Genomic DNA, 120,452 nt, shown 5'->3' with positions numbered 1-120,452 from the left:
ACCTTCCCCTCTGACCCTTGACCCCCATGCCAAAGACCAGTTCCCCCAACACCTTCAAGAAGCGAGATCGGGCATTCCAGGGCCTCCAAGACGAGAGCCTGCCGTGGGCTACCTGTCAGAAGCCACACGCGGCTGGTGCTCAGGAGGCCGCGATCTGAGGACCACGGTTCAAAGCCAGCCCGGGCAGGAAAGTCTGTGAGACTCTGATCTCCAATGAACCACCAGAAAACCAGATGTGGAGCTGTGGCTCAAGCGGTTGAGCGCTCACCTTGAGCTGAAGAGCTGAGGGACAGCGCCCAGGCCCAGAGTTCAAGCCCCAAGATAGGGGGAAGAAAATTCTAGGAAATTCTAGGAATGTCTGGAGCCCAGACATTGAACTTGGGGCCTGGGCGCTGTCCCTGAGCAACTTTGGCTCATCAAGGCGAGCGCTCAACCGCTTGAGCCACAGCCCCACTTCCCGTTTTCTGGTGGTTCATTGGAGATCAGAGTCTCAAGGACTTTCCTGCCCAGGCTGGCTTTGAACCTCGATCCTCAGATCTCAGCGTCCTGGGTGGCTAGGCTGACAGGCATGAGCCTCAGGCATCCAGTGAACAGTTCTTTTTATTTTGGTTTTGGGGGGGGAGTCCGGTCGTGGGCCCTGAACTCTGGGCCTGGGCGCTGTCCCTCAGCTCTTCAGCTCAAGGCAAACGCTCTACCACTTGAGCCACAGCGCCACTTCCGGCTTTTTTCATTTTGCTTATGGGGTGCTGAGGAATCGAACCCAGGGCCTCATGCATGCAAGGCAAGCGCTCTACCACTGAGCCACCTTCCCAGCCCCTGAACAGTTCTTTTTAAAACTTTCAAAAATAAAAAAAAAGAACCAAGAGCCTCATTCTTTTTAAACCTTGTCAGTTTGACCAGCAAAAGTGAATCTTTTCTTCCATTTACCTTTCTTTTTCTTCTTCCCTTCCTTCCTTCTTTCCTTTCTTCCGATCCTTTTCTCTTTCTTCTTTCTTTCTCTCCTTCCAATGAGGCTCTTATTCTTCGCCCTGTTTTCGTTCTGTGGAGCCTTTTTTTGTAATGGGGTAGGGGAATTCCTTGCGTGGAGACCTTCTAGCATTTTTCTCTTGCTGTTATTCTTCTCTTTAATTCTAGTTAGGATATTTTTGCTCTGACAAAGTGGTTGTGCAACCTTGTGTGGTGTGTACACATTTGGTGATTGTCACCCTACAAAATCACGCAAGCAAACACTCCAAACAAAATTATCTAGCTCAATAAAACGATAGAAGGGGAAAAAAGTAAGCTCCCTATGGCTAGCTAAGGTAAAGTTCTCTCTCTCTCTCTGTGGAACAAGAGAGTCTTCCTTGTGGGTGAATTTATTTTCCCAAGATTCAGGGTCTCAAGTCTAAGAACCTTGGTGTGTGTGTGTGTGTGTGTGTGTGTGTGTGTGTGTGTGTGTGTGTGTCCTGGGACTTGAACTCAGGGCCTAGGCTCTGCCCCTGCACATTTTGGGCTCAAGGCTGGTGCCCTACTACTTGAGCCACAGCTCCACTTCCAGCTTCTTTTCTGAAATGTAGTGCTTCATTAGAGATGAGAGTCTCAAGACTTCCCTGCCCCTGCTGCCTTCAGACAAAGATCCTCGCAGCTCAGCCTCCTGAGTGGCTGGGATTACAGGCATGAGCTACCCGCGCCTCTTCTTTCACTGTGGAACACAGAGATGGCAGTGGAGAACGCCATCAGAACTTTGGAACTGAACTGTGTGATGGCATTCAAGGAGAGTCCAATCCAAACCCCAACTCTGGGACATCTTTGAGGGCAGAAGTCTCACTCAAGGGGGAATCAGAGGACAGATAAGTGGCCATACTCCTTGGTAGAGGTAGAACCTGGTGCAGGAGAGAGAGAATCTTAAAGTAGAACCCCAGAATGGCAATCCACAGCCCCCCCTAGCCTCCCCCAGACCTCCCCCCTCTAGCCTGAGGCCTGGTTGGGGAGGGAGAGGGAGCCGGTCCTCGGAAACTCATCCATCAGCTGGAGAAAGAGCAGAGTCGAGTTCTCGGTCCTCTGTTTGCTTTCTCGCCAATTATTGCCGGCCTCTGTGTGTTGATACAGACATTGGCCCCCAAAAGTGCTAATGTTCATTTATCAAGGGGGAACCCGCCAGCGACTCCCACAACTTGTGGTCCTTCCCCAAATATAAACAACGGAGGAGAAGAGACTTCCAGACAGAGTCCTTGTTGAAGATAAAGCCGGGGATAACGCGGCCTGACTCCGGTGGACCGGCTCTCCGGGTGCATTAATAATTCCTGCCTTTATCTTTCAATTAATCACATCTACTTTTTTCTCTTTTTTTGGTAAGGGATTCAGCCCGAGCTGGTTGCAGGAAGCCATTGCTTTTCAATTAATAATACTTTATTTGTGCACAGCGCACCCCTTCCCCAAAGTCTTAAAAGGCAAAGAAAGGGTTGCAGAGGTTTCTCTCCCTCTCCCCCCCCGTCCCTCCCCCCTTCTCCCTCCTCCCCCCCCCCCTCCAGTTTCAGTCTGTCTCCATTTGTGTCTCTCGGCCTTGCTCTGGTTGAAAGCTGTTTGTTTGTCCTGCGAGATGGGAAAATGTAAGTCGCAGAGAGATCGGGCCTGCTGTGGGAAAAATAAAGATGCCACCCCTCCAAAACAAACCAGGAAAGAGGGGGAGAAAGCCAGAGGATATGGAGTTTCGGTCTTTCTCCCTCCAGCCCACCCACCCCCAACCATGGCAAATTCTAATTTAAAAATCAAATTATACGTGTGTGTGTGTGTGTGTGTGTGTGTGTGTGTGTGTGTACACACTGCAAAATGAAGCATGAAATTGCTATTGGATAGTTTATGGTATTTTGTTGAGTATGGTTCCAACTTCTTCCTCCTCCTTTTCTTCTTCTTCTTCTTCTTCTTCTTCTTCTTCTTCTTCTTCTTCTTCTTCTTCTTCTTCTTCTTCTTCTTCTTCTTCTTCTTCTTCGTCTTCTTCTTCTTCTTCTTCTTCCTCCTCCTCCTCCTCCTCCTCCTCCTCCTCCTCCTCCTCTTCCTCCTCCTCTCCTCCTCCTCCTTTTCTTCTTCTTTTTCTTCATTATCGTTGTTATTGTTATTATTAACTATTATTATTAGGCCCCATTTCCTTTCTCTGGGAAGGCCCACGGCCTTTTCTGTAGCCTAAAGAATGAGCAGAATCATCCAGGGTGTAAAGAGGGATTTTTTTTGGGGGGGGGGGGAATACATCGAATTTTGTCTTCTTCCCCCTGCCCCATTTCCAACCTTACCCCATCCAAGAAAACAAACAAACAAACAAAAAACCCCAAAGATTTTCATCCATTTTTCCTGACACCTGACCTACGGCATTTCAGAGAGAGAGAAAAAAATAAGTGACCAATCCTCTCTTCTTTGATTTATAAAGGAAATGCTCATTGAGAGAGAAAGATGTTTCTTTTTCTTTTTCCAGAACTACGACTCCCCCCCCCCCCCCAAAAAAAAACCAAGAAACAAAAAAGGAAAAAGTCAGGCGGATTCCGGATGTCGCCTCCATGTCCCCCCCACCCCCTTTAAACGGTAATATTTCAGGCGAAGGTTCACCCTAATCTTTCAAACTGTCATCGCCAGCGGACACGGGGCGAGCGGTTCCAGGACCCCCGGCTCCTAGATCTGTCCAGAGAGACTTTTCGTTGAATCCGAGGCGGCTTTCGTTTGTCAGGTGCCACGGTGTGGACACTAAAACACCCCCCCCCCCCCAAATTAACCACCTTCACCCAGTAAAAACTCCCATCTAAAACTGGTTCCAAGCAATAAATAACCAGTGCAAAGCCTTGGTGAAGACAAAAACAACTCAACAACAACAATAAAACGAGGGATCTGGTCAGGGCTCTGTGGCTGGGGGGGTGGGTAGCCCCTTGGAGGGCAGGCGACTGGGAGTGAGGAGACGCAGCCTGGCACCGGTGCCCGGGGTCTGGGGGGAGGCGTCCGGGCGCTGTGCGGGCCCAGGCCCGGCTGGGGCGGCCCGTGCTCGGGAGACCAAGACTCGGGAGTTTGCGCACCGGGAGCTTCAGGCAGGAACGGATGCCCCGGTCGGCTTTGTCCCTGTGTTTCATGTGAGCGCTTCCTCCCGTCGCCCCGATTTGGGTGAGGATAAGTGTCATTAGCTAACACATGACGGGGTGCCATGAGCAAACCCCCCTTTTTTCTTTCTTTCTTCTTGGACCCCCAAGGAGCGAAAGCCCTCCCGGCCCCGTCCTCAGGCCGCAAGCGCAGATTGTGGGAAACCCAGGCTTTTCTTGGGCGGGCCATCCTCAGCACCCCTCAATCCTGGAGCGCCTCTGTCTGCTCTGAAATTGATCCCGGATTAGAAGTGTCCTGTCCCGCTTCCCGGCTCGTCCCGGCTCCAGAGCCGGTCCCCAGGGCGGCTCGGGGCGCGGTCTGTGCCCCGGGAGCTGTGCGTGACACGGCTCCGGAGCTCCGGGAGCCCGGGGAGCTGGGGAGCCGGCCGCGGCGGGTGGGCGGGTTAGCCTGTAGGCCTGGAGGGTGGTGAGAGAATGGGGTGACCGGACGATTGTCCCCAGGAGAAGCAGCGCGTGTCCAGGCCTCCTGGAAGACCGTTCTCCTGTCTGTGCGTGTCTGTACGTGTCTGTGTGTGTGTCCGTCGTCTGTGTGTGTCTCTGTGTGTGTGTCTGTGTCTGTACGTGTGTCTGTGCGTGTCTGTGGTCTGTGCGTGTCTGTGTGTCTCTGTGTCTGTCGTCTGTGTGTCTGTATGTGTCTGTGTGTGTCTGTCTGTACGTGTGTATGTGTCTGTGCGTGCCTGTCGTCTGTGTGTCTGTGTGTCTGTCTGTCGTCTGTGTGTCTGTGTGTGTCTCTCTGTATGTGTCTGTGTGTGTCTGTGTCTCTGTGTGTCTGTCGTCTGTGCGTGTCTGTGTGTGTTTCTGTGTGTGTGTGTCTGTGTGTGTGGGGGGATACATTTCTTTTAGAGGAGAGTCAGTCGGACAAAATTAAGAGCTGAGGGAAGGGGTGAGTGGGAACGGGGCCAGGTGACAGGGCTCAGGACCCCGCTTTGCTCGCGAACCCCGCTGCTGAGATGATAACCATATATTATATACACACATATATAAAGGGGGGTCACCCCCGCCGAGAGCGGCGCCCCCCCCCGGGGCGTCCAAGTTGTGGGTTCGACTCCCCCCCTGCCGCCTTCCATCTCAGCGTCGGAGGCCGACATCTGGGGAAGGAGCTGGACAGGGCTTGACACACTCGGACCGGGCCCCCGAACCCCCCCGAGCCCCCCGGGTCCCCGATACCCCCGGGTCCCCCTCCCCGGGCCCCCCGGGGCTCCGCAGCCGTCCGCGCGGGCCGCGGCGCCTTTAAGCCCGGGCGGGGCTCCGGTGGTTCTCCATTTCCCGGCGGGATGACTATATTAGGTGACACCCCGCGGCCCGGGCTGGGGGCCCCGCCCCGCCCCGCCCCGCCCCGCCCCGGGACCCCGCCCCCGCCGGGGCGCCGGGCCGCGCCGGGCCGCTGCCCGCGCCCGAGCCCGGGGTCGCGGGGGCGCAGGGCGCCATGCGCGGCGGAGCCGGCCCGGGGCGGCGCTGACCATGTTCCCCAGCCCCGCGCTCGCGCCCACCCCGTTCTCCGTCAAAGACATCCTGAGCCTGGAGCTCCAGCGGCAGCAGCGGCGGCAGCGGCGCAGCCCGGGCCCGCCGCCGCCCGCGCGCCCCGAGCCCGCCGCGGCCCCCGCCTGCATGCTGGCCGCCGCCGCCTTCCAGCCCGAGGCCTACGCGGGGCCCGGGGCGCCCGGCCTGGCGCACGCCGCCGCCGCGGGCCCCGCCTCGCCGCCCGCGCCCGGCGCCCCGGCCTGCCCCGACGCCCCGGCCTTCTACCCGCGCGTCTACGGAGACGCGGAGCCCGCGCGGGACCCCCGAGCCGAGAAGAAAGGTGAGGGCCCGGGGTCGGGCACCCCGAGACGATCGCCCGGGTCCCCGAGTGGGGAACGAGGATCAGGGATCGGAAACGGGGGGACCCGGGGTCTCCCGGCACGTGTCTCCACGTTTGTCGTTTACATGGGGGCCTGGGCGGCCCCCCACTTCTTGAAGCCCGGGGTGGGGGGCAGCGGACCAGGCGGCGGGGGGAGCTCTAGCTATAGAGGGTTAAAATTAAAACCCCGCGTTGAACTCAGGGGTCTTTCATTTTACATTTGTTATTGTTATTGTTGTTGTTGCTGTTAGTTATTATTGTCTCCAGTTGCACCGAGAAGCTCCCGGTGCGCAGCACGGTAGCTGAGGACAGGCGTGCGGCCCCACGGCCACCACCGCCCCTCCTCAGGGGTCTTTTTGTTTGAAGAAATAAAGTGCACAGGGGATGAGGCAGGAATCAGAGCCCGCGTGCACACACGCACGCACACCGCACACACGCACGCACATCCCCGCACACACAACTGAACGAAGGCGTCCACGATTTGTCCCTCGCTCTGGCTTCCCCGGCCCCGTCCTAGCGTGGCGCGCTGGGCCAAGTTGGGCCTTAGATTTCTCACGTGAAATGCTAAGGAACCTGATTTCCCTGGATGAGGATGAGGATGAGGATGATGGTGATGGTTTGCCAGGCACAGTTTCCAGTCGGGACCCAGGGACTCACCCATGAGACCATCCACTTCGTGTGTGCCTCATCGCTAGGCCCGCGCTTCGCCGCTGAGCTACATGCCCGCCCGTGTGTGTCCTTTGCTTGCTGTTTAAGCTGAGCAACTATGAAGTCGTGCTAAAATAATATACCCGCTAACACGCAGATGACGAACCTCATCATTCATAGCCCTGTCTGCGAGCTGCGCCAGCCAGATGGCAGAAAAACAGCTCCTTCGCCGGGTGCCCCGGGGCTCGCGCCCGGCTTCTAGCTATTCCGGAGGCTGAGATGAGGAGGATCGGGGGTTTGAAGCCAGCCAGGACGGGAGAGTCCCAGAGCTGCTTTTTAATCCTCCAATGAACCAGCAAAAGAAAAAGGGGCGGCAGCAGCAGCGGGACTGGGGCTCGAGCAAAAGCAGCTCTCGGGGAACAGAGTCCAAGCCCAGATTTCAAACCTCAGGACACACGCGCACACACACGCACACACACATTAAAAAGACGGATGATTCTAACCATCTACACAGACATCCGGGATTAAAGCAGAGAGCTGCAGGAGGCGGCCTTCTTGGGGACGGAGCGGGCTATCCAGGCTTTCCACCGCAGGGAAGGAACTTGTCCTTTTCCTAGAGAGAGAGACACAGTGGGGGAGACCCAGGCCCCCCCTGGGAATCTTCACCACCAGCCCAAGGAAGGCCAAAGGGCAAAATGGCCAGGGAGAGGTGGACAGCGAACCCCTCGATTTGCCCAGGGGCAGAAAAGGAAGGTGGTGAGGGGTGGGTATCAGCCACGCTAGTTTCTAAGATGTGAGGTGAGGTCCTACTGAGTGGGCCGCGCACCGAGTGCTTGCGAAGTCGGCCCTTCTGCAGCTCTGGGCCTTGAACTCGAGCTCGGAGCCGGTTGGTTTTTAGGTTCCTCGATTGTGGCTAATGGGAGCTCGCCCCGCCGCCCTGGGGCTCTTTAGTTTTAGGACTGGGCGCCCCTCCTCCTTCACTCAAACCCTTCAACCCCGCAGCGCTGCCTGTGCGGCCCCAGAACCCCCGGCTTTGACTGTCTGTCCTTCTGTCGGTCGTGGGGCTGGAACTCAGGGCCTGGGCGCCGTCCCTTGCCTGGTCGCTGGAGGCTGGCGCGCGCCCATCCGATCCACGGCTCCAGCTCGGCCTTTCCGCTGTGGTGGTTTTTAAGGGTGAGAAAACTCATCGGAACTGGATGGAGCGAGCAGAGCAGACACAGACAGACAGACAGACAGACAGGGGAGAGGAGGAGGAGGCCGCGCTCACGCTGTGGACACCCCCTCTTTCTTTCTTCTTCTGATTTTCCCTGGCTCAGTGGAGATCCGCCTCTGGTGCACGTGTCCACGGCCTAGGCTGGCTTTGAACCGCCATCCTCCGGATCTCAGCCAGGCGGGGACCGGGGGGGGGGGGGCTGGCGTGTTGTTCAGGGGGTGCAGGGTCCAATTTGGATGGGGTGAGTCCTCCAAGGAAGGGTAATGGGGGGACAGAACCCAGGGCGAGACACACCCGGGCCCCAGGACCTGACCTAATAACCACAACAACAACAACAACAACAACAATAATAATAATGATGATCAAGTTAACCAGGCAGCCGGGGGTGAAGGAGGAAGCCGCCGCAGGTATCCTCCCGGGGGTGGGGGGGGGTTGCCGGGCCGCGGGGGTGGGGTCCCCGCCCCCCCGCTGACGCCCCCCCCCGCCCCGCGCAGGCGCAGAGGCGGAGCGCGGGCGCGCGCGCAGGCGCCGGCGGCCCCGCGTGCTCTTCTCGCAGACGCAGGTGCTGGAGCTCGAGCGGCGCTTCAAGCAGCAGCGCTACCTGTCGGCGCCGGAGCGCGACCAGCTGGCGGGCGCGCTGCAGCTCACCTCCACGCAGGTCAAGATCTGGTTCCAGAACCGGCGCTACAAGTGCAAGCGGCAGCGCCAGGACCAGACGCTGGAGCTGGCGGGCTTCCCGCCGCCGCCGCCGCCCGCGGGGCCCGCGCGCCGCGTGGCCGTGCCCGTGCTCGTGCGCGACGGCAAGCCCTGCCTGGCCGAGCCCGCGCCCTACGCGCCCGCCTACGCCGGCCTGGGCCTGGGCGCCTACGCCTACCCCGCCTACCCCGCCTACCCCGCCTACGGCGCCGGCGCCGCCCCGGCCTGCGCGCCCGCCGCCTTCCCCGCCGCCGGCCCCGCCGCCGGCGCCCACGGCGGCTTCGGGAACTTGGGCGGCGTCGGGGACTTGAACGCGGGCGGCGGCGGCGGCGGGCCCGGCGTGGCGCAGGGCGGCCCCGGGGTGTCCACGCTGCACGGCATCCGAGCCTGGTAGGGAGGGGACCGGACGCCACCGGGGAGGGGCTCCCTCAGCCGCCCGCCCGCCTGTCCGTCCGTCCATCCATCCATCCATCCATCCACCCATCCACCCATCCACCCATCCATCCATCCATCCATCCATCACATCCACCCATCCACTCACCCATCCATCCATCCATCCATCCATCCATCCACCCATCCATCCATCCATCCATCCATCACATCCACCCATCCACTCACCCATCCATCCATCCTTCCATCCACCCATCCATCCATCCACCCATCCATCCATCACATCCACCCATCCACCCATCACATCCACCCATCCATCCACCCACCCATCCACCCTTCCATCCATCCATCCACCCACCCACCCATCCATCCATCCACCCACCCACCCATCCATCCACTCACCCATCCATCTATCCATCCATCCACAAATCCACCCACCCACCCATCCACTCCATACATCACATCCACCCATCCATTCACCCATCCATCCATCCACCCCTCTATCCATCCACCCACCCATCTACTCATCCATCCACACATCCACCCATCCATCCATCACCCATCTATCCATCCATCCTCTCATCTGTCCACCCATCCATCTATTCGTCCATCCACTCATCCGTACAAAATACATCATTCTATCCTTCCTTCTTTCCATCCATCCATCCCTTTACCCACCCATCCACCCATCCATCCACTCACTCATCCACCAGTCCATGTATCCATATATACATACATCCACCTACCCATCCATCCTCCCATCCATCATTCTATCCTTCCTTCCTCTCTTCCAGCCAAGCCGCTACCCACTCACCCATCCATCCATCTGCCTATCCATCCACCCATCCATCCATCTACCCCTCCATCCCTCCATCCACCCCCCCCCCATCCCACCGCTCCAGAACAGGCCCCGGGAGGTCTGACCCCGGAACAGTTCCCTCCTCCGTCCATCCCCACCTGCACCCCCCCCCCCACACACACACCCGAGCTTTCTGCAGCGAGCAGAGGAGCGGTCGCGGCTGGTTCCTCTCCCCTCGCCACCGGCCAGAGAACCGGGACCGGGGCGCTGGCCTGAGCTCCACCGCGTCCCAGCCCCGGGCCTCGGCGCCTGCCCCCCCCCCCCCCCGTATTTATGTGTTTACTCGTTGCTGTGCCGCCGGGCCTGCGATCCTTTGACCCCCAGCGCGTTTCCAAGGACATTTGCGCCAAGCGGGCAAAGCCAGGATGTGGTTGATAATAAAAAGTTACTCGCCCCAGGCCCTTGTCACAGCCTGTCTGGGATTATTCCCTACCAGCCAAGGGAGAGCCTAGTTTCTTTGTACTTGTAGTTGATTGTGTGTGTGTGTGTGTGTACACACGCGTGCACGTGCTCGCAGGGAATGAGACGTAAACTCTCCGCCTTGGTTTCTCCATTCCAGGATTGATTGATTTATAATGGTTTATTGGAGATCAGAGTCTCACAGACTTTCCTGCCCGGGCTGGCTTTGAACCACAATCCTCAGATCTCAGCCTCCTGAGCAGCTAGGATGACAGGCGTGAGCCACCAGTGCCTCGTGAGAAAACCTATTTGAAGGTGTATTTCTGACACCGCTGTGAGCTGTTTTCAGGCCACACTGGTCGAATGTTACTAGATTTCTCTTGCTTCAGACAAACAGAGCTGCCCAGAGCTGCCAACCCGCGACTTTGAATTCTAACATTGCCTTAGAGCTGCCGAACGGAACGGCCCATAAGCCATCTTATGCCAGCCGGGCACAGTGGCTCCCGCCTGTCATCCCAGCTACTCAGGAGGCTGAGATCTGAGGATCGCGGTTCAAAGCCAGCCTGGGCAGGAAAATCTGTGAGACTCATCTCTCCAATAAACCACCAAAAAAAAAAAAGCTGGAGGTGGAGCTGTGGCTCAAGCGGTCGAGCGCTCGCCTTGAGCAAAGAACAAGCTCAGAGACAGCATCTAGGTCTTGAGTTCAAGCCCCAGAACTGGCAATAACAACAACAACAATAATAGTAATAATATTAAACCATGCTAGCCATCGGGGTGCAAGCTATGGTGGGCTGTCTCGTTTTTGTTTGTGTGTAAAATGGAGAACAAAAAATCACCTCCTTCAGAGCCCAGAGTTTGTCCCTGGATGTGGGGTTTGCCAGCTGCACCCCAGGAGACCGGAGGGGACCCCGGCTAAGACTCCCTAGGGCAGTGAAGATACTGCTGGGTTTGCCCCGTGGGCCTGCGTGGTTTGCTTTTGATTTTTTTGTTCCCCGTGGCACTGTCTCCCTACCTTTTTCCACTCAAGGCTTGAGTGATTTATCCCAGCTGGCTTCCAACCAAACCCAGAGCCTCCTGGAGTGGCTAGGATTACAGGCGTGCGCAACTACCCCCGTCCATCTTCTCTTCTGGTGAGTGAGTGCGCCCCCAGCCCGCCTGGGCTGGTGTTTGCTGGGCTGCAGGGAGGTTAGTTAGTACCAGACTCTGGATTTTAGAGGCCCCCAAGGTGCTGGGTAAAAGATGCGCGTGGGGGTCTCCCAGCCCCAGGTCAGGGCTCAGCGGTGCAAGGTTTGCAGAGTCTGCAAAGCGGAGTTCACACCGCCTTAGAGACCCGGCCGGGTCACCGCTGGGGGGTCGTTCAACTCAGCAGGAGCTTTTCCTGTGCTAAGCTCAGCGCCCGCAGAGCCTGCAGCCGGCCTCCGACAGCACTCTCCGAGACTAAGGTAGTGCCCACCGCACCCCACCATCCCCGGGAGTGCGCCATCACCTGACCCCGGTGTGCTTCCCGTGGTTCACGTGGATCACCGCAGCTGCCCAGGAGGCTGAGGTTCTGAGGCTAGGGGTTCAAAGCCAGCCTGCGCAGAGCACTCAGAGGGATTCTTACTTCCAACGAACGAGTAAAACGCCCGGAGTGGAGGCGTGGCTCAAGAGGTAGAGCATCAGGCCTTGAGGGAAAAAGTCAAGCGAGAGAGTAGAAGGCCTGGAGTTTGAGCCCCAGTACCAGGGAGGGAGGGAAAGAAAGGAAAGGAAAGGAAGGAAGGAAAAAGGAAGAGAGAAAGAAGGAAGGAAGGAGAGAAAGGAAAAGAGGAAAGGAAGAAAAGGAAAAAAGAAATCAGTATTTTGTTCAAGACCCTCCTGCACACTTTGCCCTCCCCTCCCCTCCCCTCTTCTTCCCTTCCCTCCCTTCCTTCCTCCCCTTTCCTCTTCTTCCTTCCTTCCTTCCTTCCTTCCTTTCCTTTCCTTTTCTTTCTTGTTGCTCCTGGGGATTGAACGCAGCGCCTGCGTGCTTTCTTTTCGTTTTATTCTTTCAACAGCCATCAGTGCTCTACCATTGGAGCCACAGCTTCCCTTCCAGCTCTTGCGGGGGGACTTTTGCTGCCCAAGCTGGCTTCACCCCGGCCCCGTGTTGCTCACGCCTTCTGCGTCGCTGGGATTACAGGCATGAGCCGCCAGCGCTGCCTTTCCATTTGCCTGCAGGGACATTACAGGCAAGATCTCTGCATGTTATTTCTCCTGTGTATCTTTTTGTTTGGGTGTTCATTTGCTGTGGGGAGGTAGGTGTGTGTGTGCGTGTGCACACGCGTGTGCGTGCACCCTTGTGCCAGTCCTGGGGCTTGAAGTTAGGGCCTGGACACTGTCTCTGAGATTTTTCACTCAAGGCTGGTGCTCTACCACTTGACTTTTTCTACCACTTCTGGCTTTTCATTGGAGATAAGTGTCTCAAGGACTTTCCTGCCCAGGCTGGCTTTGAACCTTGATCCTCAGATCTCAGCCTCCTGAGTAGCTGGGATGACAGGCGTGAGCCTCCAGCACCTGGCTTTGTGTGTGTTTTGTCCTGGGGGTCAAACCCAGAGCCTGCCTTCAGCAAGCGCTGGGTCTCTGAGCTCCTTCCCCAGCTCCCGTCAGTCCTACCTTTCTGTTCCTGGTTAGTCTCTCTGTTAGTGACCCCGTGAGTCTCTTTGAGTCTTTCTCTAGACCTTCTGGAAGGGAGTGGCTGGCTGGTGTCCGCAGGGAGGTGGCTTAAAGCCCACGACCTCTGGCCAAAAGTAAAATCCCATAATCTAACAGCTCTTCACCCCCAAACTGCAAAAATACCCCCCAACCGCCGGCCCACAGTAGAGCACAAACAGGGTCCTGTTCAGCCCCTTGAGATAGACTCTCCAGTAAACCGGTAGCGTGGAGGGTGGGCAGGTACAGTAGCGCATGCCTGTAATCCCAGCTACGGGAGAGACTGCAATCTGAGGATCGCGGGAAAGCCCCCGGAGACTCTTATTTCCAACCAACCAATTAACCCGGGTTTGCAAAGCGTTAGTTTCCCCCTGATAGACTAAATGGGTCGTGGTTTTGTTTTAAATTATCTTTGTTATACAAAAGAGTGGTCATTTAACAAAGCAGTTTATGAATGCAGCGTGCCTTGAGCAAGCTCAGCCCTGCAGGTTCCCATCCATTCCCCCCTTTCTTTATTATTGTGTGTGTGTGTGTGTGTGTGATCAGTATTATAGCCTATAGCCAGGCACCGGTGGCTCGTGCCTGTCATCCTAGCTACTCAGGAGGCTGAGATCTAAGGATGGTGGTTCAAAGCCAGCCCAGGCAGGAAAGTCCCTGAGACTCTTATCTCCAATAAACCAGCAAAAAATCCAGAAGTGGCGCTGTGGCTCAAGTGGGAGAGCACCAGCCCTGAGTGAAAACGCTTAGGGACAGCACCCCGGGCCCGAGTTCAGGCCCCAGGACTGGCAGAAACAGAACAAAACGAAAAACAAAAAACTCTAGGCACACAAGCCCAATCTTCTTTGGCACAGATTTTGCTAAATCAGAACGATTCCCCTCCCCTCCCCTCCCCATCCTGGGTCTTGAACTCTGGGGCGCTGTCCCTCAGCTCAGGGCGAGCGCTCTACCCCTTGAGCCACAGCGCCACTTCTGGTTTTCTGGTGGTTCATTGGAGATCAGAGTCTCATGGACTTTTGTGCCCAGGCTGGCTTTGGACCACGATCCTCCCGATCTCAGCCTCCTGAGTAGCTAGGGTGACCGGCGTGAGCCATCAGCCCAGTCTGTACTTTTTGTCCTGGTCTCTTGGCGCGTGGCAAGCAGTGGAGAATCCTGACAGGCCTGTCGCCCAGGGCCATGCTGGCCCATCCCCCGCCCTGCCCCAGCGCACAGCTGCCCAGACAGCTGTGCGAGTTTACCTCATCCCCCCCCCCCACCCCAACCCGCCCCGGCCCAGAGCTAATGGCTGACCCTTCAAAGCCCCTGTTTGTCAAGGAAGAAACTGTCAGGTCCCATTCAAACCAGGTGCTGTGGCTCACGCCTGTCACGCTAGCTACTCAGGAGGCTGAGATCTGGAGGATCATGGTTCAAAGCCAGCCCGGGCAGGGAAGTCCAGGAGACTCATCTCCAAGAAACGACTCAGAAAAAGCCCGAGGTGGAGCTGTGGCTCAAGTGGTTAGAGCGCTAGCCTTGAAAAACACAAAAACAAAAACTCAGGGACAGCGCCCAGGCCCTCTGAGTTCAAACCCTAGGACTGGTTAAAAAAAAAAACAACAACAACCATAAACTAAAGCAAAACTAAAAGTAAATAAATATTAAGGATGGGGGCTGGGAAAGTGGCTTAGCCTAGCATGTATCAGACCCTGGGTTCGATTCCTCAGCCCTTTTGTTTGTTTGCTTTTATGCCAGTTCTGGCGCTTGAACTCAGGGCCTGGACCCTGCCCTTTAGCTTTCTTTGCTCAAGGTGGGTGCTCTACTACTTGAGCCACAGCGCTACTTCCAACTTTGTTGGTTTACCGGAGAGAAGAAGTCCTATACACTTTCCTGCCTGGGCTGGCCTCGAACCGTGGTCCTCAGATCTCAGCCTCCGGAGTAGCTAGGATGATGGGAGCGAGCCCCCCCCAACCTGGCTCTGTCGGCGGGCCCTGTTGTGGTATTCCTGACTCATTGGCCACGTGTCACCCTGAATTCACAAAGGAAATGAGACCCTCGGGGGTCCCCCATCAGACGAGCAATGACATCCACCTCGTTCTCGGCCTGCGGGACACAGGGAGGTTGTGGGGTTTGGCACAGATGATGACCCATGACCTGTGACCTCCCTCATCGGAGCCCCTGGGGTGGACTCTCTGTTTCCTGAACTAATAAAAACCTTCTGTGTTGACAAGCGCTCGGGCTTCGGGGCTTTTGTTACCGTCGTGGGAAATGGGCTAAGTGGGAGGAGGAATGGAGCAGCCACAGGGAGTCTAGAAAGAGAGAAAAATGAAAAATAAACCCAAAGACCCCCCCCCAACATCAAAATATTTGGGGGTCCCAACCGCCCACGTCTGTTTCCCATGCTGCCCTGCGGTTGCAGGAGTTTGATCTTCTGGCCTCGGTGATGTGGACACAGACACCTGGAGGCGGGCGGTGGCTCTTAAACCTGGCTTTTGTTTCTGTCTCTTTTCCTCCTCTCCTCCTGGAGGGAATAAATGCGTCGGTCCTACAGGAATCCGCGTAGCTGATTGAGTCCCCGACCAGCTCCTGGGGTCTGCGGCTCAGTCAAGTGCAGGGGGACCCTCAGGCTGCTGCAAGTGGGGGGGTGGAGGGGGGTGGGGATGGGGGGTGCACGCAGGCACACGCTGGCCATGGGACTTGCACTCAGCCTGAGCGCTGATCCTGAGTTCTTCACTCAAGGCTGGTGCTCTACCACTTGAGCCACGGCTCCACTTCTGGCTTTTTGCCGAGTCCTTGGGAGATCAGAGTCTCGTGGACTTTTCCTGTCTAGTCTCACTTGGAACCGGGATCCTTCTAGCTCAGACTTCAGAGGAGTAGCGCGGATTACAAGTGTGAAGCCACCAGCATCTGGCCCCCCCCTCCCTAACCCCCCCCCCCGGCCCCCAATACACACTTTAAAAAAATCAGGAACACTGTTGAGATGGTTTTGAGCTGTGTTAGCTGGAAGCTCTGGCCTGGCAGAGGACAGAGGCAGCAGCTTCTCTTAGAGAATGATCTAGAAACACTACTAAGCTACTCGAGAAAATGACCTGATTAACAGGGCAGGCACACAGCACAGAAAGCGCATAGGACAATAAAAGAAGAAATCAATGTGCTTCATCAGAATTTAGAACCTGGGACTGGGAAGGTGGCTCAGTGGTAGAGCGCTCGCCTAGCGTGCATGAAGCCCTGGGTTCGATTCCTCAGCACCACATACCCAGAAAAAGCTGGAAGTGGTGCTGTGGCTCAAGTGGTAGAGCGCTAGCCTTGAGCTGAAAAGCTGAGGGACAGCGCCCAGGCCCTGAGTTCAAACCCCAGGACTGGCAAAAATAAAATTAAAAAAAAAAAAAAAACTTAGCCAGGTGCTTGTGGCTCATACTTGTCAGCTACTCAAGAGGCTGAGATCTGAGATCTGAGAATCATGGTGGTTCAAACCCAGCCTGGACAGAAAAGTTCCCGTGAGACTCTTATCTCCAACCAACCACCAGAAAACCAGATGTGGAGCTGTGGCTCAAGTGGTAGAGCACCAGTCTTGAGCAAAAGAAGCTCAAAAGAAGCAGGCCCTGAGTTCAAGCTCCAGGACCAAAACCAAGGGGAAACACACACACACACACACACACACACAAACTTGAACAACAATCCAGGTGCTGGTGGCTCCCACGCGTCATCCTAGCTGCTCACAAGGCTGAGATCTGAGAATGATGGTGGAAAGTCCACTGGACTGTTATCTTCAATGAACCACCCAAAAGCCAGAAGTGGAACTGTGGCTCAAGTGGTAGAGCACCCAGCTTTGAGTGAAAAAACTAAGGGCAATCACACAGGCCCTGAGTCCAAGCCCCAGTATGGACAGACAGACAGACACACACACACACAATTAGGTGTGTTTCTTGCCAGCCTCTAGCCTGTGAGATGATCTTGTCAGAGTCCCCGCTCTGTCCCCTCCCCTGGGCACCTGGGCCCCTTTGGAGCAGCAGAAGGGGAAGGTGGAATGTCCCGATATTCCAGGGGTGGGGGGGCCTGGCCTGTCACCCCAGCCGTCGCCTGCGGTTCTATATTTACCCCGCTGGCCCAGCGCCGGCCCGGCCACACAGCCAGCCCAGCCCAGCCCGCCTTATCTCCCAGCCCCGCAGCTCAGACCTCCACAAAGGACATGCGGATGCTGGCGACGTGCATGTGCATGCCCCCTCCCGCCAGCTGGGGGGGGGGGTGGTCCTGCTGCTCCTCCACAGGGCTCCAAGAAACTTCCAGAAAACATTTTCCCCTCCTGGAAATCAGCATTCAATGATCCCATCTGGATCTCTTGAGACCTCCTGGATCTAGGAAGATCCCTCTGCCCCTCCCCCCCTGCGTCCCCCCTCCCCCGTCCCTCCCTCCCCCCCAGCACAACTTGATTCTGCTTTCCAGTTACTTATTTTGGATTTTTCTTCTTTGGGGCTTCCTGATCCTGAACTTCCTGGGGCTTGAACTCTGGGCCTGGGCGCTGTCCCTCAGCTCTTCAGCTCCAGGCGAGCGCTCTACCACTCGAGCCACAGCGCCACTTCCAGCTTTTTCTGGATGATTTATTGGAGATCAGAGTCTCAATGGACTTTCCTGCCCGGGCTGGCTTTGAACCGTGATCCTCAGATCTCAGCCTCCTGAGTAGCTGGGATGACAGGCGGGAGCCACCGGCGCCCAGCTCTGTTTTTAAACTTGTTCTCCTAAAGGAGCTGTACAGAGGGGTTAAAGTCAGGTAACTATTGCTATTTTTTTCAGTCGTGGGGCTTGAACTCAGGGCCTGGGCACTGAGCTCTTTACTCAAGGCTAGCACTCTACCATTTAAGCCACAGCGCCACTTTGGGCTTTTTACTGTGTCTGTGGTGCTGAGGAATCGAACCCAGGGCTTCATGCATGCTAGGCCAGCACTCTACCACTAAGCCACATGCCCCGCCTCGCTTATGCATTTGGCTGATGAAGCATCGCATCACGTGACTCAAAGCACTTGCTTAGCAAACAAAACCAGGGGGAAAAAGATCCGGAGGTTTCCACCATGTGCCGCGCTTAGTCCTCACGGGCAGCTGCTGTGTGCAGAGGCCGTGGCCGGGCTTCGCGGGCTCCAGGCCCCTTCCCAGTCCCCCCCCCCCCACAAGGCTCAGCATGCTGCTGTGCGCCAGGCTGTCCCCAGAACGCGGCCTGCATCGTCACCCGGGCTGCTTGGTGTCATTTCAGGGCACACAGGGCTTCCCCCAGAGACATCAGGTTGGGTGACCATTTGCACAGTGCAGTGGGTTTGTCCCAGGGCCCCCCAAATCCCCCCCAAATCAGCCCTCCATGCTGCATACCTTCCCTGCGCAAGCCGCCCTGGTGGGGATCTCAGGGCAGGGTCTCAAGGTCAGGGGTCCTAAGGTCAAGGTGTCTAAGGTCAGCGCCTCAAGGTCAGGGGGTCTAAGGTCAGAGTGTCTAAGGTCAAGGTGTTGAAGGTCAGGATCTCAAGGTCAGAGTGTCAAGGTCAAGGTGTGTAAGGTCAGGGCACTCAGGTCAGGGCCTCTAAGGTCACCGAGTGCAGGCTCAGCATCTCTAAGGCCTGTCCCTAAGGTCACAGCCTTGAAGGTCAGATCTCTAAGCCCAAGGTCATTCCGATCAGAAACTGGAGGTCAGAGTTCCTAGGTCAGCTGTGGAAGGTCAGGGTCTCTAGGTCAAGTCTCAAGGTCAGAGTGTCTAAGGTCCCTTTTGCCCAGGTGGGGGGGGTCTCCGGTCGGCATCTGGGGGTTGGGGTGCCCGCCCCAGGTTCCCTATGACATCAGCAGCTGCAGGCCACGGCTCCCTCTGCTCGGCCCTCCGCAGCCTCCGCGGAGGAGCTGGGACTCCCTGGTCCCATCCTCGCCGAGGCTGGTGACTTCGCTTGCACAGGTAATGTTTGTTCGTTTGTTTGAATTTCCCATCAGGGCCTGGGCGCTGTCCCTGACCTTTTGTGTTCAAGGCCAGCAGCGCTCTACCATGTGAGCCACAGCGCCACTTTGGGTTTTCTGGTGGTTCCTTGGAGATCAGAGTCTCATGGAGTTTCCTGCCCGGGCTGGCTTTGAACTGCGATCCTCAGATCTCAGCCTCCTGAGTAGCTAGGATGACCCACCAGAGCCTGGCTAGGGGCAGTAATTGTTAAAAAGTTGACAAGTGGAGGCTGGGAAGGTGGCTCCGGGGTAGAGCGCTGGCCTAGCATGCATGAAGCCCTGGGTTCGATTCCTTAGTACCACAGACACAGAAAAAGCCAGAAGTGGCGCTGTGGCTCAAGGGGTAGAGTGCTAGTCTTGGAGCCAAAGTGAAGCTCAGGGACAGTGCCCAGGCCCTGAGTTCAAGTCCCAGGACTGGCAAAAAAAAAAAAAATATATATATATATATATATATACCAACTGGGCTAGGGACATCTCTGTTTAGGTCAGAAAGAGCTGGAGGTACTTTTGGGGTGTCACTGGTAGCTCCTAGAGAATCTTTGGGCTGGCCTTTTGCAGGGATTCTGGCTGGGAAAGCAGTTAATGACGGTTTTGCTCCCTGCACTGTGTGTGTGTGTGTGTGTGTGTGTGTGTGTGTGTCTGTCTGTCTGTCTGTCTGTCTGTCTGTCCCCGGGGTCACGTGACCGCCACGGCTTCTGATGGCGTCCAGAGGCGCTGTCTGCAGACAGCCGTCGCTTCCCTTCCTGCCACAAATGTTTGAAGTCGGCGACGCTGAGTAACCAGAGCGCGACACTGAAAGACGGGTGGAAATATTACCTTGCTGTGGAAATCGCTTTGCCCGGGCACACACCCTGCATGGGCTTCTCCGCTGTGCTGTGTCTTGGGGGAATGTCACTGCTCCGCGTTGGGGGGGGGAGGGGAGAAATGGAGCATGTGATGGAGTGTTTCGCTCCCTGGAGAATGCCAACCCCCCCCCAGGTTCCCCCTAACTTCCTTAAAATGGCTTCCCAAACTTCAACCTGCTCTTTTGCATCTCATCACCTTGTTGGACAGAGCAAAACTTGGGAAGTCAAGAATCTGCCATTCAGAAAAGCTTCTAAGGGCTGGGAAGGTGGGCCAGTGGGAGAGGGCTGGCCCAGCATGCATGAAGTCCCTGGGTTCGATTCCTTAGCACCACATACACAGAAAAGGCTGGAAGTGGCGCTGCGGCTCAAGGGGTAGAGTGCTAGCCTTGAGCAAGAGAAGCTCAGAGACAGCGCCCAGGCCCTGAGTTCAAAGCCCAGGACTGGCAAAAACAACAGCAACAACCCAGAAAAGCTTCTAAGCGCTGCAGGCTTTGTTTAATGAGCACCTACTAGGTGCCAGTGCTTCTCACTGGAGAGTGGACTTTCCTGTCTTTTTTCATTGTTTTGGCCTGTAGAATACTTCAGCATTAAAATAAGAGCGTATCATTCTTTTATCGTCAGAAACAAAACAAAACAAAAACACATGCCTTTCCACAAAAACACAATCAGAGCTGGGCGCCAGTGGCTCACGCCTGTTACCCTAGCTACTCAGGAGGCTGAGATCTGAGGATCATAGTTCAAAGCCAGCCCAGGCAGACACATTGAGGAGACCCTTAGCTTCAGTGAACCAGCCAAAACCAAAAACAAGAAACCCCCCTGGAAAGTGGGGGTGTGGCTTCAGTGCTAGAGCACCAGCCTTGAGTGAAAAAAGCAAAAAGACAGTGGCCAGGTCCTGAGTTCAAATCCCAGTATGCACGCGCACATACACACACACAGTTGAAGCAAGGTGACCCATAGCAAGGCCCTGGGTTTCTGGTGTGTGGCCTGAGCTTGCTGTTGGGGGTCTGCGGGACATTGGGGGGGTGATATCACACCCCTCCTCTGAGACCCCGGCTGTAACCCTTTGCTCCTGACAGCACTGCTGAGCGCCTCCACTCCTCTATCTCTTAGATTAGTCCCTGCTATTTTTATTCTGCTCTGGCCTAGGAAAATAGCACAGCCTAGGCGAACCCTCCTCCCCCCCCCCCCCCCCCCAGCCAGGGCAGGGGTCCATGGAAACCCAGGATTCATTCTGGAAGAAAAAAGCAACTTGTTTTAGTGTCTTAAAAACCAACAAACCAAGACTTAAACTAAAATTATTTTTTTTTTTTATTTTTTTATTGTAAAGCTACTATACAGAGGGTTACAGTTACATGAGTGAGGTTATGAGTACACTTCCTCTTGAACATTGTTACCCCCTCCATTGTTTTCCCCCTACCATCCCCTCCCTCCCTCCCTTCCCCGAGGTTCTTTTTTTTTTTTTTTTGATTGTGATTAAATGATTACATAATTTCAAAGTCACAAGTTCATTCTAACTTCCCTGGAGCAAATTGTCTACCACAGTCTGTAATATATAACAGTGTTCACATGTTATATACCATATTTGTGATCAGCAGCATGAGGATATTTAGTAGTGGTTCAACCAGATGAGCGGGAGTTCTTTGTTTCTTAAGTCCTGTTAGTTTTGTCGTATCACTAACCTTTTGGATTTAGCATCCACTTATGAGGGAGACCATGTACCGTTTGTCTCTTCGTTCTTGGCTTACCTCGCTCAACATGATTCCTTCTAGCTCCATCCATTTCCCTGCAAATGCCATTATTTTGTCATTTCTAATGGCTGCATAATATTCCATTGTGTATAGATACCACAATTTTTGGATCCATTCATCTGTGGTGGGGCACCTAGGTTGTTTCCATATCCTAGCTATTGCGAACAGTGCTGCAATAAACATGGAGGTGCACGTGTCCTTGTATATTGGTTCCTGTTGTTCAGGGTAGATGCCTAGAAGTGGTATGACTGGGTCGTAAGGGAGGTCAATCTTTAGCTTTCTAAGGACCCTCCAGACTGCTTTCCAAAGTGGTTGTATAAGTGTACATTCCCACCAGCAGTGTAATAGGGTTCCTCTTTCTCCACATCCCCTCCAGCATTTGTCGTTGGCTGATTTGTGGATGTGGGACATTCTGAACTAAAATTATTTTATCCCCCCCCCCTTTTTTTTTCCTTCTTGGAAGCATCTAGAAGGCTCCCCCAAAAGTCATCTCCATAAGTCATTTCTAGCACCTTCTTGCCTAGCAGCATGGGTGCCAAAAAGAGAATTCTCCTCTGGGTTCAGGTGGGCGGGGGAGGGGCGGCAGGACTTTGGGAGCTGAGCCGGGAGAAATGGAGGAAAATATGGCTTTCGCTGGTGGCTCGCGTCTGGAGGCTGAGATCGGAGGCCAGCCCGGACAGGACAGTCCGTGAGACTCTCTCCCATGAACCACCCAAAGGCCAGGAGCGGCGGTGTAACTCAGGAGGTAGAGCGCCAACCTTGAGCGACTAAAGCGAAGGGGCAGTAATCGGCCCCGAGCTTGAGCCCCAGTACTGGTGCACACGCACACGCACACCCCCAAACCAAGGGGAGGTGAGTAGAGGAATAGGGAAATGGGGGGGAATGCAGTCATATCAAATGCACATCCTATGCAACTGGGAAAACGGAGGGGAAGGGTGGGGACAAAGATAAAAGGGGTGTGCTGTACTCACCAACTGCATGGTACAATCACTTAAGGAATATCTGTGTGTGTGTGTGTGCGCGCCAGTGCTGGGGCCTGGACTCGGGGCCTGGACGCTGTCTCTGGGCTGCTGTGGCTTATCTGTGTGTGTGTGTGTGTGTGTGTGTGTGCGCGCCAGTGCTGGGGCCTGGACTCAGGGCCTGGACGCTGTCTCTGGGCTGCTGTGGCTTATCTGTGTGTGTGTGTGTGTGTGTGTGTGTGCGCCAGTGCTGGGGCCTGGACTCAGGGCCTGGACGCTGTCTCTGGGCTGCTGTGGCTTATCTGTGTGTGTGTGTGTGTGTGTGTGTGTGCGCGCCAGTGCTGGGGCCTGGACTCAGGGCCTGGACGCTGTCTCTGGGCTGCTGTGGCTCAGGGCGAGCGCTCTACCCCTTGAGCCACAGCGCCGCTTCCAGCTTTTTCTGCTTGAGTGCTAACTGAGGACTCGAACCCAGGGCTTCGTGCATGCGAGGCCAGCACTCGACCACCCAGCCCCTAAAAATATAATTAAAAACAAAACAAGCGCGCACACGCACACACACGCGCACACACACACGCGCGCGCACACCACACACACACGCACGCACACACACACACACGCACGCACACGCACGCACGCGCACACACACGCGCACACACACACGCACGCGCACACACACGCACACACACGCACGCACACACACACACACGCACGCACACGCACGCACGCGCACACACACGCACGCACACACACACGCGCGCGCACACCACACTCACGCGCGCGCGCGCGCACACACACACACACACACGCACACGCACGCACACACACACACGCACGCACGCCACACACCACGCCAGCACGCCACACACACTCCACGCACACACGCACGCACACACAGCACGCACAGCACACCCACACGCACGCACGCCACCACGCACGCACGCGCCCGCGCCACACAGCACGCACGCGCATACACGCGCGCACCACACTCGCACGACACGCACGCACCACAACGCACGCGCACACACACACGCACGCGCACTGACACGCGCGCACCACACACACGCCACGCGCATACACGCACGCACACACACACCGCACGCGCACACACACACACGCACGCGCGCGCCACACACACATGCACACACACCACACACTCGCACACACACGCACGCGCGCACACACACACGCACGCACACACACACACACGCGCGCCACACACACATACGCACGCGCCGCGCACACCACACACACGCACGCTGCGCGCACCACACACACACACGCACCGCGCACGCGCACACACACACACGCACGCGCACACACACACACGCGCACGCGCGCGCACCACACACACACACACGCCACGCGCGCGCACACGTGTCCAGAGCAGAGCGTGTGGATACTGCCCCCTGATGGCCTGACTGCGGATGGCGGCCAGCCTGGGGGGGAGTGGGGGAGGAGATTGCTCAGGACATTTTAAACCTGGGCCAAGAAAAAGGGGCGCCACGCCGCGCGCGGGGCAGGGGGCAGGGGGGGCGGGGGGCAGGGGAGCAGGGGGGGCGGGGGGGGCAGGGGGCAGGGGGGCGGGGGGCAGGGGGGGCAGGGGGGGCAGGGGGGCAGGGGGCAGGGGGGGCAGGGGGCAGGGGGGCGGGGGGGGGCAGGGGGGCGGGGGGGGGCGGGGGGCGGAGGGGGCAGGGGCGGTAGGCGGGGCAGGGGGCAGGGGGGCGGGGGGGGCGGGGGGGGGCGGAGGGGGCAGGGGGGCAGGGGGCAGGGGGGCGGGGGGCCGGGGGGTCAGGGGGGGCAGGCGGGGCAGGGGGCAGGGGGGGCAGGCGGGCCGGGGGGGCGGGGGGGCAGGCGGGGCAGGGGGCAGGGGGGCAGGCGGGCCGGGGGGCCGGGGGGGCGGGGGGTCTGGCGGGGCAGGGGGCGGGGGGGCAGGGGGCAGGGGAGCAGGGGGGGCAGGCGGGGCAGGGGGCAGGGGAGCAGGGGGGGCAGGCGGGGCAGGGGGCAGGGGGCAGGCGGGGACAGGGGGGCAGGGGGGGCAGGGGGTCCCCCCCGTGCTGCGGGAGGGAGCGCAGGCCGCGCCTCCGGACGGCGCCGACGTTGACAATGAGCGGGACGCAGTGGAGAGCAACGTTAAGACAGGAAAAGGCGACTTGAGGAGGGCCAGCTGCCGGACCGGCTGCAGCTGGGTCGGGAGCGGCGCGTCCCAGCTGGACGCCGGCTGTGAATAAAGGCCCCGCGCCGCTGGGATCGGGATCGGGATCGCGCGCCTGCGTCCCCGGCCCCGCGATCGTTGGGATCGGGATCGGGATCGCGCGCCTGCGTCCCCGGCCCCCGGCCCCGCGATCGTTGGGATCGGGATCGGGATCGCGCGCCTGCGTCCCCGGCCCCCGGCCCCGCGATCGTTGGGATCGGGATCGGGATCGCGCGCCTGCGTCCCCGGCCCCCGGCCCCGCGATCGTTGGGATCGGGATCGGGATCGCGCGCCTGCGTCCCCGGCCCCGCGATCGTTGGGATCGCGATCGGGATCGCGCGCCTGCGTCCCCGGCCCCGCGCCCCGGGCGGGGGAAGGCTGGCTGGGTGACACAGTCAGCCCGGCGCGCCGGGGGCTCGCGCCCGACATCCTAGCCACTCAGGGGCCTTGCCGATCGCGGAGGACTGTGGTTCGAAGCCAGCCCGGGCAGGGAAGGCTGGGAGACCCTTCTCTCCCATTAACCACAGAAGAAAAAAAAAAAAGAAGAGCTGGAAGCGGCCGTGGCTCACGGGGCGGAGCTAGGCATGCGCAGAAGCCGCTCAGGGACGGCGCCCGGGCCCTGAGTTCAAGGCCCAGGACTGACCAAAAAGATCCCTGTGTGTGTGTGATCATTCACACGTTTGTAAGCCTTCCCCTTCGTCTGTGGCTTTTAGTTATTAATGTGTGGTCGGTCGTGGGTTTGAGCTCGGGGCCGGGCGCCGTCCCTCCGCTCCTCGGCTCAAGGCCAGCGCTCTATCCACCCCTTGAGCCACGGCGCCACTTCCTGTGTGCTGGTGGTTCACTGGAGTCCCCCGGACTTTCCTGCCCGGGCTGGCTTCGAACCTCCATCCTCGACCTCGGCCTGCTGAGTAGCCGCCGGCATCCAGCCAGGGGCCCCGCACTCTTGCTTAGCCTTTCGCTCGGGGCTGGTGCTCTGCCACGTGGGCCACACCTCCACTTCCTCTTCGCGCTGGTGAACTGGAGACGAGTCTCGGGGACTTGTCCGGCCGGCCTCGAGCTGCCACCCTCAGATCTCAGCCTACAGACTGGACTCCGCAACTGCCTCCACTTGGGCTCTTCTCCATTTTACAGACGGGGAAACCGAGGCCTGGGACGTGGCCTGGACTGGGCCGGCAGAACTCAGGCCGGGGGGGCGGGGCCGGGCGGGGCCAGGCCGGGGAGGGCGGGGCCGGGGGGAGGGAGGGCGGGGCCAGGCCGGGCCCGCCACGCATGCGCAGTGCCCAGGACATGCGAAGTGCGGCGGCTGCGCCAGGCTTCCGTGCGGCATGACGTCACAGCACGCTGGAGGCATGTGTGGGCTGGGCGGGAAAAGTTCCTGAGACTAAGGCATGAAGCGGGGGAGGCGTGGCTCACGGGGCAGAGCGCCGGCCTTGAGTGCGGGAGCTGAGCCCCTGGCTGGCCCGCGCGTGCGCACTCGCGTTGGGGGGGGGGGGACTGGCTTCCTAAAGCAGCCGCGTCACGCCGTGAGACACAAGCGAGTTTATTCTGGGATCAGCACGAGTCCCATCACCCTTCCTCACCTCTTCCCCCCCCATCAGGTCTGTCGTGGCCTGCCGTCCCGGGGCTTGAACTCGGGGCCCGGGCGCCGTCCCGGGGCTTGAACTCGGGGCCCGGGCGCCGTCCCGGGGCTTGAACTCGGGGCCCGGGCGCCGTCCCGGGGCTTGAGCTCGGCCCGGGCGCCGTCCCGAGCTTCTTTTGCTCAAGGCCGGCGCTCCACCCCCCAGCCACAGCGCCGCTCCCGGCCTTCTCTGTGTCTGTGGCGCTGCGGACCCGAACCCAGGGCCCCCTGCACGCGAGGCCAGCGCTCTGCCACCGAGCCGCCTTCCCGGCCCCAGATCTGGCTTGGTTCAGACTCAGGAGGGACGTGGGGCGCGGGCGTCCAACGCGGCTGGGCCAGGCCCGGTCCCGGTCCCGGGGCAGCCCGGCCCGGGGCTCTCAGGCAGGGCAGGGCCCGGCGGGGCCGATCCCGGGGCTCTCAGGCAGGGCCCGGCGGGGCGATCCCGGGGCAGCCCGGGGCTCTCAGGCAGGGCCCGGCGGGGCGATCCCGGGGCTGCCCGGGGCTCTCAGGCAGGGCAGGGCCCGGCGGGGCGATCCCGGGGCTGCCCGGGGCTCTCAGGCAGGGCAGGGCCCGGCGGGGCGATCCCGGGGCAGCCCGGCGGGGCTCTCAGGCAGGGCCCGGCGGGGCGATCCCGGGGCTGCCCGGCCCGGGGCTCTCAGGCGGGGCGATCCCGGGGCTGCCCGGGCGGGGCTCTCAGGCAGGGCCCGGCGGGGCGATCCCGGGGCTGCCCGGCCCGGGGCTCTCAGGCAGGGCAGGGCCCGGCGGGGCGATCCCGGGGCTGCCCGGCCCGGGGCTCTCAGGCAGGGCCCGGCGGGCCGGGGCTCACAGGAAGGGGAAGAGGCGCTTCTTGACGATGTAGAGCACCGTGGCGAGGAAGAGGGCCAGCGCCAGGAAGATGAGGAGCTTGTCGGTCAGCTCGCGGCGGTTGTACTTGGTGATGAGCTTGCGGCCCAGCTGGATGGTCCCCGACATGGACTTGAACTCTTCATTGGCGTCCAGGATGGTTCGGGAAGAGTTGGCTGGAGCGGGAGCGGGAGCGACCCGGATTCCGCCTCAGAGGGGCTGGCGGCCACCCTGGCCCCGCCCCAAAGGGGTGGTCCTTCCACAGGCCCCGCCCACGCGGCGGCCCTCCCGAGGCCCCGCCCACGCGGCACGGGCTGCTCATGGGTCACCCAGCAGAAGACCCGGCAGGAAGAGCGAACCCAGCAAATGCACCCCCACGAGCTCTTCTTGTAGTTTACGTTTTTCACTTTCCTTAAATTCATCCTCTCCCCCCCCCCCTTTTTTGTTTTTGCCAGTCCTGGGGCTTGAACTCGGGGCCTGGGCGCTGTCCCTGCGCTTTTGTGCTCAAGGCCAACAGAGTCTAACAGGTGAGCCACGGCTCCACGCCTAGCTTTTTGGGGTGGTTAACTGGAGATGAGCCTCCAGGCGCCGGCTGGCTTTGAACTGTGCTCCTCAGATCTTAGCCTCCAGAGTTGCTGGCATGCACCAGCAAGGCCCAGCTTCTTTTATTTATTTTTGCTAGTTCTGGGGCTTGAACTCAAGGCCTGGGTGCCGTCCCTGAGCTTTTGTGCTCAAGGCTAGCGCTCTACCACTTTGAGCCACAGCTCCATTTCCAGTGTTCTGGTAGTTAATCAGATACAGGAGTCTCACGGACTTTCCTGCCTGGTCCGGCTTTGAACTTCAATCCTCACATCTCAGCCTCCTGAGTAGCTAGGATGTCAGGTGTGGGCCATAGGCTTATTTTTATATTTTGTGCTGGTCCTTGGGCTTGAACTCAGGGCCTGAGTGCTATCCCTTACTTAGTTTTTTTTTTTTTTTTTTGCTCAAGACTGGTGCTTTACTACTTGAGCCACAGCTCCACTTCCAGCTTTCTGGCTGCTCATTGCAGTTAAGAGTCTCCCAGACTTTCCTGCCTGGGCTGGCTTCAAACAGTGATACTCAGATCTCAGCCTCCTGAGTGGCTAAGATTACAGGTGTGCGTCACCAGTGCCGGCTGGCTTTTAAACTGAGATCCAAGCAGTCTTCCTGACAGCCATGGTTCTCAAACTTGCCAGGCCACACGGGACCTAGAGGGTCTGCCCAGTGCTGACTCCCTCAGGGGAGGGTGAGAGGTAGGGTGTGCGTGGGGAGGTCTACCCGCGTCTCACGGGACCCCCTACGGGGTGACTTCTACTGGGGAACCCGGGTGGAGTATAAGGTTAGCACAGCTCCAATAACCAAAAGCAGACATCCGAGCAGCACGTCGCACCCAGGGCAGAGCCCAGCCCTGACGTCATCCCACCCACGATGACGTCAGACTGGGGGGGGCAGCAGAGGTGTGGAAGCGCTGGGCCACAGCCACTCGGGCGACTCTGGGAGACGCTTCCTGCTCCAGGCTTGGCCTTACCTAGCGTGTGCACGGCCTCCTTGCTCTGCTGGACCTGCTGTGACATCATCCTGCTGATCCCCATGAGGCTCTCGGTGATGGCGCTGGAGGTCTGGGCCAGGCTCTCTTTGGTGGTTTTCCTGGAGATCCAGAGGAGAGAGAAGCCACGTCAACAACGGATAGACTTGGATCCGATCGCGCTCAGTGGGGCCGGCCAAGCTCAGAGGGACCAACGGCGTATGCGTTCTGTCACCGGCAGAAGCTGGATCGCAGAGCTCTGCGGGGCTCTAGGCAAAGGCACACAGATTCCAAGGGGGCCCAGGGGGAGGAAGCTGACTCCTCCCAACATCTCAGGTACCAGGCATCCAAACGAACTCCAGGAAATGGAAACACGCTTTTACTGTTTTGCTCATGTTGGTGGTAGTGGTGTTTTGTTATCTTTTGTTTTGCTGCTTTTGAATTTTTTGTTTTTGTCTTGGGGGGGCAAAGGAGAGTACAGACATGAACGAAGGGGGCCTGGGAAGGTGGCTCTGTGGTAGAGTGCTTGCCTAGCATGCATGAAGCTCTGGGTTCGATTCCTCAGCACCACAGACACAGAAAAAGCGGGAAGTGGTGCTGTGGCTCCAGGGGTAGAGTGCTAGCCTTGAGCACAGAGAGGCTCAGGGACAGCGCCCAGGCCCTGAGTTCAAGCCCCAGGAATAACCAAAAAAAAAAAAAAATTCCAAAACAATGTACTCATTACTTATGAAATGTTGACCCTTCTATGCATCACCTTAGTAACAATAAAATTATATATGTACGTATATATATATATATAAAATCAATATTAAGAACTAAAACAATTCCCTTTATAAAGCTCACCACTCAATGGCACCTCATGTTTTCACCTACCTACCTCCTATCACCTAGTGGTAGTTTCTCAGTTTCTCTGCTCTTATTTTTTGAGATTTTTTTTTTTTTTTTTTTTTTTTTTTGCTGGTCCTGGGTTTGAGCCAATCTGCTCGAGGCTAGCATTCTACCACTTGAGCCACAGCGCTACTTCCGGCTTTTTGGTGATTAACTGGAGGAGATAAGAGTCTCACGGGCTTTCCTACCCAGGCTGACTTCAAACCGTGATCCTCAGCTCTCAGCCTCCTGAGTAGCTAGGATGACAGGCGTGAACCACAGGCTCCTGGCTGAGATTTTCTTGATATACATATCCGCTAAAGCTGGCCTGGAATTTCCCATGTAGCCCAGCTGGCCTCAAACACACAATCTCCCTGCATCTGCCTCCCAAGTGCTGGGATTACAGGTGAGCACCACCATACTCGGCTATTTTTAAATGATCTGCTCTGGCTTTTGTGGACTGCAAAGATGGAACAGAAACTGGGGCTTCTGTCTGGAAAGCAAGTCATAGAGAGTCTTAAAAATGTTCATAATCTGGGCTGGGAAGGTGGCTCAGTGGTAGCTTGCCTTGCACACATGAGGCCCTGGGTTCGATTCCTCAGCACCACACTAGTGGAAAAAACAAAAAGCCGGAACTGGTGCTGTGGCTCAAGTGGTAGATCGCTAGCCTTGAGTTGAAGAGCTGAGGGACAGCGCCCAGGCCCAGAGTTCAGGCCCATGACTGGGCCCCCCCCCCCAAAAAAAAAGTTCATAATCTCAGCCGGGCGCTGGTGGGTCACACCTGAAATCATAGCTACTCAGGAGGTTGAGATCTGAGGATCACGGTTCAAAGCCAGCCCGGGAAGGAAAGTCTGTGAGACTCTTATCTCCACTGAACCACTAGAAAACTGGAAGTGGTGCCAAGGCTCAAGTGGTAAAGCACTCGCCTTGAGCTGAAGAGCACAGGGACAGCTCAGGCCCAGAGTTCAAGTCCCACACCGCCCCCCAAAAAAAACCAAAGTTCAAAATCTCAGAAAATAATAAGCCAATAATCTTAGGGAGCATCCCTCAAAAGAACTCCCCCAAATATGGGTGCAGCCTCATGTGCTAAGACCTGCTACTGTGCATAACACGGCTGGCTAATACAATGGAACAGCACACACACTGAACTCAGGGTTAAGAGTGTTAAAACAAGTGGGGGCTGTTGTAATAATACTACAAGAACAAAAGGACAATGAAGTCTACATATCGTGTGGCTTTCGCTCTAAACAATATGGAAGGAAAATAATAGGGGAGATGGTGTGGCAAAAATGAGCAATAAGATTAGACACAGAGTTTTCTCATTTTGGAATTCAGGTTTTGATTTTACCCGTTTGTTTTAAATAAGCCACAGATTTCTTTCAGACTTCAAAATCTACTACGGCCAGGTGCCAGTGGCTCACGCCTGTCATCCTAGCTACTCAGGAGGCTGAGATCTGAGGATCACAGTTCAAAGCCAGCCTGGACAGGAAAGTCCATGAGACTCTGATCTCCAATGAACCACCAGAAAACCGGAAGTGGCGCTGTGGCTCAAGTGGTAGAGCGCCAGCCTTGAGTGAAAGAGCTCAGGAACAGCGCCTAGGCCCTGAGTTCAAGCCCCAGGACTACTACACAAAAAAATAAATAAAAGCTGCTATGCATTCAATGGTATTAAGACGTCAGGCTCAAAGGCAGAGATGCTCTGTGCAGGGGCGCAGGGTTCTGGGGTTCCGAGGCAGGAACCCAGGCGGGGCTACCTTTGCCTCAGGGGACCTCCTCCTTGAAGAAGCTCCGCTTTCTCTAGGTTGTCAATCGCCATTTTGCAGGTGAGATTGGCTTTCCTCCATGAGGTCTGATTGCTGGAAGACAAAAAGAAAAGGGTCACGTGAGCACACGACACTGCGGCAGTACTGCAGAGATGGCGTGTGGCCTAACTTGTGAAGTTTCCACGAGATGAACTACCGGAGAGCAAACACAATCCCCACACAGGGAATCACCCGCGACCCAAGTACTAGCACCCTGCTGGCCAATCACCGGCGTCCTAGCCCTCTCTGATCCCTCCTATACCTGGGCCGGAGACATCAGAGCTTGCATTCGCTGGGGGCGGTGGCCCCAAGGGCTCAAAGCAGAGCTACACACACGTGCGGAGCCGGAGGAGAGAACGTTTGGACTTGGCAGTGATGAAGAAGTTGAGGAAGGCGGGCGCCAGTATCTCCCGCCTGTCATCCTAGCTACTGAGGAGGCTGAGATCTGAGGATCACAGTTCAAGGCCAAGCCAGGCAGGAAAGTCTGGGAGACTCCAATGAACCACCAGAAAGCCAGAAGTGGCGCTGTGGCTCAAGTGGTAGAGTGCTCGCCTTGAGCTGAAGAGCTGAGGGACAGCGCCCAGGCCCAATATATGGAATATTAAGTATATTTTTGTGAACTGCCCACGAGTTGCCTCTCCTTCCCCTCTTCCTCCAACAGAGACCATCCAGCCTAGGTGTAAATGGCACAATCGCATTCCTGAGCCCGGCCTACCTGAGCATCTGCTTTTTGTGGTTCTCTACTTCCTGCAGCAGGATCTGCTTCTCTGATTCCTTGTCCTGCTCCTTAGCAGACTGCTCCAGCTCCTGGAGAGGCGGGAGGGGTAGGGAGCAAGAAGAGCTGGTTGTTACAAGGCCTTTTATTTTTACTTTGTTTTTGGCCAGTCTTGGGGCTTGAACTCAGGGTTTGAGCGCTGTCCCTGAGCTCTTCTTACTCAAGGCTAGCACTCTACCACTTGAGCCACAGCGCCACTTCTGACCTTTTCTGTGTATGTTGTACTGAGGAATCGAACCCAGAGCTTCAAGCATGCTAGACTAGGACTCTATCACTAAGCCACATTCCCAGCCCGAGTTACACGGATTTGAAAAGGCAATATGATCTGGGAACTGGTGGTGGTTCATGACTGTAATCCGAGCCACTCAGAAGACTGAGACTTGAGAATTGTGGTTTGAAACCAGCCTAGGCAGAAAAGTGAGACTTTTTTCCTGCCAGTCCTGAGACTTGCACTCAGGGGTCTGGGTGCTGTCCCTGAACTCCTCTTCCTCAAGGCTGGCACTCTACGACTTAAGCCACAATGCCACTTCTGGCTTTTTCAGTGATTTAATTGGAGATAAGAGGCTCACACTTTCCTTCCCTGGGCTGGCTTCAAAATGTGATCCTCAGATCTCAGCCTCCTGGGTAGCTAGGATGACAGGTGTGAGCCACAGGCACACGGCCACTTCCATCTTTTTGATTTTTCTGGAGATAATGTCTCTTGAGCGGGACACTAGCTACTCAGGAGGCTGAGATCTGAGGATCGTGGTTCAAAGCCAGCCTGGGCAGGAAAGTCTGTGAGATTCTTTTTTTTTTTTTTTTTTGGGTCTGGTCCTGGGGCCTGAACTCTGGGCCTGGGCGCTGTCCCTCAGCTCTTCAGCTCAAGGCTAGCGCTCTACCACTTGAGCCACAGCACCACTTCTGGCTTTTTTCTTTTTGCTTATGTGGTGCTGAGGAATCGAACCCAGGGCCTCATGCATGCAAGGCAAGCGCTTTACCACTGAGCTACCTTCCCAGCTCCAAGTCTGTGAGATTCTTATCTCCAATGAACCATCAGAAAACTGGAAGTGGCACTGTGGCTCAAGTGGTAGAGCGCTCACCTTGAGCAAAAGAAGCTCAGGGACAGCGCCCAGGTCCTGAGTTCAAGCCCCAGGACTGGGCAAACGCAAAACAAAATGAAAAAACCCCAAACACCCAAAAGATCAGCTGGGGTGCAGTGACAGAGGTAGAATGTGAAGCCTGGAGCCGAAGTTGGTTATTTTCAAAATTGCTCTCTAAAAATATCCCAGGTGACATACAAGACAAGGGCACTATTGTTGCCTGGCACAACTGGCTAGCTTTTCTACCAACTTTGGGACAGACTGTCTGTACTTCTAAGCAACAACAAAGTAACTGCTTCTGGGGTGATGTCACTGGAAGAGAACACAGCTCTGACCCATGCAGTGAGCCTGGGGGACCCCACCCACCCAGAAGACACTCACTGGGACCCACGCACCCTGTGAGGGTGCAGCATGCAAACACCACCACTGCATTTTCAGATGGCACCAACGTCCTAGCTGAAGTCAGATGCGAAACAGAAAGGAGGAGTCTGGACAAAGAGCGTGCAAAGCTTTACCTAGGAGAAAGCTGGTGCTAGAGCCGGGCACTGGTGGCTCACACCTGTCATCCTAGCTACTCAGGAGGCTGAGATCTGAGGATCACGGTTCAAACCCAGGCTGGGCAGGAAATTCCGTGAGACTCTTGTCTCCAATAAACCACCAGAAAACCGGAAGTGGTGCTGTGGCTCAAGTGGTAGAGTGCTGGCCTTGAGCTGATGAGCTGAGGGACAGCGCCCAGGCCCTGAGTTCAAGACCCAGGACCCCCCCCCAAAAAAAAAAAAAAAAAAAAAAAAAAAGCTGGTGCTGGCCTGAAGCAGGGAATGAGGGCCTGGGTTGGAAAGGGACAGAGAAAACTGTTGAAATGACCTGTTTTATTTTTTTATTATTTTTTTTTTTTTTATTTTTTATTTTTTTTATTTTTGCTTATGTGGTGCTGAGGAATCGAACCCAGGGCCTCTGACACGCAAGGCAAGCGCTCTACCACTGAGCCAACTTCCCAGCCCCTGAAATGACCTGTTTTAAAGCTATACAAATTCCAACTGAAGCTGGGCACCATGGTTCATGTCTGTCATCATAACTACTCAGAAAGCTGAGATCTGAGGATCGTGGTTCAAAGCCAGCCTGAGCAGGAAAGTCCATTAAGACTCTCATCTCCTAGGGCTGGGAAGGTGGCTTGCCTTGCATGCCTGAGGCCCTGGGTTCAATTCCTCAGCACCACATAAGCAGAAAAAAAAAAGCTGGAAGTGGTGCTGTGGCTCAAGTGGTAGAGCGCTAGTCTTGAGCTGAAGAGCTGAGGGACAGCGCCCAGGCCCAGAGTTCAGGCCCCATGACCAGAACAAAAAAAAAAAAAAAAAAAAAAAAAAAAAAAAAAAAAAAAAGACTCTTATCTCCAATGAATCACAGAAAATTCCAGAAGTGGCACTGTGGCTCAAGTGATAAGAGTGCTAGTCTTGAGCAAAAAGAGCTCAGAGTGTCTAGACCAAGAGTTTAAGCCCCAGGATTGGGGGGAAAAAAAAAAATTCCAATCTGAGCTGGTGATCTAACCAGTGCCTGTAGTTAACACTTGTAATACTACTCAGGAGGCTGAAATCTGAGAATCAGGTCTGAAGGCAGCCCATGCAGGAAAATCCATGAAATTATTATTAGCATTTTTGTTGTCGGTCACTGGGGCTTGAACTCAGGACCTGGGCGCTGTCCCTGAGCTCTTTTGCTCAAGGCTAGTGCTCTACCACTTGGACCCACAGATCCACTACCAGTTTTTGAGTGGTTAACTGGAGATGAGAGGCTCATGGGGACTTTTCTGTGGAGGCTGGCTTCAAACCGTGATCCTCAGATCTCAGCCTCCGCTAGGATTGCCTGGCTGAATGTCTTATTTCTAATGAACCACCAAAAAGCTAAAAATGGAGGTATGGCTAAAGTGGTAAAACACCAGCCTTGAGCACAAAAGCTCAGGGATAGTGCCCAGCCCTGAGTTCAAGCATACGAGCACACACACAAATCCAATCTGCACCTAAAGGCCTGAGTAATTAGTACCTGGAGAGCAGGCTGGAACAGGCTCCTTTACCGTCTAAATGTTTTCCACTGCGTCCGGCTGGCATCCGAAGCCCTATTTGGGAAGATACCCAGGAGCCCTTCACTGTTACTCGTCCTTGGCATTGGAGACCCGCAGCCACACTTACCTGTATTCTGTGCCGTAACTGCTGGAACTTCTCTTTGACTTTTGTGTTCAGCTCAGTAAGTGCACTTAAGGGTCCCGAACAATCGCGAATATCCTGGAAGAAATGGGATGAGAGAAGCGTCATCCCCACTTGACATAAAAGGACTTAAAATGGACTTGACATAAAATGGACTTAAGCTGGGTGTGGTGGCTCATGCCTGTAATCCCAGCTACTCAGGAGGCTGAGATGGGAGGATCTTGGTTCACCTGGCACTGTCCCTTAGCCCTTTTTTTTTTTTTTTTTTCAAGACTAGAGCTCTGGCAAGTGAACCACAGCTCCACTTCTGGCTTTTTGGTGGTTTATTGGAGATAAGAGGCTCACAGACATTTCTGCCTGGGATGGCTTTGAACCCCGATCCTTGTATCCCTTTCATCCTTCCTACCCCCTCTGTTTGTGGGGCTTGAACTCGGGGCCTGGATGCTGTCTCTGAGCTACTTTTTTGTTCAAGGCAAGCACTCTACCACTTTAGCTACAGCTCCACTTCCGGTTTTTCAGTGATTCATTGGAGAGAGAGTCTCATGAGGACTTTCTACCTGGGCTGGCTTTGAACAGCGATCCTCAGATCTCAGCCTCCTGAGGAGCTAGGATGACAGGCGTGAGCCACCAGTGAATCCATAACGTTTTCATCTTCCTTTAATGTGAGCAAACAGAGCATCGTTGTTAGGTGGCTCAGTAGTAGAGTGCTTGTCTGGTGTGTAAAACACCTTGAGCTTGACTGCCAGCAGCATAACAATTTAGTATGCATGTGTATACACGTGTGTGCACACAGACACACGATGTCTGCCTTGACCTATTTTAATTATCAGTGCCTCACGTTTATCAATATGCTATCCAGGCAGCACTTACACATCCAGCAAGGATCGATATCCAAACTGCAAAGCTATAACCTAGATCCTTCCGACTTGAAAACCGAGATGCTAAAGCTGCTGGCAATCTAAGACAGATTCACTTTGTTTGCCTTTGACAAACCATCTGTTATGAGTCACAATGTTTATAGACATGCCAGGGGCAGAATAAAAATGCATGTCTGGAGAGCAATTCAGAATTACTAGGGCCAAGTGTTAGACCTTGGCTTATGAATTCAAATCCTGGCGGGAGCCAATCAGAGCTGTGCACCCTTGAGAAAGTTGCTTAAGTTCTCTGTGCCTCAGTTTTCTCACACGACCTAGGTCAAGATCATATGTCTGTGTAAGGCACTTAGCAGAGAAGCTGTAGCACTGTAAGAGTACAATAACCTGGTTTCGACACCCTTTTCCAGTAAAGGCAAGAGGATACAGAAGGCCGCCTGGGCAACTCAGATAAGTAATGCAAAAAGGTGAGCTTGGCCGAGAAGGTGGCTCAGTGGTAGGGCGCTGGCCTAGCATGCATGAAGCCCTGGGTTCGATTCCTCAGTACCACAGACACAGAGAAAGCTGGAAGTGATGCTGTGGCTCAAGTGGTAGAGCGCTAGCCTTGAGCACAGAGAGGCTCAGGGACAGCGCCCCAGAACCAGCAAAAAAAAAGAGGCAACCTTCTTGTTGTTGTTTTTAATCATTCGTTAACTGATGCCAGTCATGGGGCTTGAACTCAGGGCCCAGGCGCTGTCCCTGAGCTTTTTTGCTTAAGGCTAGCACTCTACCCCTTGAGCCACAGCCCCACTTCCAGCTTGTTGCTGGTTCACTGGGGATAAGTTATGCACTTTCCTGCCTGGGCTGGCTTTGAACAGCGATCCTCTGATCTCAGCCTCCTGAGTAGCTGGGACGACAGGCGTGGATCACCCCTACCTGACAAAACGCTTCATTGTTATTTCTTATCTCAAGCTAGGCTTTTTGCTATGTAGCCCGGTTGGCCTTGAACTCATGACCCTCCTGTCTCAGCCTCTGGAGCGCCAGGATTACAGGCTTGTGCCACCATGCCCTGCCCGGCCATTTCCTTTGCCTTATCTTTCCCTTCTCCTCCCCGCCCCCTTTCTCCTTCTCCCCCCTTCCTTTCCTCTCTCCTGCTCCTTCCTTCCCTCCCTCTCTTTGCTCCTGCGTGTGCATGTGTTGAGGATTGAACCCAGGGCCTTTGCACCTGCTAACCGGGCACGCCACCACTGAGCCCAGGGCCTTTGCACCTGCTAACCGGGCACGCCAGCCCCTCCTGTAACTGTACTCGTATGTGAAAGTCACGGCTCCGGGGCGGTGGGCTGGCCTCGCCCGCGGGCGGGGCGGGTCGCAGGGTGTCTCCCCTCCGGTCCGCGGCGGGAGGCCGGGGGGGGGGGGGGGCAGCGGACGCGGACGCAGGCTGCGAGCCCGGGCCGAGCGCGGAGGAGGCCCGCAGGCCGCGGTCCCGCAGGGGGTCCCCGGGGTGCCTACCTGGATCAGCGCTTTCACCTCCAGGTCGAACCTGACGATCTCCTGGTTGCAGATGCGGACGTGGACGTCCAGGGGGACCGCCATGTTCGGGCCGCCGGCTACGGGTCGCGGCGGCGCCCAGATTCAGACGCGCTTCCGCCCCGCCCCTCCGGGCAGCCCGGCTGCCACGCCCACCGCCACGCCCACCGCCGCCCAGATTCAGACGCGCTTCCGCCCCGCCCCTCCGGGCCGCCCGGCTGCCACGCCCACCGCCACGCCCACCGCCGCCCAGATTCAGACGCGCTTCCGCCCCGCCCCTCCCGGCCGCCCGGCTGCCACGCCCACCGCCACGCCCACCGCTGCCCAGATTCAGACGCGCTTCCGCCCCGCCCCTCCGGGCCGCCCGGCTGCCACGCCCACCGCCACGCCCACCGCTGCCCAGATTCAGACGCGCTTCCGCCCCGCCCCTCCGGGCCGCCCGGCTGCCACGCCCACCGCCACGCCCACCGCCACGCCCACCGCCACACCCACCGCCACGCCCACTGCTGCCCAGATTCAGACGCGCTTCCGCCCCGCCCCTCCGGGCCGCCACGCCCACAGGCCAAGGCAGGGGCGGGACCAGGGCAGGGGCGGGACCAATTATATATATATATAAAGTATGTAATATATATTACATACTTATATTTAATATATGTATTCGTATACTGTTTACAGTATATAACATACATATTGTGTATATGTATATATAAATATATTTGTATCTGACATATAATATATAAAAATGAGATATAAATTATATCTGAATATATTATAAATGTATTACATGTAATATATAAAATATATGTAACATAATATATTAATATATTTACATATACAACATTCATATACAACCTACATAACTACATATTCTATATAATTATATACAGGTTTAATTATATATAATGTATTATATGTAATATGTAGTAGACATACTATCATATAGCATATATGTTCATATAGATACATATCTATATGTATATGATGTAATATGTATATTGATTTATATATACATATATACTTCTATATAATGCATGTATGTCATACATATACATACATACATATAATTTTTAGTGGTGGTACTGGGATTTGAACTCAGGGCCTTGTAGTTATTAGGAAGGCACTCTACCACATGAGCTATTACGCCAGTCTCCAGTCTTTATTTTCTTTTAAACTTTGAAATTGCAGTGTTGTCTACAATGACTATGAATTACAGAGTGAAAGAGAAAATGAACTTGTGTGTGTCAGCCCGTACTAAGGCTTGAACTCAGGGTCTGGGTGCTGTCCCTGAGCTGATGTTCTACCACTTGGTCCACAGCTCCAGTTCTGGCTTTTTTTTTTTTTTTTTAGGTAGTTAACTGGAGAAAAGAGTATCACAGCACTGGCTTAGAACTGTGATCTTCAGATGTCAGCCTCCTGAGCAGCTGGGATTATGGGAATGAATCATCAACTCCTGGCTTGAACATTTTTTTTTTGGTCGGGTGTGGGGCTTGAACTCTGGGCCTGAGTGCTGTTCCTGAGCTCTTCAGCTCAAGGCCAAGGCTCTACCAGTTGAGCCACAGTGCACTTCCAGTTTTCTGAGGGGTTTATTGGAGATAGGGTCTCATGGACTTTCCTGCCTGGGCTGGCTTTGAACTGTGATCCTCAGATCTCAGCCTCCTGAGTAGCTAGGATTATAGGTGTGAGCCACCGGCACCCGGCTACTTGAACTTTTTTCAATGTATGAAATTCAAAGCAGTTCATCTGAGTACTGGCTCTCAGTCCAACAATGTGGATTATGGGATCTTTCTAAAACACACACGTAGGCTGGGAAGGTGGCTCAGTGGTAGAGTGCTTGCCTAGCATGCATGAAGCCCTGGGTTCGATTCCTCAATACCACAGACACAGAAAAAGCTGGAAATGGTAGAGTGCTAGCCTTGAGCAAAAGCAGTTCAGGAACAGTGCCCAGGCCCCAGGATTAACAAAATAAAAAAAAACCCCGCAGATGCTAAGGTACTTCAAGGATTATATCACTTCTATGTCTCCTGGTGGTTTCTTTCTGCGTGTAATTGGTGTGGTTTTGACACTTTATTTTTGGTGCCAGTACTTGAACTCAGTGCCTCTTGGTGGTTCTGCTATGCGAGCTGTACCTCCAGTTCCTTATCTAGTTTTATTATTTTATTTTTTGCCGGTAGTGGGTCTTGAACTCTGGACCAGGGCGCTGTCCCTTAGCTCTTTCAGCTCAAGGCTAGTGCTCTACCACTTGAGCCACAGCGCCACTTCCGGCTTTTTGCTTTTTGCTTATGTGGTGCTGAGGAATCGAACCCAGGGCCTCATGCATGCAAGGCAAGCGCTCTACCACTGAGCCACCTTCCCAGGTGCGCCCCCCCCCTCCTTTTTTAAAATGCTGGTACTAGGGCTTAAACTCAGGGCCTGTGTATTTGTCCCTTAGCTTTTTTGCTTAAGGCTGGCACTCTACCACTCAAGCCACAGCCAATTTCCAGCTGTTTGGTGGTTCACTGGATGTAAGAGTCTCACGGATTTTCCTTCCTGGGCTGGTTTTGAAGAGTGATCCACAGATCCTGAGAAGTTAGGATGACAGGTGTGAGCCACCAGTCCCTGGCTCATTTTCACAGAAACAGAGCATATCTTCAACATATGTCAGCATATGTCAGAGCATATCTTCAACAAATGGTGGTCCTTTTCATTTCGTGATTCAACACAATAATAGTGCAGATTTCATGTGTGTGTGTGTGTGTGTGTGTGTGAGAGAGAGAGATGGGGCTTGAATTCAGGGCCTGGGCACTGTCCCTGTGGGACAGTTTTGCTCAGAGCTAAACACTACCACTTGAGCCACAGCTCTACTTCTGGCTTTTTGATCATTCACTGGAGATGAGACCCATGGACTTTTCTGCCTGGGCTGGCTTTGAACAGTGATCTTCAGATGTCAGGCTCCTGAGTAGCTGGGATCACAGGTATGAGCTGCTTGGCTTCCAGTGTCTCCCTGGCTCTTGTTGCCGTATTTCTCATACTAAATTGTCATATACAAGTCTAGTTCCAGACTTGCCACTGTTTTACTGGTCTGTCCTCTATCCATACACAAAATGACACTAATTGTATATGAGTTTTGATATCCACTACTAAACTCAATTTATCCCCTCCTCTACCTCCCAGCTATAATTTTTCCTCACCAAAATAACACGTGTGAAGTCTGAAATCCCATATTATTAGGCTGCCATCCTATTTGTATGTAGCTTAGTACTGACAACTGTTATCAGTTCCTGTTTGAGAACTTGCTATACCTTCCCATGTGTCCAAAGGCCTTTGTTTTTGCATTCTTCAGGTTTCTTTATCTAGACTTTAATATAGGTCCTGTCACTACTGGCAATATATTTTTATTATTATTATAAGGGTGATGTACAGAGGGATTTAGAGACAATTATTTTAAGAGTATGGAAAATTTTTTTTTTTAAACAAACAGGTTGACATTCAACTCAGTCCTATGTTTTGGACCCTTGAATAGAAAGCTATTTAAAATAGTAGAGCAAACACAAAGCCAGCTCAGGGCAGATCTGTTCAATGCACCCTGGGGGGTGGTGTGTCTTTCTCCCATGATGCTCCTTGTTGAAGGAATCCCTAGACCACCATGTCTCCAATTATAGGAGGTTGGCCTTATAGATTTTTTTTTTGTTTTTGTTTTCTGATTCTAAGTTTATTTGGACTTATTTCCAAATACTGCCTGTGACGTGGCCAAGAAGAAAATGGATCGTTCCTATGGAGCTGAAATTGTAACCTGGGTCTGGGGCTGGTTCCTCTCTCTGGTCCGAGTCTCATCAGACTCTTCTGTACCATGCACTTGACCATGAGCCTCAGTACTGGGCCCTAGAGGAAGCAGCTGAGTTCCCTAACTGGAAAGTGTTGAGCAGAGACTAAAGGAATGCTGTACCCTACTCCTGAGGACATTTAATACCTTCTATTCTGAATCTTCTAAGCTGGGATAGGACAGTATTTCTCTCAACTGTTCTGCCTTGAATCTTTCAAATTCTTCATTACAGTGTAGCTAGAGGGCTCAATGAGGAGGAGGAGGAGGGAGAGGAGGAAGGGGAGGTGGAATGGAATGGCTTTTCTAATTGCTTCTACCCACATAAGGACATTGTTTCCTGTGCCGGTCCTGAGGCTTGAACTCAGGGCCTGCGCACTGTTCCTGAACTTTTTTTGCTCACTGCTAATGCTCTACTACTTAAGCCACAACTCCTCTTCCGGCTTTTTTTTTTTTTTTTTCCTCAGTGGTTCATTAGAGCTGGGAGTCTTACAGATTTTCCTGGTCAGGCTGACTTCAAACCACGATTCCCAGGATCTCAGCCTCCTGAGGAGCTAGGATGACAGGCATGAGCCTGTGATCCCAGGCTAAGACTTCATTTTTTTGCTTGTCATGGGGTTTGAACTCTGTCCCTGAGCTCTTTGTGCTCAAAGCTAGTGCTCCATCAAGTAAGCCACAGCACCATTTCCAGTTTTCTGGTGGCTCACTAGAGGTAAGAGACTCACAGACTTTCCTGCCTGGGCTGGCTTTGAACCACAATCCTCCACATGTCAGCCTCCTGAGTAGCTAGGATGACAGGTGTAAGCTCTTACAATGGCTTTTGCTCCAGGGCCCTGTGTTCGCACTTTCCTTAGGCCTGGATATATTATTCATTAGAATGATGAAAACACACAGACACGTACTATTATTTCAAATCAGGAGAAACCTCAAATGTTTTATTTTTTTTTCTCCGAGATATCATGTGCCCAAAGATTCAAAGAGGACAAAGTAGAAGCTGTTCTCTTATGAAGAATACAAATGCTTTATATCCATTCGAGAAGTCTATATTGTAGCTAAATGTCATTGAAATATTGAAAAGTTAGTCTGAAGTGTCAAGAAAAGACCAACAGGGGGCGCAGTGGGCGGCTGGCTGCTGTGTGGGGTTGAGGGGCTCCTTTGGGATCCGTTGTCTTCAGAAGTGGATGGCTGTGGGGTGGGGGGTGGGGGGTGGGGGGAACATAGGCGAGGGGAGACGTAGGAGAGAAGAGAAAGGAAGAGGGAAAATACAAGGCAAACCATTTCAAACCTTTTCATCTTCTTTTTTATTTTAAATTACAAAGGATGTTGCATACACTGTGAAATCTGCATCTGACTAGAAATGCTTCCGGGTTGCAGAGGACAGAGACCCAAGGCAACTTTGTGCATTGAATTGCCTTTTCTTCTGAAAAATGAAAAAAAAACAAAAAAACAACCAAAACCAAACATACATATAAACAAACAACAACAACAAGAACCCGGCACAACTATGAACCAACATTTGAGTCATTTTTTTTTTGTTTTTTAAAACAGCTCATGCGCCAACGAGAGAAAATTCTTTCTAGACAAGAGACAAAACTGAATCTCATAAAAAAAGGGGCATAACTCCAGTTGGGAAGGGAAGGGGAAAGCAATTAACCGCAACTACAGAATGTCGATGATAGCATTACAAATAGGACCCTAAGCAACTATGCAAAGATGGCCACGTTGTCGGAACAAATGCTTTCAATTCTTGCCCTTCTAAACTCTTCTCTTGCGGCTTCTGTCCTGTCGCTATGCACACAGAGGCTAGGCTACAGGACAGATCCTGGGGAGAGAAGGTTAAAATAATAATAACAACAATAATAAAAGCCAGCAGTGTAATACAATGTCATAAAAACACGTGGTGGGAAGGCAGTTACAGTACACAATACATTATTTCTGTTATTTGGTTCTGCAAAAAGAAAGAAAGGGTGAAAAGGCAAGCCACAGTATTCCTGGGCACCCAGAATGGACTCGACTACACCACTGTGTGTGAACGAAAGAGGCAAAGCGAAGTTCACCCAAACTTGGCACATGGAAATACCCACAATGCTCTCGGCTCAGCCACCATGTCTTCGGGTCCAAACACCCATTTGGAAATGCTTAACAAGCTTTGAACCGCTCAGCCCACCTCTGTACTTTCTTGTTTCTCAACAGTAACAAAAAAAGAGAGAACCGTTTGGCATAGTTTGGTTTCTAGGTGTCGTTGCTACCATTTCAGTCTGTCTGTTAAGCAGGAGGACTATGCTTCAACACATAATCCTGCTTGTCAGGGGTAAGCGTGGAAATTCTCAGTAGTACATTTCGCCATCTTTCTCCAACCAGGGGCTAAATTATTTGTTTCACACTATGAAACCACCATTCCTACCAGTGGACATACGGATGCATCCAGATGCATTTGAAATATTAAAACAACAACAACAACACGAAGTCATCTTCTCATAATGCCCTGCAGAAGATTACGAAGGTTACAAAAGAATCCACAAGTGGTACGGCACTGGAGGAGACGTGTCAGTCACGATTTAAGGGAAGAATTAAGTGTGCGGTTCTGTGCAAAGTAGCAGAAGCGGCTTCCGTTTCACCACAGACTTCAGGAGAACGAATCACACTGAAAGCATTCATTCAATGTGTTCTCGAAATTCAAGTTTCAAGACTTGGAGAGATGCTAACGTTGGTAGGTACTTAACTAGAAAACACTTGAGACAAGAGTTTTTAGGAAGACTCTAGAAAGGAAAGGAACACAAGTTTTGCTTTTTGTTAAATTTCTGCTGAAGGCAACTTGAATCCGTTTCTGAGGAACTAAATCTTAGCAGCTAAAAAAAAAAAAAAAAAAAAAAAAAAGTATGCTTTTTTTTTTTTTTTTAAACGTATGGAAGTAAAGAAAAGCACATCCATGCTGGACATATTGGTGAATAAACTAACAGCTTTATTAATGAAGGCAAACATCAGATAATCGTCTGAATATTATATATATATATATATAAAAGAAATTCATACTAACAGCATTGTATTTCAAAAGTACTATACTTCTTTTTCTTTGAAAGAGACTTGTCATCTGTTGTATAAAACCAACAAAAAAAAATGGGCACTCTTCTCCTAAAAAGTTATGGAAAAGGAAAGTAGTCGATTTCAAGCAGATGAATTGAACACACCTTTCTTTAACTTGTAGACTATTGCTAAGAAGCAAATCAAGTCAAGCCGTCGGAAAGATGTAGAACAAATTCATGAAAGGCAGAAGAGAAGGGATGTAGTGAAATGACTGTGAATCTTTCCCCCACTTCAGATCAAAGACCATTCAAAAAAAAAAAAAAACCTGGCCTTTCATACAAGTATAAAAGAACTACAAAGAGAGGGAATGTGAAACCTCACTGTGGGAAAACCCTTCGTGAAGCATTTGTGGTAGCTCAGATTCTCTCACCAAAAGGGACATGGAAGGGAATGACTATGTTTAGTTTCAAATGTACAAGTAAGGCACAATATCAAGCCAGGTCGTCATCAGTCGTGAAGGTCGCAGGAAGGGACAGAGATCATACATGGTACAGTAGGACAAGCATTCATGTCGGACTGAGCACGTGTGGCGCCCGATTGGTAACCAGACAAGATCTGGACAAGACTGAGCAACTGGACAGCATGCTTTCATAGGGAGACAAACTCTACAAAAAAAAATCCAGTGTATCTGAAACTAGGAAGAAAAGTTTTCTGTTGCTTTTTTTTTTTCTCTTCAATCATAGTAGTAGTAGTACTAGAGTCGAAAGTGTATCATCGCCTTTTGGAACAATGGGTTTGTTTGAGGTGAATTTCACAAGGTTCTGGACTTCACTATGAGCAATCCTGGATACCATGTATGAACACAAGACACCCTTTAGAGAGTTCTTCTCTACTGATCATCACCCAAAAATACATGCTACGGTTTTCAAAAAAACAGAACATGTACAACTGTTGGGGTTTTTACATTACCGTACAAGATGTGTGTGTGTGTGTGTGTGTGTGTGTGTGTGTGAAATACACGAAACATACATATCTTAATGACAATAGAGGAAGCAAGATTATTACTGGCATTAAAATACAACCATTTCTAGACGGTTTTAAATGCCACAGAGTCCCCTGGTTAAAATGTAAAGCTGCACAGCTTGCTTGGGTCATCTTGAAGATAAAGTTAAGATCACAAGAGCATTCACCTTCCACTCTACATTTTACTGCCAGGTTTTTATTTAGATCAAGTATCAGTGTAGCATTCTGACCAGCCCAGAGTTAGCAGCAAATGGCAGGAATCATATAAAATGCAAATTTTTTTAAACAAAGTGCTTTTCTAAGATATACATACATATATAAATAGGTACAAAATAAAGTGTCAACATTAAAAAGCTCAACTATTTAAAAGCTTTGAACTATTTAACTTAAGTCATACATATAAAAACACTGAAATGCAAGGATAGGGAATCTACTAAACAGATTCAAAGTCTTTTTTTTTGTTTTCTTTTGTTTTTTGTTTTTGAAATGCAAGACCAAAAAATCAAATTCTGGTTTGCAGACAAGAAAAAAGTATCAAAAAACCAGAATTTCTAACAGAGCAGCTAGAAAGGGGGCAATTTTATAAACCTCGTCAGCTGAATGTCTATCACGCAGTGATTTTCACCTGACTGCTTTGGAACACTTTTCCATTTCCCAGATACACACGCTGTGGAAACCTCACAAGCTTTTCCTGTACTTTTTCCTTTTCGCATCTAGAAAGGAAACAGTGAGCTGATGAACTTGAACGCGTCAGCCACTGAGATTTGCCCTTCTCATCCGTTCAATGTGAATGCACGAGCGGGCACATTTCCACTAAACATGGAGGACAATCTTGAGGGTTATATAGTTCAGCTATTATGTCAAGCCAATCCTCCTCAGTTTTTATCTCCAGATGTCAAAGAAGCTAGAGGGCCTGTTGGGTTGTTATTGTGTGTTCTAGAAGTGAACCTTCATGTGCTATGTAACTTCATGTGCTGTCACTTACAAATGGAGAGAAAGAAGGGAGCGGGAGGAGGAAGAAAGGAACCACGCTGTACAGATTAGAATGAAGACAGTAAATTCTACCATCAGGTAATGGAGAGATAGGTGTTTTCCCAGTGGTTAGGTCTGAAATTTTTGGTTTTCTTGCTGTTTCTGTGTGTGTGTGTGTGTCATACTTTTTCCCCCTTTTTAAGTACAGTTTGGAAACCACTAGGTTTCGGAGCAAACGAAAAGATTTGAGAGTAAACTGAAGGAACAGATGGAAAGATCTGTGGGGTAGGTTTATAATGCTGCCTGGACAGAAGGAATTCTCATCAAGAGGTAAAGCTCGAACATGGCTACATGGACTACAGAAGCTGTTCGATGTGAGCCAAAAAAGAGCACCTAAAAACTAAAAATGTGTCAACGTCTCCCAGTTCTAGAAACTATAGAAGAATAAGTCACATGTAAGTTTGAAGAAGCTAGTTTGAAAATACCTGTACAAAAATATAAAAATCTATAAAGTTTTCTGTTTCTGTTGTAAGCTTGTGTTGATCTTTGAAAATATTACATGCACAGTAATACATCGATTGGAAAAGTGGCAACTAAAGAATTAGATAGTTTTAGCTTTTTTTTTCTCTCTTTACAGATATATATATATACACACAATACAATAAAAATAATCTGTATTTTGGTTGTTTGGTGGAAGTATACTACAATAAGCTAAATAAACTTTTGTCATCTTCAAAGTCAAAAACTTTATCAATAGCTTAATAAAATGAAATATATTAAAATTTCCTACAGTTAAGTGCAGAAATAAAAAGACTTACAGACACCTAAATGGCTACCAACTTACCTATTATGGAAGCAACTAGAGGAACAGCAAAATAATATATCTGTATGTACGGATGCTCCTTCTATAGATAATTGGACCCAAACAGAAATAAGATTCACAGTTCAGTAAGATCCCAACCCTGACCTTTTAGGTTTTGCTCCTTTTTTCATACATTCATACAGTATCATGTAAGCTGTGCAAAACTTTACTTAGACTGGCAGTTTGCCATATCAGTTGCATTTGTCTTTGGTACAAAAAAATAAAACAATCGCAATAATGTGCAAGTATTTGTCTTCTTCCGGTCAAGTACCGAAATAGGAGTTTTCTAGAGCCATCTTTTTTTTTTTGTTGTTGGTTTTTTTTTTTTATATACAATACAAAGACTCTGTGGCATATATCTACATTTCAACATAGTCCTATATACATTCAAAAAATTTGAAAAAGTTTGGAACAAAAAAAAACAGTTAAACCCCGTAAGTTTTCCATCTATATATCTTAATTTTTTCCTCGTTAAGGGTTTTCATCATACAAAATATTACCAGTTTTAGAGTTTCCCAAAATACAAGGCACAAAGAATATGCTTTTTTCTTACTTGCACAGACATCTGTATATATTTATAGATATATATTTATATATGATATTGAGCTCTGGAGTTGAACGTCTACCATGGCACTCAAACATGAGTGCCGGGTGAGCCATGTACAAGTGAGATTAATGGCTGTGGAAAATTAGGACAGAAAGCAATAATTCTAAAAACAATCTAAATGGACTGTTTAAAAAAAATGCTTCCTTAATATTTTTGAGTGATTCAGAGCATAAACCTGCCATCATGCTTGGCATTATACTGAGCTATGCACCCTCCCAAAATGTTTTCCCTTCAATGCGTATGTGCAACTTACACCTTGATGTTTACTTAGCATGTGAGCTCCACTGCTAATGCCAGTAGCAGGTGTAATGGAGGTTTATGTTCTGAAATGCGATAATCAAGTATTTTGGATCATGCTTCACTTATGCTACAAGTTCTTAAAACAATGTAACCTAATCATAAATGTTTACATAATGCTAACTGACATGCAGAACAGAATGAAAATATACAATGGATAACGTGAGAAAAACAAATAGACAGACACTTCTGACCAGTGGTCCAGTAGGGCTGGCTACACTTTTGATGCTGGTATTCGCAGTCCCACCAGGCCACCGGTAGGGTTGCCTTCTGCCGTCTTCTCTAACACTTGGTTAACAAATTCTGAGGTTTGCCCAGCAACTGGGAGGCCTGTGGAGAATAAAATGCACACCTGAACACACAATGAAGAAGGCATACCGAAAAGGGAAGGAATAGCTAACACTTGAGGGCCAGGTGGACCTCAGCTCGATGATACTGGCCCCAAAACAGTGCTCTGCTACTTGTAACCACAGCCCAGAACATCCTTTGACCCATCACACTTGACTGCGCCATGGTTAAGAACAGAAAAGTGACACCAAGAATAACCACGAAGAATATGCTGGGCATGGTCATGCACCCCTGTAATCCCATCACTTGTGGGAGGCGGCGATCAGTCTTTGCAGACAGACTTTGTCTTAAAAAAGAAAAAGTAGATAAAGCCGGGCACCGGTGGCTCACACCTGTCACCCTAGCTACTCAGGAGGCTGAGAGCTGAGGATCATGGTTTAACACCAGCCCGGGCAGGAAAGTCCGAGCCTCTTATCTCCAATAAAGTACCAGAAAACTGGAGGTGGCGCTGTGGCTCAAGTGGTAGAGCGTTTGCCTTGAGCTGACGAGCTCGGGGACAGTGCCCAGGCCCAGAATTCAAGCCCCACAATTGACAAAAAAAAAAAAAAAAAAAAGTAGAATGACCACTGGAGAATAGCTAATCACAGTTTAAAGTTGGGGAGACGGTAAGTAGAAGAGTCTAGACCCAAAGCCCGAGCCTGCCACAAGGTGCTGCTTTCCCATTTCTAGGAGCCAGGCCCTGCCCCTCGCCTTAATGTCATGTGATTCCTAGGCTGGATTCAACCTGCAACTGAAACTAGATCTGAAGGCTCTGGTTAGTCATTAAAAAAAAATTACTGCATACAATTTATGTTCCTTAGAAATGAGAATGACTAAGAAAATGAAAGATGTACAGTAAGGCCAAGAATACTTGGAATCAATAAACGCTTACTATCAATAAATTAAAATCCTTACAACCAATAAATCAAACTCTTGAGGAAAAGAAAGCCAGGTGTGGTGGCACCAGTACCAGAAAACCACGTTCTCCAGTGTGTTGATGAGGCCAGCCTGGAATATAACCCAGAAAGACTCTGTCCTCCCTGACCCCCACTACAAAGACAACCAAGCAAACACAAAACTGGCTTGGGAATGGACATATATTCATTTATGGACATACATTCACTTAGCTCTACAAAGAAGAATTGCTATACAAATATTGACTTTGCTGGGCACAGGAAGCACAAGCCTGTCATCCTACCTACTCAGGAGGCTGAGCACCCAGGATTGTGCTTGGAAGCCAGCTCACACAGGAAAGTCTTTGAGTCTCTGATCTCCAATTAAAGACCCGAAAAGCCAGAGTGGAACTGTGGCTCCCGAAAAGCCAGAGTGGAACTGTGGCTCAAGTGATGGCCTGCTAGCCTTGAGCACTGAGTTCAAGCTCCAGGGCAGGCACGTACACAGAAAAATGACTGATTTCCCCATAACCATTTCACCATAACCATCACTGACAAATGACAAGATGGTGAGTGCTGGAAATAAAATGACAAGTGATGAATTCTTGCCAAAAAAACCCAAACAAACTCAACTGTATCTTGTCATGAGGGAACCTTAAATCCAAACACTGGCACAATTTAGGAAATCAAAACCTGGATTTGGGGGGCTGGGAAGATGGCTCAGTGGTAAAGCGCTTGCCTTCCATGCATGAGGCCCTGGGTTCGATTCCCCAGCACCACATAAGAAAAAAAAGCCAGAAGTGGCGCTATAGCTCAAGTGGTAGAGCGCTAGCCTTGAGCTGAAGAGCTGAGGGACAGCACCCAGGCCCAGAGTTCAGGTCCCACGACCAGACCCAAAAAACAAAAACAAAAACAACACCTGGATTTGTCATTGAAAAAAGACCAACAACTCTGAGGGAGCTTATTGTTGGATTAGTGTATTACCGTATGTATTCAAGGAGACAAAAGAGATGTAAGTAGATGCAATGAGCAATTGCAAATACATCAGAGACAAGGGCATACAATACATGACTACTGGAGCAATATTAAAACAGACTCCACATGAAATATTAGGTCGATACTCAAGTACATGGATATAATAGTGGTATCACAGCTGAGCTTGAGAATGTCTTTGTTTTCTAGATACATGTCAAAATAGGAATACAGAATCACGATGTTTATAAGTTACCCGAATATACACCATCTGCCCGATATACACATGGGCAGGAGCAGAAGTAAAACAAATGTTAAAAAGTATTAGCAGCTTGTGGGGGGGGGGGGGTTGGGAGAGGGAGAAAGAGAGAGGAGAGGGATGGAGGGGGAAGAGGGGAGGGAGGGAGGAAAGACTGATATACTAACAGCATCTGATTGTTTCCTTTCTCTGTGTGTGTGTGTGGGGGGGGGGGGTAAGGGTACTGAGACTTGAACTCTCGGCCTTGAACTCTCACTGACTTTTTTGCTCATGCCTGGTGCTCTACCATTTCTAGTTCTGGCTTTTTTGCTGGTTAACTGGTTATGATAAAGCTCGTGGATTTCGCTGCTTGGAATTGACTTCGAGATCCTTGGACCTGAGTCTCCTAACTGGAGGAGATGACAGGTGAGAGCCACTGGCTCCTAACTAAAAACAACTCGTTGTTGTTGGTTGTGGGGCTTAAACTCAGGGCCTGGATGCTCTCCCTGAGCTCTTTTGGTTCACTGGAGTAAGAGTCTCACAGACTTTCCTGCCTGGGCTAGCACTGAACTGTAATCCTCAGATCTCAGCCTCCTTGAGTAGCTAGAATAACAGATGTGAGTCACCAACGCCTGGCTTACAAGAATTTCTAATATCCCTTGAAATCATACATCTCATACTACACTAAGTTCCTAAGTGTTAGGTTGTAGATCTATCTTGTATTCTTACCAAGAGTATCTTTAATGAGAATTTCAAGCTTTTGCCCCATGTTGGGTCCTCTCTCCTCTCTTGGATTCTGTACCCGGTTTACAATCTCTTGCTTGATGGAGTTGATTACAAACAATAAATTATCTGCAAGACAGAATAAAAACGCTTGGAACATGTCCTTTAACACAGAAGCATTTGTTTAATAACCTCAGATATTCAATTAAAAACAGGAGGGCAACTGGGGGTTGAGCATGAGGATGAGACCCCCCCAAGATCAAACCCCAGTACGGACACAATAGCAAAACAAAACAGAACAAAACTAGAAGGGCTTGTAGCACAGCTCAGTCATGGAGCACTTTTCTGATATGCATAGGTCCTGGACTGGATCTCCAGCTCTGGTTTAAAGAAGTAAAAATAAAAGGAAAAACAAGGACTGGGAATGTGGCTCAGTGGTAGAGTGCTTGTCTAGCAGGCATGAAGCCCTGGGTTTGATTCTTCAGTACCACATACACAGAAAAGCTGGAACTGGTGCTGTGGCTCAAGTGGTAGAGTGCTAGCCTTGAGCAAAAGAAGCTCAGGGACAGTGCCCAGGCCCTGAGTTCAAGCCTCAGGACAGGCAAAAATAAATAAATAAATAAAAGGAAAAAAATAAAAGCAACTAAACAAAAATCAGGGTATTATTCTATTCCAAAGTAGGGGACCTAGAAAGAGACTTAAGAAGTCTGGGTTTTAACACATACAAAAGCATTAAAAAAAAAAAAAGCATTCCAATGAGCAATCCAATTTCAAAGCACACATCTACACTATTCTTATAAAGCTTAAAATACGATCCAAGGAACTAAAATTTTAAGGTGTTTCTATGGGAAATATGAAACCAGTCAATCAACTGGCTGATATAGCATACAATCAGGAAGGGGAAGAAAGGCCCAGGGTCTCCAGTTGGCTGTATTGAGATCTCTACTGTGGAGGTCAACTTCCAACACTCATGCCAGGAGACAAGGATTCATGAACATGGGCACATGGAGTGGGGTACTGGGAGGGTGAACCCCAATAAGGCTGGGCCAGAATGAAAAGGAACAAAGCCAAACAAAAAGCGCAGGAACAGTGGAAATAGGAAGTTAAAGACACTCTTCAATGTTTAGAGGTTTACCATATTCAGTGTTGAGGCCCCATAATTTCACTTTATTAGCTTCATACTGGGCTTTTTTCTTTAACCGACAAGCTCTGTGAAAGGAAGGAACTATTAGTTCACTGTTCTGGTAAGAGAGCATTCAAAATAGACTCCTTTGCTATAAGACATTTTCTTTTCCTTTCTCCTTTTGGGCTAGTCCTGGGGTTTGAACTCAGGGTCTAGGTGCTATCCCTGAGCTTTTGTACTCAAGATTAGAACTTTACCACTTGAACCAGAGTTCCACTTCTGGATTTTTGGTGGTTGGTTGGAGATAAAGAATCTCATGGACTTTCCTGCCCAGGCTAGCTTTGAACCACAATCCTCAGATCTGAACCTCCTGAGTAGCTAGGATTACAGGCGTGAGTCACCAGAGCCTGGGCTTGCTTTCATAATTTTTAAGGTAATGAAAAAATGCTCAATGATTATGTTGGTAAGTTATATGAGGGACTATTTGTCACAATGATGTAACAGTGTACATTAAAAGGGGTGAATTAATTTTTTTATTATCTTTAAGTAGTTATACAAAGAAGTTCCCATTCTACAAAACAGTACATGAATACAAAGTGTCTGACAACATTGTCACCCATCGCTCCTCACCCAGCCCTTCTCTCACTTTTCTTTTCTTTTCTTTTTTTTTTTTTGAGATTATAAAAATTTCACAGTATTGTGGAATAGTGATACTTAGTTAAAGTCACAAACACATTTTAGCCTTCACAAGGCAAATTGTCATTATCATGGTCTATAAAGTTTGTGAATTCTATGAGCTTTGACAATATAATTATTTCTTCCACATCAGGTGATATTTACGTCTTTTTTCCTTTTGCTTAGTATAAGCTGTTCCCTCTTTCCCTCTCATTCCTCCCTTCCCATCTCTGTCTTTGGGTTGCTTAATTTTCATCTATGTTAAAAGGGGTGAATTTTAAGCTAGGAAAATTTAAGCTAGAAAAGTTGGTGGGTGAGTAATACCAGTAACCCTAGCTACTCAGGAGACTAAGATCTGGGGATTATGGTTCAAAGCCAGGAAAGTCTGTGGGACCAATGAATCAGCAAAAAGCCTAAGTGGAGTTGTGACTCAAGTGACAGAGCACTAGCCTTGAGCAAAAAAGCAGAGACACGGACAATGCCCAGGCCCTAAGTTCAAGCTCCAAGATCCCCTCCCCCCGAAGAGTTAATTTCATCCTAAGTAACCTGTACCTCAAAACACTTGACTAAGAAAGCAGATAAAACAGAAGCTGTAAAAATTTCCTTTTCTATCATAATAGAACACATTTAAGTACCTGAACCTTTCTCCTTTTAAAACTTTTTCCAGGCAGGGCATGGTGGCACACACTTGTAATTCCGGAGCTCAGAAGCAGGAGAATTCAAGAGATTTTGAATCCTAGACTATACACAGTGAAACCTTGCCTAAAATGAAACCAACTGAATTTTTTTTTTTTAAAGAAAGCAGAAATGCTGTCTTTTACTTTCAAAGGAAAAGAATCTCACAGTAGGATTTAAGAAAGAAAAAAGTTACTTCTCAGTTCATGGCTGAAGGTGACCTCTTCTATAAAAACTCAAAAGAGTTGAACTTCACATCGCAGACGTTTTTTCCACATGAGTGAACATGATTAGCATTTACCTGGAAGCCAGCTTATTTTTCTCCTTCCTTGACCTTGGCCGGGCTGTTAGGGGAAGTTCACTGACAGGAGTCAGGTCGCTAATCACCTTGTTCAGCTTCCGTAATTCATTGCCAATCTGGAGCAGTTTTTTAGGATTTGGAGTTAGGTCTTCCACGTCAGTCCTCCGTGACTTCTTTACTGCATATTTTCCTACAAAGAGTTGAAAAGCTGCAGTCATCTTAGTGATCAAGAGATACATTTTCAGGCTGGGAATGTGGCTGAGTGGTAGAGTGCGTGCCTACCGTGCCATGAAGCCCTGGGTTCGATTCCTCAGCACCACATACACAGAAAAAACCAAAAAGGGTTCTGTGGTTCTGTGGCTCAAGTGGTAGAGCACTAGCCTTGAGCAAAAGATGCTCAGGGACAGTGCCCAGGAACTCAGAGTTCAAGCCCCAGGACTAATATACACACAAAAAAGAATAGTCATGGTAATACAGTTCTACATTTCCCTTTTTCAGTTGTATCCAAGAACACTGAGTAAGCATTAGAATTCAGTATCTCAGCCGGGCACCGGTGACTCAGGCCTGTAATCCCAGCTACTCAGGAGGCTAAGATCTGAGGATCATGGTTCGAAGCCAGCCTGGGCAGAAAAGCCTGTAAGACTCTTATTTCTAATTAATCACAGTAAAAGCCAGAAGTGGTACTGTGGCTCAAAGTGGTAAAGTGCTAGCCTTGAGCAAAAGGAGCTCAGGGACAGTGCCCAGGCCCAGAGTTCAAGACCCAGGATTGGCAAAAACAAAAACAAAAAACCTCAATATCTCTATTTAAAGGGACACTAGCCCTGGGGTGGTGACATGTGGCTGAAATCCCAGTGCTCTCCAAGATGGAATCAGGAAGTGTGCCAATATCAGGCCAGCCTAGACTATCTAGAAAGCTCAAGGCTAGCCTGAGCAACCAGTAAGACTCTGTCTAAAACAAAACAAATCCCCCCCTCCCCCAATGAAATGATTAAGTATTTGACTCCCATCCCCCGCTTACCATGATGTGAGCCGTTTTTCTGATACATATTGCTTGGCAGTGTATCTCGGTTCCACTCCGAGGGTCTCAGAATCCTCTCTTGCTGGGACGGCGTAAGCTGTTCACTATATTCCCAGAAGTATCTTCTTTTCCCTCTCTTCCGGGAGGAGGTGGAAGTCATCTCCTTCAGGTCTTCTACTGAGTCATTTTCGTAGCCTTTAAAAAAAAAAAAAAGGCACCCCAGTTTGGTAAAGCTCCAGAAATTTCAATAGGGCAATCAGGACAAACCAAAAGTTCCTTCTATTTGTAGCTTGAGACATTTTCCTTTCACCACTGGCATGTCAAAGAGAAATAAATGAGGAGGTGTACAGGTAACAACATGGAAATCTCCCATTCATAAAATATTCAGATTAATAAACACATATAACTATAGTGTTAATCTCACTTTGAGGAGTCCCTTTTGTTTTTAGAAGTTAGAAGGTAATGTTGTTTCCTTCTTTGTATCTTCACATGGGATAGAAAGAACTACTCACTATAAGTTATAGGGACATCAAAAACACCTTTAGATACTGGTACTTAAACATGACTTTCTGTTTCTTTTTTGTTGGTCATGGGGCTTGAACTCGAGCCTGGGCACTGTCCCTCAGCTCTTCAGCTCAAGGCAAGTGCTCTACCACTTGAGCCACAGTGCCACTTCCGGTTTTCTAGTGGTTCATTGGAGATAAGAGTCTCATGGAGTTTCCTGTCCTGGCTTTGAATTGCGATTCTCAGATCTCAGCTAGGATTACAGTTGTGAGCCACCGGCATATGGCTAAACATGACTTTTAAAATTTTATTGTTTTCTTTTTTTGCCTGTCTTGGAGCTTGAAGGCCTAGGACTTTCAGCAATGTACAGAAAGCCAGTAAGGAAATAACAATATTAAAGACAAAATGGACCTAACAGACATCTACAGAGCATTCCATCCTAGTAGAATTCCCATTATGTTCAAACATAAACAGAATACTCTCCAAGATAGACCGCGAGGTAGGCTATAATACTAACAAATTTAAGAAGACTGTAATACCAACTTTTTGTGTGTGTGTGCTGTTCACAGAGGCTTGAATTAAGGTCCTGGGTGCTGAGCTTGTTGGCTCAAGGCTACTACTCTACCACTTGAGCCACAACTCCACTTACGGCTTTTTGGTAGTTAACTGGAGAGAAGAGTGGTTTGGACTTTCCTGCTTGGGCTGGTTTTCAATCGATATCCTCAGATCTCAGCCTACTGAGTAGCTAAGGTTACAGGCATGAGCTACTGGCACCTAAGTCATTCCAAATATTTTCAACATTTTTGGCTTCATATATCACTCACAAGAAACAAATTGGAAATACTAGTAAGTATGTAGAAAATTAACCTCATGAACCAATGAGTCAAAGAAGAAAAATAAAAAGGAACAATATGCCAGGCACTGGTGGTTTATGCCTGTCATCCTAGCTACTCAGGAGGCTGAGATCTGAGGATTGTGGTTTGAAGCCAGCCCAGGAAGAAAAGTTGGTGAGACACTTATTTCCAATTAACTACCAGGAAACTGGAAGCAGAATTGGACCTTAAGTGATAAAGTGCTAGCCTTGAGCAAAAGAGCTCAGGGACAACACCCAGGCCTTGAGTTCAAGCCCCACAACCAGCAACAACAACAACAAAATCTTAAGACATGAAAATGGAAATGCAACATTAAAACTTAAGATACTGCAAAAGCAGTTTCAGTAAGAATTTTCTAGTGAAAAATGCCTACATTAAGAAAAAACGTTTTGGGCTGGGAAGGTGGCTCAGTGGTAGAGCGCTTGCCTGGCATGCATGAGGCCCTGGGTTCGAGTCCTCAGCACCACAGCCAGACCAGACAGCAAAGTCCGGAAGACTCGTCTCCCAATTAACCACCAGAAAACTGGAAGTGGTGCTGTGGCTCAAGCGGTAGAACACTTGCCTTGAGCTGAAGAGCTCAGGGACAGCACCCAGGACCAGAGTTCAAGCCCCACGACCAACCCAAAAAACCCCCAAACCAAAAAACAAAATTCTAGTGACACTTTTTCATAGAAACAGGAAAAAAAAAAATCCAAACATTCATATGGACTCAAAAGATCACCAACAGCCAAAGCTATCTTGAATAAGAAAAATAAAAAAAGCTGAAACCAGCTAGGTGCCAGTGGCTCATTCCTATAATCCTTGTTACTTGAGAATGTAGAGATCTGAGGATCCTGGTTCAAAGCCAGCCCAGACAAGAAAGTCTATGAGACTCATACCCAATTAGTCACCCAAAAAACCCCAGCTGGAGTTGTGGTTCAAGTGGTAGAGTGCCAGCCTTGAGTGAAAAAGGTATGAGGAGTTCTATGCCCAGAGTTCTAGTCTCACTACTGGCGCGTGCGTGTGCGCGCGCGTGCGCACACACACACACACACACACACACACACACACAAGTTGTAAACATCATAGTGCATGATTTCAAAATACTACACAGCTCTACCCACAAAATATTGGCATAAAACACAGACTGGCATAAAAACACACATACAAACAGAACAGAATACAACCTAGACTTAACACATACATTTATATTCCACTGATCTTCCACAAAGGTGTCAGAAAGGCAGTTTGTCCAATAAATGGTGATGGGAAAAAAATTGAATGTCCTTACGCAGAAGAACAAAAGTAGATTCTTATCCAATACTGTATAAAAAAAATACAGTCAAAATAGATTAAAACCTACCACAGTAACACATGGGCAAAGAAACATACGGGAAAGCCTTCTTGACATTGGTCAGGGCAGTGAGTTTCTAGATGACTATAGAAGCACAGGACACAAAAGGACAAACAGATATGGGATTACATGAAATTAAAAAGCTTCCCGAATTGGGGCTGGAGGAGTAGCTCTTTTGGGAGCTCACCATCTAGTAAGGAAAAGCATCAGGTCCTGAGGTCTAGTCCTGGACCCCCCCAAAAAACTTCCACATGACAAAGAACAAAAAGCAGAATCAAGAGAATGAAGAGACAGATGATAAAATTAAAGAAAATGTATGCAAATAATGTAAGGAGCAGGGGAATCTGGTCCAAGTTCATTATATACATGCACAGAAATACTACATCGCTGTAATCTTACACTCTAAGATTAACGTACTCTAATAATACATTTTTTTAATTACTGTAGTGTGTCTCAAGTAGTTCAGTGTTTGCCTAGTAAACATGAGGTCCTGAGTTCAAAGTACAGCCAAAAAAACCAAAAACCAGGAGAAATAAATTTAAAAAAAACGAAAAAATAGTAAAGCAAAACCTTAATAGATATCTGTCACAAGCCATACAGTGTCCAACAACTATATTGAAATATTCTCAACACCACTAATCCACAAGGATATACAAACACAATCCACAATGAAAAAACACCTTTACACCTGTTGGAATGGCTATTACGCGCCAGAACAAAGGTCACGGATGGGGAGACAAGGAACTCCTGTACACTGCGCGGCACGACTGTGAATTGTTACAACCACTATGGAAAGCAGTATGGAAGTAACTCAAGAATTTAAAAAGCAAGCTAGGCATAGGAGGGCACATCTGAAATCCAAGCCATGGGTAGACGAGAGACAGGAGGATTTGATTCAGGGCCAGCCAGGGATGAGACTAGTTCAAAGTCAGTCTGAGGTACATACTGGTTTAAAACCAAGGATGGAGTGAGGAAGAATATAGCTCAGTAGCAGAGGGCTTGACTAGCCATGTCTAAGGCTGTAGGCTCAATACCCAGCACCACACACCCACACCCACCCACACCCACCAATTAAAAACAGAGTTCCATCTGATCCAGCAGTCCTGCTTCTGGGAATATAGATATAGACCGGGAAATGAAGTCTACCTCTTGAATTTGTCTGAGCACTCATGTTCACCACGATACTCTTTCCAACATCCAACATCCAGAGTATACAAATGACTTCATTGGCCATTAGGGGCTGTACAGATGAAGGTAATTCAAAGGTACACACAGGAATTATTATCAGCCTTTAAAAAGGTGAACGTTTTGGATTCCAGGAAATGGAAACAAGAGGTTTTTTTTCTTTGGTTGCTGATTTTATTTTCTTTCTGTCTTGTTTGTTCATTTATCTGTCTTTGGGAGAGTAGAGGGAGCCCAGAAATAGGGACACATGCAGCTGCGGCCCTCACTAAGCACTATGTGGAAAATGATGTATACAACTTGTGTGTGAGGACGGGAGGAAAACACTGGGGAAGAGCCAGGGAAGGGGTGACACTGTCAGAAAAGGAATGTACTCATGATCTGACTTTTGTAACTGCAACCCCTCTGTGTCATCAACCTTATAATAATTAAAATAAAACACTCAAACGTTACCTATACAAAAAAGAAAAAAGAAAACAAGAGTTAACATCTGCAAGAACATGATGACCCTGTAGGTGACTCGAAGTGAAATGTGGCAGGCAAAGAGAGGAAAGTACTGCCAAATCTCACTTACATGTGGAATCTAAGGACTTCAAACTCGCAGGAGCAAAATGGTAGGTGCCAGGGACTGGGAAATGGGGAAATGCTGATCAGAGCAGTTTCAGTTTTGTAGAAGAAATTCTGGATATCTAATGAGAGCATGGTTACCACGGCTAATAATAGTGTAATATGTAAGAGAATAGATCTTAAGTATTCGTCCTGACCAAAAAGAAAAACAAGGGCTTGGCGTTTGGTGGCTCACACCTGTAATCCTAGCTACTCTGGAGGCTGAGACCTGAGGATCACAGCTCAAACCCAGCCTGGCAAGAAAGCCTGTGGAGACTCTTATCTCCAATTGACTACAAACAAACAAGTAGAATTCAAATGGAAGAGCTCCAGGCTTGAGCACAAAAGCTCAGGGACAGAGCCCAGGCCCTGAGTTCAAGGGCCAGGATCAGCACCAAAGGAAAAAAAAAAAAGGGTGTGTGGGGGGGAAGGGAAAGAGGGAGGGAAAAGTAAGAGAATAAAAGGGTGAATCTGATCAAAGTAAACTATATATATATATATATATATGTATATATATATATATACACATACACAAATATATATATGGAAATACCATAAAAAGAGAAAAAGTGATGTGTTAACTCCCTTGACTATGATAACCATGGGCTGGGAAGGTGGCTCAGTGGTAGAGTGCTTGCCTTGCATGCATGAGGCCCTGGGTTCGATTCCTCAGCACCACATAAGCAAAAAGAAAAAAAAAGCCTGAAGTGGCGCTGTGGCTCAAGTGGTAGAGTGCTGGCCTTGAGCTGAGGGACAGCGCCCAGGCCCAGAGGTCAGGCCCCACGTCCAGACCCCCCCCCCCCCCAAAAAAAAAAGACTATGATAACCATAATGCATGCAAATAGCAAAGTATCATGTTTATGTTAAACATACACATTTTTTATTTGCCCACTATAATTCAATAAAGTTGGGAGCAGAAAGCCAAAGAGAAGCCAAACTATAGCCAGTGCAAAGGTAAAACTTGTCTGTCGTGTCCCAGACACGTTGGCCTCCTGACTCTCATGCCTATATTGCCCATTTCCTTAGTCATTACCAAGCACTGTGTTTATTCATCCATATCCTCCTACCTCAATCCTCAATAGGCAACTAATGCTACTCGTCTGAACATAGATCTAGGCTTTGTGGACAGCATCACAATTCTCCCATGGAAGACACTGGTCCTTCAAACATGTAATGAAGATTTTTATTAATATGGCCTAAGAAAAACACTCTCCTGGTAAGTAGAAAATACAATTATTTTACCTAGTGGACAGAGCGCTCCAATGTAAACCAAAGAAAAAGGAGAATTCTTTTCCTTCACATTCAGTTTAAAGTACCTTTTACTTACTTAAAACTATCCCAACCAACTTGTTCGTGTTACATATATGAGAGTCTAAGTATCCGTGACAAAAATTCAACCAAAAGGAATAATAGTGCTTCATTGGCTGAAAGGTAGTTGCTGTGCTTTAAGAATTAAACTAACAAGAAATTAAATATCTATGTTTATATGTTTATACTGCCTAGAATTCCAGCAAGCATCATTATAACAAAAGGGCTTTCTGGTAATTTTATTTTTTAGTAGTTTAAGCTTTATGCAGAATTACTATTACTACCTTTGAAGCAAGGGCCTTTTGTTAGTATGTGAAAATCTTGTGTGTGTGTGTGTTTTACCAGTTCTGGAGCTTGAACTCAGGGTCTGGGCATAGCCACTGAACTTCTGTGCTCAAGCTTAGAGCTCTACTATTTGAGCCACAACTTCACTTCTGGCTTTTTGGTGGCTAAATGGAGATTAGAGTCTCACAGAACTTCCTGCCTGGGCTGGCTTTGAACCAAGATCCTCAGATCTCAGCCTCCTGAGTAGCTAAGTTTACAGGTATGAGCTCCTGGCCCCCAGCTTCTTTGTGTGGTTTGGAAACACTATTTTCATTTTTAAAAAGTCGCATAAGCCAACATGAACAACAGACCAAGAATGTCAATGCTAAGACAAGCAGTTCCTCGCAGCCTTTCCTTCTCCCTTTTCTACAGTCCCTCATACTCAGACTTGAATTCAGTCATGTGCTTGGCAGGCACTTTACCATGTTAGTCATACCCCTATCACTTTTTGCTCTATTTATCTTTTAAACAGAGTCTCATATAGATGCCTAAGAGGACCTGGACTGCGATCCTCCTATCTCTGACTTTTTTTTTGGTGGGTTCTGGGGCTTGAACTCAAAGCCAGACACTGTCTCCAAGGCTTTGTGCTCAAAGTTTGTGCTCTAAACACTTGAGCCACAGCTCCACTTCTGGCTTTTTAGTGATTAACTGGAAATAAAGAGTCTCAGGGTCTTTCCTGCCTGGGCTGGCTTTGAACCTTGATCCTCAGATCTCAGCTTCCTGAGTAGCTAGGATTACAGGAGTGAGCCACCGGCGCCCAGCTACCTAAGCTCTTGAATAGCTAGGATGATAAGAATGGCTATAACATGTGTTTTCTAAATTGAGAAAATAACTGTGGAAGTGAAGATACAGCAGACACAAAGAAAAAGGCTTGCCTTTGTATCATTAAGTTGGCTTTGTTGGATATGGGCATGAGTAAAATAAACCATCATCATCTGGTCTACCTTTCTAGGTATCCCTAACCATCCCAATTATAATAGAAATGGCAGAAATATCTATTTAGATATATGGTTTTTTGTTTGTTTGTTTTTGGTTGGTTGTGGGGCTTAAGCTCAGGGCCTATGCACTGTTCCTGAACTTTAGTGCTCAAGGCTAGTGCTCTTCCACTTTGAACCACAGGGCCACTTTTGGTTTTCTGGCGGTTCACTGGAGATGAGTCTTACAGACTTTCCAACCTGGGCTGGCTTCGAACCATGATTCTCAAATCTGAGCCTTCTAAGTATAGCAAGGATTACAGGTGTGTGCCACCGGCACCAGGCAGGAATGTATTTTAAACCCATAGACTCTTGGTATCTTTGTATAACTACTAAGAGGCTGACCAATGAAGGGCACTTAATAGAAGATAAATAGGAACATGCCCTCAAAGAATCTGTGTGTGCACTACTCTGTGAGCACAAGTGATCACTGCTACAAAGCCCAGTGAAGATACCAAGTCACCAACTGAAAGAAAACCAACCTAACACGAAACCACCATCCACACAAAACTTCCCCTTTCAAAAACCAGTGAAAGGGCCAGCTTGGTAAACCTCGCCGAGCTCCAATACCTGGTTCGGAGAATGTGTCGCTAATATCATCATCTTTGTCATCTTCGTAGTCCTCCTCCTCCTCCTCCTCCTCTTCATTTTCAGACAGTTCGTGCTCGCTTCCGAAGCCTTCATCGTGGTCCTCGTCATCAACATCGTCGTCGTCATCGTCGTCGTCTTCGGGACTGCATTTGGCTGGCTGGTCCCCCAAGTTGTCAGAGACGAACAGTGAGTAGTTGTGCTCTTCTTTCTTCTGGGATGAATCGGAAACCAAAGTGCTGGCAGAAAGGCTGCTACCCTCTCCTGTGGCAGCAGCCCCAGGCCCTTCTTGGGGTAAGGGACTGAGTAATAGTTCCTGGGTTTCTTTGAAAGGCAGAGTGGGCGTGGCGTGGCCCTGGAGAGGCTCCACCCCTTTCTTCTCTGGTCTCCTGGCCACTACCCCACAGTAGCAGGTGCTCTCCTTGGCCGCGTCTGGGGGGGTATGGCTCAGCACGGGCCGGCTGTGCTGTACGGCGTGGATTTTGACTTTTGCCTTTTTTACATAGTCTTTACATTCAACGTGAAAGTTCACCTTTTCATGGTGATAGAGGTGAGTCTTCACCATGATTTGTGTGCTGGAAGTAGGCTTGCTTGCTTTTTGGACACAGTCTGACAGAGGGGCCTCGGTCTGGAGAGTCTTTGAGGAACACACAGGGGCTGCGGCTCTGCTGCTCATCTTTTTGCCGGGGAAAGAAGAGGGCAGGGGGTTTTGTTTGACACTGAAGAGCGAATCAGGATAATAAAGGGAATCGGAGACGGACTGCGAGTCCTCGCTGTTCAGCTGGGCCAAGGTTGGAGTTTTACTGATGACCTCTTCATCTTGGTAAGGGCTGGAAAAGTCATCGAGACCCAAATAATCGACTTCTTTTGTCCCCCAGATGTCACAGCTGGTGAGCTTGGTGTATTTTGTCAAGTCCTCACAGTACGTATCCCATTGCTCCCAATTGGAAGTTAAAGTCCCCTCATTTTCCAGGACATCGGTGAAAGACTCCAGATTCTCAATGTCTTTGCAGTCCTCTAGAGAAAGGAAGTTGTCTCGAGGATTCTGTTGGTAGTTCATTTCTCTGTCCTAGGGTTGGTTAAAAAAGAAAGAAAGAAAGAAAGAAAGAAAGAAAGAAAGAAAGAAAGAAAATCATACACCATGTTTTAGGAAGAAGAAAAATTCTCACCCCACCGTGCTCAAGGGCGAAGATTAAGTTGATACACATCAGTACTCTACGTTTCTCTGCTCTGCTTTAAGATAAGGGTACACTGACTGACAAGACACGTTCCCCATTCTATCTATGTCAACATTTTGTTGGCAAAGAAAAAGAAGAACTGGGGGCTGGGAATGTGGCTTACTGTAAGAGCGTGTGCCTAGTATGCATGAAGCCTTGGGTTCAATTCCTCATTACCATATACACAGAAAAATCCAGAAATAATGCTGTGGGGCTCAAGAGGTACAGTGCTAACCTTGAGCAAAAAGAAGCTTAGGGACAGTGTCCAGGCCTTGAGTTCAAGCCCTAGGACTGACAGGAAAAAAAAAAAAAAAAGAAGAAGAAAAAGAAAAAGAAGAACTGTATTTCTCAAGAGGCTTTGAAATGTTATAAGCCCGTCTCTGGAGCCTTACCATGAACACACTAACTGAAATGAATTTACTTCTCCTGGTCTATCTGAGGAAGATTTAAGGACTTCTTCAGAAATAAGCTTCAATTAAGAAGCAAATAGTGAAGACCTTACCTTCACTTCTTAAATAGGAAGTTAAAGAGGCAAAGAGAAAGCCGGAATTCAGCCACAGCATGATAAAAATCTTTATGGTAGATTTAAAACAATTCTTGGGCATGGGAAGTATGAACTGCAGAGATGAGATCTTAAAATGTCAGCAACATTGTGGCCACAGTAAAAAATAACGCTTAGCCTCAATAAGCCGACATGAAAGACCATCTACCATCTATTTCATAGAAGACTGTATAAATATATCATCCCATTTAAAAGCATATTGAACTAGGCTCCAGTGGCTCTTGCCTGTAATTCTAGTCAGTCAAGAGATCTGAGGATCACAGTTCAAAGTCAGCCTGAGCAGAAAAGTCCATGAGACTCTTATTTCCCATTAATTACCAAAAAGCCAGAAGTAGGGTGGTGGCTCAGTTGGTAGATTGTTATCCTGGATCAAAAAAGCTCAGGGACAGAGCCCAGATGCAGAGTTCAAGCCTCAGAACTGACCAAAAACAAAAATCATTTCATAGTCTTCTCATAAAAAAGTGGACTAGAGCTGGGTGCTGGTGGCTCATGCTCATAATCCTTGCTACTCAGGAGGCTGAGATTTGAAGATTGTAGTTCTAAGCCAGCTCAGGCAGAAAAGTCCGTGAGATTCTTTTATCTAATTAACAACCAGAAGTAGAGCTCTGGCTCAAAGTGGTAGAGCACTAACCTTGAGCAAAAGAAGCACAGGGACATCATCCAGGCCCTCAGTTCAAGCCCCATGACTGACAAAAAAAATACATAAATAACATAAAAACTGGACTTGAAGATACTAAAGGAGCCTTTCCATATACTTTTCAGTGGGTTCATATATCTTTCTACCTGCCAAAAGACTCAAACCCAGCCCCAATCACATCCTTTTTTTGCAGACATTTTACAGATTAAACTAAACCCCATTTTACAGATTAAACTAAACCCTCAGTTAAGGCTGAAATGAAAAAAATATTGCTTACCAGTTCATACATGAAATCTGGATCGGAACTATTTGCCAAGAGATCTGTGCTCATCAGAGTCTGCTCCGAAAAGGTGTGGCTTCGAAAGGCATCCCCGAAAGGCGGATCCATTCCGCTTACACTAGGCTACAACAGTGATAGTCACTTTACAAAGTCAAAGAGTACTTCAAAACCTACATATTACATATGAGCCCTAACCTTTCTTGTTCATTAGTAATGACTCAGTAGTAAATTGCTCATTTATTTCCAGAAAATAATTATTTCTCTGCTTTGTAGTACATTTAAGAGCTCCAACTAGCAGTTAACATAGCAGTATAGGATGTTTTTAAAACAAGGAAAGAGGCAGGTGCTGCTGGCTCACATTTATAATCCCAGCTACTCAGAAGGTAGAAATTTGGAGATTGAAGTTCAATGCCAGACTGAGCAGATAAATCTGAGAGACTCTTCTTCAGTTGACCTGTGAAAAGCCAAAACTCTAGTGTTAAGTGTGGCAGCTGAAAGCTAAGAAGCCTTCAGCCCTGAGTTCACACCCCTAATACTGGCACAAAATGTAAGAGGAGCAACTGTTTGTCTGTCTCTGGTTTTTGTCTAATGTGGGGCTTGAACTCTGGGCCTGGGCGCTGTCCCTGAGCTCTTCAGCTCAAGGTGAGCGCTCTACCACTTGAACCACAGTGCCACTTTGAGTTTTCTGGTGGTTTAGTAGAGATAAAAGTCTCATGGCCTTTCCTTGACTGGGCTGGCTTTGAACCATGATCCTTAAATCTCCTGAGTACCTAGGATTACAGGTGTGAGCCACTCACTGGTACCTGGCTAAGAGTAGCAACAGTTACTAACTTAAATTTAAAGTTTATTTAGCCACTTACAGGCAATGTATACCATCTAAAGAGTACTTGAAATCCTTTCTTTTTTGTGCCAGTCTGGAGGCTTGAACTCAGGACATGGGCACTCCCCCTGAGCAATTTTGTTCAAACCTAGCACTCTACCACTTGAGCCCTGGCGCCATTTCTGGTTTTCTTTTTTTTTTTTTTGGGGGTCCGGTCGTGGGGCCTGAACTGTGGGCCTGGGTGCTGTCCCTCAGCTCTTCAGCTCAAGGCGAGCGCTCTACCACTTGAGCCACAGCGCCACTTCTGGCTTTTTTCTTTTTGCTGATGTGCTGAGGAATCGAACCCAGGGCCTTGAGCATGCAAGGCAAGCGCTCTACCACTAAGCCACCTTCCCAGCCCCTCATTTCTGGTTTTCTGGTGGTTTACTGGTTGTAAGAGACTCACAAACTTTCCTGCTTGAACTGGCTCTGAACCGTGATCCTCAGATCTCAGTCTCCTGAGGAGGAGGATTATTGTTGTGAGGCACTGGCGCCTGACCTCCTCGATTCTTTAATAAATGGTCTCTGTTCTAATCGCCACTTAATGTAGAGACTGCTCTGCTATTATTCCTGTGGTGTGTAGAGGTAGCGAGGTGAGTCTCACTCTGTAATCCCCAAGTAGTCCAATGTCTTCTTTCCCAGAACCAAAGACAATGTAGACATCTTTTAGTCTAAATAACAGGATCAACAAAAGAGCCTCCAAAATCTACACATGACTAGAAATGTGGTATGACTTGTGACCTCCGTCCTGCTCTTTGAAAGAGTACAGTCCATTCTGTGACAAGGCAGCGGAGACGAATGCACCCCCCCCCCATCCCTTTCTCTTGCTTTCCCTCGGTCCCCTTGGTACATTTCACCATCTGTCCAAACCACTTCAGAGACAGGGTTCAGACCTCTGAAGTGGCTCGAATAACACAAAGGCCTTCACTCTGAACGCTCTGATGAGAAGAGCAAATGAAACATGTTCTTTGCTTTTATGTTCTTCTTTTGTAAGCTGCTGCAGAAAAGCGGGAAAGGCTGTCAGCTTCTCTGTTTATCCTTGGTGCAGATGTGCCTCTATCTACCACGCACACACTTCCCATACCCTCTTTCATCATGCATGCCCCAGATGTTTCTTTTCTCTCTTTTATTTTCCTCAGACCCACAGAACCTTTTTTCCCTAGAAAAGTGCAGCTTGAGAAGGTAAGTTTGAGAGCCCCCAATTTAAATATTCAATAAACGGCAAATGCAATGTTCTTTGGGCTAGATCTGTAAAAGGGGCTAGGGCAGTCCATTTGGCACAGAGACCGGAGTGGAAGTAGCTTCTGGTCTTTTTAGGATTGGCTAAGCCCACTTCTTTCCCTCTGCCTTTTTCCTCCCTGACTCACAGGAGACAGTCTCAGTGAGCTCACAGTATTTCTGTATGGCCCACATAAAGCTGCCTACGAGTCCCTGCTTGCTCCAACACTGAAACAAATGCTAAGCATAGAGGAGGGAGGGAGGGACACTGGACAGGAGAATGGGAACCAACAAGGCTTCATTGATTGGGTGGACAACTGCCTGGAAGCAACATGGACCTGTTCAAAGCAGTTGCTGTAAGAATCATTCTTCTAGAACTGTCGGAAATGGAAGCAGGATGTCACAGAGGATGGAAGGGAACTCTGGTGGCAGATCCATTTTCAGAGTTGTCAGATGAGATCCTGTAAAGCTAGCAAATCTCTCAACCTCCTCACCTACTTATCCACCCGGTTCCCTGGGTCAACCTCACTGAAAATGCTTCAAACCTGTAGCAAAGGAGGAAAGAGAGGGCAGTGGAAGATAGGATATGTACTCCAAACTAGGCGAGATCAGAAGTAAGTTGACTTTAAACAGTAGTATGTCAGCTGAGTGCCTGTAATTCTAGCTACTCAGGAGGCTGAGATCTGAAGATCATGGTTCGATGCCAGCCCAGGCAGGAAAGTCCATAAGACTATTTATTTTGCCAGTCCTGGGGCTTAAACTCGGGGCCTGGGCACTGTCCCTGGGCTTCTTTTGCTCTAGGCTAGCATTCTACTACTCAAGTCACAGCACTACTTCCGACTTTTTCTGTGTATGTTGTACTGAGGAATGAAACCCAGGGCTTTATGCATGCTAGGCAAGCACTCTACCACTAAGCTACATTCCCAGCCCTCCATAAGACTCTTATCTCCATTAACCACCAAAAGACAGAATGGAGACTTATGGCTCAAGTGGCAGAGTGCTAGCCTTGAGCAAAAAAAAAAAAAAAAGGCTCAGGGACAGTGCTCAGGCCTAAGTTCAAGTCCTAGGACTGGTACACACACACACACACACCCACACACCCACACCCACACACACAGTAGCATGTCCAATCACAGACACACACACACACACACACACACACACAGAGGTTGCGTGTCCAATTTGTTAAGATTCAGAAAACATACAAAGCCAACAGCATTTGTTTTCCCAAGGGGAAACAGAAATCGCTGTCCAACTCCTCGTATTTATTTACCTGAGGCATTTCCAAGCCCAGATCCTTTGAGTCCAACTCCAAACGTCTTCTTTTTCTTGTCTGAAAATCCTTTTCCAGCTTTACCTTTAATCCCAAGATCAAAGGTGATTTTTACAATCTTGAGTGCTGTCAACTGCTTGAATCACTGCTTTCTTAGAAAATACTTCTGTGACTCTGTCAAACACAAAATAACTTCACTGAGTGCTGCTGAAAATAAGCGGAGCTTTCAAAAACATTAGCAAAGGAAACTGTACAATTGAAAGGAGTAAGGCTTATGGTTACATTTTTGTTGTTGTTGTTGATGGTCCTGAGGCTTAAACTCTGGGCCTGGGCACTGTCCCTGAGCTCTGCAGCTCAAGGTGAGCACTCCACCACTTGAGCCACAGCACCACTTCCTGTCTTCTGGTGGTTCCTTGGAGATCAGAGTCTCATGGACATTCCTGCCTGGGCTGGCTTTGAACTGTGATTCTCAGATCTCAGCCTCTTGAGTAGCTAGGATGACAGGATGAGCCACCAGTACCCAGCTCTATGGTTACGTTTTCAAGAATTTAGTTATGCCTTAGCAGCTACTATTCTAAAGTTCACCATTTTATTCTCTCGGTTTGTTTCTAAAATAGGATCAATTTCACAAATAATCAGTTTACAGTAGGGAGGACATTTAGTTCAGAGTGCTGGCACCTTCCAGTACTCTGGAGGCTTAGACAGGGGGACTGAGATTTGAGACCAACCTGAGCATAAGTTCCAGATCAGCCTAGATATATTGATTAAAAACAAGCTAACAAATAAACAACCAATGATAACATTTACAAAAATAAGTCACTTGGAAGCTGGGTGTAGTGACACACACCTGTGGGTCCCATCACTTATGAGATGGAGGTAGGACTGGGTAAGGCTCATCTAGGAAAAAAAGAAAGACTTTATCTCTGAAAACAAAAACTGCTGGGTGCCAGTGGCTCACATGTGTAATCCTAGCTACTCAGGAGGCTGAGATCTGAAGATCACAGTTCAAAGTGAGCCCAGGCAGGAAAGTCCATGAGACTCCATGAGACTCCAATAAACTACTCAGAAAAATCCAGAAGTAGAGCTATGGCTCAAGTGGTAGAGTGCTATTCCTTGAGCAAAAGAAGCTCAGGGACAGTGGCCAAGTCCTGAGTTCAAATAAAAAAAAAGAAACCTAGGGGGGGAAAAAATCAACATACCCTTGATCTTTTCTGTGATCTGAAAGATATATTAATCTGAAAGTAAAATTCTCATTCACTTTATGCTCTTAATGAGGAAAAGTATCTCAACACTTTATTGTATAATTACTATGAAATTAATAAATTTTTTGCAGTGCTGAGGATTGAACCCAAAGCACTCTGCACAAACTAGACCAGTGCTTTACTACTAAGCTACGTCTACAGGCTTATTCTACATTGTATGTGTGTGTATATGTGTGTGTGTGTCTGTATGTATATGCATGCACACACATGCATGCCGGTCTTGAGCCTTGAACTCAGGGCCTGGGTGCTGTCTCTGAGCTTTTGTGCTCAAAGCTAGTGCTCTACCACATAGCCACAGCTCCACGTCTGACTTTTTGGTAGTTTATTAGAGGTAAGAGTCTGCAGCCCAGGATGGCTTTGAATCATGATCCTCAGATCTAAGCCTTCTAAGAAGGTAGGATGACAGATGTAAGCCACTGGCGCCTAGCCCTAATCTGCATTCTGTATCTCCCCAACTCTAGCAGGACAGTAATGAATACTTAATAGCTGGCGATGGAATTTAACATGTCCACTACAGTAAGTACAATCACACTTGAAGTAGTATATATCAACATTATTCTTTGACTTACAAGCCAAGAATCGGTACTCAAGAAAGAACTATTTCAGCAGTTTTGTTTTTTTTTTTAAATCAGGCTGTTGTTCAGGGGGGCATATGAAGAAGATACTGCGGCACAGTAGCTTTAAGAGCAGAGCGAAACGAATGACTGCAAATCCTCAGGCTCTGATGAAAATTTAAATGGCAACTTTTCTTTTTCCTGTTTAACTAGGAAGAACTAAACAGTTATACTCACTTCCTCCTCCTCTCCTCAGTTGTGATTCTCAAAATGTGATCTCAGGACCATCAATAACAAAATTGAAATATGGGGCTTGAACTCAGGGCCTGGGCTCAGTCCTTGAGCTTTTGTGCTCAAGGTTAACTCTCTACTACTTTGAGCCACAGCTCCACTTCTGGTTTTCCTAGTGGTTAACTGGAGTCTCACGGACTTTCCTGCCTGGACTGGCTGTGAACTGCGATCCGATCTCAGCCTCCTGAGTAAGATTATAGGCGTGAACTACTGGCACCCATCCCTGAAGAACCAATCTGTATTTCTCAGATCTTTGCCGGACTCCCCTCTTTGGCAGACTATCAGTTCCACACATTCTAGGCCAGATTAGGGAACACTGTAAAGTACCCAGCACGGTCCTAAGACAGAGTTAACTATGATTTTCCATTTAGTCAATCTATGTGGACTAAACCCTACTTGTGTCACGGGGAAGTTCATGTGCAGGTTGACCTCATGCTCTGGTCCAATTTGTGGTATGCACACAGTCCGAAATACTTTCACTGGGTCAGTCATCTTTTCCAGACTTAGTACTTAGTCCCGATCCCAGGCACACACACAAGAAAATGCACGAGTATAGCCCGGGTCGGTCTGTAATCTGGATGTGGAAGCAAAGTCTGGTGTCTTCTGAAACCTGAAGTTTTATCCTTACTGACAACAGAGTTGGAAACACGGGAAGAGATGGAGTCCTATTCAATGTACATTTCCTGGTATCTACTTAAGACGCTGTGGACAGTCTGGTTTAGAAGGGTTAACCTAAAAAGAGTTAATGTCACTCACAACTCTCATACTTTACACAACACTGGGTCAGAATCTTTCTAAGCCTCGTTTTTCTTTCATCTCTGGGAGGAGGTGACACACTGTTAGCTGGTTGTGCTGGCACATGCCTGTGATCCCAGCTGCCCAGGTAGGAGGCTGAGGAAGGAAGATCAAGAATTCGAGGCCAGTTTGGAAAACAAAGCAAGAACTTGTCTCAAAAAAAAAAAAGAAAAAAGACACTGGTAGATCACAGCTATAATCCTAGCTTCTCAGGAGTAAGATCATAGTTCAGATACAGCCTAAGCAGACAAGTCTAACAGAGTCATCTCCAATTAACCACCAAAAAGCCAGAACTGGAGGCATGGATCAAGTGGTGGGTGGCAGCTATAAACAAGAGCTAAGCAAAGCCGGGTGCTGGTGGCTCACGTCTGTAATCCTAGCTACTCAGGAGGCTGAGATCTGAGGATCGAGGTTCAAAGCCAGCCCAGGCAGGAAAGACCGTGAGACTCCTATCTCCAATAAACCACTAGAAAACCTGAAGTGGCGCTGTAGTTCAAGCGGTAGAGCGCTCACCTTGAGCTGAAGGACAGGGTCCAGGCCCAGAGTTCAAGCCCCACAACCGACCAAAAAAAAAAAAAAAGAAGAACTAAGCAAGAGCCAGGTGCCTGTGGCTCAAACCTGTAATCCTAGCTACTCAGGAGGAGGCTGAGATGTGAGGACTGCAGTTCAAAGCCAGCCTGGGCAGGAAAGTCTATGAAACTCTTATCACCAATAAACCACCAGAAAACCGGAAGTGGCGCTGTAGCTCAAGTGGTAGAGCGCTAGCCTTGAGCTAAAGAGCTGAGGGACAGCACTCAGACCCAGAGTTCAAACCCCACGACCGCCCCCCCCAAAAAAAAAGAGCCAAGCAAGAGACAGAGGTCCTAAATTCAAGCCCTAGCATGGGCATCCCATACAAAACTCACATAGAGAGGAAGGACGGGAGGATGCAGTTATAGTATTCAGAGTATATATATGAAAATAAAACTAGGAAAACTGAGGGGATGGCTAAGGTTAGGAAGAGAGAGGGGAATTGTGAAAGAGATGACATCCATCAAGATACATTGCTATTATAAACTGACATGCTGAATTCTAACTCCTTTGTGGAACCACTTAAGATAATAAAATTCAAATTAAAAATAACCATAAATTAAAAAAAATCTTATTTCTTTTAGGGCTGGAGATGTGGCTCATGTGGTAGAGTGCTTATCTAGAAAGTGTGGGGCCCTGAGTTCAAACACCACAACTGCTAAAAACAAAGACCCCCGCCCCCCCAAAAGGTATTACCTATCTGGCTACTAGATTTTCAAATACAATGTCCATACAAATGCAAGTACTGAAATTTTTACTTTAAAACATCAAAACTTTTTTGGAGTTTGCAAAAGGGCATGTTTTTAGAAGATAGGAGATCTGGTTTTAATTTTTTCCACCTGATGCTGGGGTTTGAACTCAGGGCCTCATGCTTGGTTGGCTTACTTGCTTGACTGACATCACTTGAGCCATACTTCCAGCCAGGAGTCTTGTCCATTACTTTGGACACACAGACTCACTGATTTTTCTGCCTGGGCTAGCTCTGAATCCTGTTCCTCCCGATCTCAGCTTCCTGAGTTAAGATTACAAGTGTGGCCTGGTGCTGGTGGTGCACACCTGTAATTCTACCTACTCAGTGGCTGAGATCTGAGGATCTTGGTTCGAGGCCAGCATAGGCAGGAAAGTTTGTGAGACTCTCATCTCCAATGAGCCACCAGAAAACTGGAAGTGGATGCCATGGCCAAGGTGGTAGAGTGCTCACCTCAAGCAAAGGAGCTCAGACCCCATGAGAGGACCTCCCCCGCCCAATCAAAATGTGTGTGTGCGTGTGCGTGTGTCCCATTGCTTTGCCCTAGTTTCAATTTTGACCCTATAACTGAAACCACACAACTATATGAATTAAAGCAGATTACTTAGTAAATTTATTCCTTCTCCCTTAAATATGTAACTGGGATAGTATCAGAATAAGATCATTTTATTAGGAGATAGTAATACATGTGTAAAAGTGATTATTATTAATTGGTCTATTTTGCTGATGCTTTCTTCAGCCAAGAGTCAAGCTCTGAAATGCAAAATCTAGGCCAGGTGCTGGTGGTTCACACTTGTAATTCTAGTTACTCAGGAGGCTGAGATCTGAGGATCACGGTACAAAACCAGCGTGGGCAGGAAACTCTGTGCGACTCTTATCTCCAATTAACCACCAGAAAACAGGAAATAGCACTGTGCCTCAGGAGTAGAGTCCTAGCCTTGAGTGAAAAAGCTCAGGGACAGCATGCCCAGGCCCTGAGTTCAAACCCCATGACTAATTACTGCCCCCCCCATAAAAAGAAATGTAAAATCTGTGACAGCTACTGGCAGTAAAACTGAATGTTATAAAGACATCAGTTCCCAAGGAAAGGGTTAACTTGTCCCCTCCTCAGTGTGGAAAGATGAATACTTGCTTCTTCTAGTCTTCTGTCAAGTAATCCATTTCAGTAATCAACTAGAAAAGTAGTGAGCCAGTGCAAGGCTGGAGGCATGGCTCAGGTAGTAGAGCACCAGCCTACCAAGCAAACTGCGTGTGAGTTCAAACCCTTGGTACCACTAAGAAAAGTAAGTGTTGTTTTGGACCCAATGCCCAGAAATGCTTAGCACTTTTCCAAATCATTTTTGGGAAACAACCACGAAGAACAAAAATGAATAAAGAAGAAATGAATAAAAGCTTGCTTCCACAGCAAGTCCACTTGATCACACACTGCTCCCAAACTGCATTCTCCACCAGGGCACCATCTACAAGGAGGAATCAATGCGTACAAAACAGAGTCACACAGGGAGGGAGGGAGGAGAGAAGGGAAGGGAAGGAAAGAGAAAGAAAAAGAGAAAGAAAAGGAAAGGAGAGAGAGAAAAGGGGGCAAGCTATGATAACTATCAAATTACCAACCTTTTTTGTTTTTTGGTTTTTTTTGGTCCATGGCCTCAAAATATTCAACAACATCTCCTAGGTACAGGAAAATAATTTTCTAGCAGAGAACTAGCTATCTGAAGCAATTGGGAGGGAAATGATTAATTTTGAGCATCAGTGGTACAGAGGGGTACCACAATTCTGGCTCCAATTTTTTTTACAGCTCTTACTACCAGGCTTTACTCTGCTTTTTCTGGTTCTCTGAGGTTTGCTATGTATATTATGCAAGGTGACAGGGAAAGTAATAGGTACAGTCAAAGGACTTCCTGTAATAGTTTGTCCTAGGATTGCTGTAGCCATTAACCGTAATTTTCTTCTTTCTTTTTCTTTTTTGGCAGTCTCGGGGTTTTAACTCAAGGCCTCATATTTGCTTGGCCTACTTTGTTCTCCTGGCACCTTACCATTTGAGCCACGTGCCCAGCCTTATTTTGTTTTTGTTTGAACGCAGGGCCTGAATGCTTTCTGCCTCAGCACCAGTGCTCTACCTCATGAGGCACAGTTCTACCTCCAGCTTTTTGGTGGTTAATTAGAGATAAGATTCCTACTGACTTTCCTGCCCAGGCGGACGTTGAACCTCAATCCTCAGGTCTCAGCCTCCTGAGTAGCGAGGATGACAAGCATAGGCCACTGGCACTTGGCTTTTGCTAGTAGTTTTGGAGATTGAGTCTCACAGTCTTTTCTGCCCGGGCTGGTTTCAAACTGTATCTTCTGAATCTCAGCCTCTTGTGTAGCTAGCATCACAGCGCCACTGATGCCTGGCCATTAAGTATAACTTTGAAAGCTAAATAAATTCAAATTGACTGGTGTGCTCCAAGCAATGTACCTGTGTTCCAGAGCTCCTGACCCATGCCCCTTCTGCTGACCTGAGTGCCCATACTTTAAAAAAGGTCACATCAAGAAACATGTAAGAGCTGGGCGCCAGTGGCTCACACCTGTCATCCTAGCTATTCAGGAGGCTGAGACAAGGATCGTGGTTCAAAGCCAGCCCAGGCAGGAAAATCTGTGAGGCTCTTATCTCCAATAAACCACCAGAAAACTGTAAGTGGCGCTGTGGCTCAAGTGGTAGAGCGCTCGCCTTGAGCTGAGGGAGGGACAGCATTCAGGCCCAGAGTTCAAGCCCCACAAAAGACAAAAAGAAAAAAGAAAAAGAAACATACAAGAAGCTGGGCACTTGTCATCCTAGCTACTCAGGAGAATGAGATCTAAGGATCATGGTTACAGCCAGCCTGGGCAGGAAACTCTTATGACTCTTATCTTCAATGAACCACACATACACAAAAGGCAGAAATGGAACTGTGGCACAAGTAATAAAGTGCTAACCTTGAGCACAAAAGTCAGGGACAGTGCCTACGCCCTGAGTTCAAGCCCCAGGACTACTATACACACAAAAAAGAATAGTCATGGTACTACAGTTGTATCCAAAAACATGGAGTAAACATTAGAATTCAGTATCTCAGCCGGGCACTGGTGACTCACGCCATTCATCCTAGCTACTCAGGAAGCTGAGATCTGAGGATCATGGTTTGAAGCCAGCCTGGGCAGGAAAGTCTGTGAGCCTCTTATCTCCAATGAACCATCAAAATGCTGGAAGTAGAGCTCAAGTGGTAGAATGTCAGCCTTGAGCAAAGACACTCTGGGACAGTGCCCAGCCCCTGAGTTCAAGCTCCAGGACTGGCACCAAAAAAAAAGAAAAGAGTAAGAAACATGTGAGATACTGCTAGGATCCTCAAATAGGAGAATGGCTTCTTTTCTGGCATCTCCCAATGCTCAGGACAGGTGCTCATTTACTTAGCCAGGGGAAGCAGACCCTGGATAGAGATGGTAAACTGCCGAGGTCTTAAGCATGGCATGGTGGATGGAAAGCAACCACCACATTTACTCTGTGAATGAGAAGAATCTGGTGACACAAAAGTGATAAGATTCGGGGAAAGGAAAGAGTGGAAGAACAAGGAGTTGAGGAGACCCCTAAAGTTGACAGAAAAGCAGACTTGGCACAGAGAAAAAAAAATGAGCAGAGTCTTGGGCTAGCACCCAGCTCTCCTCGCTGGGGAGGAGAGTCCAAAAACTGCAATACTAGGTACAGACTGTCCCCACGCAATACGTTCTTCTCACCAGCCCCCGGAACTTCCAACAAAACATCGTATCCTAGGAGAGACTGCAAAGCCATGCAAATAAAAGAACTTGAGGGAACTCCTTATAGTTTGTCTGACCATATGGAATTAAACTATATTCAAATGCACTGAGCCAGAACAAGGCACTGTTCCTTGTCATGTGGATCGTGGAAGAAATCAAGGGAACAAGCAAAAAAAAAATCTTGGAAACAAATGAAAATGAAACCACATTCTACCAGAACCTCAGATACAGCAAAGGCAGTGTGGAGAGGACAATTTATAGCCATGAGTGCTTAAAGGAAATACAATATATATGTATTTTTAAGTAATCACTGCTGGGGCGCCAGTGGCTCACGCCCGTAATCCTAGCTACTCAGGAAGCTGAGATCTGAGGATGGCAGTTCAAAGCCAGCCCGGGCAGGAAAGTCCATGAGCCTGTTATCTCCAGAAAACCAGAAGTGGCGCTGTGGCTCAAAAGTGGTAGAGCGCTAGCCTTGAGTGAAAAAGCTCAAGGACAAAACCCAGGCCCTAAGTTCAACAACTGACCCTCCCCCCAAAAATCAAGTTTTAGGTTTGGTTCTTATTTTCTAGAAGTTTGAGTTGCATCATAAGGCTATTTAAGTGCTTGGAGTTTTGGGGGGGATTTTTGTTGTTGTTGTTGTTGGTCATGGGACTTGAACTCTGGGCTTGGGCGCTGTCCCTCAGCTGAACAGTGGTGTGAGCCACTGGGATCAGACTAAACCGAAAAACTTTACATACAGAGGCAGGGAGTAAAGTTAGGGAAGAAATTAGTAAGTTGGAGACAAAAAATTATACAATGAATCAATGAAACAAAAAGTTGGTTCTTTGAAAAAGTAAGATCAATAAGCCCCTAGCTAGTTTGTCCAAAAGAAGGAAAAAGGAGACTCAATAAAGTTAGAGATGAAGGGGCTGGGAAGGTGGCTCAGTGGTAGAGTTGCCTTGCATGCATGAGGCCCTGGTTCCATTCCTCAGCACCACATAAGCAGAAAAAGCCGGAAGTGGTGCTGTGGCTCAAGTGGTAGAGTGCTAACCTTGAGCTGAAGAGCTGAGGGGCAGCGCCCAGGCCCAGAGTTTAAGCCCCATGCCTGACCAAAAAAAGAAAAAAAAGAAAAGAGATACATTTTTAAATACAGTTAAACACTGAACCAGAAGGATATAAACTACTTAAAAAGCCTTCTATAGCTGGGTGCTGGTGGCTCATACCTGTAATCCTAGCTACTCAGGAGGCTAAGGTCACAGTTCACAGCCCGTCTATGAAGAAAAGTCCCTGTGAGACTCTTATCTCTAATGAACCACTCATAAGCTAGAAGCGGAGCTGTGGTTCAAAGTGGTAGAATGCTAGCCTTGAACAAAAGAGGTTAGGAACAGGTTCCAGGGCCTGAGTTCAAGCCCAATGACTGAAAAAAAAAAAGTGTTTTAACAAGTAATGAAACTGAAACAGTAATAATCTCCCAACAAAGAAAAATCTGGGGCCAGATATATTTGCTGCCAACTTCTACCAAGGCTTCAAGAAAGAACTCATATCAATACTCTTCAAACACTTCCATGAAATAGAAAAGAATACTTCTCAATTCGTTCTATGAAGCACTCATTCTAAAACCAGAGATGCAACAAAAAAGAGAATTCTAGACCAATTCTATTGATAAACATTGATCAAGATGGGTTCAGCTCAGGGTTCAACATATGAATATCATGTGAAACATCGCATACCCAGGACCGACAACAAAAAAAATCACAGGATCATCTGAATCAAAGCAGAAAAGGCCGCCGCAAAATTCAACATCCTTTTATGATAAAAGCTCTGACAAGGCTAGGAATAGAAGAGTCATAGCTGAACATCACAATGTATCATTAAATGAGCTCCAGGAAATGGAAGTGAGGCTTTTGTTCCTTTATTTATGTTTTTGTTTTAGTTTTTTTGGTCTTGTTTGTTCGTTTATCTGTCTTTGGGAGCTTAAGGGAGGGGCACGGAAATGGAGGGACAGAGGGTGAACAAATACAGCAGTGACAATCACTAGGTACTATGTTGAAAATGAACTATACAACTTGTAGGTGGGGACAGGAGGGGAAAAACTGGGAAAGCATGCAAGAGGGAAGGGGGGACATTGTCCAAAAGAAATCCGTACTTTACCTAACTTATGTAACTAATACTCCTTTGTAATCACCTTTATAATGACAATAAAATTAAAGAAATATATTGTAAAGCTGTAGCTAATATTACATAAATGGGAAAAAGCTGAAAGCATTTCTCCAAATATCAGGAACAAGATGTCCACTCGCTATTCAATATGGTATTAAAGTTCCTAGCTGGAAGAGTATAGGAGAAAGAAAGAAACAAGATTCAAATCGGGAAAGAAATCAAATTATCTGATATAAATCAAATTATGTTAATAGGATCCTATACTTAATAACCCTACGGACTTCACCAAAAAACTGATAAATAATAACTGATAAATACCTTTGGAAAAGTAGCAGGATACAAGTTAAACACTCAATAATAAGTAGCTTTTCTTTCTATATACCAACAATAAATAGACTGAGAAAGAAATCAGGAAAATAATTTCACTCATAATACCCACCTCTAAACAATAGTATACCGAGGTTTTAACTTAACCAAGGAAGTGAAAGACCTCTGTAATGAAACTATAAAACTCTGAAGAAAGAAAATGAAGAAGACATCAGAAAATACAAAGATCTCCAGCAGGGGCTGGGAAGATAGCTCAGTGGTAGAGTGCTTGCCTACCATCCACGAAGCTCCTGGTTTGATTCCTCAGTACCACATACACAGAAAAAAAAAGTTGGAAGTGGCGCTGTGGTTCAAGTGGTGAAATGCTGGCCTTGAGCAAAAGAAGCTCTGGAACAGTGCCCAGGCCTTGAATTCAAGACCCAGGCCTGGCTAAATCAATCAATCAATCAATCACAACTCCAACTGGATCAAAAAGCACAAATGGAAACTTTAAACCTCTAACAGGAAAAACTCTGGAAGATACAGGCGCTGGCAATTCCGCGCCCGGGCAATTTTTTTTTTCCTGAATAGATCTCCAGATGTCTCGAGTATAGGAGCAAGAATTGAGAAACGAGACACCACAGTAAAGTGTTTCTGTACCGAAAAAAACAGTCACCAGAACTAAGAGACAACCCACAGAATGGGAGAAAATCTTTAACTATTGAAGGATTAGTATCCAGAATATACAAAGAACTCAAAAAGATTAGAAATGTTAGGAAACGATCCTATTAATAAAGGGGCACGTGAACTGAACAGACAGTTCTCAGAAGAAAACACAAATGGTTGATACATGAAGAAATGTTCAGCATCCTTAGCCATAAAGGAAATGCAAATCAAAACCACAAAAAGATCCCATTTCACCTCAGTAGAGTGAAAACAAACAGCAACAAATGCTGGTGAGAATGAGAGGAAGGAGGGAGGAGCCCTCATACACTGCTGGTGGGAATGTAAAGTAGTCCAACCACTATGGAAATTAGTATGGAGGTTCCTCAAAAGACTCAAAATAGACCTTTCTTCATGACTGCAACAATTGTTATATATCTCTTTGTTTATATCTGCAGTAGAGTTAGTATATTAGAAAGACACATAACTATGTTTATTGCTGCACTGTTCACAACAGCAAAACAATGAAAGTGTTTTGAATAAAGAAAATGTTATATATATATAGTATATATATATACACACATACACACACATATATACACTATAGAATGCTAAACAGCCATAAAGAAAAATCATGTTGGGCTGAGAAGGTGGCTCAGTGGTAGAGCGCTTGCCTTGCATGCATGAGGCCCTGGGTTCGATTCCTCAACACCACATAAGCAAAAAGAAAAAAGCCAGAAGTGGAGCTGTGGCTCAAGTGGTAGAGCACTAGCCTTGAGCTGAAGAGTTGAGGGACAGCGCCCAGGCCCAGAGTTCAGGCCCCACGACCCAAAAAAAGAAAAATCATGTCATTTGCAGGAAAGTAGATGTGGATGGAGGACATCATACGGAGCCAAGCCCACAGATCATAGTATTGTGTTTTATCCGAGTATCCTATGTTTTTCACTCATATATGGAAGCTAAACCTAAAAGATAAACATATTCATAAATATACACGTATACACCAATGTCCATTTACATAACTATATGTAGATAAACAGAACATGAATCTAAGTAAGAGGCTACTTAGGAGGAGATGGTGAAGGGGGAAGAGGAAACAGAAGAATTTTTGGAATATATATTTTTTTTTTTTGTCGGTCGTGGGGTTTGAACTCTGGGCCTGGGCGCTGTCCCTCAGCTCTTCAGCTCAAGGCTAGCGCTCTACCACTTGAGCTACAGCGCCACTTCCGGTTTTCTGGTGGTTTATTGGAGATAGGAGTCTCACGGTCTCTCCTTCCCGGGCTGGCTTTGAACTGCGATCCTCAGATCTCAGCCTCCTGAGTAGCTAGGATTACAGGCGTGAGCCACCAGCGCCCGGCTTGGAATATATTTTGAAAGGATGACAATAGTCAAAATAGACCATTTGCAACTATAGAAGTGGGAGAAGGGAATCCTTTTTTTTGTCAGTCGTGGGACTTGAATTCTGGGCCTGGGTACTGTCCCTCAAGTCTTCAGCTTAAGGCTAGCACTCTACCACTTGAGCCACTTGAGCCACCGCACCACTTCCGGTTTTCTAGTGGTTTATAGGAGGTAAGAATCTCATGGACTTTCCTGTCTGGGCTGGCTTTGAACCATGATCCTCAGATCTCAGCCTTCTGAGTAGCTAGGATGACAGGTGTGAGCCACCAGAGCCTGGCAGGAATCCTTTTGAAATTGTTTTGGGAGGGGGGAAGGAGGGAATGGGTAAGGGGTGAGATTGACTGAAACAAGTTGTAAAAATGTGTGGAATTGTAGCTATGAAATCTCTCCCTGTGAACCTAACGGAAGCTAACACACTAACACACACACACACACACACACACACACACACACACACACACCCTTTTAGAATAAAAAAATGAATAAACAGATAATGTATGGAACAACTAGAACCTTGTTTCTCCCCCCACCCTTTTTTTTTTAACCAGTCCTGGGCTTGAACTCAGGGCCTGGGCACTGTCCCCGAGCTTCTTTTGTTCGAGGCTAGCACTCCTACCATTTGATCCACAGCGCCACTTCCAGCTTTTTCTGTGTATGTGGTACTGAGGAATCGAACCCAGGGCTTCATGCGTGCTGGGCAAGCACTCCACCACTGAGCCACCTTCCCAGCCCCTGTTCCTTGCCTTTTACGTGGCTCTAGCTTAGCTCAGGCCTTTCAGTACCTTAAAGGAAATGGCTCCTCACAATGCTAGGTTGCCCCCAAGTCACACCCAACATTCACCAGAGTAAATATTCAATTCTGTGACACACCCATCAGGATGGCTATTACCCAAGGAATGGAAAATAACAAATGTTACAGAGGACAGAGATAAATGAGAACTCTGGTAGGAATAAAACACTGTACAGCTAGCATAGGAAATAATAAGTCTGGCAATTCCTCAGCAAGCTAACCATAGAATGATATATAATTCAACTGCATTCCTGAGTATATACACCTACAAGAATTCTATGTAAGCACTCAGATGTGTGTCCCTGACCTGAGCTCTTTTGCTCAAGGCTAGTGTTCTACCACTTTAACCACAGCTCCGCTTCTAGCTTCTTTGAGTGGTAATTGTAAGGAAACAAGAGTCTCCTGGACTTTCCTGCTAGGGCTGGCTTCGGAATGTGATCCTCAGATTTCAGCCTCCTCCTGATGGCTAGATTATAGGCAGGAGCCACTGGAGCCTAGTTGGGGCTGAAATTAGTAAATGGATATAAAGTTTCTCTTTGAGATGGTGAAAACATATAGTGGTACGGTTTCCTAGTGTCATCAATGTTCTTTGTTTGGGGCCATTATAGAGCTTGAACTCAGGGCCTGGGCCCTGTCTCTGAGCCTAGCTCTCTACCACAGTGCCATTTCCAGTTTTTAAGTGGTTAATTGGAGATAAAGAGTCTTACAGGAACTTTTCTGCCTGGGCTGGCTTTGAACCCAGATCTTTAAATCTCAGTCTCCTGATTACAGCCATGAGCCATCGGTGTCATCAGTGTTTTCAGTGTGTTTTTTTTTTTCGTGGGGCTTGAACTCTGGGCCTGGACACTGTCCCTCAGCTCTTCAGCTCAAGGATAGGGCTCTACCACTTGAGCCACTGTGCTCAAGAGAGTTTTATTGGAGAGGTTTATTGGAGATAAGAGTCTTGCCGATTTTCCTGCCCTTTCCTGCCCAGGCTGGTTTTGAACCTGAATCCTTAGATCTCAGCCTCCTGAGTAGCTAGGATTATAGGCATGAGCCACCAGCACTTGGCGCATCAGTGTTCTTAATGCCACTTAATTGTACAATTAAAATAGTAAAATGACAAGTTGTGTGTGTAAAATCATGATCAAATTTTAGTACGTTTTTCTAGGCAAGGAACACCAGTGCATTTATACTGATATGATTCATATGCCATGTTTTGTCTTGATCTTTCCTAATTTTTGCTAGCTCAATATTCCCCCCCCCCCATATAGTTAGAGGTCTCACTCCTTTCTCTATACTCAATCTACAATTCTAAGAAGTGGGGAAAATCTTTTTTTTTTGGGGGGGGGCGGTGCTGGTTCTAAGGGCTAGAACTCAGGGCCTTCTGTTCCTGAACTCTTTAGCTCAAGGCCAGTGCTCTGCCACTCAAGACAGGGCTCTGCTTCCAGCTTTTTGATGATTGATTAGAGATAAAGCGTCTCATAGACTTTCCTACTAATCTCAATCTTTAAATAAATGGAAGGAAGGGAATGAAGGAGGGAAGAGAGAAGAGGGCGGGAAGGTAGGTAGGAAGGTAATGGCTGAAACACTGACTTGGTCATGTAAAAGGTTATACAAATGTGCACGTTTCGTGGGTCTAGGTTGCTTGGGAAAGACATTTTATCAGATTTTTTTTGGCAAACTAGGGAATCTGCTGTGCATCCCAGCCGTCCTAAATACTTTATATGTTCCCTACTCAACAATTATTTTCCACCTGAAAAGCACTCCACCAAACTAGTTCTCCAAGCCACTGGGGGAAAATGTGATCCATGTCTATGACATGTATGTGTATAAATATCACAATGAACTCTTCTGTGCAATTAACTTATGCTAATATTTTAATCAAGCCACTATTCATTTCGGGGTACAGCAGGAATCAGAGATGCCCAAATTACCAAGGAGAGGAAGCCAAGGCAGTGTAAATAAGGGAAGCATCTGGGGAAGGAGGTAGGGTCAGGAGCGGCTAACACAACCACAAGCAAATCCCGGCACTTTACTATGTGACACCAAAGACTGCAAAACTTAGAAACTGGAAAGGCCATTGCAAAAGATTTTCACTGTTTAGTTCTGCTGCTGTTAGGAAGGAAGAGGAAAAAATCATTTGCCTAGCCAAAGCAGCATTTAACATTGTGCTCATTCTGTCACAGCACCACGCGGATCCCTTTATTTAGTCAAACAAAGGCTCCTATTAGCCTCAAACTCAGACTTGCAAAAAATACGAGGGTTAAATTTGCCACAAAAATTTTTTTTAAAGGGCTTGGAGGCGTGGCTCAGGTGGTAGAGCACCAGCCAATGAGTGAAAGCATCATATACAAAAAGAAAAAAGAAAAATTAAGTGAAGTAAATAGAGCCACATTTCATTGAGATCCTTTAGGAACGTCAAAAATATACTAGATAGCTGGGTGCTAGTGGCTGATACCTGTCATCCTAGCTACTCAGGAGGCTGAGATTTGAGGATCGCGGTTCAAAACCAGCCTAAGCAGGAAAATCTGCAAGACTTTTATCTCCAAATAATCACCAGAAAACTGGAAGTAGTGCTGTGGCTCAAGTGATAGAGCACTAGTCTTGAGCAAAAAAGCTCAGGGACAGCACCTAGGCCCCAAGTTTAAGCCCCACAATTGATCAAAAAGAAAAAAAAATAGATTAAAAAATGATTTTCCTTGGAATGAGGTCTTGGAGGAGGACACAAACGCCTCAGAATTCTGTTCCTTTCCAAAGGCTTCTGCCCAACTTTAATCCTTGGAGAGAGCATGGGAGGGCAAAGGTCCTTTGGAACCAATACAAAAAGACCAGTGAAGCAGCTCTAACTTGAATTACAAGGGAAAGGCTAGTTTTTACTTCTAAAAACAGTCAAGTCAAAGACACTAGAGGGCTGGGGTTGTGGCTTAGTTGTAGAGTACTTGCCTAGCATGCATGAAGCCCTGGGTTCGATTCCTCAGTACCACATACACAGAAAAAGCCAGAAGTGGCTTTATGGCTCAAGTGGTAGAGCGCTAAGCTTGAACAAAAAAAGCTCAGGGACAGCATCCAGGCTCAGGACTAGAAAAAAAAAAGACAATAGAGCCTTACAGCCTAGATCTCTGACAAACTGTCCAAAGTTAAAAACAGAAGCAAACAATGCATTCTTCTCTTTTTGTGTATCAGTCCTGGAACTTGAACTCAAGAGTCTGAGCACTGTCCCTGTGCTTTTACCCTCAAAGTCAATGCTCTACCACTTGAGCCACAACTCTACTCTGGCTTTTTTAGTAGTTACCTGGAGATGAGTCTTACAGACTTTCTTCCCTGGGCTGGCTTCAAACCATGATCTTTAGATCTCAGCCGGCTGAGTAGCTAGGATTATAGGTGTGAGCTACCAGCAACTGGCCATTCTTATTCTTCCTTCCTTCCTTCCCTCCCTCTCCCCTCCCTCCCTCCTTCTTCCCTCCCTCCCTCCCTCCCTCCCTTCCTTCCTTCCTTACTTCCTTCCTTCCTTCCTTCCTTCCGTCTTTTTTTTGGTGGTACTGAGGACTGAAGTCAAGATTTTATTGTGCTAGGCAGGCATTCTACCACCCAAGCCATGCCCCCCAAACAGTCTGCATTTATGCCTTTTTCGTAAGACTTTTTGGTGGATCCTCCAATATGTATTTCCTATATCGCTGGAAGGATGGGTGTGCACCATGGCACCCCACATTTCATTGTGGAGATGAGATCTTGGGAACTAGGATTACAGGTCTAAGCCACTGTAACCAGCCAGAGAATGCACTTCTGACCCCGGCCACCCCACAGAGGACAAAATTAGTCAGATTTCACAAAGCACACTGATGGAATATGGTGGTGTAGCAAAGGCCCTTATTTTGATTTAAAAAAAAAATCTCAGTGAAATAATCAGGCTAAATATTAGGATTACTCCTATATACACTATGCTCTTCTACCTGGCTCTTTTTGCACTGATACAAAGGATATGACAATTGTCTAAGGTCACTCAGAAAATGAATACCTTTGAGCAAAGCTTTGATCATCTATTCTTGGTTCCTCCATAACGATGTCAGCGATGCTAAAAGAATTCTCATCTGGGGCTGGGAAGGTGGCTCAGTGGTAGAGCGCTTGCCTTGCATGCATGAGGCCCTGGGTTTGATTCCTCAGCACCACATAAGCAGAAAAAGCTGGAAGTGGCGCTGTGGCTCAAATGGTAGAGTGCTAGCCTTGAGCTGAAGAGCTGAGGGACAGCGCCCAGGCTCAGAGTTCAGGCCCCATGTCCAGAAAAAAAAAAGAATTCTCATCTGATCCTGGTATCTCTTCGTTCATGTCCCATCCCTCCTCATGTACACGATGCCATCACTCACCAAAGGACCGATGTTCTGCTAATGGTGCCAACACTCCCTGTGACCTTCACAGAGGGCTCCGCATCTCCTTCCCTGGGCCGATGTATTCAATCACGCCGATTCTTTTCAACAAAGCCATTTTGGCCACTAGACTTGGGACTCTTTACACTTCCAGAACCTTTATTTGGTTCTTCATCATCCTACATTTCCTAACAATCTCATCTGTCTTGAGATATTCCCTCTCTCCAGTTCTCAGGACTCACATTTCTTTCTTGTTTGTTTTTTTGGTCAGTTGTGGGGCTTGAACTCTGGGCTTGGGCGCTATCCCTGAGCTCTTCAGCTCAAGGTGAGCGCTCTACCACTTGAGCCACGGCACCCCTTCCGGTTTTCTGAGTGGTTTATTAGAGATAAGAGTCTCACAGACTTTTCCTGCCTGGGCTGGCTTTGAACCACGATCTTCAGATCTCAGCCTCCTGAGTAGCTAGGATGACAGGCGTGAGCCACCCACTGGCGCTTGGCTATGACTCACATTTCTTTGTTCTACTTTCTCCCCCACTTTCCTTCCTTTCTTTTATCATTTCCTTTATGCCTAGTTTATCGAGTGGGTTTCATTACGTAACCAACTGACTTCTAATACCCTTGCCTCTGTACTTCTAGTGCTGGGACCACAGCCATGGCTGGCTTGAGGCTCACATAAAAATTATTCACCCTGCCCGGTGCTGGTGGCTCACACCTGTAATTCCAGCCACACAGGAGGCTGAGATCTGAGGATCGTGATTTGATGCCACCCGGGGCAGGGAAGTCCATGAGACTCTTTATCTCCAATGAACCACCAGAAAACCAGAAGTGGAGTTTGTGGCTCCAAGTGGTAGAGCACTAGACTTGAGCAAAAAAGCCCAGGGACAGCTCCCAGGCCCTGAGTTCAAGCCCCCACAACTGACCCCCCCCCAAAAAAAATCCTCTAACCTACCCCATCATATTTGCACTGTGCTCCCAAATCTTCAGCAGTGATTCCTTGCATCACTGTGATTAAATAAATCAATGATTTATTAAATTATTACTCACCTCTGATAATGCCCCCAACACTCACATACAAAAAGAGGCCAGCTTTCCAGTCCTTTCCTCACCCACTCTTCTACAAATGAAGACTAGTATTAGACCTTACTTCATTCTCCTCAATCCTTGACTGTGCTGACAATCCTCCCGCACTGGCCTGCCATGTCCAGCAGTGGGAGTTTGGTTCTCCTATCATCGTTCACATTTTTCCTTGCCTTCTTTGCCAACCTCTCCCGCTCCACTACCAGACTGTAAATCTTTGAGATTGCCCATATCACTTTTCTATTTCACTGCCAGTGCCAACAGCCATGCTTTTCCCAGGACAGCAATCAGACAACTTGGCTGATAATGAATGGAAAATTCCCCAAGGCCACAGGTCCTTCTGCATAATGTGTCAGCGGTACAGTACTCTTTATACATGAAGAGGATATCACAAAGCACAAAGAAGCCAGTCATCCAATACATATTTACCGATCTTTTATGTGTTCCAAAATATCTTGAAGTAGCTTCTTGTGTGTGTGTGTGCCAGTCCAGGGGCTTGAACTCAGGGCCTGGGTGCTTTGGTGCCCAAAGCTAGCTAGTACTCTACCACCTGAGCCACAGCTCCACTTTTAACCTTTTCTTTTATTGCCAGTCGTGGGGCTTGAACTCAGCCTGGGTGCTGTCCCTGAGCTCTTTTGCTCAAGGCTAGCATTCTACCACTTTGAGCCACAGCTCTACTTCTGATTTTCTGCTGGGTGGTTAAATTGGAGATAAGAGTCTCATGGCCTTCCCTGCCTGGGCTGGCTTTGAACTATGATCCTCAGATCTCAGCCTCCTGAGTAGCTAGGATGACAGGTGTGAATCACCAGTAACTGGCTTGTCTGTTTTGATAGTTAATTGAAGATGAGAGTCTCATCAGCTTTCCTGCCCGGTCTGGCTCCAAACTGTGATCCTCAGATCTCAGCCTCCTTCCTGAGTAGCTAGGATTACAGGCATGAGCCACCAGTGCTCAGCTTAAAGTAGCCTCTTAATTTGAATCTTGAGCCACAGTGGTATCAGACAATAAAAATAATAAAACCTAGTTGGGTGCCAGTGGCTCAGGACTGTAATCCTAGCTACTCAGGAGGCTGAGATCTGAGGATCATGGTTTGGGCAGGAAAGTCCATGAGACTCTTATCTCCAAAGCCAGAAGTGGAAATGTGGTTCAAATACTAGAATGCTAGCCTTGAGTGAAAAAGCTCAGGGACACAGCCCAGGCCCCCGAGTTCAAGCCCTAGGACCAGCACAAAAATAAATGTGTCCACACATACAAACACACTTGAACTCTAATCCCTCACCCCTGCTACATACAAGGGATCAAACCTGGGACTTCCAATATTTGGCAAACACTACTATTAATTCCCTGGAAGAATTCTATTTGCAGCGGATGCAGTTTTTAAAACCTGAAGATGGGTAAGATTGGGAGAAAGGAGGGAGAAAGATTAAAGGTGTTCACATTGATCAAGATGCATTGTACTGAGCTGGGCACTGGCGGTTCACACCTGGAATCCTTGCTACTTAAGTCACACCTGGAATCCTAGCTACTTAAAGAGGTTGAAATCAGAGGATCGCAGTTCAAAGCCAGCCCAGGTACAGAAGTCTAGGAAACTCTTATCTACAATTAACCACAGAAAGCTGGAAATGGAGCTGTGGCTCAAGTAGTAGAAGCTGGTCTTGAGGAAAAAAAAATGCTCAGGAACAATGACCTGGCCCTGAGTTCAAGCTCCAGGAGTGCCACAGATCTTAAGGAATCATTGGTTTTTCTGAGTTCTGTAGATATTTATAAAAATGCAAATAGCAGAAAGGTCAAGACTGTCTTGGACACTCACAGACTAAAAGCCATATCCAGGGACGCCACACCGCCATTCCCCCCCCCCCCCCCCGTGCCCCTTTCCCCCATACCCCCCCCCCCCCGTGCTCTTGCCCTTGGGGAGGGGGTGGTTCAGGCCTTTTTCAAGGTGTACTATTTCTACCCTCAGTTTTAAGTCTTGACGCTGTTTCAGGAGTGGTGCATTAGAGACTATTTTCGGCCAGGCACCAGTGGCTCACGCCTTTCATCCTAGCTACTCAGAAGGCTGAGATCTGAGGATTCAGGATCAAAGCCAGCCTGGACAGGAAAGTCCCTGTGAGACTCTAATTTCCAATAAAACCACCAGAAAACCGGAAGTGACGCTGTGGCTCAAGTGGTAGAGTGCTTGCTTTGAAGAACTGAGGGACAGTGCCCAGGCCCAGAGTTCAAGCTCCACGACCACTACCACCACCATCACCACCACCAACAAAACATTGAAAATGAGGAAACACTAGGTACTAAGGTTCTACTTAATCTGGGCTCATGGTGGTGCAGGTCTATGTAGGTCAGGCAGGAGAATGGCTGCAAAGTCATTGTCCTATGGCAGCCTCCTCAGTCCCAGGATGCCAGACCTCTACCACCATGCAGGGGGTTCTGCTTTGCAGGGGAAAATGGGGAACGTCATTCCAAAAGTCTCCCTGCCTTCTTGTAAGGTGTAAAAGCAAGAACAGTCATGTACTTTGCAGGGATATGAACTCAGGCAAATAGCTTCAGGACAAAACAATAAATGGTAGCTATTTTTATTCTTAGATTCCTTCTTTGGCATGCAATGAAGTTCCTGAGATACTTCATAGCAGAAGCAATAAACCCAAACTCAAAATCTGGTTGCCTAATTAAAAGTCCCCACACATCCCAAACACTTAGCTGACTAGATTTGAGGTGCAGAGGGGATACTCAGGAAACTTCTGTCATTTGACACTCTTGTACACAGCTGTAGGACGGTGATGGTCAATTATGCTGATTTTATCAGCAAAGTAACCTTGGAATTCACAAAATCAATCTGTAAACCTACAAACTAGTAAAGAATAAGCAGAGAATTACAAGGGGTAAGACAGATCTTTGCTTTTATTGCTCAAATATATATATATATATATGTATATATATATATAGATAGATAGATAGATCACTTTTTTTAATACTTACAGTTGTTTCAGCATAAGATTCTATGCAACTTGAGGTTAAACACAGCACTGCATAGAACCAGCAGCTATCTGGGAAGAAGCAGGAAGAGTAGCGAAATCTGGTTCTATTACTCTAACAGGCACCCCGTGTTCTTAGCCCTACACCAGAGAGTCAAATTCACTTAGAGTTAATTTGTTAGTTTTTAACTTGGGAATCTGGAAAGCCAGAAAACTTCCACGCACAAAAGTAATAAGGACCTCACAAATGTACTCTACTGGGAATATAGATATTTAAAAATGGAAGACAAAGCTAAATGACGATTTAAAGCGGAGTTCTCCAGATAGACTACAGGCAAAAATCAACATTCAGAGACCAGTCTTTTTTAGGTCTCATGCAGGGTTTCTAATATCTTAATTTGCGGGGGAGGTACTGAGATTTTTTTTTTTAATTCAAGGCTTGCATTTGCTATGCAGACACTCTCCCATTGGAGACAGTCCACTAGTTGCTTTTTTTTTTTTTTTTTGCCTTGTTTATTTTTCAAGATAGAGTCTTGTTTTATACCTGGGCCAGCCTGGACTATGATCCTCCTGTTTGGGCTGCCTTTTGCTGCTGGGATGACAGGCATACCTCACCATACCCAATCCCTGATTAAGATGGTGTCTCGGGCAGGACTTGAACCGTTATCCTATCCATGATCACTGCCTCCCAAGTAGGATTAACTTATTTAACACCTTAAATTTTAACTGCCACCAGTCTACTTGAAAATTCTGAGTAACTAGTTTTTTTTTTTCCTTGAAATTTTTCTTGAACTCAGGGCCTGTGCGCTGTCCCTAAGCTCCTTTTGCTCAAGGCTAGCACTCTACCACTTGAGCTACAGCACCACCTCTGGCCTTTTCTGTGATTAACTGGAGATAAGACTTCCCTGCTTGGAATGGCTTTGAACTGTGATCCTCAGATCTCAGCCTCTTGAGCAGCTAGGATGACAGGCATGAGGCACCAAGACCTGCCATGAGTAACTGATTCTTGACATCATGAATTTCCTTATTCTCATGAGGGGAAAAAAATGAGATCTAACAGCACTGGGCACATATTTCTTGAAAGATGATGGCTCAAAGTGGAGTTAGCTCCTTGTAAATGACCCTATTCTCTCTAGCTTGTTCCAATCCCTCCATTGAGACCCATTCACAGATGTGGAAGCTATACTAAGACATAGCTTTTTCACTTGTAACTTTTTATTTTGGTGCTCATCCTAGGGCTTGAACTCAGGTCCTGGGCACTGTCCCAGAGCTTTTTCCACTCGAGGCTAGTGTTCTACCACTAGAGCCACAGCCCCACTTGGTGTTAGTTGGCGATAAGACTCTTAGGACTTTTCTGTCTGAGCTGGCTCAGAACTGTGAGTCTCAGACCTTGGCCTTCTGAGTAGCCAGGATTATAGCTGTGAGCTACCAGCTTGACTTTTAACTTTCCATAGTTCTGCAACTGACCTCCAAATAAAAGATAACCTTAGAAGTATTTTAAATGTATGTTTACAGCAGCTTTATTCACAATAGCCTAAAATCTAGAAGCAACCCAATGTCTGGTCATCTGGTTCAAGGCAATTATTGTGCTGCATCTGTGGAATAACAAAGACTCAACTGATACATAAAACAAGACTATCTCGAAAGTTCTGTTAAGGGAAGAAAGTGAGACATAAAGACAATGCATCCTATAATTGCATTAGTAAGAAGTTCTGGAGGAGACAAAACTTCAGTGGTACAAAGTAAATCTGAGATTGGGGCAGGGCAAGGGAGGAAAGCTGAGCACCAAAGAGGCATGCTGATTGGCTGGGAATGTGGCTTAGTGGTAGAGTGTCTGCGTAGCATGAATGAAGCCCTGGGTTCGATTCCTAAGCACCACATAAACAGAGATGATGGCCGTGGCTCAAGTGGTAGAGTGCTAACTTTGAGCAAAAGCAGCTCAGGGACAGTGCCCAGGCCCTGAGTTCAAGTCTCAAGATTGGCAAAAAAAAAAAAAGGCATGGTGGAATTTTGTGCAGTGACAAGAATATTCCAGATGACAGCATATAACTGTAAAAACTCCAAAGTGGGAGAACTTTTTGCTTTCACCTTCCCTTCCTCCCACCCCCTCTCTCCTTGTTTTCCTTCCCCTACCTTTTCACTCAAGGCTAGCACTCTAACCACTTTGAGCCACAGCACCACTTCCGGTTGTCTGGTGGTTAATTGGAGATAAGAGTCTCACAGAAACTTTTCTGCCGGGGCTGGCTTCAAACCACGATCCTCAGCTCTCAGCCTCCTGAGTAGCTAGGATTAACAGGCATGAGGCACCAGTGCTAGTTCCAAATCTATTTTAGATGGGAAAGATGAGCTTTGAGTTGAATCTCACAGAGGAACTAATATCAAGTGCACAGTAAGCAGAAAGCCCGGCAAATTAGTAACTAAGTTTGTACTTTAGCCTATGAAAAGGAGCATCTTCCAGACCCAGAGTTCAAGCCCCAGGACTGACCAAAAAAAAAAAAAAAAAGAAAAAAAGAAAAGGAGCATCTTTCAATACCAAGGAAAATAGGAACTGGTGGCTTATGCCTATAATCTTAGCTACTCAGGAGTCTGAGGCCTGAAGATAGAGGTTCGAATCAAGCCTGGATAGGAAAATCTATGACTTATTACCAATTAAATACCAAAAGCCAGAAGTAGAGCTGTGGCTCAAGTGATAGAATGCTATTCTTGTGCAAAAAGGCTTAGGGAGGGCTGGGAAGGTGGCTCAGTGGTAGAGCGCTTCGCCTTGCATGAATGAGGCCCTGGGTTCGATTCCTCAGCACCACATAAGCAACAAGAAAAAAGCCGGAAGTGGTGCTGTGGCTCAAGTGGTAGAGTGCTAGCCTTGAGCTGAAGAGCTGAGGGACAGCGCCCAGGCCCAGAGTTCAGGCCCCACGACCGGACCCCCCCAAAAAAATGCTTAGGGATAGCATCTAGCCCTGAGTTCAAGACCCAGGACCAGCACCAAATTTATCTATCTATCTATCTATCTATCTATCTATCTATCTATCTATCTATCTATCTGTGTATGTACATAGACACATATACATATGCAAAATAGCAGAGTGTGTAATGAAAATGAAGGGTCAGCTACTCAGGAGGAAGAGCCTGGAAGGATTGTGGATCAAGGCCAGTATCAGTACTCCCAGCCTGTGGGAGGCCTAAATAGGAGACCTTATTTAAAAAAGTAATGATCCCCCACGGTATAACCCCTGCTTTCACTGTATTTGATGTTGGTATAATTTGTGGAGGGGAAGGGCAAAAACAAATAGTTTAACTAGGGATACAGGTGGACCCACTGCAACAATGAGATGTACAAGTCCGTATGTCAAAAAACGAACTTTACAACTTTGGGGGGGGAGAGGAGTGGGTGGGGGGAAGTGGGGAGGAGTATGGGAAGGGATGGGAAGGGGAAACAAAGAGGAGGCAACAATGCTTGATAAGAAATGCACTCCTTATCTTGCCCATGTAATTGTAACTCCTCTGTACGGTATTCTCACAATAAAAAAAAATAATAATGGAAAAAAAAAGTAATGAATGTGTTTGTGTTTGGGACTTTAGCTAAGTAGCACTATCCTACAATTACGTGAAATTTATGTAATCACTTAATCTCGATATAGATTTTTTTAAAAAAAGTAATGAATGAAAAAGGGCCAGAAGCATAAATCTCAATACTTCTAAAACAAAACAAAACAAAAAAGAATGAAGTAGTTAAAAGTAAAATCCTAAGAGAATAAAGGGAATGAAGCAAGAAGATAAAATAACAGCAAATCACAGAGAGTAAAAAAAAAAAACAAAAAAACAAAGGTGGGCTAGGAAGGTGGCTCAGTGGTAGAATGCTTGCCTTGCATGCATGAGGTCCTGGGTTCAATTCCTCAGCACCACTAAAGCAGAAAAAGGCCGGAAACAGTGCTGTGGCTCAAGTGGTAAAGTGCTAGCCTTGAGCTGAAGAGCTGAGAGACAGCGCCTAGGTCCAGAGTTCAGGCCCACGATCCGGCTCATGCCTGTCAACCCTAGCTAGTCAGAAGGCTGAAATCTGAAGTTTGATGCCTGCCCAGGCATGTGCGCATGTACGCACAAAGACAGACAGACAGACAGACACACACACACACACACACACACACACACACACACACACAACTGAATGAATGAATGGTCCTTTGGTTCACAGATTAGGAGAAAGAGGAGGTGGTTTAGATCTTGATAAAAGATTAAAAGTAATTCTAAAGATGAGAGGAAGAGTCCAACCAACTGAACAACCAAAGTTAAAACTACAGGGGGAAAAAGCTCAGATATCTGACAGCGTAGAACAGGCTCAAGACAGAGGACAAGGTGAAAGCACATGTTACAAATGCATTTATTCATTTAGTCCTCTTCCGGCCACTCTCAACTCCCCCCGACACACCTCACCCATCTCCTCAACTGGATAAGAAATCTCTTCTCTCTTTCCTAAAACTCGGCTTCTTCAACACTCTTTATTACATACTTCCAGAACATTTTGTCATAACACTGGCCTACAATGGCTGTCTTCCCTCCTAGTCTGCAACCAACTGCAAGAAAGGGTTCAACAGTCAGGATGAAAAATCTTACTAAAAAGAGGTTGGGAAACAAACAAACAAACCTGTTAGTCTGGGTACGATGCTTCATGCTTGTAGTATTTGCTACTTGGGAGGTAAAGATTGGGGGGGACCTTGGTTCAAGGCCAGCCTGTGAAAAAATATGAGAGCCTCTTGCAAATCACTAAGTTGGGTATGGTAGCAGGAACCTGTCATCCCAACTACAGAGGAGGAGAACGGTGAATCAGGCCTTCATAAAAGATGAAGCTCTGTTTGAAAAATTAAAGCAAACAAGTAGTAGCCCCACCTTCAGTCCTGAAGAGTAGAGTTGTTTTGTTCCAAAAATGTGTGGTGTTTGTTTTGTGGCGGGAGTGGTTGAGCACCTTTCTAGCAATTACCAGGCTCAACACACACACACACACACACACACACACACACACACACACACACACACACACACACACACACACACACACACACACACACACACACACACACACACACACACACACACTCCATGTCTTGTCTCGCTAATTCCTCCCCATCTACTCTTATTTTTTTGGTACTAGTTCTGGAGCTTGAACTCAGGGCCTGAGCTTTTTTGCTCAAGGCTGGCACTTTGCCACTTGAGCCACAGCTCCACTTCTGGTGTTTTGGTGGTTAACTGGAGATAAAGAGTCTCATGGACTTCCCTGCTTGGGCTGGCTTTAACCTTCAGATCTCAGCCTCCTGAGTAGCTAGGACTGCAGGCGAGAGCCACCTGCACTTGGCTGTTTGTATTTTAAATTTCTTGGTGAATCTGTAAGAGAGAAGATGGTAATTCCATCAAGAATGGGGTGTAGCAGCCTAAGAGGAAACTCCTACAAAATCAGAGGAACGCTTTAAATCCTGGAAGACAAAACATTATACTGAAGAAGATGTACAACCAGATTTGGAAGAATGGGGGAAAGGGGCTCAGGAGAAAAAAAAGTGGGAGAAAATGAGGGAAGAGGTAACACTGTTCAAAAAGAAATGTACTCATTACCTGATTTATGTAACTGTAACCCCTCTGCGTATCACCTTTACAATCAAAAATTTAAAAGATCTGAAGCTGAAAGACAAGAAGTCAGCAAGCTCATGCATTTTCGTAGGAAACTGTCAGCCATAACACCTGAAGATATTTAAATCAAACTATGATTTTGTAACGGAGGGATGGAAGAATGTTTATGGTATTGAAAGGCCAGAAGGATTAGAGCTAGAATTGGCTGATGAGCCGTAGTGTAGAAAGTTGTTTAGGGAAAGCTCTCTAGTACATATTTTGGAAGGAAGGTCATAATTTGGTGAGATGCATACAAGGGGTGGCTGGTGACAGAACACAAAACACAGTCATCACAAAGTAAATGGCAGCACCCCTCCCCCCCCCCCATAGTCTTCCCTGAGTGTCCCACAGGTGTAACTCAGAACATGATGCTCCTCTTCTAAAAGGGGACTCTGTTATAGATAGAATAACTATCACAGACCTATAAGAAAAAGAGGTTAGCTAGGCACCGGGGTCTCATGCTTGTAATCCTAGCTACTGAAGAGGCTGAGATCTGAGGATCAGGATTTGAAGCCAGCCCCGGTAGAAAAGTCTCTTGAGATTCATCTCTCCAATTACCTACTCAAAATGGGAAGTGGAGCTAGCCTTCAGCACAAAAAGGCTCAGGGACAGTGTGCCCAGCCCTGAGTTCAAGCCCCACAACTGACAATCAATCAATAAACCAATAAATGGTTAGCTGAGCATTGGGGACCCACACTTCTCATCCTACCTAGCTACCCAGGAGGCTGAGATCTGAGGATCACGGTTCAAAGCCAGCCAATGCAGGAAAGTCCATGCGACTCTTACCTCCAATGAACCACCAGAAAACCAGAAGTGGCGTGGTGGCTCAAAGTGGTAGAGCACCAGCCTTGAGCAATAAAGGTAAAGGACAGTATCCAGGCCCTGAGTTCAAGCCCCACAGACTACAAAAAAAGAAATACAAGGCTCCATTGGCATTTGTCAAACATCCAGAGATTAAGGGTGCCAAGAGTTAATACCAAATCCAAAGAAGCACATTTATTTATTTTTGGTACCTGCGAGGCAGGCATGTTTAACAAGTTTGGAGTTTATCTGAAAACAAATGAAAACCAAGGCATCTTTTCTACACATCATCAAAAAAGGCTCTCCTGATTTAAGGATCGATTTGAGAATAAAGCCTTTTGTTTGTTTGTTTGAACAAACGATGATTAATTCTTCCCTTGTAACGAAGGAAAGCCCAACATGTCTGCTAGCACACTTTCATTACCTTTCTGTTCCGCACTTCTTAGCCACAGTCTCATTTACTTAAACAAGCCTGAGAGCACTGAGGGGTGAGACGCAGTGGGATGGCAGGCTCAGGGAATGCAGAGGCCGCTTCCGACCACGGCAAAGTGCAGGGTCATCAGGAGACATACTCGGCTAATAAGTGCTAAGAAAGAGAACCAGAGGAGCAAGGACACCAAGACAGAAGTCCCATCCAGATGTGAGAGGCAGCTTCAAATAGCCTGACATACTAGTAATATTCAAAGGACTAGAGCTTGAGAACACAGCAAACTCAACGTTTTTCTAATGTCGCAGTGCTATGGAAAATAATCGCTGCTTCCATTCCAAGTGGGATATTAACAGCTAGCCAGGCTAGCCAGACTTTCCCAGTTCTTAGCCAGGTGCTGGCGGCTCACATCTGTCAGCCTAGCTACTCAGGAGGCTGAGATCTGAGGATCGTGGTTCAAAGCCAGCCCAGGCAGAAAGTGCCCTTGAGACTCTTATCCCCAAGAAACTACTCAAAAAGCTGGAAAGTGGCACTGTGGCTCAAGTGGCAGAGTGCTAGCCTTGAGCACAAAGAGGCTCAGGAGCCGGGCGCTGGTGGCTCACACCTGTAATCCCACTAAACAGGAGGCTGAGATCTGAGGATCAAGGTTCAAAGTCAGCCCAGGCAGAAAAGTCCATGAGACTCTTACCTCCAATAAACTACTAGAAAACTGGAAGTGGCGCTGTGGCTCAAGTGGTAGAGCGCTCGCCTTGAGCTGAAGAGCGCAGGGACAGCACCCAGGCCCAGAGTTCAAGCCCCATGACCAACCAAAAAAAAAAAAAAAAAGAGGCTCAGGGACAGCACCCCAAGGCTAAGTTTAAGCCCCAGAACCAGCAAAAAAAAAAAAAAAGTTTTGCTTTCTAAACTTTTGTGCTTTCACTTGAAACCTAGCTTAAGTCAACAAATACGAAAAAATATTAAATAGGAACAAAAAAAGCTATAGACGAAAGCTTAAGTATCTGCCTATGTTAATATTTTTAGACTATAGCATCTCTGCTTCACTAGGCATTAGGACCTGACAGTTTCTAAAGAGAAAAGGTGCATTATGTGCCTTTAAAGGGTGTTTAAAAATATAGTTCAGGGCTGGGAAGGTGGCTCAGTGGTAGAGCACTTGCCTTGCATGCCTGAAGCCCTGAGTTCGATTCCTCAGCACCACATAAGCAAAAAGAAAAAAGCCAGAAGTGGCGCTGTGGCTCAAGTGGTAGAGTGCTAGCCTTGAGCTGAAGAGCTGAGGGACAGTGCCCAGGCCCAGAGTTCAGGCCCTATGACCAGACCCCCAAAAAACAAAACAAAACAAAAACCTGCCTGGGCAGGAAAGCCTATGACATGCTTATATCCAATTAACTACTAAAAAGCTGGAAACAGAGCTGTGGATCAAGTGATAGAGGCTAGCCTTGAGCATAAAAGCTCAGGGACAGGACCCAGGCCCTGAGTTCAAGGCCCCAGGACTGGAAAACGAGCCAACAACAATGAAGCAATTCACATTCTTTAGCAGATATAGTGATGCATGTCTATATTCCTAGAATTATTGAATTTAAGGCCAGCCTGGGGCTACATAAATTGAGATGCTATATTGAGGGAGGGCAGGGAGAGAGAGACAAAAGAAAAAGAGAGAAAAAATAGTGAATAAAATACTGATATTAAAAAAAGAAAACAGCCATACAAAATATATTTGCAAGCCAGACGCTATGACCAAGTCCAGTAATCCCAGCTATTAGGAAGCTAGAGGGAGGAGGATCCTGGTTTGAGATCTATCAAAATCAAAATACAAACAAAAAGGATGAAGGGCGGATAGTGTTAAGTGATAGAGTGCTTGCCCTTGGCCCTGGGTTCAATCTCTGTATCTAAGAGTCACACACACACATACACACACATACACACATGTACAAATGTACATACACACAAACACACGTTTGAGCTCTATGCTAATAAAACTTTATTTGCAAGAACAGGCTATATTTCACTTGGCCCAACTTTACTGTCAAACCAGAGATATTTAGTCAGTCATGGGGCTTGAACTCAGGGCCTGGGCACTGTTTCTGAGCTCTTTTGGCTCAAAGTCAGCACTATACCACTAAGCCACATTCCCAGCCCAGACTGCAGCTGTTTTCTTATCAGTTAACAAGCAACAAGTCAGAGATGACAAGAGATGATGTGTCCTACAAAGCATTTCTCTCTTTACTTCCTTCTTTTCCTCTCTCTCCTCTCCCTCTCCCCTTCTCTCTCTCCTTTTTCTCTTTCTCTTCTCTTTCCTTTTTTCCTTTCTTGTGTCAGACTCAGGGCCTCATGCTCTTGCTCGGCTTTTCACTCATGGCTGCGGCTAGCTTCAAAGAGCAGCTGGACACTGTGGTATACTCCTGTAATTCCGGTCACTGAGGAGGTCAAGGAAAGAGAACCACTGAGCTCAGAGAGCTAGGTCAGGCTATATACGGAGACCCAGTCTCAAGGACAAATGAGAGAAAGATGGGTGTGTGTGTGTGGGGGGGGGGGGGGAATAAACTAATGGTCTGACAAATATACTGGTCTACCAGTTTACCCTGGAATTGAATACTGAACATGACCAAAGACTCAATGAATAATTTTCCAAAACAAGTACAAACCCAAATGGAAATAAGCCTCTGTAAACTCATTTCCAAATCACACAACTGCCAACCTTGATTAAAAAATCAGCTTCAGAAGCCAATTGTAGGGGCTGGGAAGTTGGCGCAGTGGTAGAGTATTTGCCTTGCATGCATGAAGCCCTGGGTTCGATTCCTCAGCACCACATAAGCAGAAAAAACTGCAAGTGGCGCTGTGGCTCAAGTGGTAGAGCGCTTGCCTTGAGCTGAAGAGCTGAGGGACAGTGCCCAGACTTAAGAGTTCAGACCCCATGACCAGCCAAAAAAAAAGCAAATTGTAGCTGAGTGCCGGTGGCTCATCACTGTAATCCTAGCTACTCAGGAAGCTGAGATCTGAGGATCGTGGTTCAAAGCCAGCATGGGCAGGAAAGTCTATGATACTCTTATCTCCAATGAATTACCAGAAAACCAGAAGTGGTGCTGTGGCTCAAGTGGTAGAGTGCTAGCCTTGAGCAAAAAGAAGCTCAAAGACAGTGCCCAGGCTCTGAGTTCAAGCCCTAGGACTGGCAAAAGAAAAAGAAAAAAACTCAGGGAGCAATGGCACTCACTGGACACTGTGTTGAAAATGAACTATCCAACGTGTGGGTGGGGACAGGAGGGAAAACTGAGAGTGAGGAAGAGTGATATTGTCCAAAAGAAATGAACTCTTGGGCTAGGAAGTTGGCTCAGTGGTAGAGCGCTTGCCTTGCATGCCTGAGGCCCTGGGTTCGATTCCTCAGCACCACATAAGCAAAAAGAAAAAAGCCGGAAGTGGCGCTGTGGCTCAAGTGGTAGAGCGCTAGCCTTGAGATGAAGAGTTGAGGGACAGCGCCCAGGCCCAGAGTTCAGGCTCCACGACTGGACCAAAAAAAAAAAAATAAAGAAAATAAAAATAAAAATCCAAGAGTTTACGCCTGTAATTCTAGCTACTCAGGAAGCTGAGATCTGAGAATCACAGTTCAAAGCCAGCCAGGACAGGAAAGTCCATGAGACTCTTTTCTCCAATGAGCCACCTGAAAACTGGAAGTGGTGCTGTGGCTCAAGTGGTAGAGCACTTGCCTTGAGCTGAAGAGCTCTGGGACAGCGCCCAGGCCCAGAGTTCAAGCCCCATGACCGACAAAAAAATTAAAAAAAATAAAAACCCAAGAACTTTGTATCAGTTGCATAGAAGAGTTAGACCCAAACAAGTACTTCCGGATATAGGTGCCATTTTTAAAATGAGTACTAGGTAGATGTGGTGGCTCAGGTCTGTAATCTCAGCTCTCAGTAGGTTGAGATCCTGAGGATTAGGGCTCTAAACTAACCCAAGCAGAAATGTTTGAGACTCTCATTTCCACAGAAGACACTAAAAAGCAAGGCTGGAGGCATACCTCAAGTGGCAACATACCATATAGGAAAACCAGACAGTAAGCAATGAGGTTCAATCAGTTCAAACACAGGTACACCAAATGAATAAATAAAAATGTTATGGATCAAAAATAAAAATATAGACACAATACTTACTAACTTTTCCTACCAAGGTAACAATGAAAACTACCTTTAATAACTATTCTACCTATCGAGAAATAGTTTTGTTTTGTGTGTGAGTTGAATTCAGGGCCTCAAAATCATGAGTTTCACAACTTGAGCCAACCCCAGCCCTTTTTCTGTCATTTTAGTTTAGCTATACTCTTTCATAACTAATCATGTCATTGTAAAGGGGTAGGGCTTAGAAAGCAGAATACTGGTAACACACTGAAAGGTATGCTTGAGCCAGGAGCTGGTAGCTCACACCTGTAATCTTGGCTACTCAGGAGGCTGAGTCTGAGGATAGTGGTTTCAAAATCAGCCTGGGCAGAAAAGTCCATGAGACTCTTATCTCCAATTAAGTACAGAAAATCCAGAAGTGGCACTGTAGCTCAAAGTGGTAGAGTGCTAGCCTTGAGCAGAAAAGCTCAGGGATCATGCCCAGGGCTCTGAGTTCATGACTCACAACAACAACAACAACAACAAAAGTTATACTTGCTGGGTTCTAGTCAGGTTCTGATGGCTCACACATACAATCCTAGCTACTCAAGTGGCTGAGATCTAAGGATCATGGTTCTAAACTAGCCCAGGCAAGAAAGCTCCTGAGACTCTTTATCTCCAATTAGCTACTAGAAAAGCCAGAGTGAAGGTGTGGCTCAAATGGTAGAGTGCTAGCTTTGAACACAAAAGCTTAATACAGTGCCAGGCCCTGAGTTCAAGCCCCAGGACCAACACACACACAAAAATTATCCTTAAGAACTAAAGCTGAAGCTGGGCACCAGTGGCTCACGCCTGTCATCCTAGCTACTCAGGAGGCTGAGATCTGAGGATCACCGTTCAAAGCCAGCCCAGGCAGGAAAGTCAGTGAGACTCATCTCTAATAAACCACTAGAAAACTGGAAGTGGTGCTGTGGCTCAAGTAGTAGAGCACTCGCCTTGGGCTGAAGAGCTAAGAGACAGTGCCCAGGCCCAGAGTTCATCCCAAGACTGACAAAATAAATAAATAAAAAGAACTAAATCTGATGGCTGGAGGGGACATGTTTAGAAAGTGTGAGGCACTACTGAGTTCAAATCCCACTGCCCCCCCCCCCCCCCCCAAAATAATCCTAAAGCTGAACTAGCATGGTGGCTCAGGTTTATAATTCTAGCTGCTCAAGAAGCTGACACATGACAGTCTGACTTCCTGGCCATCCCATGTCAACAAATCTGTGAGACTCTTATCTTGAATAAGCCAACAAAAAGCCAGAAGGAGTGTTTGGTTCAAGTGGTACAGAGATAGAAATAAATAGACCAAAAAAAAAAAAAAAAAAAAAAAAAGCACAAGGTCCCAAGTTCAAGGCCTAGTACTGGCAAAAAAAAAAAAAAAAAAACAACTAAAGGTGAGACAGGATCCCCCCCTCCCCCCAAAAAAAGGAAAAAAAGAAAAGAAAAAGAAAAATCTAAAATTTTTTAGATTATCCACATGCCTCTACTTCCTAAGTATGGGGATTATGCATACCATTCTTAACAGAATTGTGAGTCAAGGGCTGGGAAGGTGGCTCAGTGGTAGAGCACTTGCCTTGCATGTATGAGGCCCTGGGTTCGATTCCTCAGCACCACATAAGCAAAAAGAAAAAAGCCGGAAGTGGCACTGTGGCTCAAGTGGTAGAGCGCTAGCCTTGAACTGAAGAACTGAGGGACAGTGCCCAGGCCCAGAGTTCAGGCCCCACAACCGGACCCCCCCCCCAAAAAAAAGAATTGTGAGTCAAACAAATCATAAAATTGTTATCAATTATTTTTCTCCAGTTGGCAAAATCATATAAAGTTTTGTTGTTGCTGGTTGTGGGACTTGAACTCAGGGCCTGGGCCTGTCCATGAGCTCTTTGGCTTAAGGCTAGTGCTCTACCACTTTTAGCCACAGCGCCACTTCCAGTTTTTCAGTGGTTACTTTGAGACAAGTCTCACTCTTACGTCTTTCCTGCCAGTGGCTGGCTTTGAACCACAATACTCGGATCTCAGCTTCTCAAGTAGCTAGGATTACAGGCAAGAACCACAACTGCAGAGTTTCATTTCTTAAAAACCCTCAACTCTTGAAAAGCCCTTGCATGACATACGGGAGGCATGCATGATTTTTTCCAAAATGCTCAAGAAAGATGGATGAATCCATAGGCTGGTACTCAACAATACCAATGAAGTTGCAAGTTGTAAGTTCGTGTTAAGTTTCAACGAAGCATTAAACAGGGCCAACAACATGTCAAAATAATCACAATACAATTAAAAGACTTCCCAATTACACCATTTTCCTCTTTGCTAGATCTCTTAGCTAATTAATATCAAAGAAAACTGTACAACCAAGTGCCAACTTGTTTACCACAGACAAGAGTTAAATGTCTTTCTTTTTTTAAAGACAGAATGAAGCCAGACCTCGATCCTCTTTCTCACCTGTAGCTAGCGCACATGCCAAAGTTCTAAGGATGATTCAAACCCTCAGTACTTAATGTTTTTATCATGAAGTTGATTTATATGAGCTACCAATTTATGTGTTTAAAAGTGAGGAGGCGAGCTGATGGCTCCCACCAGTAATAGCAGCTACTCAGGAGGCTGAGATCTGAGGATCACGGTTCGAAGTCAGCCTGGGACAAAGTCCATGAGATCTTATTTCCAGTTAACCAGCAAAAGAAAAAAAAAAAAAAAAGCCGAATGTGGAGCTGTGATGGTAAGTGGTTGAGCCCCAGCCTTGAATGAAAACGCTGAGGGACAGCGTGCAGGCCCCAGTGCCGGCACAGAAAGAAAGGAGAGATTGAGAGAAAGTGGCGAATTACTATACTACCAAGACCTGGCTACCACGGGACTTGATCATTAGAAGGCATCCTGATTTAAAATTAAAAAAAAAAAGGAAACCGCACCCAGCCCCAGTCCCGAACTTTCAGTTTTCTCTCGGCAAAACCCAGAAAAGCAGAACTTCCCCCTGGGTGCCGGCCTCCGATCCGAGGCCTGCTGCAAACCATCCAAGTACCTCCTGAGGGGAGTCACCAACAGCGGAGCGGGTGGCTCGGTGGGGTTAAAGGAGGAGGGCGATGACAGGGTTGGGCGGCCCATCAAAAGGGAGACTCCCGGAGGCTGAGCCCCAGCGAGCCCCAGGAACCACCCCCGGGGAGGCTGGTCCACCCTGGCACTCCGGTACTTCCCTGCCTCCTCGGCCCGTGGGAGGAGAGCGGCACGTCGGGATCCGCTCCCCTGGAGCCACAGCCAGGTCCGGCCGGACTCGCCCGCAGACACCGGGAACGCCCCGGTCCGGCGCCCGCGCCCTTTGCCCTCTCCCCCGCCCCCCCCCCCGCCCCATCACCGGTCCCCTCCCATCTAACATGGCTGCCCCCCCCCCCCGGCCCACCGCCCCCCCCCGGCACAGCCTAACCTCCGCGGCACCGCCTCCCCGGTGCCCATTGGTGAGGCGGCCTCCGTCTCCCTCTCCTATTGGGCGAGAGCCGCTGCCACTCCACGGCCAGGGCCCCGCCCCCGGACCGCTTCAAGCTGCCTTGAGCGGACATATAAACAAATCCCGGGAGAGGGAGGCCCCCGGCTCTCCGGTCGCTTTCTGGGGCGGGGACGGAAGGGGGAGCGGCCCAGCCTTCTCCCCCCCCTCCACCACACCCCGGCCTGCACGACACCCCAGCCGGGGTCCCCCTCCGTCCTGCGCCCCCCGCCCCCACGGCCCGCCGCCGGACTCCCACCTCCGCGGCCCGGCCTCACACGCCCCCCTCTCCCGCCCGCTCTCGCCTCCCCCGCTGGCCCGGCCGCCCCTCCCGCCGGCCCCTCCCACCCGCGCGCCGCTCTGACAGGCCGGCAGCGGGCGGCCGCGGCCGGGGGGCTCCGGAGGCCCGGACGCGCCGGGCGCCGGGCGCTGCCCACCCCGGGCCTAGACGGCCGCCGCCCCCGGGGCCCCTCGCCCGCCGCCCCGCGCTTTTATGTAACCGTCCCGGGCCGGGGGTGGGGGAGGGGACGGGGCTCCCGTGACCGGCCGGCGGCGGCGCGGCCCCGCGCTCCGCGCGCCCCGGCCCCACAGCCCCGGCGCTCCTTCCCTCCTAGGCCGGCGGCCGTCCCCCCCCCCGCTCCGGTCCCCAGCCCGGAGAGCAGCGTCCTCCCCACCGGCCCCGCGCCTCTACCGAGTCCCGGCGGCGGGCCGCGCAGCTTACCTGCGGGACCGGGTCCGGGAGCAGCTCAGGGGTCGGGCCCGGCTCCGCTGCAGGGGCCGCGGCTCCTCTCCATGCTGCCTCGGGTTTGTTTTGTTTATGTCCTTCCTGACGGGTTCCCGGAAATCGCGTGACTCGCCCCCCTCACGTGGGCCGCGGCGAGGAGGAGGAGGGAGGCGGGGGCCCGCCGGCCGCTGGGCCAATCGCGCGGCGGCCTGCGGCTCGGCCAATCGGAGGCGCGGCTCGGCAGGGCGCCCCTGTCACGTGACGCCGGAGGGGCGGGTTGCCGGGGAAAACCAGGAAGAGAGGGCGGGGCGGGGGCTGGCGGTCGCCGCCGCGTGGGCGCGGGCGGGGCCTGGGCGGGGCGGGGCCTGGGCGGGGCGGGGCCTGGGCGGGGCGGGGCCTGGGCGGGGCGGGGCGGGGCCGGGCGGCCGCTCGCGGGTCTGCAGGAGATGCCGGTCCTTTTTTTTTCCACGAGCGTTGACTCTGATCGTGGAGCTGCGTGACGGGGCCTGACGCGTCCTTAGGCCCAGTTGGAGCTTCAGTTCTCGGCTAAGGCAATGGCAGCTCGCGGGGCCGGGTTGGGGGGGGGGGGTACCCACCTTCTCTTCGCCTCGGTGCTGTGCCCCCATCCACTGACCGTGCCTCCGGGGGCTGTGTGCATCCATCGTGCCATGTCCCAGACACGGATTCTAATTCCAGTGTGCTTTTTTCCCCTAGGGGTGTGTGTGTGTGTGTGTGTGTTTGGGGCAGGGGGGAGTCTGGTACCTCAGGACTTCAGACTTCCTTCCTTGCTCAGGGCTGGCGCTCTACCACCTGAGCCAGGCCTGCAGCACCCGATTCCCGGGAGAAGACCTGAACTCTGCTGCCCAAACAATGCCTCTAAAAAAAACCAAAAAACAAAAAGCATCCAGCAGAGAAGCCTTCACAGGACGCCATCCTAAGGCTTTTCTGGCGTTTCCTAAGTCGGGTTGGTGGGAGCCTCGTGGGTCAGATGGTTCCCCTGTATGCACATGGAGAGAGTCATGCCCATTTTTCAGACAAAGGAAGGTTGGCTCGGAGGAGTCACCTGCCCAAGGATCAACAGATAGTAGATGACCTAGTTAGGACTGAAACTCTGGACTCTTTCCTCACAGCCTGTGCTTCCAGAATGTTCTTGATACTTCTTAAGGGTGCCCCATTTGTCAAGTTCACAACAGATACTTTAGTGAACGCGGGAAAGGGAGATTGGAGGACCAATTTGGCCAGATTCTTTCAGAAAAATGCCCGTTTTCTCTTAGGAGAAATTACCCTTGAAAACCTGATTCCTTTTTGCCTAGACCAGAGAAGTATCAACTGCTAAATCAAAGCCCCCCTCCCCCACCATAGATCATTCTCAAGAGGACTCAATGAAACTCGCAAAATTGTTTATAGTCTACATGCCATTCATGCCTGATACATTCAGGAATAACAATTTGGATTTCAGTCTTTTATGATGTGAGAACCGGCACACATGATTTAACCTTTTTTTTTTTTTTTTTTGGTGCAGTCATGGGGCTTGAACTCAGGGCCTGGGCGCTGTTCCTCAGCTTTTGTGCTCAAGGCTAGTGCTCTACCACTTGAGCCACAGCTCTACTTCTGACCTTTTTGGTGGTTAACTGGAGATAAAGAGTCTGGGCTGGCTTTGAACCATGATTCTTAGATCTCAGCTTCCTGAGTAGCTAGGATGACAGGTGGGAGCCACCAGAACCCAGAGCATTCACTTCTTCTAAGGGGCTTATATATAAATATGAGGTTGATGTACGAATTGAGTAATAATTTATGCAAGCCACTTAGCATTATATGCCAGACATATAATTAACATATAATGAAACGTATTGTTTCAAGGAATCATTTGGAAGATCTATCGGGATTTACCAGTTTAACAGCCACTAAAATATTTTGTACACAAAAGTATATATCTAAGAGGAAAGCAAATCTGTCTTTTATATCCCTCACAATACCAAGCACTGTAGGCTTGCATATCCAAGAAGCAACAAGTGTTTACTACACAGGAAGTGTAAGGATTAGAATTCTTTTTTTTCCTCAGGTCTAACACATACCACATTTTAATTTCCCACATCAACTGGGCCTTAAGAATGAAATCCATAGAGAAACTGAGAAGTTTTGAGTTTCCCTGGGCCCATGAGATTCATACTTTGTCTGTGTTCAAGACTGCTCATTGGGTATACTGGCTCAGCTATTGCACTGGACTCTTGCCTTTGTATTATCGGTTATCCTAGAAGGGACAGAGTTTTGGCCAGTGAAGAGCTTTTCAAGGTCTGCTAATGACTGAATGAAATCGCTGGCTCCTAATTGATTTATTTCTCTGGGGTTTCAACCAGCCAGATTCTGCCACGGGAGTTGGCAGGAAGTTGGCACGCTGGAATAGTATTGGCTTGAGATTCAGAGGCTTTTCTTATGAAAGCCTCGAGGTAAAAAGCATCTGGCAACACCACTTGCAAAGTGTGTGACATGGCTTCTATGGAAGAATTTACACAGTGGGATGGGCAAGAGTCAGGAAAACAAAGTTTTTGTACGACTATGAGAGAAACGAGGGCAAGAAAACAATATACTTCGGACACCACTGAATTCTTCAACGGAAATTATTTATTTTTTAATAGGTATACAAACATCCATTCATGGTACAAAGTTGAAAAGGTACAAAAAAAGTAAAGGCCAGGTGTGGTGACCCTGTATTAAGGAGGATGAGACAGGAGGATTACAAGTTGGAGGCCAGCTACAACTACCTAATAGGTCTCAAAGTCACAAAAATGTACTTGGTCAATACTTTTTTTTTTTTTGGTGCCAGTCCTGGGGCTTGAACTCAGGGCTTGGGCCTTGTCCTTGAGCTTTGTTCTTCAGGATTAGTGCTCTACAACTTGAGCCACAGCTCCACTTTCAGCTTTTTGGTGAATTTCACGAACTTTCGAACTACGATCCTCAGATCTCAGTTTCTTGAGTAGCTAAGATTACAAATGTGAGCCGCCAGTGCTCGGCTGTCCCTCAGCTCTTCAGCTCAAGGCTAGCGCTCTACCACTTGAGCCACAGCACTACTTCTGGCTTTTTCTGCTTATGTGGTGCTGAGGATCGAACCTAGGGCCTCATGCATGCAAGGCAAGCACTCTACCACTGAGCCACCTTCCCAGCCCCAATGAATGCATTCTTTACTCCTGGCTCCTGGCCATTTTTCTCTCAATCACGGTCACACTCCATGAATCCTGCCTGGCAGAGACAGTCTCTAGAAAGGCATGTATTTCACCCACTTTAAATCTAGATGTTCAGGAGGCTGGAGGAGGAAGATCTACAGACTCCAGGGGTTCAAGACTAGCCTGGCTAACATAGCACCACCTGTTCCCCCAAAACAAACGTAGCTGGGCACCGGTGGCTCATGCCTATAATCCTAGCTTCTCAGGAGGCTGAGATCTGAGGATGGTGGTTTGAAGCCAGCCCAGGCAGGAAAGCTGGTGAGACTCTTATCTCCAATAAACCACAAAGTGGAAGTGGAGCTGTGGCTCAAGTAGTAAGAATACTCTAGCCTTGACCACAAAAGCTCAGATACAGTGCTTGGGCCCAGATTTAAGTCCCAAGACTGACAAAAATAGAAATAATGAAAATAACCTTCAATGTGTTTGAGTCACAGTTTGTAGAGTCAAGAGCCAACTTTGAGCCCTGCCAGCAATTGTGCGATTTTGGATGACCAGAGTCCCAGGTTCACCACTCTGAGGAATCTGGACAAAATGTTCTCCACAACCCTTGGAGTATTAACAGGGAGCTAATATCCCCAAAGTACTAGTTAAAACAGCAGCTAGATGCTGGGTAACAATGGCTCACACCTTGCCATCCTAGCTACTAAAGAGGCTGAGATCAGAGGATGGCGATCTGAAACCAGCCTGGGCAGAAAAGTCCCTGGGACTCCTTATCTCCAATTAACCAGCAAGAAGACAAGTAGAGCTGTGGCTCAAGTGGTAGAGCACCAGCCTTGAGCACAAAAGCTAAGGGACAGCAGCCAGGCCCTGAGTTCAAGTCTCAGTGGTTGGGTATGGAGAACAATACTAGAGGCTATGAACAGGACAAGCCATTAGGAGAAACTGAAAACTCAAGTATCATAAAACAAACAAAATCAACAAGAAATTTTTATTCTGTCTTTTTTGGCCACTCCTGGGGCATGAACTCAGGATCTGGACATTGTCTCTGAGCTTCTTTGTGTTCAAGGCTAGCACTCTACCACTTGAGTCACAGCACCATTTCCGGCTTTTTTCTGACAAGTTCGTCGGAGGTAAGAGTCTAGTGGACTTTCCTGCCTGGGCTGGCTTTGAACCATGATCCTCAGATTACAGCCTCTTGAGTAGCTACGAAGACAAGCATGAGCCACCAGAGCCCAACAGAAATGTGTACTTCTGTGTGTGTGTGTGTGTGTGTGTGTATACGTACTAGGGTTTGAACTGAGAACCTTGCAATTACTAGGCAAGTTAGTTGAGCCACACACGCAAGCTCCCAAACTAAGACATGTTTATAAACAGTTGTCAGAAGACCTGCATTTCCTATGACCTGAGTTTGCACAGTGTATAAATCCTCATTAGAGCAGGCTAAGCCCTGCTTCGCATCTTCTAAGCGAGTATCATTTTTGTGTTTTCATTCCTGACCCCTTGGGACCCGTGGGATATATTCAGATTTCACAGCTTCAGAAGTGTGATTAATTAACTCAAAGCTGGAAGATCTCCAGGAAAAATTGTGTTCCTCTGACACAAAACACTGCTTTAAAAAAAAAAAAAACCCAAAAACTCTTTTTCCCTTTTTTTGAGAAGACTATATATAGTATAGGCTGGGTAACAAAAAGATTGCCAGGTGCTGGTGGCTCATACTTGTAATGCTAGCTACTCCGTAGGCTGAGATCGGAAGATCACAGTTTGAAGCCAGTACAGGGAACTACATCTGAGAGACTCAAATTTCCAACTAACAAGCAAAAAAACAAAACACCACAAAGAACAAAATAACCAGGCACTGGCAGCTCATACCTGTAATCTTAGCTACTTAGGAGGCTGAGATCGGAGGATCTTGGTTCTAAGCCAGCCCAGGCAGGAAAGTCCCTCAGACTCTTACCTCCAATAAACCACTTAAAAACTGGAAGTGGAACTGTGGCTCGAAGTGGGAGAGTGCTAACCTTGAGCAAAAGACTTCAGGGACAGTGCCCAGGCCTGGAGTTCAAACCCCATGACCACCAACACTACCATCACCACCCAAAAACCAAAAATCAGAAATAGAGGTGTGGCTCAGGTGGTAGAGCACCAGCTGTGAGTGAAAAAAGCCTAGGAGTGTGAGGTCCTGAGTTCAACCCCAGGAGCAGCACGATAAATTAATAAACCCTCATTCATGTTGCCAGTGGGTCTCTATGCCAATTGAGGGGAAGAAGAAAAATCAGTTTTCCCACTCTTTGATTTCCCCAGGGGATCAGCTTTCTTTGTGTGCCTTCTGAGTCCCTGTACCTTAACTCTTTCCAGAAGCACCCAATTTGGTTCTAATACTCTTTTTTTGCTACGTTCATTTCTTTAACCTGATTCTTGGCCTACCCCATACCACGTACCAGGCCTGGTATAGGATAGGAGTGAGTTCGTGCTCAGAATGAGATTAAAATCTAAACCCTATATATCTGTTCTGGCTCACAACTTGCTGTTTTCAGAGTTTGTTTCCCTCTGGTCTTGTCTCTGTGCTCATTCAGCCTTACCACATATCTGAGCACTTAGTGTACTGACTGCTTTGAACTGTGTCATGTACCTCAATGTTATGTCATCAACAAAACTGACTGGGCAAAAAGGCCAATTTATCCTTGAGGTACAGAGAACCAAGCACTTCATTAGACCACATACTCAAGCCTATTTGTGTCTGTGTGTTGGTACTGGGGCTTGAACTCAGGACCCGGTCGCTGTTCCTTAGCATTTTCCTTCAGGGCTGGTGCTCTACCATTTGAGCCACATCTCCACTTCCAGTTTTTGGCTGGTTCATCAGATTTTTTTTCCTGCTTGGGCTGGCTTTGAACTGGGATCATCAAATTTCAGCCTCCTGGGTGGACAGGATTACAGGCGTGAGCCAATGGTACTGAACCAAGCCTATCTTCATTATTATCTGAGGGGAGGATTTAAAGAAAGCGAGACATAGATGGCCAATGTACACACTGGAGGTGGTCTTGCCCTGAGTTCAAGCTCTAGGACAGGCACCAAAAAAAAAAAAAGTAAAGAGAAAGATCAGACAGAGAAAGCAAAGTCGCCACACCGGGGAGGCAACTGGGCAGCTCAGATTGTTCCGTTCATTTGCAACAAAGCATTCTTATCAAAGTTATATGTCTCTCACCGATTAAAAACCTCTAGGACAAGGAATCCTCTCTGTGGTTTGGGTTTTTCACATTTTTTTCCCTCCCTAGTATCCAACTGAACTTACACTGTTAGTATCACAAGTTATAACTGATAGCAAACCAGGAAGCCGGAGGGAGAATAATCCAGCATTTGTTGTAGGAAAGATTCCCCAAAGCCAGGTACAATAAGACGTTCTGTGAGTGAGGCCAGGAGGAGGAGGCAGAGCGAGATAAGAAGCAGGAACCAAGATTGATGGTCATGTGAACACGCTGCGTTATAAATGGTGGTGTGTTACAGAAAGATCCAATCTTGTATAACTCTGAAACTTATTCCCAAGGCAGGAAATAAAACAGGATTCTAAAGGAAAGCATTAATAAATTCAAGCCAGACTCTGACCCATCATCCCAGCTACTCAGGAGGCTGCGATCTAAGGATCGAGGTTTGAAAGCCAGCCCCTCAGCCGGGCACTGGTGGCTTATGCCTGTAATCCTAGCTACTCAGGAGGCTGAGATCTGAGGATCTCAGTTCAAAGCCAAACTGGGCAGGAAAGTCCGTGAGACTCTTATGTCCAATGAACCACCAGAAAACCTGAAGTGGAGCTGTGGCTCAAGTGGTAGAGCACTTGCCTTGAGCTGAAGAGCTCAGGGACAGTGCCCAGGCCCAGAGTTCAAGCCCCATGACCGACAAAAAGAAAAAAAGAAAAAGAAAGCCAGACCTTTATCTTCAATGAACCACCGAAAGCCTGAAGTGGGACTGTGGCTTAGTGGTAGAATGCCAGCCTTAAGTGAAAAGGTTAAGGGACAGCACCCAAGCCTTGAGTTCAAGTCCCAGTACTAGCAACCAATAAACAGAGGAAGGAAGGAAGGAAGGAAGGAAGGAAGGAAGGAAGGAAGGAAGGAAGGAAGGAAGGAAGGAAGGAAGGAAGGAAGGACGAAGGGAGGAGGGGAGGGAGGAAGGGAGGGAGGGGATGTACAATATTGTTCTTTGCCCTGTCCCAAACAATCAAACGCCAGAAAACCAGAGTGCCCATGCAATAAGCACTAGGTAAAGATGGGTGATTAACAACCACAATTCTGAACTTTTGTGATAGTCTAAAGAAAGCCACAGACTTTTCTCCCAACACACACCACACACACACACACACACACACACACACACACACACACACACACACACACGTACCTTTTAGGTGCTTTTAAGGAGTTTTGTAGGTATTTGTAGGTCCCCGTGAAGGCTCATGAGGACAAAGCAGCACACTAGTTTGTGCAACCAGCTGGATAATCTACAGGGCCAAATGCAAAATAAGACTGCAAGGGACCTCTGTTCAAAAGTTACTAAGAGATGTTGTGGCTGAGTGTGAGGTACACACCTGTAGTCCCAGCCCTGGCGAGGTTATATAATGACACCTTATCACAAAAAAAAAAAAAAAAAAAAGAGAAAAGATTGAAGGTATAATTCAGTGATAGAAGCATGCATGAAGGATCTGGGTTGGAGCCTCAGAACCAAAAGAAAAGAGAAGAAGAGGAAATGATGATAAATCTCAACACGAGAGCAAAGGCGTGAAACACACCTCGCATCTCTATGTCCACCACTTATGCCTTTAAAGATTTTCACTATCCAGACAAGAATTTCCTGAATTTGAAAGCTGATCTCTCATAGGAGTCTTTTTTCACCAAGCCAATCATCAATAGATGAACCTTCCCTGTGCAACTGCAGAGATCAAACACTTGAACCAACCGCAGGGATTCACCTGTGACGTCAGAGATAAGCCGTGGTTGCCATGAGAATAGGAGGGTCCTCCGCACCTCCCAGCCAGCCCCTGGTACATCTGCCGGGCTGCGGGCTGCGAGGTGGAGGCGTTCTGGCAGCGGGAAGAGGTGTAACACTTGCTCAGAAGCCTGGGCTTCTTGTACACACGTGGTGTGATCTGGGGATCACTATCCCCACCCACCTTTTTAGAAATGTGTGTATGCAGACAGACTGAGCTTCCCCCTGCCCGGGGACACACAGGTGCCCCCGCATGGGGGTTGGGGGTTGCTGTGCCAGATCCTATACCAACTAAGGAAAATCAGGTCAGGCCCCATTTACTTGCCTGCGGGCAGCCACTGGGCCCTAAAACAGCCCCTGAACTCAGATGGAATATTTGGAATTTCAGATTGGGCCTACAAACAGACTGGGGTGGGGAGGGGAGAAGTTGGGATTCCCCAGATCGACAAAAATTCATTCTGAAGTCAGCCAGAAAAATAAAACAAAACAAACAAACAAACAAAAAACTCTTGCCCATGACTACCCTCCACGTGCTCTTCAAATGGCTTCTAGCATCATTTTCTAGATTTTTCTCTGGTGATGGGGATGGAATCCTGGGCCTCATGAATGCCAGACAAGCAATCTACCATACCAACACCTGCTTCCAGCCCTATTAGCTTTTTTTTTTTTTTTTTTGGTGCTGGTCCTGGGGCTTGAGCTTGGGGTCTGGGTGCTTGTTGCTAAGCTGTTTTGTCAAGGTGAGTGAGTACTCTACCACTTGAGCCACAACTTCACTTCCAGCATTTTTTTTTTTTTGGGTAGTTTTTCAGAGATCAGAGAGTCTCAGGGACTTTCCAGCACATCCTAGCTTTGAACTGTGATCCTCAGATCTCAGCCTCCTGAGCAGCTAGGATGCCAGGCGTGAGCCACCAGCGCCCGGCTAGATTGTGTCCTTTAAAAAAATATGCATTATTTTCAATCAGCCCGAGGGCTTGAACTCAGGGTGCTGGCCCTTTGCTTTATCACTTAAGGCTGTCTGGTGGTAAATGGAGATTAGAGTCTCATGGCCTTTTGAACCATCCCAGCCTCCTGAGTGGCTAAGATTACAGGTGTGAGCCACTGGCGCTTGGCTTGGACATGTATGTATGAGAAGCAATGCATGTTTTTCTGATTTGTCCAGGGGAGTGGGCAATCAAGTACTGCCCCCTTGAGGTACACCCCACCCCTATAAGTAACCCTTTGTCATCATCGTGCTTTTCCTGCCCCACGGGGGCAGAGCTGAACCTCTTTTGCCTGCCTTGGTTTCAGGCAGGTCACCTCCTCACTGAAGCCGTGCCTCCCTCTTGAAAGCATTTGAGAAGCTTCTCTTAGCTTAAGCCACGCTTCCTCAAATGCTGACTGACTTGGACAAAACATCTGTGCTGCCTGTTGCATTTGGAGGTGGAAACCCACGGTTAGTAGCGGCATACTTTTTGGATAGCGTGAGGGAAACTTTGGAAAGGCAGAGGTGGTAGCACATGCCTGTAATCCCAGCACTTGGGAGACAGAGGTCTGGAATTAGCCTGGGCCACCAATGAGACCGTGTCACAGAAGCGGTGGAGGGGGAGGAACTTTGGGAAGGATGCCAACATTCTGACAGGGATCTAAACAGGATCGCGTCTGGACTTGCCCTGGGGTCCCACTGCAGCCCAAATAAAGAGCCTGCTTTTGGAGAAGCTGGCAGTGAGAAATAGTGGCTTTGGGGCTGGGAAGGTGGCTCAAGGGTAGAGTGCTCGCCCATCATGCACGAGGCCCTGGGTTCGATTCCTCAGTACCACAGACACAGAGAAAGCTGGAAGTGGTGCTGTGGCTTAAGTGGTAGAGTGCTAAGCCTTGAGCAAAAGCAGCTCAGGGACAGTGCCATGTCCTGAGTTCAAACCCCAGGTATGTCACACAAAACACAAGTAACTTTGTCAATTATTATCTATATTAATTGGAGAATGTTTCAGAAAGGACAAAGAAAATTAAAGTCACTAATAAAATTATTTATTTTTGTGCCAATCCTTGAAATCAGGGAGCTTTTCTGCTCAAGGCTGGCACTATACCACTTGAACCACAGCTCCACTTCCAGTTTTTTGGTGGTTAGGTGGAGATAAGAGTCTCACAGACTTTCTTACCCAGGCTGGCAGCATCTAAAGTAGCTACGATCACAAGCATATGCCATCATTGCCTGGCTTAGTCATTTCTAATTACTAGAAGGAGGGAATGTTACATTTATATTTTCAATTTCTTTTCTAGGGATATATTTTCAAAACAAGTATTTCTTCACTTGAGGACAGCATTGTGACTGATAAGCACTTTTTAAATTTGTTCTTGGAGGAATCACCAGCACATCTAAGCAACAATTCAAAATACTTGCTCATTTCTAATTCTAACAATTCTGAATTATTCTGATAATTCAGGGACAGTGCTCAAGCCCAGAGTTCAAGCCCCAGGACTAGCCAAAAAATAAAAAGCCTCTGATTTTGTTTCCTCTGCCCCCTGCCCTGAATTATTTTAGAAGAAAAACAGACAAGTTATTATATAATGTGTGAGGGAAGAACCAACATAGTACATTCAAACTAGGAAAAAGAAAAAAGAAAAACCGTAACAACTGGATAGAAGAGCCAGGTATTGCTAGCTAACACCTGTCTTCCTAGCTACTCAGGAGGCTGAGATCTGAGGATCACGGTTCAAAGCCAGCCCATGCAGGCAAGTCCAGGAGACTCTTATCTGCAATCTACTAAGAAACAAAGACAGCACACAGGCTTCAGGCTCCAAGTGACATGGCCAAGAAGTAAAAGCACACTGTGACTTCCTGAAAAGGCTTTGGGCATTTTTGGCAACTCTTTATCTTTATCTTTGGCAAGCAACAGAACAAGAGCTTTAAAGAACAAACTTCTTAACATCTTCTATCTCAGACTCTATATGGAGCCAGATCATGTTGTAACACAATTGTTCCATTATTAAGAATGAACAGAGGCTGGATGGAGTGGCACATGCCTGTAATCCAAGCCACCCAGAAGGTCCCGGCAGGAGGATGGCGTGTTCAAGATGACCAAAGAACTGGGAACAGGTAGCTCACAGCTGTAATATTAGCTCTCAGAAGGCTGAGGTCTGAGGATCATGGTTCAAAGCCAGCCCGGGCAGCCAAATCTGTCAAACTCTCATCTCCGATTAGCTAGCAAAACGCTAGACGTGAAAGGCAGGCCCCTAGTGGCTCATGCCTGTCATCCCAGCTACTCAGAAGGCTGAGATCTGAGGATCATGGTTCAAAGCCAGCCTGAGCAGGAAAGTCTGTGAGACTCTTATGTCCAATGAACCACCAAAAAGCCCGAAGTGGAGCTATGACTCCAGTGGTAGAGCACTAGACTTGAACAAGAGCTCAGGGACAGTAGCAAGGTCCTGAGTTCAAGTTCAGCACCTAAATAAATAAACAGAAGTGAAGCTAGCTCAAGTGGTAGAGCACCAAGCTCGAGCAGAAAAAAGCCAAGTGAGAGTATGAGGCTCAAAGTTCAAGACCAAGCAAGTACTAGCACAATACAACACAATGCAACACAACAAATTGTTGGGGGAGGGGCAAAAGAATGGAGGAAGGAAGGATGGGCAAAAACAATCTTTATATTCGTACATTACATAAAAGTTGATCTATGTAACCTTCACATACAGGAAGGGTTGGGAAAGATGGGGGAGAATGGTGGAAGGGCTCACCTTGAACAAGATGAGCTGGACTCATCATCTGACTTGTTGAATCGAAAACTTCTTGGCACAGCCGGGTGCTGGTGGCTCACGCCTGTAATCCTAGCTACTCAGGAGGCTGAGATCTGAGGATCGCAGTTCAAAGCCAGCCCGGGCAGGAGAGACTGTGAGACTCCTATCTCCAATAAACCACCAGAAAACCGGAAGTGGCGCTGTGGCTCAAGTGGTAGAGCGCTCGCCTTGAGCTGAAGAGCTGAGGGACAGCGCCCAGGCCCAGAGTTCAAGCCCCACGACCGACCAAAAAAAAAAAAAAAAAAAGAAAACTTCTTGGCACAATGACTTAATACATAAGCACAGTACTCAGAATCTGACTGCTGAACTGACAGCTCTTTGTACAACTACTTAAAATCAAGCAAGATCCTATCACAAAAAGAGGAGGAGGAGGAGGAGGAGGAGAAGGGGGCGGAAGGGGAAAGGAGGAGGAGGAGGAAAAGGAGAAGAGGAGGAGGAGGGGAAGAGGAGGAAGAGGAGGAAGAGGAGGAGGAGGAAGAGGGGAAGGAGAAGGGGAAAGGAAAACAAGAAGAGGAGGAGGAGAGGAAAAGAAAGAGGAAGAAGAAAAAATGAAGAGGAGGAGGGAAGGGGAAGGACAAGAAGAACAAGAGAAGAAAAGAAAAAAGGAGGAAAAGGAGATGAAGGAAGGAGAAGAAGTAGTAGTAGTAGTGGAGGAAGAGGAGGAGGAGGAAGAAGAAAAGAAAAAGGAGGAGGAGGAGGAGGAATGGAGGAGGAAAAGAGGAGGGGAAGGAGAAAGGAGGAGAAGGAAGAGGAGTGGAGGAGGAAGAGGAGGAGGGGAAGGGGAAGGGGAAAGATGGAGAAGAGGAAGAGAAGAGGAAAAGGAAGAGGAAGAAGAAAAAAGAAGAGGGGGAAGGAGAAGGAGGAGGAAGAGAAGGAGATGAAGAAGACGAGGAGGAGGAGAACAAGAGGAGGAAGAAAAGGAGGAAGAAAAAGAAGAGGAGGAGGAAGAGAAGAATTGGAAGGAGAAGATTGACCATTTATAAACCAGAGGCTCAAGGGCAAACCAAGGGCAAGGTGACTGTGTTCTCCTTGAAGCCTGAGTTGGTGTGCCCACTCCCTCACCGGGGCGGTCGTTCTGAGGGTTCACTGAACCCCAGCCCAGCTCTCTGTGCGCAGTGCTGCCTCGCTCTCGCTGCTGAGGCGCAGCAGGGCCTGGGCGGCCGCCTTGCGGGCAAGTTTCACGGAACACCACGTTCTCTACGCAGACCCATGGAGATCTGGCTGAGAGCTGGGTGCTGGGGTGGGGGGGTGGGGGGGGTCCCTAGCTGCCCAGGAGGCTGAGATCGGAGGATCATGATTCAAAGCCAGCCAAGGCAAGGAAGCCCCGAAGACACTTAACTCCAAGTAAACACCAAAAAGCCAGAAGTGGAGGCGTAGCTCAAGTGGTAGAGCACCAGCTCCAAGCAAAACAACAACAAAAGCTAAGGCATAGGATCCAAGGCTCTAGGTTCAAGCCCCCAGTACTGCCACAAAAACAAATACACAAAACAACCCTTCCACACTCCCCACGTCTTGTTCCTCCTACCGGAACTAGGCCGTCAACATTCTTGTCTTCTTATTGGACACTGCCCAACGCAGCCCCACCCAATGGAAAGCGAGCCAAGGATAAACTGATAAATGAGTGGAGTCCAATTTACTCTCTATGTCTGAGTCACTCGGTGCCAAGGGGAAAAAAAATCCCAAAGCGAGAGGGAGCTGGGATTTTACAGCCGTGCCTTCAATGTACCACCACTGAATGGCCAAAGGAAAATGAAGGGACGGACCCCCCCACAGCCCCACTTGGCTGGGGCTACAAGGAAGGCCCAATAGCACTGAACCTTGACAGGTGTCTCCGATCAGGAACGACACCTAATGAACTCACGACAGCAAGCACCACACTCAGGGAAGTGTAGCTGCAACTAGATCCGCACAGTCCTTCCAGGCACTAGCAAGCCAAGCACAGTAGCATACCCCTATAGTCCCAGTAACGCAGGATGCAGAGGCTAGAGGATGGTTTGAGTCCAGTAGTTCGAGGCCTAGCCTGGGCAATGTAGGGTGACCCTGTCTCTTCAAATCAAACAAGCAGCCAGGCACTGGTAGCTCGTGCCTGTAATCCTAGATACTCAGGAGACTGAGATCTGAGGAGAGAGGTTCCAAGCCCGCCTAGGTAGGAAAAGTCGGTGAGGCTCATCCCCAGTTACCAGCAAAAAAAAGCCAAAAGTGGAGCTGAGGCTCAAAGGGTAGAGTGCCAACCTTGAGTCAGAAGTCTAAGGGACAACACCCCCCAAGAAAAACAATCAAGTAAACACTAGCTGAAACCAGTCTGCAGAAAACCCAATCTGCGGGGTTAGCTGGGTGGGTTTCCCCTGGGCATCCCCTAGGGACCTCCACCACCTCATCCCTCCACATGCAGCGACTGCGTCCTCATGCATGCCATGGTGCCAGCTACACAGGCCCTTTGTGCGGAAACGCGAGGTGGAGAGCTTGCCAGGCTCAGCCCAACTTGCAGGAAAAAAAAAATTTCAGGTCAAAATGAAAGGCAAGAGTTCAAGGCAAGAAATGAAAGCAGGAGAGACACTTCAACTTCAAACTCCTTTTGGGTCTTAAGAATAGCAACACAGCCAGGCGAGGTGACTCACACCTATAATCCCAGCTACTCAGGAAGCTGAGAGGTGAGGATGGAAGTCTGAAGCCAGCTTGGGCAGGAAAGTCTGTGAGACTTGTATCTCCAACGAACCACCAAGAAGCCAGAAGTGGAGTTGTGGTTCAAGTGGTAGAACACTAGCCTTGAGTAAAAAAACTAAGGGATAGCACCCTGGCCTGGGCGTGTGCATACATGCATGCACACACA

General features: G+C 48.3%; 3 protein-coding genes across 3 annotated transcripts; 1 reads left to right on the top strand and 2 right to left on the bottom strand.

The window, feature by feature from the left end:
• The first annotated feature begins 5,576 nt into the window (after positions 1 to 5,576).
• Positions 5,577 to 8,906, top strand: Nkx2-5 (NK2 homeobox 5). Its single transcript, XM_042670073.1, has 2 exons — positions 5,577 to 5,916; positions 8,311 to 8,906. Exons 1-2 carry the CDS (start codon positions 5,577 to 5,579, stop codon positions 8,904 to 8,906), a joined length of 936 nt encoding a protein of 311 aa, XP_042526007.1.
• A 17,992-nt stretch (positions 8,907 to 26,898) lies between these two features.
• On the bottom strand, positions 26,899 to 37,723 carry Bnip1 (BCL2 interacting protein 1). Its single transcript, XM_042670077.1, has 6 exons — positions 37,583 to 37,723; positions 35,208 to 35,300; positions 31,892 to 31,983; positions 31,129 to 31,230; positions 28,511 to 28,629; positions 26,899 to 27,140 (listed from the first exon to the last, which is right to left on the bottom strand). Exons 1-6 carry the CDS (start codon positions 37,664 to 37,666, stop codon positions 26,944 to 26,946), a joined length of 687 nt encoding a protein of 228 aa, XP_042526011.1. The 5' UTR covers positions 37,667 to 37,723; the 3' UTR covers positions 26,899 to 26,943.
• Positions 37,724 to 42,938: 5,215 nt separating this feature from the next.
• On the bottom strand, positions 42,939 to 105,821 carry Crebrf (CREB3 regulatory factor). Its single transcript, XM_042670074.1, has 9 exons — positions 105,723 to 105,821; positions 68,864 to 69,037; positions 65,511 to 65,636; positions 62,800 to 63,886; positions 55,127 to 55,321; positions 54,109 to 54,298; positions 52,470 to 52,543; positions 51,341 to 51,463; positions 42,939 to 48,511 (listed from the first exon to the last, which is right to left on the bottom strand). Exons 2-9 carry the CDS (start codon positions 68,870 to 68,872, stop codon positions 48,396 to 48,398), a joined length of 1,920 nt encoding a protein of 639 aa, XP_042526008.1. The 5' UTR covers positions 68,873 to 69,037; positions 105,723 to 105,821; the 3' UTR covers positions 42,939 to 48,395.
• Between the last annotated feature and the right edge of the window lie 14,631 nt (positions 105,822 to 120,452).

Source organism: Dipodomys spectabilis, unplaced genomic scaffold (genome assembly GCF_019054845.1).
Source record: "Dipodomys spectabilis isolate Male_0828 unplaced genomic scaffold, ASM1905484v1 ptg000517l, whole genome shotgun sequence".
Classification (NCBI taxonomy): Eukaryota; Metazoa; Chordata; class Mammalia; order Rodentia; family Heteromyidae; genus Dipodomys; species Dipodomys spectabilis.
The sequence above is the reverse complement of the archived record's forward strand: the minus strand, read 5'-3'. Positions and strand labels throughout refer to the sequence as shown.

Coding starts and splice junctions, on each gene's coding strand:
- Nkx2-5 (XM_042670073.1), top strand. CDS start 5,577: ATGTTCCCCAGCCCCGCGCTCGCGCCCACCCCGTTCTCCGTCAAAGAC. Junction 5,917..8,310: donor CCCCCGAGCCGAGAAGAAAG/GTGAGGGCCCGG, acceptor CGCCCCGCGCAG/GCGCAGAGGCGGAGCGCGGG.
- Crebrf (XM_042670074.1), bottom strand. Junction 63,887..65,510: donor CAGATTTCATGTATGAACTG/GTAAGCAATATT, acceptor AACCAACCCTAG/GACAGAGAAATGAACTACCA. Junction 55,322..62,799: donor CGACACATTCTCCGAACCAG/GTATTGGAGCTC, acceptor TTTTTTTTAAAG/GCTACGAAAATGACTCAGTA.
- Bnip1 (XM_042670077.1), bottom strand. CDS start 37,666: ATGGCGGTCCCCCTGGACGTCCACGTCCGCATCTGCAACCAGGAGATC. Junction 28,630..31,128: donor GGAGGTCCCCTGAGGCAAAG/GTAGCCCCGCCT, acceptor CTGGATCTCCAG/GAAAACCACCAAAGAGAGCC. Junction 27,141..28,510: donor GGAGGCCGTGCACACGCTAG/GTAAGGCCAAGC, acceptor CTCCCGCTCCAG/CCAACTCTTCCCGAACCATC.